This window comes from Pongo pygmaeus, chromosome 9 (genome assembly GCF_028885625.2).
Source record: "Pongo pygmaeus isolate AG05252 chromosome 9, NHGRI_mPonPyg2-v2.0_pri, whole genome shotgun sequence".
NCBI classification, from domain to species: domain Eukaryota; kingdom Metazoa; phylum Chordata; class Mammalia; order Primates; family Hominidae; genus Pongo; species Pongo pygmaeus.
This window is the reverse complement of record NC_072382.2, coordinates 5,182,127-5,323,708: the sequence shown is the minus strand read 5'-3', so window position 1 is coordinate 5,323,708 and position 141,582 is coordinate 5,182,127. Positions and strand designations below refer to the sequence as shown.

The following is a 141,582-nucleotide window of genomic DNA, read 5'->3' as shown; positions in this document are numbered from 1 at the left end:
ATTTAGAAGAGTGTTTTTTAAAACCACGGGGTTGGGTTGTAAATTTCTGATTTTATTGCTTTGGTATCACAGAGTGTGATTTATATAAACATAAAACTGTTACAATAAGAGCCAGAAAATGTGCATTCTCAATTGGTAAGGTAATAAACACACACACATAAAGGCATTTATTAATTATAATTTTACCTATTATAGTTACGATTATGTTGTATACTCTATTTTTTGCCTATTGCATAGGCCAAAGACTGAGAGAAGTATGTTCAAGATACCTTTAGCACAGGCCCACAAGCACTTACCCTATCCACTGGAGCAGGCTATAAATCAAAACTCAGAGTGTTCTAGTTTTTAGAAAAGTAATATAGGGCATTCTATGTAAAGCCCCCAGACAGATCGGAGGCAGGACCCCATAATCAAATCCAGTGATGTTTCTTCAGTGAAATACACAAATATCCACACTGAGTGAGATAAGACTATAAATAGCCTCCTAACAGCTCAAGTCCAGTTTCACTCCCTAGCTGGTGTCAGGCCTATGAAAAGGTTTTGCCTTTCAGAGTTTTTTGAAAATCAAATGATGAAAAGAAGATTTGGGGCCTTGATGGATTTCTCTCCATTTCTCCCTATATTTCTAACCATGTTTATATTATATATTTTAGGGCATAATTATCTATCACCAAGAAACTTAAGTCAGTATATCTTTATTTTGAATTTTATCATTCATAAACATAGCCAATAATATGCACCTATAGTCCTAGCTACTTGGGAGACTGAGGCAGGAGGATCACTAAAGCCCAGGAGTTCAAGTCAAGCCTGGGCAAGACCTGTCTCAAAATAAGTAAATAAATAAATAAATAAAAGTAAAAATAAGATTACCTTCTTTGTTCTGCTTCTGTTTTTGCTATTGAATCTTACTTGGGCCAATGTTAATATTGTGACTTTTTTTTTTTTTTTTTTTTTTTTTTTTTTTGTGAGGCAGAGTCTCACTCTGTCACCCAGGCTGCAGTAGAGTGGCATGTTCTTGGCTCACTGCAAGCTCTGCCTCCTAGGTTCAAGCAATTCTCATGCCTCAGCCTCCCAAGAAGTTGGGACCATAGGCATGTGCTACCATGCCCAGGTAATTTTTTGTATTTTTAGTAAAGACAAGGTTTTGCCATGTTGGCCGGGCTGGCCTCAAACTTCTGGCCTCAAGTGAGCCGCCTGCCTCGGCCTCCCAAAGTGCTGAGATTACAGGTGTGGAGCCACCATGCTTGGCCGCTTCTTTCTTTGTATTTGCATTTATTTAGTATGTATTTACCTACACATTTTTTCACCTTTTGAGCAACTATATTTTAGGGGTATCGCTTGGAAATGGCACATAATTGAATTTTAGAGTCTTCTTAATAAAAGAGTATATCCCATTTACATTTATTATTATAACCCAGATATTCAGTCCTATTTTGTCTCTTTATTCAATGATTGTGTGTGTGTGTGTGTGCATTTCTTTTTGTTTATTTTGTTTTCTATCTTTAATATGTTGTACTAGCCTGTTTTCACGCTGCTATTAAAAAGCTACCTGAGACTGGGTGATTTATAAAGAAAAGAGGTTTAATTGATTCACAGTCATGCATGGCTGGGAGGCCTCAGGAAACTTACAATTATGGCAGAAGGTGAAGGCAAGGCATGTCTTACATGGCGGCAGGAAAGAGACTGTGCAAGGGTGGAACCGCCACACACTTTTAAACCATCAGATCTCATGAGAAACTCACTATCACCAGAACAACATGGAGAAACTACCCGGATGATCCAATCACCTCCCACCAGGTCCCTTCCTTGACATGTGGGGATTACAATTTGAGATGAGATTTGGGTGGGGACACAGAGCCAAACTATATCTTATGTTGAATATACATTAAGTTGAATCCTATAAAATTGCCTATATTGAGCTGTTTTAGACTTATAAAAATGGCAATTTCATAGGATTTAACCCAATCAGTCTCCTGATCTTTATTTGGGTGTGGGGGATTCTGCAATAGAACATTTTCAGACTGTGATCCTTATCTTTCAGATACTGTTCTGTTTCTCCTGTTTTGCCCCTTATTGGTGTTTTACTTTTTTTTTCTGGACGTTTGTTTGTTGGTTGGTTGGTTTACTGGTTTGCTTCCTTTTTAAAATCCCTGAACAAAGCAAGATCTGTAAAGGCATCATGTTTTTAAATGATCAGGCAAATAATTGTACTTGGTGGATTTCCTTTCTCAGCTCCCAAACAGGGAAGCAAATGAGGTAATCAATTCCCAATCTAATTCCCAGTTTCTTTGGCAGAACTTACCTAGTACACTGCTCTCTGTGGGGCTAAATTTTTGTCTGTTCTTCTCTGATGTTGACATGAAGCTGTCTCTCAGTGCCATCTCTGGTATCATATACTTTATGGTTCAGTGTCTGTGGGGACATTTCACTGGAACTTGGAGAATTGTCTGTGGTTGGTGGTCTGTACCAGTTAGCCAATTCATATCCCACCAACCTATGTCATCATGTCCCATTCAAAGTTTTATTCTTAGGCTAGGCATGGTGGCTCATGCCTGTGATTGCAACACTTTGGGAGGCTGAGGCGGGAGGACTGCTTAAAGCTAGAAGTTCAGGAGGCTGAGGTGGGAGGATCTGCTTAAACCCAGAAATCCAAGGCTGCAGTAAGCTATGATGGCACCACTACACTCAGCTTGGGCAACAAAGCAAGACCCTGACTCAATAATAATAATAATAATAATAATAAAGTTTGGTTTTTTGGAGTCATCTTGAAATTTTAACATACGCACATAAGCATGAAATGCTGAAAGCAAAGGAGGCAGAAAGAAGCCCTTAACAAAAGCCAAAGGCAGATGGCTTCCTCCAGACACATAAAGCAGAATTTAATCTCTCAGTCTCACAATGAGGAAACTTCCCTTGCAACAAGTCAGGGTGATATTCCTAGCAAATACTCTGAAAAATTGTGACATCTGGTTTTAGCCTTAAAAATAATGTTCATATATCAATGTCATTAGATGAGAAGTCTGACATGGAAGAGGCTTGGCCACATTCTCTGTTAAGAGAAGCAGGATTCCTGCCCCTAAGCTCCCCAGTAGCCTGCATTTGTTATTGCTGAACATCAGGCCCATGTCGCCGTGTTCAGCCTGCACGTCGACATCCATTGCAACAACTCTGCCTCCAAGTATTACACACTCAGCACCCACTCCACCGGGATTCGCTGGGATGTGAACCATGACAATGAACCAATGACTGTACTTCGCCTAGGCTTTTCCAAATGGGGTCCAGATGGTGAGTTATGAAGGCCATAGGGTGGCCCTCAGTTTTCCCCCTGGCTGCTGTCACAATGGGTTCTTAAAACCGTGAATCCAGGACAGGCGCTGTGGCTCACGCTTGTAATCACAACACTTTGGGAGGCCAAGGCAGGCGGATCATGAGGTCAAGAGATAGAGATCATCCTGGCCAACATGGTGAAACCCTGTCTCTACTCAAAATACAAAAATTAGCTGGGTGTGGTGGCGGGCGCCTGTAGTCCCAAGCTATGGGGGAGGCTGAGGCAGGAAACTCGCTTGAACCTGGGAGGCAGAGGTTGCAGTGAGCCAAGATCATGCCACTGCACTCCAGCCTGCCAACAGAGTGAGACTCTGCCTCAAAAACAGACAAATAAACAACAACAAAAATAAAAATAAAAATAAAAAAACGTGAATCTGACCAAGCCACTCTCTGCTTAAGAAACTGCAGTGTTTCCCACTGCTGGGGCACTGTGGCCAGACTCCTTAGTGGAGCCCTAAGGGACCCTCCTGAATGGCCCACCAGCCCCTACAGCTCTTCTAACTCTTCTCTGAGGAAGAGTTACAGCTATTTTATTTTGTTTTGTTTTATTTTATTTTATTTTATTTTATTTTATTTTATTTGAGATGGAGTCTCACTCTGCCGCCCAGGCTGGAGTGCAATGGGGTGATCTCGGCTCACCACAACCTCTGCCAGGTTCAAGCGATTCTCCTGCCTCAATCTCCTGAGTAGCTGGGACTACAGGCGCGTGCCATCATGCCAACTAATTTTTGTATTTTTTTACTAGAGACAGAGTTTTGTTGGCAAGGCTGGTCTGGAACTCCTGACCTCCAGTGATCCACCCGCCTCAGCCTCCCAAAGTGCTGGGATTACAGACATGAGCCACAGTGCCCGACCTAGTTACAGCCATTTTAACCCCAGCCCTCCCCACTGTCCCTGGCTGTTGCTTTTCATGGGCTCCGCTGCTTCCAGAAGCCTGGCCAATCCACCGGAAGGCCATCCTCCCTCCTAGCCTCCTCCCTGTTTTCCTGCTAAAACCCAACGCATCCCTGGGCACCTGCCCCTGTGTCTGGTGAAGCCCTCCCTGATATCCCAGGCAGTCTTCTGGATCCTTTCAGCATGTTTCCCCACACAGCAGGTGCCACATGGTACTCCAAGCCATGGCTTCATGCCTTCAACAGCATCATCACCCTGAGCTTCCAAGGACGTACCCATGTACCCGTTGTCTTGAGGAGGCAACGTGGCACAGAGCATGGGTTTGGGCTCAGACTTCCCAGACACACACCCTTGGGCGAGTTACTTCACCTCCCCAAGTCTAATTTCCCCATTACAAGTTGAGGTCTCAATAGCACCTGCCTCATTCTGCAGACCCAATGGGCGTGTGTTTGTGACATGCTTCACAGTAGCGCCTGTGACAGAGAATGAGCATGTGTTTTTGTTGTTGCCATGATTGTACTGTTATTCTCAACACCTTTGTCAGCCCAAAGTAAAAAAAAGTGCCTGACACAGGTCAGAGGAATGTCTGTGCTCTGGACAGTGGAGCCACATTCTCCCCCCTTGTTTTATCTGATGTTTCATTCATCCTTTTGACTCATCCTCATGTCCTGTCTTGCCAGGACACATGGGCAAGGGCTGGGTCTGGGCTAAGAGATGGTGGCTTCCAAAGAGATGGATCTGAAACCATTGTGGCCTGATGGCTTGCTTGATTTTTAAAGCTGTTTGCAAAGCTACAGCAAACTATGTATGGGCAACATACACCCTCTCCCTCCCTGCTGTGGTTATCAGCCGGGAGCTGCCACCTCCCTGCCGTTCTTGGCCTCCTGAAACTTCGTTTGCATCCCGATCACATATTTTTGTTTTCCTCCAGAAATCAACAAAGCACCAAAAAACACAACTCGGCAGAAAACCCAGCCGAATTTTGATTTTTAAAAATTGCAAATAGCTCCTTTCCCTTCTATTCCCTCAAATAACTAACCAGGGACAGGCCATGCTTCCTCTGATCCTATTCAGGAAATGAATTTTGATGACCAGAGTTACGTGGATGTGTGGTATGTTTCCCCATCTGTGGGAGTTCTCTAGCCGTGGACACTTTTTTCCAGTCCTATAAAGAGCTTGCTGGAACTGGACACAGGAGAGTTGAGTCAAGTTCCTCAAGTCAGTTCTGGATCTTCGATTGACGAGTTCAAGTTCTCTGCATGACCCAAGGCTGAATCATCCGCAGTTTGGCCTCTGCCCAGTACAGTGAACTTAGGTACTGTAGAGCAGCTACATAATTTTTGTAATAAAGTCCATCCACCAGGACAAGTCATGGCTGGCCTAGGATTACGGACCCAGTGGAATGGTTGTGGATCCCTACTATATAAAAAGCTCTTGAAAAGCAATGAAGAAAAGGAGAGAAACTTGTTGGAAAACTATGGGAAAGACATGAGCAGGCAATTCAAAGAGAAGGAAATTCAGTTACCAGTAAAAATATTAAAAAGCGCCCGACCTCATAACTGGTTTAAAAACTGTGCATTTTTTAAACCAATAATATAAGAATTTTGAGTTTTGTTTTTGCTTTGTCTATCAGATTGGCAAAGACAAAAAAGGTTGAAAATACCCAACGTCACTACTGGAGAGAGCACAAAGTGATTCAGACTCCATAGGAGGGGTAGGGACTATAAGGACCTATTGATCACATTTTAAATTGTGGCTGATCTTTGATAGCAACTATGCATCTATGAATTAGCTTAACCGAAACACCCATGTACATGTACAAGTATAGATAGGAAGGATATTCATTATGGCATTGTTTTTAATGGCAAATTTTAGGACCCTCAACCCCAAAAAGGAACCAGGCCCAGAAGGTTCACAGGGAGCAGCTCCTAAACCTTTCTTCCCAATGCTGGTTAAAACTTGAGCGTACAACAAGGAAGAAAATTTTTAAAATTATTTTTATAAAGCAAGTATAACATTGATACCAAAACTTGATGGGAGCTTTGGATAAAATTTCTTATAAATATCAAGGAGAAAATACAAAGTAAAATATAAACAAATAGAATTCAGAAGCACATGAAAAGAAGAGTACATTCACACTGGGAAATATGTTAATAAAATTGATTGTATTAATTGACTTGAGTGGAGGTAATCAAATGATTGTTTCCATACTTGAAAAACATTTGAAAAATTCCTGGTTAAACACTCAATAAAAAAGAATAGATGGAAATATCTTTAATCTTACAAAATATTTCCATCTCAGCCAGCTTCCTCTTAATACAAGAAACATGAAAGGTATTGCCACTAAGACAGCAACAACCATTATCAACACTGTTATTTAATTGTTGCAGAATTACTAGCAAATACAACCAGAAAAGGCAAATAAATTCAAAGTATAAAAATGGAAAAGAAGAAAAAGTCTTAGTATTTGCAGGTGATATCCTTATATTCCTGGAAAACCCCCCAAAATGCATTGAAAGGCTATTATACGCAATCAAATGCATCACTAAGGGAGCAGACTATATTTAAAAATCAGTAGCTTTCACACACACACACACACACACACACACACCACACACAATCCAGAATCTGCTTCTCAGTTAATTTTTTTAAAAGATAAAATGCTAGGAATGAGCATAAAAGGAATTTTTAAGATCTATATTTTTTAAAACTCTTAAGAACTATTGAAGAACACAAAGGAAAATAAACAACTGGAAAAACAACCCAAATTCTAGAAGCCAATTCTCACTGTGTTAATTTTCAAAGTCAACTTGACCCCACTGAAAATACAAATAGCTTCTTTTTCTCTAACCAGACAAAGCAATGGTAAAATTCATGTGGAAAAATAAATAAGATGGCCAGGAAAACCCTGAAAAAGAAGAGGAGAAAAGAGTGTGATAATCTTGGCAGATATTTAAACATATTATAAAGCATCAGTCCATCAATGATAGACTGGATTAAGAAAATGTGGCACATATACACCATGGAATACTATGCAGCCATAAAAAAGGATGAGTTCATGTCCTTTGTAGGGACATGGATGAAGGTGGAAACCATCATTCTGAGCAAACTATCTCAAGGACAGAAAACCAAACACCACATGTTCTCACTCATAGCTGGAAATTGAACAATGAGAACACTTGGACCCAGGGTTGGGAACATCACACACTGGGGCCTGTCATGGGGTGGGGGAAGGGGGGAGGGATAGCATTAGGAGATATACTTAATATAAATGAGGAGTTAATGGGTGTAGCACACCAACATGGCACATGTATACATATGTAACCAACCTGCACATTGTGCACATGTACCCTAGAACTTAAAGTATAATTAAAAAAAAAGAAAAAAAAGCATCAGTCATTTAAACAGTATGATATCAGAAATAAATAGACCACTGACAAGGTATAAAAAGTTCAGATAGACTCGGAATACACATGACACTTCAGTACGTGGAAAAGAGGGCATCTTAACCAATGGGGAAGAGATGGCCACAAATGGTGTTGGGACAATCAGGGACCTCGTCACATAGCTCAGATGAATTCCATATCCATCAAAGGTTCAAATGAGAAAAGCAAAGGAAAAAAATTATAAAAGTGCTACAAGAAAACATGAAAGAATTATTTTACAGCTAGACAATGGGGAAGGCCTTTAAATTATGACTAAAAATGTAAAAGGGATAAAAAAGTTTAAATTACATGAAAACAAAAATCTCCCACATGTTAAAAAAAAAAAAAAAAGCACCATAAGAAAAACCAAAAAGCAAGACTAATTGAAATCTTTAGGGTAGGCCGTAATCCAATAAAACTGGTATCCCCACAAAAAGAGGAGATTAAGATGCAATTTCAATTTATGAAGCCTAAACTGTGGTTATCCAACTATCTATAAATGTTGTCAATTTTGATGGTGTAAAGTTAAAAGTACAGTTAGGAAGGGGAAGAGAAAATAACCCTAATCCAATATAACTGGTATCCTTATAAGAGGAGATTCAGACACAGTTTCAATTTCTGAAGGCTGAACTGTGGTTAGCCAACTATCTATAAATGTCCATTTTGATGGTGTAAAGTTGAAAGTACAGTCAAGAAGGGGGAAGAGAAAAGGAGGAGATGTATGTTATAGACTGAATATTTGTGTCCCTCCAGGATTCACATGTTAAAGCCTGACAGTGTGGCTGTATTTGGAGATGGGGCCTCTAAGTAAGTGACTAGGGTTAAATGAGGTCAGAAAGGTGGGGCCCTGATCCATTAAGATTGTTGTTGTTATAAGAAGAGACTCCAGAGAGCTCCCTCTCTCTCTCTCCATCTTCCCCCACTGCCAGCCACATGAGGACACGGCAAAAAGGCTGCAGTCTGCAAGCCAGGAAGAGACCCCTCACCAGCAACCAACCCTGCCACCTTGATTTGGAACTTCCAGCCTCCAGGACTGTGAAACAATAAATTCCTGTTATTTAGGCCAACCAGTCTGTGATATTTTGTTATGGCAGCCATAAGCATCTCACAGAATGGTGAATGGAAAGACGCCACCAGCCCTTGCTGTGTCCTGTTCACGTACCATCGTGTATATAGATGTGGATATAATTCACTTACAATATCCCACCATCTCCTCCTGAAACAGTGAGATCAGATTTCATTTCCTCTGTGAGGCTCGTTTTTGATTCAGTGATATCACTGTCATAAGATTGAAACAGGCTCTTAGGATTTTAGAACTATAAGAAATGTTTGCCATTATCCCAGGCACCCTATCAAATCACGCTGATGGGGAGGATCTTGCTGATGGGGAGTGTTAGGGTTCAGTTGTGCTCCCCCAAAATGAATATGTTGAAGCCCTAACCCCCAGAGCCTCAGAACTGACCCTAATTGCCCAGTGACTGCAGTTGGACATGAGGTCTTCACAGAGGTGATTAAGGTAAAATGAGGTTAGATGGGGGAGTCCTAGTCCAATCTGACTTGTGTCCTTATAAGAAAAAGAGATGAGGACACAGACATGCACAGAGGAATGATCACATGAGGACACAGGGAGAATGCGTGTCTACAAGCCGGAGAGAGACCTCAGGAGAAACCAGACCTTGACAGCCCACCCCTCCCCAAACAACCCCACGTCTACACTAAAGTCCCCCTCCCAGCCTTTCCACCCACCCGCACCCATACAGAATGCCCCCACCCAGCACCTGATGGTGAGCAGATTCCTGGAATGAGATTCAAAGTACAATAAGAAGGAGCACAGAGCACAGACAAGCCAAGGAGAAAAGACCAGAGAGGGCAGGCAGGGGGTTCCCCAGACAGAGGGGCTGGGGCTGTCCATGAAGGAGGGTGCCGTGTATATCTGTGAAGAGAAGGAAAGAAATGGAAAATCCTTTCTCAGAAGGAAAACGAAAGGAGATCCGTTCTCTGGGAGCTTTACCCAGCTACATCTTTCCCGTCGAAAAACTCTCCGAAAGCTGTCAGGTTCTTCACAGTCCTGTTCTCCGCACCATCTTGGATTCTCAAGTATTGTGAGAAAAATTTAATCCTTATGTTCCAGATTCATTTATACTAAAATCATCAAAATGCTTTCGTCTGTCTAAGGGGACTCTGATGTTCTTTTTATAGACCTATTCAAGCCCATTTTTGCTTTGAATCACGTTCTGGCAACTATAAATGAACGCAATCTCCTGCTCCCTGAATTCGGTTCTGTTTCATGGTTGGAACTCTCTAGAGCGGGGACGACACTCCGTGTGGCTGAACGAACTCACCTCTCTTCCTATTGAGCCGGACTGTGCTGCACGCAGAGGGCCAGAGGAGGCCACGTCTGCTCCGAGGGCCCACGGGGACTTAGCCGTCCGCACGTGTTGCTTCCTGATCAGCCGGTGCCCGCACGGGTCCGGGTATAGACAATGAGCTCTCAACACTAGGGCCTCTGCCCAGCGCCTCTGGCAGCTCCTTGGGGCAGTGAAGCCGTCCCTCTCCAGCGGCTCTGGCAGCTCCCTGGGGCAGTGAGGCCTTCCCTCTGAGTGCTCACCGTGCCAGGCGGCAAACACTCTTGTCTCTGGGTCCTGGTCTAAGAACCTCCCCCCGGTGTCTGTCTGGCTCAGTGCTTCCCAAAAGCGGCTGCATTTCAGAATCGCCTGGAAGCTTTAAACAAACCCAGATGGATTCCGCCAAAATGTCAGTGGGTGGCCTTCGTCTTCTTGCAAAACTGCCCCAGGTGAGTCTTCCGTGTGGCCAGGTGAGAACCACCGGTCCGGCCCAGTTCCATGCACAGTAAGTGACTGTTGAATACGAAAATGGGAAACGCCTCCATGTAGGTGTCCAAAGGTACCTTCCTCCAAAACTTTCCCCACGCCCCTTGCTCAGTCCCCATTGGTCGTGCGTAGGCCAGTCATCGGGGTGACAGGACAGCCAGGGAGCCTCCTTCTTGCTGCCGGGGTCCCCTTTCTGGGCCAGCCCTCCTTCCACAGCCCATGGGGGAGCAGATTGGCACCTCATTTAAGCTTTTTCTCTGTGGCCGAACTTTTAACTCTTTGTTTCCTGTGTCGTTGCTTTGTCTCCCCAGCCAGGTGTAAACCGCTGAAGGCAGAGGCCGCATCTCCAAGCTGTTGCCCTCCCCAGGGTCTGATTGGAGGCTGCACCAGGAGGCTGCACAGGGAGGATGAGGTTTTGGCCTTGAAGGCCAGCTCTGCCAGCTCGAGGGACCTTGGAGAACAGATCCTAAGTTGGGTACATTCTGTCTCGGGGTGGGCAGAGACAGGCTCAGCCAGCCATAGTTCCTTTTCTCCTTCCTGCAGACACAGTGATTGGCTCAGGGCGGTCATGTGACCCAAGCAGAGCGAAACAGAGTCCTCCTTGGGATTGTTCTGTGGGTGGTGGCACAGATGAGTGTTCTTTCCACTAGGGTCGGAGAACAACATAAGCCTGGAGCGCATCATCTTCTCTGTCCACGTGACAGATGCCTGTGTGAACTGGCAAGGAGAAAGGAGAGAACATTCAGAGGAAATCAGAGCCAAGACAGAAAACAAAGCCTAATGACATCACCTGAGTGCCTAGATCCAGCCATCCCTGAAACCGCTTGACTTCGCCAGTCACAGGAGCCAACTGGGATCCTTTTGGCTCACGCTGGTTTTTGTAGGATTCTACCCCCTGCCACCAGGCATTTAACAGAGCACACTAAGGACTGTGCAGAGGACGCCACCAGAGAGGCGAAGGGGCTGACACAGTGAGCCTGAAGGAACGGGGTGCTTAGCCCAAAAAGAAGGGCGCTGTGCTGGTTGACTCCTGGTATTCAAAGGGCAGGTGAGAGAAGAATTTACTCAAATGAGCAGCCTCACAATGCCAGAGGTCGGCGTGGGTGTGTGGAACTCTGCTGTGAGGGAAGGCTGCTCCACACAGCTTCACCCTCTCCTTGATCAACTCAGAGTTCTGTGGTGCAGACATGCACAGCTCAAGCTTCCCCATTCCACAGCCTATTTCAGGGACACAGATGACTCAGCCAGCATCTTACCCACGCCCAGCACCCTCCCAGCAGAGGTGGTTGACATCCCAAAAAGCCTGCAATTGCTAGACATACGATGGGCTCCCCCAGGAACCCGCTCCATGGGCCCCACTCTTACTGTAGCTCGCCCCAGCCCATCGCAGCTGACATGGCCCTAGCCAGATGCTGACAGTTCCGCTGCTTGCAGGGCGTGGGTGAGTCCGGGGTCACTTGGGGCCCTTGAGGCAGTAGGGTCTGTGTAATAAGAAGCCTGGCATCAAGTGTGGAAGGGGTCTTCTCCTGGGAGTGGAGACCTGGGTGAGAGGCAGTCCTGCCACGAAGAACTGGGGACCTAAAGCCGTGTCTCCTGTCCTCCTTGGGCCTCTGATTCCTCAGGTCTGAATACCAACAAGCCTTTGGAGCTTATGCAGTCACAAGAGCTAGGACCACTGCACCAACTTCCCTTGGAGCCCACCCCATGTGTGACAAGCCCAATTGTGTCCCCAGAATTCATATGTAGAGGTCCTAACCCCAGTGTCTCAGAATGTGACTGCTTTAGAGATAGGGCTTTTAGGAGTAATTAAGTTAAAATGAGATCCCCAGCACGGGCCCTAATCCCATATTACTGTGTCCCTATAAGAAGAGATGAGGACACAGACACACACAGAGGGTCAACCCTGTGAGGACACAGGGAGAAGATACCATCTACAAGCCAAGAAAGAGGCCTCAGGGAAAACCAACTCTGCCAACACTTTGATCTTGGACTTCCAACCTCCAGAACTGTGAGAAGATAAATGCCTGTAGTTTAAGCCATCTGCCTGTTTTGGCAGCGGGACCAACAACTGCACCAGGTCATGCCTCAGCGCCGTTGCTCCTGCTGGGCCCTTGACCTGGGGTGCCCGCCCTCTCCCACTGGCCAGACTGCCTTCCTCTTCCACCTTCAAGGCATAAGTTGGTGTCACTTATTCTAAGAAGGCTCTCTGGTACACACACGCTCACACACACACATGCTCACATACACACACATGCTCTCTCACACACACACGCTCACATACACACACACGCTCTCTCACACACACACGCTCACATACACATACACGCTCTCTCACACGCTCACACACATGCACACATACACATGCTCACACACATGCTCACATGCACACACATATGCTCACACACATGCTCACACACACTGACATACACATATGCCCTCACACACACGCTCACACATACACACACACATACACACATGCTGTCATGCACACATGCTCTCACACACATGCTCACACACATGCACACTCATGCTTTCACACACACATGCTCACATACACACATCCTCACGCACGCGCACACACACTCACATGCGCTCACATACACAGGCCCACACAGTCACACAAACATCCTCACACACATGCTCACATACACACACACGCTCACACACATGGTCATGCACAGGCTCACACACACATGCTCACACACAGGCTCATGCACAGGCTCACACACACATGCTCACACAGAGGCTCATACACTCACATACACACATGCTCACACACACACTCACACATGCTCACACACATGCTCATACACACACAGAGTTGCCTCCTTCTGTTAGATGGTGGGCTCTGGCAGTGGCAAATGCCACCTTGGTATCTCACCTTGGCCATCCCATCACCATCTCCGTGTCCCTAGAGTCCCCAGGTGGACACCGCCCACCTGCGCTCAGAAGCCCAGCATCCCCTTCTACCTCACCGGGAGCACCTGCAGGACCACGAGGGTCCCTCTAGTCCTTGGACTCAGCATCCAGCACCATGAGAGCGCCTTGGCTTTCAGGACTTGCCAGGTGAGGGAGTGATAGGCACATCCCAGCCACCATCACCACAGACCCGTGGCTGGGCACACGGTGGCCCCTTCCCAACTGCTTTCTTTCCCCAGAACTCCCAGGACCTCATGCCTCGTCCTCACACTCTCCTTGCCAGACACAGAGACATGGCTACACGCAGACATTTTGGCCACTCCTGGACCTCTAGGGACTGTGTTACTCAAGTCTTAATGGGGCTTATTGGAGATCTTTTTCTTCTTCTTCTTCAACAACAACAAAATGGACCCTACCGTGTGCCTGTCCTGGAAACAACGGACTCCTTGTTGGGCGGGCTGGGCAGTGGAGACACAGAGCCGGCCCCACCCAGTGACCCCTCCAGCCAGGAGCCACCATGCGAGAGTCACCCTCCCAGCGTTCTGTCCCCTGAGAGGTGAAGTGCGGGTGCTGGCTTTGTCAGGCGGCTGAACTCTTGGCTACCTTCCCAGGGATCCCTGCAGGAAGAAGCTGAGGGGCTCTGAGAACCTGTCCAGGCTGTGCCCAGAGTTGGCCCTCCCAGTGATGATGTGAAGGGGGTGGTGACATCAGGCCTGCCCATGGTCACTCCTGATTTCTGCTGCTGCCTCAGAGGGGGGTGTGGGCTGCTCAGCCCAACCACAGGCTCTAGCAAAGCCAACCCCAGTTTGAATTTCCCTCACATGCAAACCAAAGGCACATGGAGTGCCTGCCATGGGAGGGGGCGAGCAAGCATCCTTCCCGTAGCCCTGGTGGTGGGACAGGGTGGGAACCCCAGGAGCACTGGAGTTTCTCTCTGTGGACAGGCTAGCATCCCATCCTCTGTCCCCAAGGGACGCCTCTCTCCAAAGGGCAGCTCCAACCTGCAGGGTGGTACCAGCCCCCACAAGTTGGAGGGGGATGACTGGCCCACAGGATGCAGTCCTCTGCTCAGGATGTCATAACAAGGCCCACAAACCAAGTGGCCTAACAATTGAAATGTATCTGCTCACAGTTCCGGAGGCCCCAGGTCCATACTGAAGGTGCCGGGAGGGTTGGTTCCGTCTGAGGGAAACCCATGCCATGCCTCTCCTTCGCTGCTGGGGGCCCCACGCACTCCTTGGCTTGTCAATGGCCTCCTCTCCCTGGGTCTCCCCCTGGTTGCCCCTCTGTGTGATTTCCCCTTTTCATGAGGGCCACAGTCATGCTGGATTAGTGCCCGTCCTAATGACCTCATCTTAATCATCTGCAGAGACCCTATTTCCAAACAAGGTCACATTCCTGTTCATGGGTACCAGGGCTCAGGACTCCAGCATCACTTAAGGGGGCCCATCCCACAGGATAGGGGAGGCCGGTGCTTCGTGTCCCTTCCCACCAGGCCAGGAGGTGCATCAGCCTGTGGGACTCCAGGCACAGAGTGTAGAACATTCAGGAGAAAGTCCTCTTTGTAGTCCACCAAAATATCCAGGCCTCTGTGCACTGGGAGCTGAGGAAATGGCATAGAATTTGTCTCATCTTATGGTGATTCCAAGTAGACACAGCATTGGTGCCAGACACAAGACACTGGCAATACCAGGCCAGCCTTTTAAAATTTTATTAGTATCATTATAATCATTGTCACTGTTACAATTGACGCAGCCTGAGTTTTACTTAGAAAAAAGGAATGGCCATGAGCTTTTGTGAGAACTGGGGACTGACTTCAGGACAGGTGTTCCCATGGTGTGAGCACCTGGGGTAGGAAGGACTTGCTTATGTGCTCACAGCCACTGAGGCCTTGTGCTGTCAAGAGGAAGCAAAATTCTCCGGAAATATGGCCAGAGGGATGTAACCACTTCCTTATGTGTGGCACGTGGGTTCCGGGTCCCCATAGTTGGTGCTGACAGCCACCCGGCGGGCAGGAGTAGCATGGCTCTGCTCACTCTTGCATCAGGCTCAGGGTCCAGTCAGCAGCCCCAACCTCTAGCCTGGAAGGGTCTGGACAGGTGGTTGGTCATCCCTGGAGGGCCACTGACCAAGTGTGGCCCTGGTCAAATTAGGTTGTAGCTCTAATCTGATAGGACTGTGGCCCTATAGGAAGAGCAAGAGACACCAGAAAGCCTGCTCCCTCTCTTCCTCCACCATGCAAAGACACAGCAAGAAGGCGGCAGTCTGCCAGCCAGGAAGAGAGCCCTCACCAGGAGCTAAACCCGGCAGGAACCTTGGTCTTGGACGTCTGGCTTCCAGAATTGTGAGAAAATTCTGTTGTTTAAGCCACCCAGTCTGTGGTATTTTGTTATAACACCCTAAGCAGATGGAGGCAGCTTTCCTTGCTTTGCTAATAATAATCATTTACCTAGGTACATGAGTTCAGGTGTTCAGAAAGCTTTCCTGGCCAGGCATGGTGGTTCACACCTGTAATCTCAGCACTTTGGGAAGCAGAAGTGGGAGGATTGCTTGAGCCCAAGAGTTCAAGACCAGCCTGGGCATCATGGTAAAACCCCATCTCTACTGAAAATAGAAAAATTAGCCGGGCATGATGGCACACCTGTAGTCCCAGCTACTTGAGAGGCTGAGAGGCAGGAGGATCGCTTGAGCCCAAGAGTTTGAGGCTGTAGTGAGCCATGACAGCAACACTGCACTCCAGCACAGTGACTCACGCCTTTAATCCCAGCACTTTGGGAGGCCAAGGTGGGAGAATCACTGGAGCTCAGTAGTTCAAGACCAGAAAGCTTTCCTACCCTTACCTCTCAATCTTAACACTCCATGGTGCAAATGCTTTGGGGGTGGTGGGGCCAGGCCAGAGCCCAGGGCTCAGCCCTCTGGCTCAGTACTACATCCCACACTCCAAAGTCAGATTTCAGAGCTGTTTGTGATCAGTCTACTTGGGCACTTGAGAATGAAACCCATTTCTCAGATTGAAAACAGAGGCCAGAGGAGTTAAACAAATGCCTAGAAGTCCGAGGAGCCTGGCTGTACGTATTCATTTATAGCATAAACAAACTGACCAATTGTAATAAAATGGGTTAAAGAGGCCGGAGAGGCAAAGAGAGTTTCTGAGTTCCTGCCCACCAGGCACACCCTGCAGGTTTCTCCAGAGATGTTCCTGTTCTCTTCGCAGCCAGGGATCTCCCCCTTGGAGTTCCCAGCCATGCACCTAATCCTGCCTCATGAAACTGGATCCCACCAGACAGCTAAGCCTTCGGATGCCTGTAATTCCTTGGCTAATGCTAGGCTTAATTAAGACATTGACTTTAATAGCATTCTCACCGATTACTTTAAGAAATGGCAGGTCTGAAAGATGATATTTCCTGGTGTGCAAAGATATCATGATGAAATCTCCAAGTCATCGTTTCAACACAGGAAGTTATCAGCTACCTGGGGCAGTGCCCGTCCTGCCGCACAATTGGCTCGCTGTTAGCAGCGTTATTTAAGAGGCTGAGGCATCCATGTTTCCCAGGAGCCGGTCAGTGGGGAAAAAAAAGGATCAATTGAGTATTTTAGCTCTGCATATAGGTCTTCTCGATGTTTGGTTTGCTTTGATGCGGGGTAAAAGTAAGCGTTATACGTTTGAACTTGTCACTTTATCTTTTCCAGACTTCTGTCACGCCTCAAAGTCAGCTAAAAAAAAAAAAAAAAAAAAGTCGGCTTGAGTTAAATTAGCATTTCGGCCTCTCTTTCTTTGTCTGTCTTTATGCCTTTCAGTTTTAAAAATAAGTATCGTAGCTTTATAAAAATCGAGTATCAGAATCTTTACAGTTCCACATGGCATAGCTGCCACCCAAGTCGAACGTGAAGCTGAGCTCCCGTTAGATCTGCAGACACTCCCCATCAATATCCATCTGGTGCATCAGGGTTGTGGGGTACACTGGAGAGGAAACACAATTTCTATAAGGAATGGAGTACAGTTTATAAAACAAGCTATTTATTTCCACCATGAGGTGGTCTATCTCTAGCAGGGCGTTGCCCTTTTTATAACATGGGTCTCTGTTTTCGAAAGAAATTGTCTGTTATGTGCAAATTATTATTTTTGGAAGGAGGAAACCAAAATGTCAGTGCTTTCCTAAGCAACCCTAGGAGTAGGGGAGAGGGGACTTTCCTGGGATTCTCCTCCATCGTCCAAGCAGAATCAAAGCTGGGGCAAGATTTCACTTGAGTCAGCACCACCCTCCACCCCCATGTCACCATCCCTGGAACCTAGATGGATTCAGTAGAGTGATGAGTTAATACTAGTTTCCTTCCTTAGCCAACTGGCCACTTAGGGTCCAAAGAAGGGACCTTCCGTGGGCACTGACCAAGGCCAGCACCCACAGCAGGAAGAACTGCTGGCAACGGGCAGCTCCAGACCCCATATCTGTGCCTCTTGGGAGGGACAGTGGCCTGTGGAGCGGCACTCACATGGGAGTGTGTGCTTCCCAAAAGAACTCTCGACATGTAAACCCCTCCCCACCTGGGACCCCGTGACACATTCAGACCTTGGAAATTCATGTGTACTCAGGAAATTCAAACACATTATCATTCTCCGACATGTGGTGTTGATGGTAATGACACTGGGAAGCCTTCACTCAAAGCAACCTTGGATGGAGCTGACCGGGCAAGCGTTAATAGGACCACCACTGATGAACGGGGAAGGAAGCAAAGCCAACCATATTTCCATTCCTCTTTGGTTCTCGATAACCCCCGAGCTCCATACCTCAGACCGTCCCTCCCTGAGTCCCTCTTGGGAATAGGACGTGTGCTCTGGCTTTTGCAGGAGTCACCATTGCTTGGGACCCCCCCTAGTCCCCAGGACTGTGGCCAGTCCTCGCCTGCCTTTGCTCTTTGGCAGGCCCGCTGGCCTCTCCACCAGGCAGCCACATCCTCTGCAGAGATGCACATATTCATTCATTTATCCAATTCATTTTGACTTATTCATCAGATTTAAATGGACTCTTTTTCATAAAAACCCAAAGAATAGAAGGGAGGTGGCTCTCCAGATGCAGGCGCTGGGCCCCATGAGTTTCCTGTTAACCCCTTGATGAGGTCCCTACATGTGCAAGACCACGGTGGCAGAGAGAAGGCCGAGAGCAGAGGCCATGAGAGACAACAGCTGCTTCACGCCCAGCTTTGAGGGCCAGCCTGGCCAGAAGAAACCTGAAGGTGGGAACTTGCAGCTTCCTGGGCCCAGCAGAGAGCCTGGAGTGAATCCACATGTTTACAAGAGGGTGCAGTATGCAGGACCAGCTGCACAGCTCAGATGGAAACTCCCCTCCTACAGTCAAAGTCCAGGTTCCTGGCTTGGCCTTCAAGTCTCTCCAGACCGACTACTTTTCCAGCGTCTGCTTCAGGGCCCTGTGGTCAACACAGCAGAGCAGCTGCTTTCTCATCCCCAAGCTCACTGTCCAGGTCCCCTGTGTTTGCCTGGCTTCTGGGAGCATCCCCTAGTCTCTGATGAAAGCTGCTAAGGACTCACAGCCGTGTCCTGAGCCAAGAATTGCTATTGACTGCGTGAAAGCCACCTGGCCTGGAACATCCCACCAGAACCACCCTGCCTGGTAGGGCCATAGTCAGTGACTGACTGACTGACCCTGGGGGTCTAAGGGCCCCCATGCCTCACTGTGGGACTGACTCTGTGATGCAGGTCACACTCCAGAGCCCCTTGTGGGGCTGAAACCACCACTGTGCTGAGCCTCCCCTGCCCCATCTAGCCTCTCTCACTTTGTTTCTCTTGAAAGCCCTCTGTCAATCAATCCCATGGACCCAAACCCTTGTCTCAGGCTCTGCATCTGAGAAGCCTGGCCAGAGACCCTGCCCTTTCATATCCTTCTGGCTTTGCTGCCTCTGTCCCCTCCATGGAAAGGCCTCTTTCTTCCTTATCATGGGTTGAATTGTGTCCCTCAAGTATTTATGTGTTGATGTCCTAACCCCCCATATCTCAGGATGTGACACTGTTTTTGGGAACAGGAAGTTCAAAGAGGTAATTTAAGTTAAGTGAGATCACATGGGTGGGCCTTAATCCCATCTGATCGATGTCCCTATACGAGGAGATGAGGACACAGATATGCACAGAAAGACCACCCTGGAGGACACAGGGAGAAAGCGGTCAACTATAAACCATAGAGAGAAGACTCAGGAGCAGCCAGCCCCGTGACACCTTAATCTGGGACTTCCAGCCCCAGGACGGTGAGAGGATCAATTTCTGTGGTTTAAGCCTCCCCATCTGCAATAGCTCATCATGGCAGCCCCAGCAGATCAAGGCACTTCTACATTCACTGACACTGCATTTGCCCTTCAGGATCCAGCTGTCATCCACCTGCAGCGCCTCCCCGCTTCTCCAAGATAGAATCATTTCTGCAGCACATTCTCATGCCCCTTTTAATATACATACCACACCCCCACTTGCATTATGCTAGTTATGTACATTCCTACCCTCAGCAGAGACTCTGCCTTTTAATGTCTTCATCCTTGCATTCCATGTAAGACCTACTAAATTGTCAATCAATGTTCGTCGAGTTCAAAATGGACTTGGATTGAATTTCTTGACTCCCTGGGGCAGGCCACCTTCCTCCTCTCCAGCAGGCAACTCCTCTCAGTGGCAACTCAGATGGTATCGCACACGGGCAGAGCGCGGGATCACGCTCCGGTCTCCGACACCGGCCCCATTTAAATGACTCTGGGGACAGAGAATAGGAACTTAAATTTCTTTCCATGCAGCTGAAGGCTTCCTCCTAGGAAGTCGCTGACTGAACACACCTCACCGAAAATATCACGGATGAAACAGAAACCCTAGACCCATCTCAGGTCTCCTAAGGGCTCCTGATCTGTGGGACTGGCTTCCCCTAAGACCCCCTTTGGGAGCGAGGCTGCTGGGAGTCTGTGCACCAAGAGGTCAATTGTCCGATGTCACTGAGCCAAAGCTATCTGTTTAACAGACAACGTATCTGAGTGTCAGAATCAGCCACCATCATCCAAGATGCTGGAGTTTTTTCTTCCGCGTTGAAATGGATCCTTTGACAGTCAGTCAAGGGGAAAGAATGTGGAAGGATGAAGCTCAGTAGAGCACCTCGGAGAAGGAGGCCCTCGGTTATAAGGGGGACATGAAAAACGGGGAATTTCCTCTCCCATAACACACTTTCCTCAGTTACCTCTACACCTTTCTGTAGAAAAACCACTCATTTGGTTTTTCTGAAGACAGGAGGGCAGGGAGTGTAGGGATCATGCCAGCAAGGCATGTTTCCTGAGAATGCTTTTGATTGTCAGGAGGAGACTTTTCGAAGTAAATGCATGAGAGTCTCCCTACCCCCACCCTCCATACGAATACGGGGGCTGCTTTGCATAAGCAGCTTGTCGGCAGGAGGAAGGCAAGTCGATGCATCCCAGGATGAATGATAACCGCGCGGCCCTGGGCTTATGAACAATAGCTTTCTGGCCAGACAACATTAGCCACAGCCAGGTGGCATTTTTAAAAGAATGTTTGTGCATTTTTTTTCTCCCTCCTAAAACTCAGAAGTCTCTTAAAAGACATCAAAAGTGTTGAGTGCAGATATTCGGAATAAATCAACCCTTTTTCCCTCCAGTATGGTTGCCGTTGTAATAACAGTCTTCTTATTTGTTGGATACTTATGTAATTTAAGATGAAAAGGCATCTTATAGCCTTCTGGCAAAATGATGGGAAACCAACAGCACACTGGAGTCTCCTTTACGCCCAGGAGGGAGTCAGTTTCGGGCCATGAGAAAGGGGCACTTTTCACTGCTTCTTGAGACCAACCTCCTGCCTTTCAATATTTCCATACAGCGACTTTTCATAAAGGCATGTAAAAAATACCTTGGTTAATTGGTTGTGATGAAAGAACATGATAACACAGTGGTCACGGAGACCCATTGAGGGTTTGTCCAAGAATTCGTTAAGTAACTGGTTTCTGAGTAGATTTGCTTAAATGTGCATGTTCCTCTCTGATTTGGAGACATTTGGCAAGCTGAGGTTCAAAACAGGAAAGTCGGGTTCCAAGGCTCTAAGCAAATCAGTTCATCTTAATGGGCCTCAAATGACCCAGCTAAGAAATGGGTCTAATTATACCCGCGGCCTTGGATCGTTGTGAAGTTTAATTAATGCTTGAAAATGTTTTGAGATCCTCGGATGAAAACAGACCACAGATGCAGAGTGTTATTATAGAATCCTGCCAGAGGCCTTCTTTTTCTGCAATAACATGCTGTGGGCATTATCTGAACTTTGTCCCTGCCAGCAATGGGGATTTCTGAGATGTGCCTCTGTCCACTACACCTGCTTTCAAACCCTTTAAAGCCCTTTGACAGCTACGGGCCACTTATATGTAAATGCCCCAAGACAACAGACATGAGATCTGAACAGACTCCTTAGCAACTCAATTCCCAAGAAGTGACCAGGCGCAGTGGCTCATGCCTATAATCCCAGCACTTTGGGAGGCCGAGGTGGGTGGGTCACTTGAGGTCAGGAGTTCGAGACCAGCCTGACCAACATGGCGAAACCCTGTCTCTACTAAAAATACAAAAATTAGCCAGGTGTGGTGGTGGGTGCCTGTAATCCCAGCTACTCAGGAAGCTGAGGCAGGAGAATCGCTTGAACCCGGGAGGTGGAGGTTGCAGTGAGCCAAGATAGCACCACTGCACTCCAGCCTGGGTGACAGAGCAAGACCCTTTCTCAAAAACAAAAAACCAAACAAACAAACAAAAACCAAACAAACGAAAATTTCCAAGAAGAAAAATGTGTCTGTGCTGTCTCCTGTGGGTTTTGGTTAATTTCTCCACCATCAACGGTATCATTTGAGGATGATTGTGGTCCCCCCCCCACACCTGGCTTAGATTGCTCAAAATCAAAATGGTCTTTCTTAATGAACAGCCAAGGAAAGGGCTCGGGTTCACCATCTTTTATTTATCCTTTTGTACTATAATAAAGTAGAAAAGACTGATCTTAACTAAATTTGGTCTCTAATAAAGGGATTCCGGATGCACATAGTTTTGCTTTCCTTTTGATCTTCATCTTTTAAACATAATTTTCTTGCTGGGCTCATGTGCCTGGGGTAAGAGATGGATGGAAGGCTCTGCGTGGTCTGTAGGTCACAGGCTCACTGGCATGTGGAGTTCTTGTATAATCTGGCTAGGCCCAGTTCTCAGGGGTCTGATGGGAAGCTGAAGATTTGTTATTTCCAAACACTGAACAGATTGGAAAGAAAGTGACCCTCACCTCCCTGATGTCGTCCCTTATGTCCCCTCTGCCCAGGACACTCTGCCCCGATATGGCCACTTGGCTGTCCTCTTTGGCCCACTTGGAGGTCTATACAAATCCCCCCAGCCCCCTGTGCTAACTGCTTCGCTGCTCCCCTCTCCTTCCACCCACTGTCACCCTCAATTTCTTACCTGGCATTATTCCCTTTGTGTTATTACTCATTCAGTGACATGGCATTCTCTGCTTCTCCCTCTAGAATTCGGCATCCATGGGGTGGTGGGGAGAAACGTCCGTTTAATTCACTGTTGTGTCCCCAGCCCTAGTATCCTACCTCATACATCATGAGAGCTCGATCAATATTACCGGGTAAATGGCCCCAGCGTCCAGTGGTGCGGAGTACGCAGAGGCTGAAACAAAGGCTTGAGTGTGAGCCCTTCATGGAGAAGTATGATCTGGGATGGGGTGAGCAAGGCTGGAAGGACAGGGGGTGACACAAAGGCACAGACTTGAACTTGCTATTGCTACCCTCACTGGTGGCTCAAACCAAGGGATTCCCCAAGGAGTGTGTGACTGTTTTCCTGGACTTTCCTCTGGAGAAGGGAAAACATTAATCCCACCTTCATCCATCAGCAACCACCCTCTGCTAGAGTCATCTCACAAACTCTGGTAAGGTGCACGAGTAGGTCACAGTGTGACCACGAGAGGCGTCACTCCTACTGCCCATGAATTCTTGGGGACACAGCCTCGTGTGCCGGCCATTAACTCAGTGCATTCACCACACACTGGAAGATGGGGTCCCAATGCCACTGGGTGTTGACCTGAGCTGACACCTTAGCAGAGTCTTTAGCAAGATGCTCTCACATTCCCTTGGACTGATGCTTCTGGCTTATGGGACCATATCTGTCGTAAGCCCGACAGATCTCACCAATGTGTGCTCCAGTGAGCATCTCCCTCACTGTAAAATGTGTCCTTGCTCCAAGGCATCTGCCAATTCCTTGGAGACAGATTCTGTCAGCCCTTTGATTGATATGGGCAGAGCACTGTGAACACAGAAGGCAAACGCATATCTAGAGTAATGCCAATTCCAAAAAAGACAAGTGTTATCTCCTTTAGACTAGAAAAGGACCAATATAATCAACTTACCACTAAGTGGTTGGTCAGTGCCCTCAAGGAATGAGGCCTTATTGAAGGTTTGCCATTACTGTCTGCTTTTGTGTGTGTGTGTGTGTTTGTTTTTGTTTGAGACAGGATCTTGCTCAGTTGCCCAGACTGGAATGCAGCGGTGCAATCACGGCTCACTGCAGCCTCAACCTCCTGGGCTCAAGTGATCCTCCCACCGCAGCCTCCCCAGTAGCTGAGATCACAGGTGCACAACACTACACCTGGCTAATTTTTCATTTTTTATAGAGATGGGATTTCACTATGTTACTCAGGCTGGCCTCAAACTCCTGGGCTCAAGTGATCTGCCCACCTTGGCCCCCCAAAGTGCTGGGATTACAGGCATGAGCCACCACACCCAGCCTAGTGTCTGCCTTTGAAAGGTTGGGCAGACCAGCATGATCTGTAGAATATCAAGATGATTATGTTACCTGTGAAGTATATTCTTTGGAGAACAGGAGTTATTATAACATAGATCTGGAGTGAGATTGTGAATATCCTTCCTATCTAATGATAAATTGCTTTTTATCCTTTTTACTGATCAGGATGGAGAACACATTTGCTATAGCAATAGCTGCACACCTTCCAACTTCCAATTCTGGCCAAAAGTAACTTTCCTGCCACAAACAATGCTAAAACTGGGGGACAGGGGAGGGATATGAAGCAACTGTGCTCAGGCATTGGGTACAGGCAGCAAAGACTGTGATCTCTAAGAGAAGGGAAACTCCTGATGTGAGCCCACGGATTGCCCTGCCTCTCTCCCTAAGGAAAATGTTCTGACTGTGGTCCGGGGGCTCAGTGAGAGCATAGCAATTTTACCCAGCTGAAGAGGCTGCCAAATAGCTATATCTGTGGGTCAGGGCACCAGAAACGGGGGAAGCTCTTCCAAACATGGGTACCTCAAAAGTTTGTGTAGGGGTCACCCACAGTCCTCGGACAAAGGTGGAGCTGTGTATATACAGGGAGAGATTGAAGAATTACCAGAGATCAGTTGCTATGCAGTTGAGAGGGAGAACGATGCTGAGACATACTGGAACTCCAGCTCAGCCGGAGGGGAGTAGTTTCATTTATATCCCAGACATAAGAGACATCAGAAAAGTCATGCCTCAGGAGTAAGGACCATAATCTAAAATAAGGTCTACTCTACACTCTCTAACTAAAGCCTAAAACTAAGCCTCAACAAGAGTATCACATATAGCTAGAAGGCGAAACTTGGAGGATGAGTTAAATTAACTTAGTGGGGCTTGGGAAACACTAGATCCTAGTCTATGCAAATTCAAGTTATCCGTCAGAATCAAACTGCCTGCTAGAATAGAAATCAACGGTACTCAGAGGCAAATAGCAGAATCCGAGATTTCTAGGGTCTGTCATCTGCAATGTCCAGAGTATAATAAAAACAAATTCTAGACATCCAAGACAACAGGAAAATGTGAGCCATACTCAGAAAAAAAGCAATCAACTGGAACTGACACTGAGATGTCCCAGATATTGCACTTAGCAGATAATAGACTTTAAAACTGTTATTATAATAAATATGTTAAGGGTTTAAAGAAAAATATGGTGTTAACGACTGAATGGATAGGGAATTTCAGCAGAGAAATTAAAACTTAGAGAGGGAACCAAATGGAAATTCTACAACTCAAAAACACAAAGCAAATGAAAAAGTAGCTGGATTGACTTAAAAGAAGATTAGAAATGACAGAATAAATGATCAAAACACAAATCAGCGGAACCTATGCAATCTAAATAACAGAGATCAAAAAAGAAATGTAAATAAAGTAATAGATCCTGAGATAACTATGGAATAAAATCAAATGGCCAACAATGTGTAATTATAGTCCTAGAAGGAAAAGAAGGTGACAACAAGGCAGAAAAAGGTCTGAAGAAATAAGGCAAAACTTTTCCGGAAGTTGATGGGAATCATCAACTTATAGATCCAAGTAAATCAGTGAACCCTAAACAGAACAATTGCCAAGAAAAACCACACCTAGGCACACCATAGTGAAACTGCTGAAAACCAAAGATAAAGAGAAAATCTTGAAAGCATTCAGGGGAAAAAAATGTACATTACAAGGAGGGAAACAAAGATACAAATCATACTGATGCCTCGTCAGAAACAATACAATCAGAAGAAAGTGCCAAGAGAGACTTAATGTGTTGAAAACATTTTTCAACTCAGAATTCTATATCCAGTGACAATACCGTTCAAAAACAAGAGTGGAGGAAAGGATGAAATAAAGGCCTCTTTAGACCCGTAAAACCTGAAAGCATTTCTCACTAGTGGATCTGCACTGCCAGGGTGTTCTTTAGACTGAATGGATATTATACCAATGGAAATAAGAACCCACACAAATGAATGGAGACTGTCTGAACTGGTAAATAAGTGGGTAAATCGTCACATGCCAAATGTCAGAGATTGTGTCAATCTGCTCCAGTAAATTCACCACATCTGGCACAACAGCAGCAATGAGGTTAAGTTTACATGGTTAAGTTTACCATACCATCATGCACCATGATCCGTCTGTTTTGGCAGGGGCCAGACAGGTGAATTGGATGACAATGCCACGGAGCAGCATCACTACATACTTTAAGTTTTTTGTGATGGTCCTAAATCCCTGCAGTTCCCCCTGGTTTGTAGCATTGCTTCTGATTTTACCATCTTAGCCAGGAGGTGACAGTTTCAGGGGCTTCCACTTGGTTCTTCCCACTTCACAGCTCTTTTCCCACAAGTCAGAGAATCAAAGCAAAAGTCCTGCCAATTCTGAAGTCTAGCTACTCCAATTACTACATTAAGGGAGCAGGGAAATGACTATAAGGTGAGTCCTTGGATCGACTGGCTCCACTGTGTGATGACCTTGGGCAGGAACTCCATTTATCACCTGGTCTTCTTAGGAAGGCCCCCCCACCGTCCGCTGCCAGTATAACCAGGGGATAATCGGGAGTTTCAGATTGTCTGATATCAGGCCCTATATCCAACAATCCCTGAAAGCGTAAGTAATCCTCTTTCTTCAGTGCAGTTACTCCAGTAGATAGCCACATGTCACCTCAGGAAAGCATCAGGGAAATAATTGCTGCATAAACTGGCAGTGGTATCACAGGATCCTCCCTCAAGGGCACTCAACTTCCCTTTTTGTTAATTAGTTAATTAATTAATTAATGGAGTCTGGGTTTGTAAACTGAAATCTACTACTATGTATACGTCCCTGGTTCCCGTTGGTACATATTGATTAGCTCCTGATTTCTTCACTAGTGAGCTCTTTCCTCTTAGAGCAGGAAATGCATTTCCTCACATGGGCCATGCTCAGGGCTGACCCTAGCTATTAGCCTTATTGGCTTGGATGTACTGAGGTGGGAACACATACTGAAAATGGCAAATGTCATGTTACATACCTGCTTCAAGTGAGACTTTGTGAATTGGAGGAAGCTCTAGGCAAAGGGGGCATTTCTCATCGAAGGGATAAGGATATCTGCTGATGTAGAGGACTCAAAAGAATCTGGAGGTGCAGGATTTTCAGGCTCATCCACCTAAATGTTACCATCTTGGATCTCAAAGTCCCACTCTTTTCCTACCAGGACCCTAATTTGGACAAAGCAGATCTGTGCATTCAGTCTTCTTTGCTGCTCTGCCACTCTTACAATCAGATCCTGAGCCTGATTTTCAGTACAGTCTGCCCTACAGAAAATGAAAATCTTTAAATGCTGCCAGAGACCTTCTGGGTTCCACAGCTTGACATGAACTGACAGATGGCTAATCTAAACCTATCACTTTCTTTTTCAGTGCTCCCAGGGCCATTTAACTAAAGGAAGCACACTCCGTGCTATTCAAGTGCCACAGCCCTCCACAGCCCAATGCCTCATTTTCCATGTGCACCTCATCCCAGGCAACCACAGGTGAGAGCCTTGGCAATGTGTGCCATAATCATCACCACTACCAGGAACAGGGCCCTCATTGATGTTTGACTACTGAGTGATCCAATACCAAAATCCCATCCTGGGGCTCTGCTTTCAGAGGTTATTTTTTGTTTTCCAACTATCTTAACCCGATGTTCTTAGCAAATCCTGAAACAAAGGCTTAACTGCAAGTACTTGCTTGGGGAAAGCCAAGTCAACCTGTGTTATTTGGTTAACCTCCAAGCACCTGCCATTTCAAATCAACAAACATCTTCTGGCTAATAGACAAACAGCAATGGTGGGCATGTCTTAACTGAGAAGCAGAAAACTAAGGCAACTGCCTGGATTTTAAATTTAGGAGCAAACTTTAGGCAGAGGTGAGAGTGTTTGGGAATGATTCTCATTCTTGCCTCAGTTCCTTGAATGTGAGGGGAAGGGGAAGAAGTCCTGGCCCACTTGTAAGTATGACATTGGTTTCATTTGCAATTCCATACCCAGCCAGCCCTCCAAAACACTATGTACTTTGTTTAAGTAAGGACAGGAAATTAACATGGGCAGATGACATGCTGCTTATCTTACAAGTAAAAATACTGGGATCTGAAGATATACAGGTATGTTAGAAGTTCCAAAATTCAAACTAGAGTCTGCTTCACTCCAAAGTTCTTTCTTCCTCTAGTAGACCATGCTGAGAACTTTGTCCTGAGAATCCAGAGTCCATCAACCTCAAACAGGCCCCAAATTATCTGAAGAATAATTTGGGTGAGGTAAGTGATGTTCAGAGTAGTTTAAGGGAAATTGCCTGTTAAATCAGTGGATTCATCTGAGTCTGAGATCACACATGAGCCCACCAGAACCATATTCTGGCCTCCATGGCCAGGAAGATTTCTTTTTTCAAGAGATTGTTTTCTAAAGTGAAAACATAGCCTTTTTCTTCTTCTTCTGTTTCTGTGGGATTTTCCTCTTTTACTGTACAATTTGCTGAAAATATACATTTTGATAAGAGAAATATTTGGACATCTGGGCAGGAGGGAAGTTGTGAAATCTCTGCCCACCGTCCCAGGAGGGAATGGAAAGTGAGGAGTCAGCTGGACTTCTGGGCTCCGGGATCAAAGTGACTCTGCTTGTCTCCATCAGACCTTTCTGATGATGCCAGTGTGCCCAGCTCTTTCCCTGTCTTCATGGGCACCCACCTGGCCGGGGAGCCCTCACAGCAAGAGGGACAGGGAAAAAGACCGAAGCACCTATAGCGAATGCCATCCTCAAGGTCACAGCCTGCAGGGTCACCGGCCTCAGCCCACTCCCACTGTTAGGAAGGAAATGGCCACTGGCAGCTCGGGATCACCTGGGCTCTGCACACCCTGACCACGAGCAATCATTTTCCACAGGGATCACCGTGGTGTTTGTGCACCAGCCAAAGTGTAGGTGCAGAAAACCCAAGCACATCCCCCTTCCTCCAGGGTTCCCCAGCCTTGGCGAGGACTCCCAGCACCTCAGGGAAACCACGTGGCTTAGAACCAAAAAATGATGTCCAGGGAGCCCTGTTCAAGGGATTCAGGCCCTTGGCATCATGGCACGAGGGAAGCCTGGGCCTGAGCAGTTAGAGTGTGCTGTCATGACCTCTATAGATCCAGGCAGGCTTCCTGGAGGAGGTGAGGCCCAGAACAGCTTTGAGAAACATGAAACATTGGAATAGGTAGGGAGTGGTTGGGGATGGGGGGAGGGCAGTGAACAACGTAAACAAAGCTAAGGAAGCCCAAGTGGGCCTGTCCAGTTAGCTGAGAGCCGATGGCCTGGGGGCCATATTCTTGGGTGGGTGGGCCACCCACGATTTCTGCATGAGGTTTTTAAAATTGGTGTTCATTTCAGTGACCATGTCCTCCATGCATCACATCCACATGGAATCATCTGGAATCATCTGGATGTTTCTGATTTCAGGGCTCAGATTTGCATTTCTCATTCAGTGGACAGGAAAAGAAGATAACCAGGGCAGGGGCTCTGAGACCTTTCTGCAATGTAGACTTTATGGGAAATTTTTAAATTCTATGGACCCCTTCTCAGAATAACACTTATCAGTGCAAAATACAAAATATATAGGATTACAAAGGAAGGAAATTACACTGAAATCAGTTAACCAAATATTCTAAAAAAAAAAAAAAAAAAAAAAAAAAAAAAAAAAAAAAAAAGTGGGCTGGGTGCAGTAATCCCAGCACTTTGGGAAGCTGAGGTGGGTGGATCACATGAAGCCAGGAGTTTGAGACCAGCCTGGCCAACATGGGGAAACCCCATCTCTACTAAAAATACAGAAATTAGCCAGGTATGACGGCATGTGCCTGTAATCCCAGCTACTCGGGAGGCTAAGGCAAAAGAATCATTTGAACCCAGGAAGTGGAGGTTGCAGTGAGCAGAGATGGTGCCACTGCACTCCAGCCTGGGCAAGAGAGTGAGACTGTATCTCAAAAATAAATAAATAAATAGCCAGGCATGGTGGCTCACATCTGTAATCCCAACACTTTGGGAGGCCGAGGCAGGTGAATCACTTGAGGTCAGGAGTTCGAGATCAGCCTGGCTAACCAACATGGCAAAACCCCGTCTCTACTAAAAATACAAAAATTAGCTGGGCGTGGTGGCGCATGCCTGTAATCCCAGCTACTTGGAAGTCTGAGGCAGGAGAATCACTTGAACCCAGGAGACGGAGGTTGCAGTGAGCCGAGATTGTGCCTCTGCACTCCAGCCTGTATGACAGAATGAGACTCGGTCTCAAAATAAATAAATAAATAAATTTAAAATTAAAATTAAAAAAAAAACAAGTGTATCATATGGAAACTGCCCTGCTTTTCCAGCACGTGCAATAGAGCCAGCAGCAGGTCTTCTCATTTCCACGGCTTCGAAGGGCACATCAGCACAAACAACATTCTGAGATGTCTGCAGCAACTGTAATGTGACTTGAAAAAATCCAGTTTTACAAACGACAAAGCCAGACACCCTGCTGCTATGGCTGCGGATCACGGCCTACCCACCAATGCCACAGTGCAGTTAGAGGTTAGTAAAAATCCAGATGTAACTTTCCCCTGCCCCAAGTTCATGGGCCACAGGTTAGGAGCTCCTGACCTCTTCACATGTTGGGAAATACATGTCTGGCTGCCGTCATATTAGCAAGTGGTGGTGGCGTGACCACGGTTCCACACACCTTGGTCCTCAGAGGGAAGTTCTTCACCAGCTGGAAATGGAAAGATGGTTCCTTGGACAAAGCCTTAATGTGCCACACTGGGGCTTTAGTTTGGCATCTTGAAAATGGTGCCCTGTCTTAGTGTCTTGTAATATCGAATCCCTTTCACAGACAGGGGCCAACAGTGGTGAACTGGATACACAGATAGCATCTTTGTTCCATGCGAAGGATACGCAAGGAATGAGACATGCCACCTCCCTCAAACAGGTCCACGTTTTACTCCTTAAGGGAGTGTGATGGTTTCAGGTGGGCTAGGGAAGAGGAAGCCAGCCATAGCTGGGAGCCTGGCTCTCCAATGCAGAGCCTCCCACCTCCACCCCAGCAAGGAAATCCAACCCAGCCCACGGCAGGATGCAGGAAGGTGCTCTCAGGTGAGTGCCTGATCCAGGGTGCTGGGCCACAGTGGCAGAGGGCACAGAAGGGACAGGAGCAGGGCAGGGGACATTAGAAGGGCCCCCGAGCAAGGTGAGAGGGCAGCAGGCACAAATCTGCTCCTCTGAGGTCTCAAGCAGGGACATGAGAGGACCTCAGGAATGGACCTCCTTCTCTACCTTGAAACGTTAAAAGCTACGAACACCATAAGACGGGACAAAAAAAAAAAAAAAAAAGCAGCTTCGGGTGTCTGTGCTCCCCCACCACACACACCCTCAAACAATTTTTTCTTTTAAAAAAGGCACTTTTGACTGCACCTCTTCCGAAGGGCAGGGAGAGGGCTGGCAGCAGGCCTGCCCATCTACACACGGAAACTTTGCAGAGGAGGGAATGCTGCCTGCGGTCCGCTGACCAAAACAAGCCCATTTGCAAATTGGCAGGTGGAATTCGCCCTGTGAAGATAAAGGGCTTGATTGCGGAATGTTTAAAAAAGTGATTTAAATGTTTTTATGGAGTGCAAAAACAAGAGGGGGAAAAAAATTAAGTTAATAAAAATTTTACTGAATTAAGATAGAAACAATGGCAGTATTTTACCACAGCCACTTCCACTGAAGTTTTTAAAACAGACTTTCATGAGCTATTTTTTTCTTTTTAAACCTTGCTCAGTGAAAAGCCTTCTAAATTACTGCTGACCACATTATTTTCAATTCCTGAGCCATGATTTTTCCCTGCGCTGAGGGAGGCTCCATCTCCCAATTTACAGATGGGCAGGCCCGTTGCCCTACTGGCGGCTTCTGCAATTTGACTCTGAGATTCATTAATGAGTCTGGCGTTTAATGTTAAAGCCATTTAATGGTAACCAAACTCCTCAGGGATCCCACAGGGCTCTGATGGAAGCCCCAATCCTGTTGGCCCCTGCTAATTGCTCCGAGGCCCGGCTCCCCAGTTCTCCCCTACCCATAACCCCCCCACCGAAAAAAAGGTGGATATGGAGTGAGGATGTTGTAACGAGAAGCCCTTTGAGACTAGAAGGAGTGGTGGCTCAAGAGAAAGATGGTGTATATATTGCAAATCAACCCAGGATTGTCATCAACAGGCAAGAGACTATGAGGATGGGGCTTCTCAGATGTCATACTGGAAACATTTGGTAAATTTTGGAGTAAGGAGCCAAGACTTACCGGGTGCCAAACCCCAAAGGCTTGATTCACCAATGTGACCGGATGCTAGTGAGGACCCATGTGTGCAGAGGCACAGTTACTGCCCAAGAAACCCCTGAACCAAGGGGTCCTGGACGCTAGCAGGGCCCTAGAAACAGACCCAGAAGTGACACAGTCTCCACCTCCAGCCCCGATCCTGCATGCCCTGGGCCAGGCAACTGCACTGGAAAGGCTGCACCTGCTGAGAGGCCAGGCCATGCAGGGGCCAGAGAGGCCTCTGGGAGCCTGGAATCTGGACCAGGGGCCTGTGATGAGCACTCATAGGAGCTGCCAGCATGGCCCTGCAGCCCGACACAGTAAACAGCACCAGACTCTCAGCTCCAGCCAAGGGGCCCAGCTGAAATGAAGTTCCGGGGTGTCAGTCCTAGACTTTGGGGTCCTCGGATTGACTCCCACCTGCCTTGGGTGTAATAGGCACAAGTCAAGGACTGGGAAAGTGCTTGTCTTCACCTCCCCCGGGTCAGGAACCAGCGCCTGCGTCCTCCCCAGCCTACCCTCCCGCAGGCAGCCCCCAGGAGGCAGAACCTTTGCCGCATCTTCTGCCCTGGGCCATGGCACAAGCCCCAGCATGTATTTGAGTAGGGGGCTCTGAAGCATGAAACGAGAGCTGGTCCTGCAGAAGCCCCTGGGCGGGGAGGGGCCTGCAAATGTGACCAGGGCCTTCTCACACTTCCCGTAAGACGTGGATAAACCCACAGGCAAGGTTTCCACGGCAGGCTTTCCTGCTCCCAAAGAATGCCAATGTTAGTGGGGTTTATTCTCTCTCATGCCTTTGGCAGACAAATTGGAGAGAGCTCTGAGGTCTAAAATGCATTCTTGAAGCAGAGTTGCAGGCGGATGCTGGCTGCTGAGGGCTGGCTGGAGAGGCCCAGGAACCGCCTTCCTGCCTCTGGTAAACCCATCCTCCAAACTGCCCCACCTGCTTCCCCACCTGGTCACGGAGCTCTCTAACCTGAACATCTCCAGTGTGTCCTGCTGACAGGTGGACAGAGCCCAGCCCGGAGGCCCCCACACAGGCCCGGCCGACGCTTCCCACCTCCTCTCCTGACTCTTGCCACAGACACTCCTGGAACCCCCAGCTGCCCTCCAACCATCCTTGCCAAGCCTCATAGTCTTTCTAAATCAAATTCAATTTAACTTTGAACCTAAAGAGGCAGGAAATGCCATTTTGGAACTAATAATCCAGGTAAGGGGGTCACCCTGGCAACACACACAAAGCCCTTCGTAAAACGCCTGGTGCATCCTAAGCACTCGATGCGTTGATCCACTCGACAAACTGGCAGAGAGCCACTTCCGTGAGCACCCGCAGGGTGCACAGCTGAGCCCAAACCCAGGCCCTGCCTCACAGGGTGCACGGTCTAGTGCAAGGATTTACACAATAAATACCATACATTACAGAGCATGCTGGGAAAGCAATGCATACCACAGAGCAAAAGAAAATGGGCTGGGTGCGGTGGCTCACGCCTGTAATCCCAGCACTTTGGGAGGCTGAGGTGGGTGGATCACAAGGTCAGGAGTTCGAGACCAGCCTGACCAACATAGTGAAGCCCCGTCTCTACTGGAAATACAAAAATTAGCCAGGCGTGGTGCCGCATGCCTGTAATTCCAGCTACTCAGGAGGCTGAGGCAGGAGAATTGCTTGAACTCGGGAGGCAGAGGTTGCAGTGAGCCAAGATTGCGCCACTGCACTCCAGCCTGGGCGACAGAGTGAGACTCCATCTCAAAATAAATAAATAAATAAATAGAAATTGGCAAGGGGGTGGGGTGCACTGGGCAGGGGGTGCCCTGCAACATCAGATGGGATGGCTGGGGACAGCCACATCCAGAGCACAGCATTTGAAGAGTTCAAGCCCAGGAGGAAGCCAGCCCTGCAGCTCCAGGTCAAGGGAGCAGCCAGTGCAAGGGCCCTGAGGCAGGAGTGTGCCTGATGCATCAGAGGCTCAGCAGAGAAGCTGGCCGGGCTCAGCAGGGTGAGCGTGGGGGAAACTGTAGGTGCAGAGGCCAGAGAGAGTGGGGAGGACCCACTGAGGGTGGGGAGAAATGGTGCAGGACCTCAGGGCAGCAGAAGGAATTGATCTTTTCTCTGAGTGAAACAGAGAATGTCCTGGGGGACGAGGGGCAGTGAGACAAGCCACAGATGTCCCAGCTCTGTCTCATGCCAGACACAGGATAGATCGCACTATCCTCCCCACTCAAAGGCCAACAAAATGTCACAAGGGTGATGTCCCTTGAGTAGACACTTTCAGAGCCAGGACAGCTCAGCCACACCCTCTCTTCCTCTGGCACGGTGACCAGCTGGTGCCCAGGGCCCCGAGCCCCCTGGCACACAGTGGATGTCCAGCACGAAGGAGAACAGAGCCTTTGTTGTTTCCAGCCACTGCGATGGGGTTTTTTGTTACTGCAGCGAAACCAGCCTGACTCTGATATGGGGGCAGAGACAGAGGGGCAGCTAGGGGACTATGGCGGGAATCCCAGTGACAGACAATACAGCTGAGGCCAGAAAAGGAGCAGAAGAGGTGCTGAGAAGCAGTCAGGGCTAGGAATATTCTGAAGGGAAAGCTGGGAGGGGGTGGGTATGGGGTGTGAGGGGAAAAGGTGAGTCAGGGATGACTGCAAGGTTTGGGCTTGAACAACTAGAGAAATGGAGTCTCCACCAGCTGAGATGGGGAGGCTGGAGCAGGGAGGGGATCAGGGGTTCAGTTGTGAACATGTTTGGGATGTCTCATTAACCTGAAGCCTGAAACATTCACGAGGTGGAAGGAGCAGGTGTCCCATGAATGAATGTGGGGACCAGGGGAGGTTTCCAGGTGGGAGACATCAACGTGGGGGTGGGTGGTCAGTATCGAGATGGGACTTAAATCCCTGAGCTGAATGAGATTGCTGAGGGAATGCATGTCCACAGAAGAAAGGCCAGGTTCAAGGACAATCCTGGGATTCCAGAAGGTTAGCATCATCTGGGTCACACAAGCATTTGGTAAGTTACATGGTTCCACGGTGAGAGAGGACGCTGGTCTTTGGTCCATCTGGGCTGCCCAGGAGTGGCTCTCGTTGGCCACGTGAAGGTGGGCTCCATCCTGCTATGCCAGGATGCACAGGGATCCTAAGAAGTGAGCCCCACCCCAAAACTGTGTCCTTCTCTCTCCCCTACTTCTCAGAGACCTGCTACTTTCCTGGGTGCTCTGGAGGAACACCACAAGGGTCTTTCCCACTCTTGGAATGTCCCCTCTTTTAAATAGAGCCTCCATCTTGTCTGCCAGGTCTGGCCACATTTACTTAGGCCACTCCTTCCCAGGCCCTGTTGCAAACCCTAGAGCTTCCCCTAACCCTTGAGAAACTTCAACCCTTTTCTAAAAGAGGAGTGTCTGTTTTGTTTGTTTGCTTGAGACACAGTCTCGCTTTGTCACCAGTTTGGAGTACAGTGGCGTGATCCTGGCTCACTGCAACCTCCGCCTCACAAGTTCAAGAGATTCTCCTGCCTCAGCCTCCCAAGTAGCTGGGACTACAGGTGCGCACCACCACGTCCGGCTAATTTTTGTATTTTTAGTAGAGACGGGGTTTCACCATGTTGGCCAAGATGGTCTCAATCTCTTGACCTCGTGATCTGCCCACATCAGCCTCCCAAAGTGCTGGGATTATAGGCGTGAGCCACCACGCCCAGCCAAGAAGAGTGTCTTAACCGTTCCCTGGGGCCAGAGAAGCTTGGTCCTCTTATCTCTCTTATCTCAAGGTATCACTTGCCCTCTGGAAGGAGAAGTGGGAAATGGAAAAAAAAAATAGCTCTCGTTTTCTTTGGATTCTTCTAGAACAGCAAAGAACGCAGAATATTATCACAATATATTAACCTTCTACACATGTTTATCAACTGAGTTCAAACCATGAAAAATTAGTATCCTTCAAGGAACAAATAATCCTTGCACTAAATCAACTATTAGAAATATATATAAAATGGGGGACACAATGGGAGTATGACATGATTAGAGTTTTGAATCAAACTAAGAATAGCGAAGCTTTAAAGATTAGTCATGAACATGGACCTTGGCTATCCTAACACAAATAAGAAAACTAGCCAAATCCAGTGAAGTCTGGGGTTTAATGAACAGTGTATTAGTCCATTCTCACACTGCTATGAAGAAATACCCAAGAGTGGGTCATTTATAAAGAAAAGAGGTTTAACTGACTCACAGTTCTGCATGGCTGGGGAGGCCTAAGGAAACTTACAATCATGGCAAAAGGAACCTCTTCACAGGGCAGCAGGAGAGAGAATCAGTGCCAAGCGAAAGAAGAAACCCCTGATAAAACCATCAGATCTCACAAGAAGTCACTCGCTCTCATGAGAACAGCATGGTGGAAACCACCTCTATGAACCAATTATCTCCACCTGGCCCCACCCTTGACATGTGGAGATTATTGCAATTCAAGGTGAGAGTTGGGTAGGGGCACAGAGCTAAACTATATCAGACAGTAATATACCAGTGTTGGTTTCTTAGCTTTGGCAAATGTACTGTGGTTATGTGAGATGTTAACAACAGGAGAAACTGGGTGAGAGGTATATGGGAACTCTGTACTATCAAAAATTATTCCAGAATTGGCTGGGCGTGGTGGCTCACGCCTGTAATCCCAGCACTTTCAGAGGCCGAGGCGGGCAGATCACCTGAGGTCAGGAGTTCAAGACCAGCCTGACCAACATGGTGAAAACTCGTCTCTACTAAAAATACAAAAATTAGCTGGGTGCAGTGGCACTTGCCTGTAATCCCAGTTAGTTGGGAGGCTGAGGCAGGAGACTGTCTTGAACCTGGGAGGTGGAGGTTGCAGTGAGCCGAGATCATACTGTTGCACCCTAGCCTGGGCCCTGGGCGACAAGCGAGATTCTGTCTCAAAAAAATAAAAATTATTTCAGAATAAAAGGTTTATCTCAAAATTCCAAATATAAGCAGAGACTCTTGCCAGTTAAAACAAAAAGGGTCTATAGCAACCAAGAAGAGTTTATCCCAAGACTATGTCGGTGGCATTAAAGCAGGAAAATGATTTACATGATTTGTCATATTAGCATGAGAAATAGCAACGTCCATTTAATGATCTCAATAAATATCAAGGAGGCATTTGAAAAAAAGTCACTAGAAATTTGTGTGACAGGTTTTATTCTAAATATGATAAAGATTATGGAATTTTATTTTTTATTTTTTGAGACAGGGTCTTGCTCTGTCACTTAGGCTGCAGTGCAGTGGTACAATCTTGGCTCACTGCAGCCTCGACCTCCCCAGGCTCAGGCGATCTTCCCACCTCAAGTCTCACAAGTAGCTGGGACTGCAGGTGCACTCCACCACAGTCGGCTAAGTGTGTGCATTTTTTGTAGAGACAGGTTGTTGCCATGTTGCCCAAGCTGTTCTTAAACTCCTGGGCTTAAGCAATCCTCCCTCCTCGGCCTCCTAAAATGCTGAGATTACAGGCGTGAGCCACTGCACCTGGCCAAGATAATGGATTTTAAACCAAAAGCCACCAGGCACAGTGGTGTGTGCCTGTAGTCCCAGCTACTCAGAAGGCTGAGGCAGGGAGACAAACTAAGCTTATGAATTCAAGGCTGCACAGTGAGCTATGATCATGCATGTAGACAGCTACTGCAGTCCAGCCTGGGCAGCATAGCAAGACCCTAGCTCTTTAAAAAAAAAAAAAAAAGGCCAATTATTGCTTAAGGAATAGAAAGTCATTAGCACTAAAAATCTGGACATGCTCTCGTTTGTCTGGTTACCACTCCTATTTTAATATAAAACTAAATTAAAACTAGAAACACTGGCAAAAGCTATCTAATAAGAAAAAGAAATAACATGTAAATATAAGAATAGAAGACATTAAAATGTGAATTGTCTTTTAGCCATGATTATAAACCTAGGAAAGCAACCAAAAGTACCAGTAAATTACTTCCAGAAGATACATAAGAAGACATTTAATCAAGTGCATCTTATATGAATATAATGCAACTAGAAAATGCATGTAAAATAAAAAAGAATTCAAGAGCAATTTAAAAATCAAATAATTGTATATCCATTTAATTGGGGACATGAGACGCTTACCCAAAGGGCATTGTGAGACCCTAATAGGAGAAATAAAGGAAGATAAATAAAAAACAGAATTTTTCCCGCTCCTGTTAGGAAGAAGCAGCAAAATAAAGATGAAAAATTTATCCCTGCTAGCTGGCAAGAGACAACTCTTAAATATTCAGAAAATTTGCCAGCCATTTGTTAAGTCATGTATAGCTTGAAAGTGGCCACAGTGGCCGGGCACAGTGGCTCACGCCTGTAATCCCAGCACTTTGGGAGGCTGAGGCAGGCAGAGCACGAGGTCAAGAGATGGAGACCATCCTGGCCAACATGGTGAAACCCTGTCTCTACTAAGGTACAAAAATTAGCTGGGCGTGGTGGCGTGTGCCTGTAGTCCCAGCTACTTGGGAGACTGAGGCAGGAGAATCCCTTGAACCCGGGAGGTGGAGGTTGCAGTGAGCCCAGATTGCGCCACTGCACTCCAGCCTGGCAACAGAGCGAGACTCCATAAAAAAGAAAGGGAAGGAAGGAAGGAAGGAAAGAAGGAGGGAGGGAGGGAGAAGGAAGGAAGGAAGGAAGGAGGGAGGGAGGGAGGGAGGGAGGGAGAAGGAAGGAAGGAAGGAGGGAGGGAGGGAGGGAGAAGGAAGGAAGGAAGGAAGGAGGGAGGGAGGGAGAAGGAAGGAAGGAAGGAAGGAGGGAGGGAGGGAGGGAGAAGGAAGCAAGGAAGGAGGGAGGGAGGGAGGGAGGGAGAAGGAAGGAAAGAAGGAGGGAGGGAGGGAGAAGGAAGGATGGAGGGAGGGAGGGAGGGAGAAGGAAGGAAGGAGGGAGGGAGGGAGGGAGGGAGAAGGAAGGAAAGAAGGAGGGAGGGAGGGAGGGAGAAGGAAGGAAGGAAGGAAGGAAGGAAAGAAGGAAAGTGGCCACAGTGTGGGTATTTCTACCAAGCAGTCAACAAATGCGCCAATCAGGGCTTTTCTTTCCAGAGAGCCGTTTTTCCTACACATCATTTAGTAAAGGCCAAATGATTTTTCACTGTTACTTTTAGGAATGTAATGAATTGATTGAGAAATCCCAAAATTCCTCTTTTTATTTACTCATTTACTTATTTAGGTTTTGAGACAAGGTCCCACTCTGTCGCCCAGGAGTGCAGTGGCATGATCATGGCTCACCTCCAACACTCAAGTGATCTTCCTACTCTCAGCCTCCCGAGTGGCTGGGACCACAGGCACGCACCACCATGCCTGGCTAATTTTTTGACTTTTTGTAGAGACGAGGTCTCACCATGTTGCCCGGGCTGGTCTCAAACTCCTGGGCTCAAGCGATCCTCCCACCTCGGCCTCCCAAAGTGCTGGGATTACAGATGTGAGCCACAGCACCCAGCCCACTATATTATTTTACATTTTTACTTAAAATTGTTCTAGCTTTATTGAGGTATCATTGACATGAAGCCAATTAACATATCCATCCCCTTACTGAGTTACTGCTTTGTCTTTTGCAGTGAGAATATTTAAGATCTCTCTTAGCAATTGTCAAGTATGTGAAACACTATTACTAACTCTAGTTACCATGTGGTACAAGAGAGATCCAGAATTTACTCATCCTGGGGAAAAAATTTAATTTGTTATATTTAAACATTGAGAGAAGTCTGAAAAGATCTACAAAAAATATTACCGATGCTGTCTGAGTAGCAAGATTTCAGGTGCTTTTTTCCATTTATTTATTTATTTATTTATTCATTCATTCATTCATTCATTCATTCATTCATTTTTGAGACAGAGTCTCGCTCTTGTCTCCCAGGCTGGAATGCAATGGCGTGATCTTGGCTCACTGAAACCTCTGCCTTCCAGGCTCCAGCAAATTCTCTGCCTCAGCCTCCTGAGTAACTGGGACTACAGGCGCCCACCACCACACCTGGCTATTTTTTGTAATTTTAGTAGAGATGGGTTTCACCATGTTGGCCAGGCTGGTCTCAAACTCCTGCCTTCAGGTGATCTGCCTGTCTCAGCCTCCCAAAGTGCTGGGATTACAGGCGTGAACCACCACACCTGGACCCCTTATTTTTAATTATTTGTATTTTTTCTATAACAAACATGTATTACTTGTGTGATAAGAAAACATTCTTTTTATTTTTTTTCAATTTATTTTAACAAGCTAGAAGAAAATAAAATCACATTTTTTGCCCATCTGTGTAAAGGAAACAAATTCTGACTAAAGAAATGAAAACATCTCATTAGAGACAAGATGGGGGTCTGTTGAGCATCTTTAAGAAGTTGTGAACTCCTAGGGCCGGGCGTGGGGGCTCACACCTGTAATCCCAGCATTTTGGGAGGCTGAGGTGGGCCGATCACTTGAGGTCAGGAGTTCAAGACCAGCCTGCCCAACATGGTGAAACCCCGTCTCTACTAAAAATACAAAAATTAGCTGGGCGTGGTGGCAGGTACCTGTAATCCAAGCTACTCTGGAGGCTGAAGCAGGAGAATCGCTTGAAACCAGGAGGCGGAGGTCGCAGTGAGCTGAGATCGGGCCACTGCTCTCCAGCCTGGGGGTGACACAGCGAGACTCTGTCTCAAAAAAAAAATAATAAAAGTTGTGAACCCCTTACATAATCATAGGCACAATAAAACACAAATAGAACAACAGCATTGGAAAATGTGTAATAAATGTAAGTAAAAAGGTAACTGTCTAGATATATGAAGTATTGCTATGAAATATACAAGCTCAAGATCCAGTTTCAAGTTAATGAGTGATCAGAGAAGAAAAAAATACAATTGATACACCAGGAAATTCAGACAACAAAGCGTCCCATGAAAAAAATGCAGAGCGTCACTAGCAATTTAAGAAAATGCAACTCAAAACAATACGAAAATCACTAGGCACCTGTGAACCAGCTGAAGGAAGCAAAACCTGTGTTGTGAGGACTAAAGGGAAACAGGTTTCCACACTGTTTGAGGTGCCTGCTATAATTTTGTTTTGTTTCTGGAGAATATTCTGACAGCCCTTCTTGGCTCTTGAGGAAAAAAAAAGACAAACTATTTATACCCTTTTGTATCACCTTGGAAAATATGTTCTGGGCAGCATCTTCCAAGTAACATTTCTGGAATACTTCCAAAGGATGTTGATAGATATCATATAGAAAGAGTATTGTGATTGCAAACACAGATGTTTCTATATTTCAGGACTTGTCAGTGCCTTTTACCTGCTAATGTGCATTGTGGATCTCCAAAACTATGTACCATTTACTCAATTAATTTGACCCCAGAATCTTTGTCATGGTAACTTTATTAACAGCTCACAGAGCATTAGGCTGCTGGCAATCAGACTGAGAATAAGAAAAGTATTTGGAGTTTTGTTTGTTTGTTTTTGAGACTGAGTCTCGCTCTGTCGCCAGGCTGGAGTGCAGTGGCGTGATCTCGGCTCACTGCAACCTCTGCCACCCGGGTTCAAGCAATTCCCCTGCCTCAGCCTCCCAAGTAGCTGGGATTACAGGTGTGTACCACTACGCCAGGCTAATTTTTTTTTTTTTTTTTTTTTTTTTTTGTATTTTAGTAGAAATGGGGTTTCACCATGTTGGCCAGGATAGTCTCCATCTCCTGACCTCGTGATCCGCCCACCTTGGTCTCCCAAAGTGCTGGGATTATAGGTGTGAGCCACCACGCCCAGCCAAGAAAGGCATTTTGTATTAAGATGTTGTTGGTATAAGTAAAATCTCTGAAACAACCTGGATTTTTGCCAGCAGAGGAAAGTTTATCCAGTTCATCTGCATATAGTAACAGTCCTTTGAGTGTAAGTTCTCTCTTGTTTGCCAGTTAGATAAGCAGGCTTTGTAGACTTCTTACTTAAGTCACTGAGCAGAGAGTTGAACAGTAACAGAGAGCCCTGGGGCTTGTCACTAGAGACCCATTTCCTTGGCTGCCACTGCTCAATGGTCCCTGTTTAATTGGGAAAACCCACCCAACTCCATTATCATCTAGCCCAGAGATGCTATCAGGAATCACATGCCCTGCAGAAGTCAAACCGGAAAGTATATTTAGTGCTAGATGTTTGTGTATCTTTGCTAACCTTTAGAAAGAGGAAGAAGCTGGAGCCTGGTTTCCCATCAATGATATCAGCTCAGCTAACTGACCCCTGATTCGATCTTAAAGTTAGGACGAGGAATTTGTGCTGTATAAACTCATTCACGTCTTATTCATTCTTACATTCTGTTGGTTTGGTTGCCTTCAATTTCCTAGGACGCATTTCTGTTTGAAAGTTTCCAGTCTTCTCCCAGCCAAATGGAGGGGCAGCAGGAATTCAGCCCATATTGGTCACAACGGGTTGGGAGGAGCTGAACCAAAGAAATATCAGTATAAAATCAGAGCCTCAAAGACTCCACGGACACCAATGTGTAGCGTATGCTCGCAAAGACACTGTGCTGAATGCGAGCCCAGGGGTACCCTGCAGGAGCAGAAAGAAGGTAGGAAGCCTCGGCTGTGGATATTATTATCCCTCCTCTACCCCACCCCACTACTCCATCCCTCCCTCCCTCACCCTACCCTGCTTCCACCCCACCCCTCCTGATTTTCCACATTTCTCTCTCTCTCTCTCTCTCTCTCTCACACACACACACACACACACACACACACACACACAGAGTTTGTCTTCTCAGTAGCCTTCTGATCTCGGTGATTTAGGAATCCAGAAAAATGCATAAAAGCAGTCATTAGCCAGAAAGAACCCATGTGTTCCTGGTAACATTCAAATGACCCTGGTACTCAGGAAGGTTTCTTGGGGCCATCACCCTACCTGGAATGGCCATCACTCTTCAAGCCCAAAACATGTTTTTAAACACTTTCGTCCATTCATTCCTTCATTCCTTGGTCCAACACATCTGTGCAAAGCTCCTACAGTGGACAGTACCCCAGGACACACGTGGTTTCCCTCCTGCCTCAAAACGTTTATAGTCTAAGGCAAGCTTGTCCAACCCATGGCCTGCAGGCCTCATGCGGCCCAGGACGGCTTTTAATGTGACCCAACGCAAATTCGTAAACTTTCTTCAAACATTACGAGATTTTTGGGTGATTTTTTTAGCTCAGCAGCTATGTTCATGTTAGTGCATTTTATATGTGACCCAAGACAATTCTTCTTCCAAAGAGGCCCAGGGAAGCCAAAGAATGGGACACCCCTGGTCTAGGGCATGGATAATATCAAACACTGGTATCTAGCAAATATGAAACTCAATAGCAGGGTGCATTTAGAACTAGAAGATAGCCGGGCGCGGTGGCTCATGCCTGTAATCCCAGCACTTTGGGAGGCCAAGGCAGGTGGATCGCCTGAGGTCAGGAGTTCGAGACCAGCCTGGCCAAGCTGGTGAAACCCTGTCTCTACTAAAAACACAAAAATTAGCTGGGTGCAGTGGTGGGCGCCTATAATCTCAGCTACTCAGGAGGCTGAGGCAGAAGAATCGCTTGAACCCAGGAGGCGGAGGTTGCAGTGAGCCAAGATCACGCCATTGCACTCCAGCCTGGGTGACAAAGCAAGACTCCATCTCAGAAAAAAAAAAAAAAAAAAGAATTAGATGATAAACACGACCAGTGAATTTTATCTTTAAACTCCCAATGCCAGCCATAAAAGGGCTCTTCCCAACTGCCTTCCAGAGCGCCACCTTCCTGGCCCTTCCCAGCCTCAGGAGTGTTTGCAGCATGTCTTTAATGATGGCTCGTGGTGGCCATGCGCTTCGGTCACAAGCAGAGGTTTGCAAGGTTATCACATTAACTGTGCCTGATCCCTTGCACCCAAATTACAGGCTGAAGCCACAAAATTGTCTCCCAATCAGAGGCCTTTTGCCGAACGCCCCCACAAACACCAAGGCCCCTTAATCAGAGTTGAGTGGATGTGCCGGTGAACTCTGCAACAGGGAGAATGCTGATTTTTCCAATTGTGCAAAGTACCTCAGCAGTCTCCCTCTAATTTTCCTTTTCATGTTCTTTTGAGGAGGTTTGTGTATTGCCAGTCAAGGTTCTATGGCAAAACAAAAAACAAAACACAAAAAAAAGCCCACAACAGCGAAAACAACGACAACTAAATACAGAAAGCAGCAGAAAGCTGCCTGCTGAGCCTCCGCCTGGGCTGAGGCTCCCTGGGAGTCCAGCTCCATCCAGCCATGGTGCTCGAGTTGGGCATCTTAGCATGAGAAGCTGGAAGTACATGATCTTGGTGTTTTCAGGACTTCTCACGAGCTGCCTTTGCAGACAGACCCCCTACCTCCTGGCACTCCACGCCTGCTTCAAATCTCAAGCCAGCCCGCCTTCTCCAAAGAGAAGCCACGTGGGATCCCTCCCTCTCCTGAGCTCCTAGAGAGCCCAGGATTGCAGTGGGAGGGAATGGGTGGTCACAGACTCTGGAGGAAGTCACTCTTCCATAGAGCAACACGTATGGTGCCTGAGACACGTGGGCAGCTGTGGGTGGCGGCTGTGCGCAGCTGGCTGCGATGTGGTGAGGTGAGACCGCGGTGGGGTCTTGTGTTGAAGGTCCAGGTGCCATGCACTTGGGGGCAGGGGCACCACTACAAGAACAGCTGAGTCCCATGGGCTGGAAAAGAGGTGTGGTAGGCCCCCGGGGGTGGGGAAAAGTTGACTTGGGTGAAGAGGGTCTTGGAACGCCAGGTAGTAATTTTAGAATACCTTCAGGGGCCCCCGGGGAGCCACTGAGGGTGCCTGAGTGCAGAGTAGCATCGTGAGACAAGTCCTCGAGTGTAGCCTGCCAGGCGGGTGGGCAAAGGGAGTGGTGACATACAGCAAGCTTCACAGGCCCGACATCAAGCTGTGTGATGAGCGTAACAGCATCTGACACCTTCTTCAGCACCAGCTGTATGCAGGCCCTGGGTCAGGGCACTTTACAGGAATTGACTTGTTAAGTACTCCCATTGTTATCGCCCCATTTTACAGGGAAGTAAAACAAGGCACATGGAGAAAGCAAGTCAATTAAGACCACACAGCCAGCAAGCAGCAGAGCTAAGACTGGAAGCCCGGAGTCTGGCCCCAGAGCTGCACACGTCATCACCGCACAGCCTTGCTTGGCTGAGCTGTAATCCATCAGCAGACCCGGGAGGCAAGGAGGAGGACAGGCCTGTATGCTTGCTTAGAAATGAAAGGACTGAATCAGGAGCTGGAAACATGCCTCTCCTTTTGTATTAGTTATTCACTGCTGTGTAACAAGCTGCCCCAAAATGTTGCTTAAAACAATGCCCATTTGTTATCACCTAGGTGATGTGGGTCAGGAATCGGCGTGGGGCTTAGCTTGGTCCCCTGGCTCAGGGTCTCTCACAGGCTGCAATAAAGGGCTCTTGCGGGGCTGGAGCCATCTCAAGGGTGGATTTTCAGGCTCACACCCGTGGCTGTCAGCAGCCTGCAAGGCCTCACTGGCTGTGGGCTGGAGACTGCAGTTCCTGGCCATGTGGACCACCCAGAGGACAACTCACAACATAGCAGCTGGCTTCTCCAAGGGCAAGGGCTCCAAGACTGCCAGCAAGGCAGACAGCACAGCCTTTTCAGAACCCGGTCTTGGAAGGGATGTCTCATCACGTTTCCTCAGAAGTCACAGGCCTCACCCACACTCAAGGAGCAGGGGATTGCACAAGGGCACGAGTGTCAGGAGACAGGACTATTGGGTGCCATTCTAGAGACCATCCGCCACAACTTTTAAAATCAGAGCTTATTTTATAGTTCTTTTCTGTTATTAAAAAAAATTCATGATCAGCATTGAAAAACACAAAAAATTCATGATCAGCATTGAAAAATGCAAAAAAAGTGTAAAATAAAAACTCTCCAGCTTTTCTGTCTCCTCTTTCATCATTAGCCCTTGTTGGACCTCCTTTGTCCCTTGCCACTGCTGTGGCTAAGGCTGGGTCCCACTTCATCCCTCAGAACTGGGACTTTTCTCCTTGTCTGGGTACTTTGTCCTCATACACGCCCCACACTCCCAGAAGCCCCCCATCCCTGCATTTATGACCACTGACTCTCCTGTCTCTTCCATGAATGCAGACAAACCACTCACGTTCCCAGCCAGAGCCAGTTCTCTGCCTGTGCACCGGGCCCCGCCCCACAGCCTCCTGAAGGACTCTGCAATGTTTGCCTCTCCCCTGCATCATTTTCCCTTTCTCCTGGAATGTTTCCATTCAACAAACAAGTCTGCTGCTATTTCTCCCATTGAAAAGAAAATAACCCCCCCGCACCCGCCCGTGACCCATTCTCCTCTCCAACTTCCTTCCCTTTCCAGCAAAGCTGATTTCTCCCCTGGCAGCTCTGCTCTCAGACTTCCTGCTCCTCCCCGCAAATCCTGACCCCACTAAGGGCCACTACCACTTTGCCATTGACTGTGTCTCTGCGGCATCACTGTTCTTGCTTCTTATTCTTCATGGCAGAGGACTGGCCTCACTGAGGGCTAGGAGACCTAAGGGAATCATAGTGTGGAAGGCAACAGGTTAAGTTCCACAATTTGAGTCACTGCCCATCCTTCCTGGGAAGCACTACAGGAAGTTCAGCCCAGCACAGGGCCCCCCTCATCCCTGTCCCTGTGCCCTAAGACCCAGCGTGGGCAATTCCAAGTCTCTTCCTCTCATCTAGAGCACTGCCCCCTTCAAGGCTCTTGCCCTTCCAATCTCTGCCTGTCTTCAAGGAAACCACTCCCACTGCCAATATCACGAATACAAAGTGGCTGAAATAAGGTATAATGTATTTTTTCCTCTCATGTACAAAACTTGGTATGGTGGCACTACTCTATAATTGAGTAAAGGACCCTCATCAATGTGACATTCCTCATCCACATCATTCAAGAAAAGTCACTGCCATGTTTGCACCTCATCAAGAAGAGGAAAAGGAGAAGGGGATGGCATGCCCCTGCCTTTTAATGCCCCAACCCAGGAGTTTCAATCAGCAGTTGCTCTCACAGCCAACTGGCTAGGATTTAGTCACATGGCCATCCCCTGCTGCAAGGGATGCTGGGAAATGTAGTCTTTAGCTGAGTAGTAGGTGCCCAGTTAAAAACTCTATTGCTATGGAAGAAGGAGAGTATCAAAGATATCAAAGGGCACTGAGCAATGCCTGCCACCCAGAACCCTATCCCACAGCACTGCCTTTTCCCATCTGTGAATACAATGCTCCTGGGAGGAATTGAGGGAGATTCTGGAGGTCTAGCAGCCTTCAAAGTGTCCTGACTTGCCCTAGTAGACAGCAGGCTGCTGCTGGATCAGACACACACATGTCTCTCAAGGACCTCATGAATTCTTAGAGGTAGCATAGTCAAAGTTCATGCTAAGGAAAACGTGGCTGCCTTACTGCTTCTTACTCAGCAGCCACCCCACCGGCCCTGTGCTGAAAGCATTGTATGTTGATGCTATAACTGTCATTTCTCTTTCCATTTGCTCCTGCTTTTGGCTCACGCCCTGCATCTTAGGAGGCAGAATCCAGGCCTCCTGTGCTCCTAAGTTGTCATCATCCAGTGACACGATGGCCTGCCTTTGTATTTACATGCAGCATCTGCCCTGGGACCAGACCAATTAAACTCTACCTGAAACACCAGCCTCCCATTCCACTGCATGCTGGAAAAGAGGTCATGGGGAATTTAGGATCCTCCTGAGCCTGGTAACTGGGGGCTGGGCAAGGGGCTCCTCCCTCCATGACGGAGAGAATCCCATGTAGCTACTGCCCAATAAACCACAAGAGATTTGGCTCAGGTGTTCCCAGGAAAGCCAGGCAGCCTGGGACCTGGAAAATACCTGGCTGTCTTTTGAAGTTGTTTCTGGTTGGATTCTTTTCTCTACTATAAAGGTAGTATTTGTTCATAATAGAATACAGTATGTGAAAGTACAAAGCAGAGTATAGAAAAGGAAAAAATTGGCCGGGTGTGGTGGTTCATGCCTGTAATCCCAGCGCTTTGGGAGGCCGAGGCAGGCGGATCACCTGAGGTCAGGAGTTCGAGACCAGCCTGGCCAACATGGTGAAACCCGTCTTGTATTTTTGTAAAAATACAAAAAAAAAAAAAAAAGAAAAATAGCTGGGCATGGTGGTGCACGCCTGTAATCCCAGCTACTTGGGAGGCTGAGGCAGGAGAATCATTTGAACCCAGGAGGTGGAGTTTGCAGTGAGCTGAGACCGCGCCACTGCACTCCAGCCTGGGCGACAGAGCAAGCCTCTGTCTCAACAACAACAACAACAACAACAACAAAAAAGGGAAAAATCACTCCAATCATCCCAAGTCTCAGCTCCTACTCTTTTGCTATATGTCCTTCAAACCAGCTATGTATTTATTTTGCTGAACTGATGCTGGTTTTATCTTTTGTATCTTGCTTTTTTCATTTAATGTTCTTCCATCCAGTGAACACACCCTAATTTACCATTCCCTTCTTCTTGAACATGAGATTGTTTCTAGGGTATCTCTTGCAAATACGGTAATTGTCAATGATATAACGGGTCTCTACGCAACTTGCAAAAGTGATCAGTCTTGGTGTCCTCCTCATCCTAGTTTTTGGTTCCAAGCAACACAAACCAATGCTGGCAGATTTCAGCAGAAAAGGAAAATCAGATGCAGAAGATAGGCAGGAACAAGGGAGGCAAGACGGCACAAATCACAATGGAAGCATGCTGCAGATCTTCTCTGATGAGAAGCCAGGGCCACCCCTCCCCACCCCAACACCAGACCCTCCAGTAAAACTGCAGCAGCCCAGACCTTGTCACCAGAGCCCATGGCTCTATGATGGGCACCACAGATACTGCTGCTCATAAACCTGGATGCCTCACCCAGTTCTACACTAGAAGACATTTCCTACCTTTTCTGATTCTTCCCACCACCAGCTCCCAATTCAAAATCTTGATCAAAAAAGATGAAATGTATAAATAATACTATTTATAATGACATCAAAATATCAAGTACTTAAGAAATCTAATAAAAGATGCACAACACCCAACACACACACACACTCACACACACACAGCTGCAATTAAATTAAGGACAATCTAAATAAACAGAGGTCTATATCATGCCCATGAATTGAATGACTCTGTTAGTAAAAGTGTCAATTCCCTCAAAATTGATCTATAGATCCAATACAATCCCAATCAAAATTCCAGCATCGTGTGTGTGCACGCGTGTAAGTTGATTCTGAAATGTTTATGGAGCCCTAAAGGCCAGGAGTAGCCAGGGCAATCATAAAAGAGAAGTGGGTTGGAGGATTTAGCCCACCAGATATCAAGAATTCATAGTGTACAGCTTCCATGATGCTTCTGGGGTAAGGACTGAAAAAGAGACCAGTGGAACCGGATAGAAAGTCCACAAACAAGAGATTTGTGTTAAGTGAGCAGATTTTAGCTGCTCTTCTCACAAAAGAAAAGTAACTATGTGAGATGACAGGTATGTTAAAGTGATTCACTATGGTAACCATTTTACTATGTATATGTGTCTTATAACACCACGCTGTCAAGTTTATTTCAAAAATAAATTTTAAATAAAATCTTAGTACCGTTATTCATAACAGCCAAAAAGTGGAAAAATTCTATTTTTTTAAAGTACAGAAACTTTATTCCTCAAAGGGGAAACCGGTTAATAAGAAGAAGAAGAAGAATTAAGGCCAGGTGCGGTGGCTCATGCCTGTAACCCCAGCACTTTGGGAGGCCAAGGCCAGAGGATTACTTGAGCCCAGGAGTTTGAGACCAGCCTGGGCAACATAGTGAGACTCCATGTTTACAAAAATTAAAAAAATTAGCTGGGTGAAGTGACGAGTGCCTATAGTCCCAGCTACTTGGGAGGTGAAGGCAGGAGGATTGCTTGAGACCAGGAGGTCAAGGCTATAGTAAGGTATGATCGTGCCACTGCACTCCAGCCTGGGCAATGGAGCAAGACTAGGGGGAAAAAAAAAAGATGAGCCTTGTGAAAGAGAAATGAAAAGAGCATCCACACATAAACTTGTACCTCCGTGTTCACTGGCAGCACTGTCCACGGTAACCAAAGGTAGAAACCATCCTAAGGCCCATCAACTGATGAATGGATAAACAAAGTGTGGTCTATCAATACGACTGATAGTATTCAACCATAAAGAGGAATGAACCATGGACACATGCCACATGTGGGCCTTGAAAACGTGATGCTAAGTGGAAAAAGCCAGATGCAAGAGGCCACATAGCATACGATTCCATCTGTTGGAAATGTCCAGAAAAGGCAGATCCACAGAGAAAGCAGATTAGTGGTTGCCAGGGGCTGGGGAAAAGGGGGAAGAAAAGGGTGAATAACTACAAATGGGTACAGGGTTTCTTTGGCAGATGATGAAAATGTTCCCAGATGGTATGGCGGCTGTCCAATGTAACAAACTCCATCGAACTATATACTCTACATGGGTGAACTTTATGGTATGTAAATTATTTTTCAATAAAGTTGTTTTAAAAAAATAAAAATAAAAAGGTGAACCCTGCCATTTCTAGGTGCTTTGGAGTTTACCGTTTTTCTCCTTGCATTTTGGAGTCAGAGTGAGAAGGCATCTCAGCTCTACCACTGCTGAATGATGCGGTGGGCTTCGGTTGTCTCATCTGTAAAATGGGGATAAAGGGCCTCTCCTTGGAGCTGCCACGAAGATTGAATTAGATACCGTCTGTGAAGATGCGGGGCAGGTGGAGAGCACAGTAAGCGTCTCGGGGGGCCACGCCATCACCGCCAGCAGGACTCACCGGTATCTTTGCCCAGAGAACAGCTGGGGTCTAGGGAGCAGCTGGGGTCTAGGGAGAAAGGCTGCTTCCCTGTGGAGGCTCCTAACTTTCCCATCTCCTCCCTGTTTCTCCCCTGCCCGTTCCCCCACTCCTGGAAGTGTGACTCGCTGCCTCCTCCTGCGACTCCCCTATATTACATCTCCCCAGTTACCGTCCTTATCTCTCATCTCTTCTTTCCAAACAGCCTCTGTCTAGCACCTTGGAGCTTGCCTGGGAATTCATGGTGGGTGGATTCCAAGCTGGGCTTCATCAGATGGCAACCAAAGGGCAGAGGCCTCGGGGGCAAGGGAGCTCCAGGATCTGTCTCCCTTTGGAGAAGCCCAGGTTCACCTTCCCAGAAAGCTGCTCCGGCCTCACCACCATGGCCCCTCCAGCCCTCGCGCCCCTGGCCCTCAATAACCTTCAGTGGCTCCCTTCGTGCAGCTGTAATTCCCCTCTTGGGATGCTACTAAAGGGATTCCAGAGATTTTTTTTTTTTTTTTTCAATAACTCAAAAGGGATGGAGTAAACAATATATTTGCCCAGGACAAGGCAGCTAAGGGAAGGCTTCAGGCTTCCTTTGCCTTTGCCTGGAAGTATACCAATCCGCAGCCCAGAGGGCCAGCAGAGAACCAACGCTCAGAGCCTGGGGGCCCAAGGAATGCTTTCCAGACGGGCGGTCCCAGGAGCCCCCTCTCCCTTCCCTATAGCAAGATACTAAGAGCAGAGGCTGACGTGGCAGGCGTGTCGAGGCCCTGAGCTCACATGGCCTTGGCAGCTTCTTGACAGTCGTGTCTTTTTGTTTCCAGCAGTGACACTCACTGACCCACACGTTTGGCCAGCGTCCCTTGTGACTGCCCCCTCCCGCTTGAGCAGAATGGCTCCTATTATGCAATGGGTGCCAGGAACCTGCCAGTCCATCCAGAGACAGGGCAGAGCCCTGGGCTACTGACCCTCTTGGGCCAGCAGAAACCCTCCCTATGGCTCTGCCTCTCGTCCTGGCATTGACACTTGTGCCCTTAATTAAAGTGCTTCTTTTTTAAATCAACATTTCTACTCCTTTTGCAGAGTAAGAGAAAGAAGAATTAGGGGAGAAGAAAGAAGGAAGGATTAATGCGGTTAATTTTTTTTTTCATGTAAGAGTTTGTTCCGTGATTTAAATCTCATGTCCACAAACAGCTCAGGAGAAGTCAGCATAGAGAAGCAAGCTGACAGATTATAAAGTCATTTGTAAAATCCTCTTTCTGAATATAAACTGAAATGTGTAATTAATTCCACATACTGCCTGTGGCACATGGCCTTCATCCTGCATAAGAACAAATACATGAATGAATAAATCGAGCAGGCCTTGACACTGGCCAGGCCCTGTGCTAAATGCTTTCCACTTATTACCTTAATTACGCCTCACCATGGCCTTGCGAAGAAAATGATCATAGCCCGTTTTACAGATGGGGACAGAGATTTGTCCAAGGCCACACAACTAGTGGCAGATGTAGGTCTGTATGTGACACTCTTGTTCAGTTTCATAAATGTGGCTGCCACCTGCCTGAAATTTTGAGGAAAAAAAAAGTGATTTGGCTTTGCATGAATTCTTGAAAAAGCAGATTTTTATCTTTATCAGCTTCTAAGCAAGCTGGATTTATTCTGACAGTGTCCATGACATAGCTACAGACCATCACCGTTGCCAATGTTGTGAATCTGAACAAGGCACCTGGTTTCTCTGTGCCTCGGTTTCCTTACCATTAAATGCACTTCCCTGAGATTAAGTGTGTGAAACTGTAAGTTAGCTGGAGGAAACACCTCATAGAAGTGAGAAGATGAGGATGGGTGGTGAGTGAAGGCTTTTTCTCCAAACCCTACAGGAGATGGACCTCAAAGCAAATGGCTATGCTTCCCTTAGACTGGGTGAACTGGTGCTGCTCAGGGCTAGAGGTGTGTTTAGAAGCATGGGGAGCAATGCAACCCCCTCCACCCTAGGGCACATAACCTGTCTCTCTCCCGTAGGATAGCAGGGACAGCTCTCTAAGTCAGGATTCAGCGAGATGGTCGAGGAGGGGCCTAAGGATTCCTCTGACTTATCCAAGCCTGCGGAGGCAACACAACCTAGCCTGGGTCTCAGGGGGCCCCAATCATGCCCTGAACCTCATGAGCCCAGGCAGGCAACCTGTTGGTTAAGGTCGGCCTCAGGGTCCAGGGATGCACTAGATTCTTTATCTTAAAGTGACCCTCAGGAAAAAATAAACAAATAAATAAAAGGTAGCTATAGGCAGTTTCTGGAGGTTTTCCTATTTGTTAAGCACCTTCTTGCTCCGAGCTTTCCAGCCACAGTGCACTGGACGCCATCGGAAGGCTGCAGCTGCTATTTGGTGTTTTAACACCGCTGAGAAAGTGGAATGGTCACGGCCCGGTTCTGTCACTTTCTTCAGCCGGACAGTCGCCCTATTACAGATTCCAGTAGGGCAGAGCACACTCCTTCCTGCCCGTCTTTACAGATGAACATGCCATCGCTCCAGCAGTACAACCCGCCTTATTACGTAAAAAAGCAGCCCCTATCTACCCGCAGGGAAGGAGTATATTCGGCACCACAGCTGGACGGGCGCTCGAGTTCAGCGTCCTGGGAGGTCCGCATGCGCTCTGGAACCGTGATGCGCGCTTTTTCTAAGCCTTACGGTAAACGCGGACGCAGGGCAACCACGTGGCGGTGGAACCGAGGCCCGGCGGGAATGCGCGGAATGCGCGGCGCGGCCTCGCGCGGCTCCCAAGCTACGGCCCAGGGTCCGGCGGCGCGCGCTCTCGCCTCCCCCCTCACCTCTCCCAGCCGCACCCCGGCCCTGGCCCTGCCACCCAGAACTCTCTGGGCAAGTCGTGCCCCGCGTGAACACCCAGGAGGGGCTTGGGGACCGAGCGCGGCCCATCAGTCCCTCAGACCCTGAGAACCCAGAATTCCCTAAGGGGTCCGAATCCGAGTCCTGCCCCCAGCCCTTAAGGCACGGGCTCCAGGGACCCCGGGGGAAGGGCGCGGGGTATTAGGTACGGAACCCGTTTTCCCGCACCTGGAAAAAAAACTCCCTTTCCCTCCCCTCCCCTGCTTGTTGAGTGTCCGGATAACCAGAACTCTAAGGCGCCCCGTAATAACGACCCCGCTGTCCCTCCACCCACCCCCAAGTGCCAAGGCGAGGGATGGAAGCGCTTTCAAGCGTTCCGAGGGCATTAAGGAGCCAGCTGGAGAGGCGCGGGGATGCGGGGTCCTCCCTGCAGTCTTCCGGAAAGGGCAGGGGAGGGCGCGGCAAGTTCCGGAGTGGGGCATGCCGTGGGGGCCCACGAGGGCCTCAGCGCGGATCCTCCGCCGGAAAACCGGCTCCTGCGAGCCGCCGCCGCAGGTTTCCTAGGCCCCGCGAGTCCCGCAGCGAAGCCCTGCGTCTCCGACGCGGGGGTCTGCTCAGCCTCGGGTGGGCCGCGGCCATGCCTGACTGCGGGGGAGAGGGCCGAACATGACCTCCGAGGTCACCCCCAGCCCGCTTTCTCTCCTGTGGTCGGAGGTGGTTTTCTTCTCGATCTGGGCGCCTGCTCCCCACCACTTGGTCTGAGAGGGCCTGGGGCCGGCCGGAAGGCCAGGGAATCCCTGGTGGATTTGGGGATTCATATTGCTCAGGGTACCAGGCGATGCGTTTTGAGAGGCGGGAGTCGAGGAATTAGAATCGCCTTTAACCCTCAAGAGTTGCGCCTTCAGCCTCGGGATCCCAGATGCGTCGTTGGAGCCAGGGCCGCCCCCCTACCTGTTGGGTTTGCGTTTTAACTCCAGCGCACACCTTGCCCGCAGCCTTCGGAGCTAGGGGAGGGGTCTCGTTTCCCCGCAGCCCGCCGGACAGACGACTGGGGCACGGGAGGGGCGGTGTCAGGGTGGTCTATATGTGGCTGAAACTAATTGATCTGGAGCGGAAACGCACGTCTGCGGTTGGGGCGATGGGGGGGTGCGGCTGTCCAAGTGCCGAGCGTGTGGCTGTCTCGGGTGGGCACTGGGGCCGGAGTTAGCCCCGGCCCACCTCGCAGTTTTGGGGCGCCCGGGATCGGCGCTACGTAACCGAAGCAGAGCTGCCATAGCACGTGGGCCGTCACGCGCACCCCAAAAGCGAGCAGTGTGGGGGGAAGGGGAGCTCGAGCGCCTTCGGAGCCCAGGGGCCGGCTTTCGGAAGCGTTTTCCCGGGCGACTTAAGGGCTTAACAATGGAAAACTCGCGGAGCCTGAGCCAAGTCCTTTCAAGTCGCCGCCAGGTATGCGACTGCAGGTGACCCCACCTGGGTGCGCCCGCCCGCCAGCCGCCCTGGTGGAAAGGCGGGTGCGGGAGGTCGCTGGCGAAAGGTCGGGACTGGTCCCTACACCACCCGCCCCCAATCCAAGCCCGGAGCCCCGCGGCGCGCAGCCGCGCTGAGTCCCGGGGTCTGCGCCGCCGCGCGCCGGTTCCTGAATGAACGCGCTCCCTTCCCCCGCCTGAATGAAGGTTCCCACAGCCAGGGACGGTGGCGAACACGCGCCTGCAGCGGAATTCGCTTTCTCCCGGCCGACCATCAGCCCAGGCCGCGGTCACCGGGGCGGGGGCCAGGGGGCGAGGAAAGCGTGAAGGTGATTTCAGTTAATTTTGGATTTTCCTTCAAACAACGTGGTTACCCTCCCGACTGGGCCACTTGCCCTTTGTCTCCAAATGGTCACCAAGAAATAAGAACAGAGCACTTTAAATGAGCCCAGAATCCGCAGTTCCTGCTTCGTGGTGGGTTTTAAGAAGACAGTGTAAAGTAAAACTGCAACGGAAAAGTTTTTTAAAGTTGCTTTTCTCTTTGGAAAAAATAAAATCAAAATGCTTTCTCTGCGCTTCTTGAAGCAATGACCCTCAAAAGCCCAAGGTATTGGCCCCCTCGGGGGACCCGGGGGCCGCCAAGCAGGGTTCCCCCAGGTGGGGGCTGGGCAGCTGGCGCTCCCCGCCGGGCCCCAAATTCCAGCGCCTCCCCCAAGGGTTCCTGGACGGCTCTTTACGCTCGCTAACCAGACTTGCAATTTTGCGCTCGTCCCTGAGCCGGGAAATCAACGAAGTTCCTAGTCGAGATCTGCCCGGTCCGCCTAGTAACAGCGCCGCGCCCCCATTGGCTCATGCTAATTCCAGTTTCCTCTGCCTTGCGCCCGGGATGGGGGTGGTAAAGCTCCCTCCTGGACCCAGAGCCGGTTTTGCCGGAGTGGGCGAGCCTCTTTATGCCCTGCTGCCCCTAGCCGACTTCGGCCCGCTTCGCGCCTCGGGCTGGGCCAGGGCGCACGCGGGGCTCGGGGCCCCTCGGCCCCCGGGATGGGAGAGGCCGGGTGATAGCTCCGGGCCCCATAAATCATCCAGGCGGCCGCCTGGTCGGGATTTTATGAATGAAAAAGCAGCTGGGCCGCCCTCGTGCGCGGGCTGATGCTCTGAGACTTGGCTATGCCGGGGCCAACGCGATTGTGGGTGCTCGGGGAGTGGGGGGGCACGACCGTGGGTGCTCCCTGCTGGGGCCACCCATCGCTCCCCATGCGGAATCTGGGGGTAATTACCCCCCAGGACCCGGAATATTAGTAATCCTAATTCCCGGCGCGGGAGGGGGCGCGGGAGGAATTCACCCTGAAGGGTGGGGGTGGGGGGGGGGTCGCATCTTGCTGTGAGCACCCTGGCGAAGGGGCGAGGGCTTTTTCTATCCGTTTTCTTTGAGCTTTTACTGTTAAGAGGGTACGGTGGTTTGATGACACTAAACTATGTTCAAAAGGAAGTAAACGAACAGTTTTCTTAATTTGGGGCAGGTACTATAAAAATAAAAACAAAAACAAAAGTTAAGACAGTAAAATGTCCTTTTATTTTCTAATGCGCCAGAGACAGAACCCGTAATTTTAAAAACTATGTATTTTAATTTACATCTGCTTAAGTTTGCGATAATATTGGGGACCTTCTCATGTAACCACGAACACCTATCGATTTTGCTAAAAATCAGATCAGTACACTCGTTTGTTTAATTGATAAGTGTTCTGAATTATGCCGGCTCCTGACAGCCCCCTCACGCTCACGAATTCAGTCCCAGGGCAAATTCTAAAGGTGAAGGGACGTCTACACCCCCAACAAAACCCATTAGGAACCTTCCGGTGGTCTTGTTCCAGGCAGAGGGGACTAATATTTCCAGCAATTTAATTTCTTTTTTAATTAAAAAAAATGAGTCAGAACGGAGATCACTGTTTCTCAGCTTTCCATTCAGAGGTGTGTTTCTCCCGGTTAAATTGCCGGCACGGGAAGGGAGGGGGTGCAGTTGGGGACCCCCGCAAGGACCGACTGGTCAAGGTAGGAAGGCACCCGAAGAGTCTCCAGGCTAGAAGGACAAGATGAAGGAAATGCTGGCCACCATCTTGGGCTGCTGCTGGAATTTTCGGGTATTTATTTATTTTATTTTATTTTTTGAGCGAGCGCATGCTAAGCTGAAATCCCTTTAACTTTTAGGGTTACCCCCTTGGGCATTTGCAACGACGCCCCTGTGCGCCGGAATGAAACTTGCACAGGGGTTGTGTGCCCGGTCCTCCCCGTCCCTGCCTGCGAAATAGTTCTTGAAATTTACACGTGTTAATGAAAATGAAACAAGATGCAGTCGCTGAGATTCTTTGGCCGTCTGTCCGCCCGTGGGTGCCCTCGTGGCGTTCTTGGAAATGCGCCCATTCTGCCGGCTTGGATATGGGGTGTCGCCGCGCCCCAGAGTCACCCCTTCTCGTGGTCTCCCCAGGCTGCGTGTGGCCTGCCGGCCTTCCTAGTTGTCCCCTACTGCAGAGCCACCTCCACCTCACCCCCTAAATCCCGGGAGACCCACTCGAGGCGGACGGGGCCCCCTGCACCCCTCTTCCCTGGCGGGGAGAAAGGCTGCAGCGGGGCGATTTGCATTTCTATGAAAACCGGACTACAGGGGCAACTCCGCCGCAGGGCAGGCGCGGCGCCTCAGGGATGGCTTTTGGGCTCTGCCCCTCGCTGCTCCCGGCGTTTGGCGCCCGCGCCCCCTCCCCCTGAGCCCGCCCCCGCCCCCCTCCCGCTCCCATTCTCTGCCCGGCTTTGATCTCTGCTTAACAACAGTAACGTCACACGGACTACAGGGGAGTTTTGTTGAAGTTGCAAAGTCCTGGAGCCTCCAGAGGGCTGTCGGCGCAGTAGCAGCGAGCAGCAGAGTCCGCACGCTCCGGCGAGGGGCAGAAGAGCGCGAGGGAGCGCGGGGCAGCAGAAGCGAGAGCCGAGCGCGGACCCAGCCAGGACCCACAGCCCTCCCCAGCTGCCCAGGAAGAGCCCCAGCCATGGAACACCAGCTCCTGTGCTGCGAAGTGGAAACCATCCGCCGCGCGTACCCCGATGCCAACCTCCTCAACGACCGGGTGCTGCGGGCCATGCTGAAGGCGGAGGAGACCTGCGCGCCCTCGGTGTCCTACTTCAAATGTGTGCAGAAGGAGGTCCTGCCGTCCATGCGGAAGATCGTCGCCACCTGGATGCTGGAGGTGCGGGGCTTCGGGCGGCTCTCCTAAGACTTTCCTGCAACTTGTTGCCCAGACCCACGTTTCTTTGCTCCTCACCCCCCTCCCTTCTCTCCCGCTAGAACTTTGAAGTTTGCCATGGTGTTGCTAGGGATCCGTATTTTCAAAATAAAAATTGTGGGTATTTTCTGAAGGAGGAAGGGGTGGGGGTGGGGGTGCTAGGAGTTGCGTTTCGTGGGAGGGGAGAAGGGGGTCGGGGAGGGGTGCCTTCGGGAGAAGCCAGTGCCAGGGGCACCCCAATGGGCCCGAGGGTGCGGGCTGGCAGGCTGGGTGCGCTTTGTGCCCCCCGCCTGCGCCCCAGCCCGGCTGCGCCTCCTCTCCCGGCCGCTGCGGCCGGGAGTCGCCAACTCCGGGGGGAGGGGGCATAGATTTGATTTTTAAATTAATATCCATGGACACGTATGCAAGGGCCGCTCGTGCCAGTATTATGCGCCATCTTTGCTCTTTTATTGCAAAGCAAAAGTGTTTATTAATAATTGGGGGCAGGGTGGGGGCGGGGAGCGGCCGCCGGGCGCTGGGGCCGCAGCTAGGGGCCGCGCGGCCGCCGGGAGCCCGCGGGAGGGGCGCAGGGACGCGGCATGGGTAGTTTTGGGGGGACCCCGCTCGGGAAGGTGGGGCCTTTGTTCAAGCAGCGAGTCCCGGGGCGCCCCGAACGGGCAGCCTGGGCCGGAGAGCACGGCGAGCTGCAAGGTCGCGTGGCCCCCAAGACGCCAGGGCTTGATCCCCGTCTGCAGGGATCTCGGCTTGGGGGATCTTCTCCGAGCGAGCCGGGGGCCTGGGAGCACATTTTCAGACCTTCGGTGGGCGCCTGAGTGGCCCGCAAGTATTTTAAAATAATTTTTGAAAGTGCGGCGTGGTGTCCTTGCGAGAGGGAAACGCCGCCCGCGCCCAGGGGGAAGGGGGGGCCCCGGAGTTTGAATTCCTGGGGCTCCCCCCGGAGCCTGTAACGAACTCCCAACCCCCGGTCTGGGTAAAGGGTCGCCCGAGGGTCATTTTCAGGGTTTTTTTATACACTTAGTTATTTTTTAAATATTTTTAAATATTTTTTGAAAAGATGACGTCTGGGGAAATGCGGCGCGGCGGCCTGGGACGCCACCTTTGTGTCTCGCAGGCGCGGCGCCCAACCCCGCGGCCCCGCACCCCAGTGGGTGTCGACCCCCAGTCAGAGGGACCACGGAGCTCCAGGACCGGCCGGGGTCCCCGGGGCCGGCAGCCTGCGCCGCCGCGCACGCCGCCCAGCTGTGCCCGCTCCCGCCCCCACCGTGCCAGCCTCGCGGGGACTTTCCCTTTCAGTTTCGGGGAGGGTGGGTACTGGGGACGCGCGGGGGAGGGGGCGCATCACAGGAAGCTCCTGCCGCCCCCAGCCCCGACCCCTCGGCGCCCTCCAGACCTGGCTGCCCTGCCGAGCGCGATGGGGGGGTGCGGGGGAGTGCGGGGGGGCGGCGCGACCTGGCGGCGGCGGTCACGGGCCCCGTGCCTCCGTAGGTCTGCGAGGAGCAGAAGTGCGAGGAGGAGGTCTTCCCGCTGGCCATGAACTACCTGGACCGCTTCCTGTCGCTGGAGCCCGTGAAGAAGAGCCGACTGCAGCTGCTAGGGGCCACTTGCATGTTCGTGGCCTCTAAGATGAAGGAGACCATCCCCCTGACGGCCGAGAAGCTATGCATCTACACCGACAACTCCATCCGGCCCGAGGAGCTGCTGGTAACCACGGGACCCCGCCGCTCTCCGCCCCCCGCGAGCCGCGCGCAGGACCACGGGGCCGGGGAAGGTGCAGGCGGTGGCGGCCGGCCCGCCTCTGACATATCTGCTCCTCCGAGGGAGGGCGGCCCCGCCGCCGGGCGTCCCTGTCCGGGGAGCGGGCGGGATCCTGGCCGCCCCGGTCCCGCCGCCCCATGTGCGCTTGCCTGTGACTCCCACCGCGTTCGCGCCCCGCGGTGTGGCCGAAAAGTGGGCGGCGCGCGCCCTCCAGCGGCTGCACGAGGAGCGCCGCGCTCGGCGCTGAGCCTCCAGTTCCAGGTGGTGGGAGGTCTTTTTGTTTCCACTTGCAGAGTCTTTTCACGCGGCGGGCGCCTTTTCTGTTTTGATCTGGGATTGCGTGTTGCCCCAGCTCCCTTGACCCCCCAGCATTCGCCAGCCCTCCCCTCCAACCTCCAGGACCGCACGAGACGCAGGGGCCAGTGCTCTGAGCCGGAGGTGCGGCGTGGCCCGGCCCCCGTGCTGCCGGCTTCCCCGCGCCCCCGGGCCGGCCCGCACCTCGCCTGATGGCCGCTCACCCTGTGTTCGCAGCAAATGGAGCTGCTCCTGGTGAACAAGCTCAAGTGGAACCTGGCCGCCTTGACCCCGCACGATTTCATTGAACACTTCCTCTCCAAAATGCCAGAGGCGGAGGAGAACAAACAGATCATCCGCAAACACGCGCAGACCTTCGTTGCCCTCTGTGCCACAGGTAGGGCAGGCCCGGCAGCCCCCGGCCTCCCCTTGACAGCCGGCTCCTTAGGTGACCCTGGCCGGCTTCTTGCTCTCCACCTGGGTGCTGTCTGGGAAGATGTCCCCAGGCCCCCTCCTGCGCTGGAAAGCGCTCTTCCAGCTCTGGTGAGCAGAGGCCCTGGATTGTTTGTCGCGCTGGATGGAGGGGGATTTGCTCCCTCACGGCCACCATGCAGTACCTTGGGCATTGGTGTGGACGGCTCAGCCTGCCTGTGTCCCGCTGCTCTGGCCTCATCCTTCAGTCCAGGCAGCCTGTGGCCACTCCATGCTGAAAGGGGTTTACCTTAGCCACAGGGCCTCCTCCTTTCTCCACCCACCTCCAGCCCTTCTTGTGTCCTTAAGGAGCCTGAGCTGCAGAGGCTCCCTCCTGGCCTCTCCCAGGCTGGGCCACCTGCCAGACGCGGCTCCAGGGGCGGGGAGAGCTGTCGGCCTGCCTGCACCACGTGCTCTGGGCAGCCGAGTGCAGGGGTGTCCAGCAGAGGAGCTCGGCTGCCTGAGGCCCTGCCAGGGGTGCCGCCAGCCAGCCGGGCTCAGCTGAGCCCTGGGGGGGCGCTTCAGAGCAGTCTCAGCTTGGGCCGCCACCGTGGGCAGCAGAAGCACCCAGTCCTCACTTCCCCTGGCAGGGCCCCAGAGGCCCCTCCCTGACATGGCCTTGGCCCCAGAACCCAGTGGGGACAGACACGCACATACACAGGGTGCCACCTCCTGCTGTCCCCAGCCCTGCCTCTGACCCCCCCCCGTGACCGCCTCCTTCCCTGGCCCAGGAGGCCTGGTTACCTTCATGGGGGTGCATGCCCCCATCCCACCCAGCTCTGCTGTGGCCTACCTTTGGTCAAGCCTCAGTTGTCACGTCTGTTTGGGGGCTCACTCTGGGTGATCTAGGCCACAAGGCCCACGGGGCATCAAAGAGGCAGTAGCTCTTCTCCCCTCCCCAGAGGGCAGAGCCCCCCAAGCCTACTTCAGAGCTCCCTTCTGACACCGGTAGCCCGCAGTCGGTATTCCAGAATGGTTTCTGGTTTAGGCGTGAGGCCTCCCCCACCTCCTCCACCTGCTTGGGGCATGAACCCCTCCCCCACATGTTTCCAAGCGAGTCCCCAAGGTGGGCAGATGAAGATGCCAAGGATGTCGACCAGCCTGGATGGGTCTGGGGTGGGGGGGCATGCGGCAGACAGGGAGGCATTCTCTGGCTTGTGCTCCTCAGAGGAGAGGCCTCCGGAGACTCCAGACAGCCTTTTATGGAGCTGAAAGTGGCTTCAGAGAAATGCAAAGTTTCCTGGAGAGAACGTGGGGCGTGGTTCTTGCACAGCCTCCCTACAGGGTGGCTCCAGCGGCGGAGCTCCCCTCCCAGGACCCCTGGGTGCTGGGGGGACGCAGTGGGCAGGTGCAGAGTCCCGTCCTTCCCGCTACTGCACACCCTTTGTCTGCGAAGGCGCCCCCAGCGGTGGGTGAAGGAAGAGGGACACTTGGGGACCCAGCTGTGCACGTGCTCTCAGTGGCTGTGGAGTCCACTCCAGGGTGGGCCCCGAGGGAGGGGCAGGAGGCCAGGGGACCCACCCCTGCAAAGTGCTCCAGGTCCTGACCCGTGGCCACCCCATGGAACGTAACTGAGCAGCCAGTGCCTTGGTCCTGCTGGACATCTGTGGAGACAAGAGTGACTTACGGCTGCTTAAAGTCAGAAACAAGTTGAAGGAGGTGGAGGCATGGGAAAGAGTCTAGGAAGGTGTTTCTGCCCTCCACGTGGCAAGATTACATTTAAAGATGATGCTGGGGGTTCTCCCTGCACCAGGCATCCCTGGCCCCAGGTCCCCAGCAGGTGTGCACACGCCGCATACACTCACGCATGGGGGTTTCAGGGCAGGTGTGCCCTTGGCTCCGCGGGAGGCCAGGTGAGGAACGTCCAGTGCCGCAGAGCTTCCAGGACAGCTATCATTTCCCTTTACAAACAGGCAGCGGATAGGGTCAAATCCTGGAGCTTTGGTGTCTAATTCTGGGTGGCTCCTAATCTAAACACAGACAGCACCACACACTCGGGTGGGGACATGAGCTTCTGAAACAACGTGGCCCCAGTAACTCTGCTCTGCGTGTGCCCCTGGAGACGGTGGGGGGAGCACAAGGTGCGAGGCCAGCTAGAACCTGTCCCTCCCTGCAGAAGCGGTTTCTGTGTGCGGTTCTGATTTGCCTCAATGAAAAGGTTTTCATTCATGGCTCCCGGCTCTCAGACTGGGTGGAACTGCTCCCATTTAAAGGGGAAAAGAGGTGGCTCGGCTCGTTAAGGATTTCTTTTTCTAAGTTGTTACGGCGCCCAGCAGCCGGCTTTGTCTCCCCTTCAGGGTGGCTGCCTTTCTTCCCAGCCCCTCGCCGGCGCCCCTCTCTCTTTAACAAGGCCGAAGTTGTTTATTCTCTCGGGATGAAGTCTCGGATGGGCCGCCGCACCCCTGGCGGCCCGTGGGGGCCCCTCTCCCTTTGTGCCTGGGTCGGCTCCCATTCAGCTCCCCCGACCCCCCTTGTTCCCGGGCGCTCAGTGGCGCGAGATGAGGCGATGGGGCCGACAAAGATGCCACACTCATCCCTGCCGACCTCCGGCTCCCAGCCCAGGGCCCCTGGTTCCCGTGCAGAATTCCTCGTGGGTGTGACAAAAGGCTGCCCCCAGGCTCCGCTGGGGTGGGGGCCAGGCCGAGAGGCACATCCCACGCTGGCCCACCTGTCCACGGTAGGTGCATGACTGCCCCGAGGAGGGGAGGCCGGCGTTCCCCGCCACAAACCGGGATGTAATTGGTGGCGAGGCTCTCTGGAAAGAGCCGGTCTGCTGTTTGTCTAGGAGGTCAGTCACAGAGGCCCTGAGACGCCCACTACTGCAGTCTGGCAGGCGGATGAGCCCCAGTATCTGACAGTGACCAGAGGGAGTTTTGTGCAGACCACAAAGGCTGATGGGACGCCCTAGATTGGTGTCCCTCTTGGAAGTGGGCCCAGATGTGCGGGACAGCCCCCAGGAAGCCCCAGGTGAGGGGACTGGTGCCTTCTTGGGAAAGCTGCTCCCTCCTGGGGCCCGGCTCCCGGCCCAGTCCTCCAGGGGTGTCCCATGGTGACTGGTGCTGGGAACCCCACACCTCTTCCCTTACTTGGGAAGTCGCTGGAATTGTTGGGCTACATCAGACGGCCCAGAAAAGTGTTTTTGTCATCGGCCAGAAATAGGAGAGTTGTGAGTAGAGGGCCCGGGTGGAGTTGGGGTGTACTTGGTCTGTGCTCTGAAGGTCACTGTGACAGTCATGGTCCCGTGGTAAGGGGCACGGGTTGCTGGAACAGCTCTTCCTTCCCGAGTGAGCCAAGCCGGGCTCTCCTGGAGCCAGGGCCTGAGCCGCAGCCACACCATCACAGCCGCCCTGAAGGCTGCTGGCCAGGGCTTGCCCCTCAAGGGACACAGGGAATGGCTTCATCAGTACTCTGCAACCCCATGGCCTGGCCCGGGTGGAGGCCTAGGCATCAGCCATGCGATGTCCCTTCAGATTATGACTTGTCTCCAATCCCTGCTGCTGGGGGGTGGCAGGTACTTGGGGTTAGGGTTAGGGTCATAGAAGCGACATCTCTACGTCCTCATATTTGCGTCATCTAATTTTGTTTCTGTGAATAAGTGATAACATTCACAAGGCCCAAGATGCTAAAAGGGTGAGAAGGCAGTGATGTCCCTGTCACCTGTCCTGTGTCTTCCCGTGGCTTTCTCTTTGCTTGGTTACGTTCGCGTCAACAGCGGGGCTGACGTTCCAGGAGGGTCCCTGGGCCAGGCTCTTGCTCTCCGAGTGCCCAGGGATGGCTGGAGGCTGGGGAGGGCCTGGATGTGCAGCCACAGATACCGAGTGGTTCCCTTCAGGCTGGGCTGCTTGCTGGGAGCCAGCATGCAGGGATGCCCAGAACACAGGGGCCCTGAGAGGGTCGCCCGCTCACAGCCTCCTTCCTTCTCTCCTTCTGCTGCAGATGTGAAGTTCATTTCCAATCCACCCTCCATGGTAGCAGCGGGGAGCGTGGTGGCCGCAGTGCAAGGCCTGAACCTGAGGAGCCCCAACAGCTTCCTGTCCTACTACCGCCTCACACGCTTCCTCTCCAGAGTGATCAAGTGTGACCCGGTAAGTGAGGGTGATGTCCCAGGCAGCCTGGCTGGGGCTCACGGGGGGAGACACCTAGTGCCACGGAAATGCCAAGGTTGGTGCCAAGGCCCCCAAAGGTGACAAGGTTGGGGCTGGGGCTGGGCCCCTCAGACCCCAAGCCACGGACTGACAGGGTGCCGGCTTCTTCCACTGCTCCTAGAACTCACTGACCGGCCGGGAGGTCCTCACAGGCTTCTCACGTCCCCTGGGGCGTCCAGGAGCCGCAAAGGCTTTCTGGGCGAAGCGTCCGGGACGAAGGTCCCAGGCGGCCCCAGCCAATGGTCCGTGTGGTGATGGCGTGTGGGGTTAGGCCCAGGCGAGCTTTGTTTGGTTCACAATGTGCGTGGCCAATAAATAGATGCTTGAAAAGGGCTCCTGTGAGGTCCGAGACACTGGACAACGGGCGGATAGAGACAGCCTTGTTGTTTACGGCCTCTTTGAGAGGCTGCTGCTGTTAAACCCTGGGATGACTGTGTCTTTCTTCTTAAAAATGCCATTGTTTTATTCCCGAGTCTTTTCTTAAAGAAAGAATTAAAATGACAATCAAAAGGGTTTGTGGCATTTACCAAATTAGAGCAGAGAGGTGGCCGGGTCAGCCGCCGGCCCCGCGGTGTGTGAGGGAGTGACCGCCTGACCCCAGCTTGGGGCCGGGTGGGCCTGCGAGACCCGTTTTGGCTCTGGCCTGGGCCGCCTCTTCGTGGTCTGCCCTCGAGCCTCCCGGGGACTCCGCACGGGTCTCAGCAGATGCTATCTAGGGTCCACCTGCCTGTCCCCTGCCTAGTGGTGCCTCTGTCCCAGGGACACCGGGAGTAGCGGCTGCCCAGCCCATGTGTGTCTCGGAAGAGGAAGAAGCGTTTTTGCCACGGGACACTGAAGTTGGCAGGGGCCTCCCTTCTGTGTTCTCGGCCATGGCCTCCCTTGCACCCTGCCCCGTGTTATCCTTTGGGGGTGGTGAGGTGTCCTCACCCGCTGTAGGGTGGAGGCCAGCAGCCCGCACCTGTCTCAGGAAAATGGCTCAGAAATGCCATCGAGGCCTCCAGAAGCCCAGCAAAGAGAAAGCCCCTCCATCAAAATGAAACTCACATCTGCATTTTTCATTTTGAACTCCACACCCTGAGTGAAAACTGCTTCCCCGCCAGGGGTGACTGCCCTAGGATGTTGCTGTCTTCAGGCAGTTGTGGGAAGTCGGGTGCTGGCCCTTATTTCAGTAGAGACCATCTTAACTGGATCGGAGGCACACGCCTCACAGCTGACACAAGGGGTGAAGTTACCCGAGGCGGAGTCCACTCTGCCTGATTAGCTAGTGACCAACGTAGCCAAGCCCAGACTCAGAAAAACCGTCCACAGCAGAGGCCCCTGCATTTTCTAGGGCGTGTTCTAGAATTTTCTTTGGTGGGTGGAATATCTATCTGTGTGAATCGGGTGCACAGTGCCGCACACCAGTGACTTTTCGCGGAGGAGCGTGCTGCCTCCTTGGAGCTTCTGGCTGTGGGAGAACAGCTTTGTCCACTGGGTTAGCCTTGCAGGCAGCTGTGGGGCCGGAGGAATGAGGGAAGGTTCTGGAGTCTAGCTGCATGTGTGACCCTGGAGTGGGTCATGAGTGGGGCGGGTGGGGGGGCCGCAGGTGAAGAATCCCTGGATGGAGCTGCCAGGCCCCTGGGGCTGAGAATTGAAGGTGGCTGGTGTTTTAGGTTGAACGTCAGGAGTCTTGGATCTCACCCCAGGCCTCTGGCCTCAGTTTCCCCATCTGTACAGTGGGACTGTTTGTGGTGCCGGCCCGGCCAGCTTCATTTGCCATGATGAGAATTTATCTGAAAGGTGGGAGAGGAAAGCCCTCCCTATAAAGGCACAGGCGCTAAAATGTCATGACCTCAGGGGTCCACCTAAAAGTCCTGGCCTGGGTCATCACCTGTCGTGCTATGCCTTTGTCCAGCCCCTTCTGGTTGGGAGTTAAGTGGCACCTGTGCGGCACAGGGTGGGGCTGTGGCCCAGTCTTGCTCCTTGTGGAAGGTCTGTTTCCTGGGCTGCCTAGAGACTTGGCTTGAAGCCCTAATGTGGCTTCCTGGCAGTTGGGACACACACAGCCCCAACACATGGAGCCGGTTCTCCATCCAGAAGCCCCCGGGCAGTAAGCAGCTGCTTCGGGCTGCCTGGGACTTGCCCATGGTGGAGCCTAGGAGAGGCCCCTGGCTGGGCGCAGGGTTCCAGATTTCACGGCTGCTCTTTCCCACTGACAGTGTGGCGTGGACACTGCCAAGGGAGTCTGGAGCCCCAGAGGGTGGAGGTGCAGGACTTCCAGGAGCTTCCGTCGCACTCCGCCTGAGGGCGAGCACCTCTGTGGCCGCAGTGGGTGGATGCATGCTGTGCCAGGCTGATGGGTGGCCCCGGGGCACAGGCCTGAGCGGGAGAGGATGGAGGGGAGGGATCAATGGTCCAGGTCCCCCCGGCCACCCAGCATTCATCCTCAGTCATGCACGGCCTAAGGCTTCGACAGCCATTGATCATGGAAGGCCAGGTTCACCTTGAGGGCTGCCACATGGAGAGGTTAAGTCTGAAAAGGCAGGGTTCAAAGGGCCTCCTGTCCAGATCAGATGGCACTGAATTCCCCAGGGAGCTGGCAGAGCCAGTTGGAACAGGAGGTGAAGGCGCTGTTGGGCATGGGGACCGGCAGGGGGTGTGCGGGGTGGGCGGGCGAGCATCTGGTGTCTTGTGGCTCCAGAGACCAGCGGGGAGGTGGAGGCGTTTGGTCCTGAGTGTCCTGACAGGCGATGGCAGCTCCCACATCTCACTCAGGTTCAGAGGAGGCAGCATGGGCCGAGGGAGTTTTTGGCTTAGTCTTGCTCTTATAAAGACTTCCCGGTCATGGCACCTGGGAAGGGGCCCTCGCTGCAGGCCCCTTCTAAGGACCACCTCTTCCCGCCTCTCTCCACCCTCTCTCTCTCAGGACTGCCTCCGGGCCTGCCAGGAGCAGATCGAAGCCCTGCTGGAGTCAAGCCTGCGCCAGGCCCAGCAGAACATGGACCCCAAGGCCGCCGAGGAGGAGGAAGAGGAGGAGGAGGAGGTGGACCTGGCTTGCACACCCACCGACGTGCGGGACGTGGACATCTGAGGGCGCCAGGCAGGTGGGCGCCACCGCCACCCGCAGCGAGGGCGGAGCCGGCCCCAGGTGCTCCCCTGACAGTCCCTCCTCTCCGGAGCATTTTGATACCAGAAGGGAAAGCTTCATTCTCCTTGTTGTTGGTTGTTTTTTCCTTTGCTCTTTCTCCCTTCCATCTCTGACTTAAGCAAAAGAAACAGATTACCCAAAAACTGTCTTTCAAAGAGAGAGAGAGAAAAAAATAGTATTTGCATAACCCTGAGCGGTGGGGGAGGAGGGTTGTGCTACAAACAATAGAGGATTTTATACCCCAATAATCAACTCGTTTTTATATTAATGTACTTGTTTCTCTGTTGTAAGAATAGGCATTAACACAAAGGAGGAGTCTCGGGAGAGGATTAGGTTCGATCCTTTACGTGTTTAAAAAAAAGCATAAAAACATTTTAAAAACATAGAAAAATTCAGCAAACCATTTTTAAAGTAGAAGAGGGTTTTAGGTAGAAAAACGTATTCTTGTGCTTTTCTTGAAAAGCACAGCTGTAGTGTGGTTCTAGGCATCTCTGTACTTTGCTTGCTCATATGCATGTAGTCACTTTATAAGTCATTGTATGTTATTATATTCCGTAGGTAGATGTGTAACCTCTTCACCTTATTCATGGCTGAAGTCACCTCTTGGTTACAGTAGCATAGCGTGCCTGTGTGCATGTCCTTTGCACCTGTGACCGCCATCCAGTGACAAACCATCCAGTGACAAACCATCCAGTGGAGGTTTGTCGGGCACCAGCCAGCGTAGCAGGGTCGGGAAAGGCCACCTGTCCCACTCCTGCGATACGCTACTATAAAGAGAAGACGAAATAGTGACATAATATATTCTATTTTTATACTCTTCCTATTTTTGTAGTGACCTGTTTATGAGATGCTGGTTTTCTACCCAACGGCCCTGCAGCCAGCTCACGTCCAGGTTCAACCCACAGCTACTTGGTTTGTGTTCTTCTCCATATTCTAAAACCATTCCATTTCCAAGCACTTTCAGTCCAATAGGTGTAGGAGATAGCGCTGTTTTTGTTGTGTGTGGAGGGAGGGCAGTTTTCTAATGGAATGGTTTGGGAATATCCATGTACTTGTGTGCAAGCAGGACTTTGAGGCAAGTGTGGGCCACTCTGGTGGCAGTGGAGGTGGGGTGTTTGGGAGGCTGCGTGCCAGTCAAGAAGAAAAAGATTTGCATTCTCACATTGCCAGGATGATAAGTTCCTTTCCTTTTCTTTAAAGAAGTTGAAGTTTAGGAATCCTTTGGTGCCAACTGGTGTTTGAAAGTAGGGACCTCAGAGGTTTACCTGGAGAACAGGTGGTTTTTAAGGGTTATCTTAGATGTTTCACACCGGAAGGTTTTTAAACACTAAAATATATAATTTATAGTTAAGGCTAAAAAGTATATTTATTGCAGAGGATGTTCATAAGGCCAGTATGATTTATAAATGCAATCTCCCCTTGATTTAAACACATAGATACACACACACACACACAAACCTTCTGCCTTTGATGTTGCAGATTTAATACAGTTTATTTTTAAAGATAGATCCTTTTATAGGTGAGAAAAAAACAATCTGGAAGAAAAAAACCACACAAAGACATTGATTCAGCCTGTTTGGCGTTTCCCAAAGTCATCTGATTGGAAAGGCATGGGTGTCACAAGGAAAATTAGGGTACTCGACGTAAGTTCGGTTCCGATATATTCTTATCCCCTGCCCCTTCCTTTAAAAAACTTAGTGACAAAATAGACAATTTGCACATCTTGGCTATGTAATTCTTGTAATTTTTATTTAGGAAGTGTTGAAGGGAGGTGGCAAGAGTGTGGAGGTTGATGTGTGAGGGAGGACAGGCGGGAGGAGGTGTGAGGAAGAGGCTCCCGAGGGGACGGGGCGGTGCCCACACTGGGGACAGGCCGCAGCTCCATTTTCTTATTGCGCTGCTACCGTTGACTTCCAGGCACGGTTTGGAAATATTCACATCGCTTCTGTGTATCTCTTTCACATTGTTTGCTGCTATTGGAGGATCAGTTTTTTGTTTTACAATGTCATATACTGCCATGTACTAGTTTTAGTTTTCTCTTAGAACGTTGTATTACAGATGCCTTTTTTGTAGTTTTTTTTTTTTTTTTATGTGATCAATTTTGACTTAATGTGATTACTGCTCTATTCCAAAAAGGTTGCTGTTTCACAATACCTCATGCTTCACTTAGCCATGGTGGATGGACCATGGTGGACCCAGCGGGCAGGTTCACCAAAGCCCGCCTGCTTTGGCGGGCAGACACTCGGGCGTGATCCCACACAGGCTGGCGGGGGCCGGCCCCGAGGCCACGTGCGTGACAACCGTGCCGGTGTCTGTGGAGAGCAGGCCGTGTCCATATTCTCTTCCCTGCGCCTGTGATGCTGGGCACTTCATCTGATCGGGGGCATAGCATCATAGTAGTTTTTACAGCTGTGTTATTCTTTGCGTGTAGCTATGGAAGTTGCATAATTATTATTATTATTATTATAACAAGTGTGTCTTACGTGCCACCACGGCGTTGTACCTGTAGGACTCTCATTCGGGATGATTGGAATAGCTTCTGGAATTTGTTCAAGTTTTGGGTATGTTTAATCTGTTATGTACTAGTGTTCTGTTTGTTATTGTTTTGTTAATTACAGCATAATGCTAATTTAAAGAGACTCCAAATCTCAATGAAGCCAGCTCACAGTGCTGTGTGCCCGGGTCACCTAGCAAGCTGCCGAACCAAAAGAATTTGCACCCCACTGCGGGCCCGCGTGGCTGGGGCCCTGCCCTGGCAGGGTCATCCTGTGCTTCGAGGCCATCTCGGGCACAGGCCCATCCCGCCCCACCCCTCCAGAACATGGCTCACGCTTACCTCAACCATCCTGGCTGCGGCGTCTGTCTGAACCACGCGGGGGCCTTGAGGGACGCTTTGTCTGTTGTGACGGGGCAAGGGCACAAGTCCTGGATGTTGTGTGTATCGAGAGGCCAAAGGCTGGTGGCAAGTGCACGGGGCACAGCAGAGTCTGTCCTGTGACGCGCAAGTCTGAGGGTCTGGGCGGCGGGCGGCTGGGTCTGCGCGTTTCTGGTTGCACCGCGGCGCTTCCCAGCACCAACATGTAACCGGCATGTTTCCAGCAGAAGACAAAAAGACAAACATGAAAGTCTAGAAATAAAACTGGTAAAGCCCCAGCGTGGTGCCTGCCTCTTTGCTTCCTGGGCTGGCCGTGAGCCAGGGACGCGTGTCCTGGTGCCCTAGAACCAGGGCAGGGTGGCAGGCTCGGCGGATGCGGGAGCCTGCAGCCTGTCCTGTGCACTGTCTTGTCCTGTGCACCGTGAGAAGTTCATCTCACAGTGATGACTGGAGGTCAGCATCCTGACCTCCATCCACGGGAAGACAGTCACGGCACCCACCGTGACAACCAAGAATGTCTCCTGACACTGCCACATCCCCGGGGGTGGGGACAGAATCCAGCCAGGAGCAGGCACACCCCTCCCAACTGGGAGGAAGCCCTCAGCACAGGTGTGTGAGGTGGGAGGCGGTGTCCTGTCCCCGGGAGGCTCCAGAGAATAGTTTTCAGGCTGCCTGGCTGGGTGAGCCCACCTCCAACCACGCGAGACGGCAGCTCCGGCCTGGGTGACGTGAGCAGTGCCCATTGATCGGGAACATCTTCCACTCCTTGCTGGCCCCACCAGTTTGTCTTCCCGGGTTATTTGCAGATAGGAAAATAAATAAAGCTGGCATTCGTAAACCCTCTTCTGGCGCAAACTGCTGTTTGCTCTGGATGAATCATGGTCCTTTGGCGACGCCAGGCTCCGGGAGAGCAAAGCACCGTGTCAGGGCCATGATCCGGGGTGGCCTTTCACTGGGATCGTGGGGACCTGGAGGCCGCCTTATAGGACACCCATGACGCCCACCTTTGGATTTCAGGTGCACGTGACTGGACTTAACTTCAAACCCCGGGGTGGAGGTGGGTAGCGGGAGTGCCCTGGGAAGGTGTCCGCGAACCTTGGTCACTGCTCCTGAACCCATCTGTGAGGCTGGTTTGTCCTCATCCCAAGCTAAGTGGAAGCTCAGGTCCCATGCCACCAATGGGTGCTACTTGTCAGCTGCAGGTCGAATCTCCGTGGCCTTTATGAAGCACCTGCTGTCTACCCTTCCTGCCTTGTAGAGCACTCCTCCCAGGGCTCACAGTGGGGCCGGGGTGGTCGGTGTGTTGGCTCCCCAGGCGCCTGCCCTGGGAGGAAGGTGGGGTGTGGAGGGAAACACTTGGCCCCTATAGGTCTCCACCAGCCTGTCCCCTGAGGATGGGGGCTCCGGGAGCCTTCCCCGAGGAAGCCCCATATTGAGTGGGTGGGGGAGCCTGCAGGGTGCCCCTGACAGGTCACATCAGCAAGAGCTCAAGGGACAGTTGGAGCCAGAGGTGACACTGGTGGCCACTCGGGTGGCTCACAAGGCCCAGCTCCTCCTTGCTCCTGGGCAAATTACTCTGAAGGCAGGGACCAGGTCTGCACCATTGCAGCTATCCAGTTCCAGGCAATGGCCAGGTCCTGTGTCAGGGCTGGGGTCCTAGGGAAGCCATGTCCCCACCCCCTGCCTGCAGCTGGGTTTACATTCATCCCCTGAGAGCACATGGGTGTAGCAGGAGGCCTGTGTGGAGAGCTCCAACCGTCGCACAGGGTACCTTTGGTTGTTTCACGGAGCAGGCAAGGGAGCCATCGGATCCTGTTAGGTTAAAGCGAGGACGTGGGGAAGAAGCTGGAGAGCCACTTTGCTGCTCAAGGAGAGGAGCACATGGGTCTAGGGATCTACTTTAGTGTTTGGAAGTTTTTTAAGATGAAAGAGGGATGTGTAGGCTGATAGGTCTGGCAGAGCCAAAAGGCAGCGACGTGTCTACTGGGAGAGATGGAGCCGAGCGCGGGGCTCAGGCAGGCTGGCAGGGCAGGGCAGGGGCCCTGAGTGGGTCAGGTGGGTTCACAGCCAAGTGTGTAGAGAGGGCTTGGGCCCAGAGTGAAGCAGTTGCAAGCTCTCCCACAGCCCATACTCTCTGTCTCGGCATCTATGGCATCCTGTGACGGGTGGGTCTGTATACCCTCCACCCCGGGTGTGCCACAGTGGGGGTGTCTGTACACCCCCCACCCCTGGCTGTGCCACGATGGGGGGTTCTGTACACCCCCCAGTGATGGGTGGGTCTATACATCGTGGTTATGCCACGAGCTCCAAGGCTGTATTAGTCCGTTTTCACACTGGTAACAAAGACATACCCGAGACTGGGTAATTTATAAAGAGAAAGAGGTTTAATAGACTCACAGTTCTACGCAGCTGGAGAAGCCTCACAATCGCGGCAGAAGGCGACAGGCCCGTCTTCCATGGAGGCAGGCAAGAGGGAATGACAGCCAGGGGAAAGGGGAAAGCCCTATAAAACCCTCAGACCTGCTGAGACTTGCTCACTACCATGGGGACAGTATGGGGGAAATCGCCCCATGATTCCATTACCTCCCACAACACACGGGAATTATGGGAGCTACAATTCAAGATGAGATTTGGGTGGGGACACAGTCAAACCACATCAAAGGCATCGTCTGACCACTCTAGGCCCTTGTTCCCAACTCTCAAACTCCACTGACATCACCTCTGTGCCTGCAACCCCTCCTGGGATTCAGTGAAGACCTCATCCCTTGTTGGAGTACCTGCACTGCCCAGAGGGTGATGGTAAAAACTGACCTTTGAGGAACTTCAGAGACAAAGCCTTCTGCCGTCAGCTCTCCCTGCAGCCCCTTCTCAGAAGCCTGTTCTCACGTGCCCGCCACCCCTACCCGCTCATGAGGGGCCCTGCCCTGCCTCCTGGCCCATCTCCCTGCAGCCAGACAGTCCTCATCCATTCTTCATCCTCTGCCCCCAACCCCCAGCCTTCCTATCTCCCTTCAGCTCCGTCCAAGGTCCCTGGGACTCAGCCCCATCTCTCCCCAGCCTTGACCCCAATAAGCTCGATGTCTTTGCCCAGGAGCTCCTGACACATCAGACCGCATCAAGCTTCCTGTTCTGTGCTTGGCCCACCGCCTCGGTCCACAGGAACCTTCATCTCTGCTCTCGCTGTAAGGACGGGCTCTCTGAAGGCTTCCCCACCCCACACCAGGCAGGTGGTTCTGGGAGTCCAGGATTATCATGCCTGGGCACCTTCCTGCTCTGGCTGAGCCCCTCCAGGACGGAAATCTCCCAGATTCCTCTCTGCCTCCATCTCCCCACCCTGGCACACAGTGGGTCCCAGGAAGGGGGCCGAATGGAAAGGAGGTTGCGTCGGCTCCTACAGGGCAGCCCCAAGCTGCTGGGCTGAGTTGCAGAGCCATAGGTCCAGCCTGACCCGCATGCCGGGAGCTGACTCCAAGGCTGGAAGGGTCGGGGGTTCCCCAGGAGCCCAGACAGCACCTAGAGTTGTCACGAGGAGTGAAAGGCCCTGAGGGGACAGAGGAAGGAGGCTGGGCAGAGCGGGCACCTGGACTTCAGACCACACTTGTGGGATAACAGTGGGTAGGGCTGTGCAAAGGGTGGGGCAGTGCCCGTGGGAGTCCAGAGAAGCCAGGCCCAGCGGCAGTGGCATATGCATCTGGCAATCCCTCCGGCTACCCCGCATGCAGCGTGACCCTCCTTGAAGCACCCCAGGAAGCAGAGTCACAGCCTCGCTCTGCCAGGCATTGGGGGCCTGGCCTCTGAATCTGGTGGGGAAGGCTGTGTTGCCTCCTGGCACCCGCTCCATCACCAGTCCCACCATAAGGCTAGTCCCCAAAGTCAGCGCTGCAGCCAGGGCCAGCGAGGGCCAGCAAGGGCAGGCCTGTGCAGGGGCTGCAGCGTGGGGTGTGCGTCCCGCACGCTGGGCCAGCCTCGCAGCTCACAGGGCTCTGTCATCCCAGGAATGTCTTTGATCAAGAGTTTATGCAAGACGAGGAAAGCAAGCCCAGGACCTCTAATCCGTTCCCACAGTCCCCTGCCCGCCGGGGCCCCACAAGCCCAGCGCCACACCGCCAGGCCAGAGCAGACAATAGCAGGCGGACGGGTGGGCGGGCAGCTCCGGGGCCGCTGGCCTTGGGGCCCACATCCGGGAGCATTGTCACCGCCACTCACGAGGGCACACAAGGAGGACTGGGGAAGAGAGAATGCAGAGCCCTCTGCTGAAGGGGCTTCGGTGGGCCTTGAGCCTTTCAAAGACGGCGGTGTCCATTAATCCTTTTAATTTGCACCTAGCGGCAGCTGAGACAAGCCTCTCAACTGGCAGCCACTTTAAGAGCCGAGTGGTCTAACCCGAGGATCAGCTCCTACTCCAGACCCCGGGCCCTCTGAGCCTGTCGGGGCAGTCCTCCTTGCCTTTGTTTAATCACGGGAGGAACCGCAGCTGGAGGTTACTGAGCACGCACTGTGTGCCTTATGCTCAACACCGAACACAGTTTCTCTCCAAGTCTTGCAACGACCCCAGGGAGGGGACACTCTGGTGACAGCCACAGCCACAGCCCTGCCCTCCCAGAGCCCATGCTCTCCCGCACACAATCATCCCATCTGCTAGGTCAGGGATTGGCAGGTTTTCCGGAAAGGGCCACAGAGAGAGGCTTCAGGCTCTGCGGGCCACAGGGTCTCTTGCCCTGTGCAAAAGCAGCTGCAGCCGCTCTGAATGAATGAGCATGACTGTGTGCCAATAAAACTTTATTTACAAAAACAGGCAGCAGACTGGATTCGGGCTGAGGGTGGTGGTTTGCCGACCCCTGTTGTAGATGAGTAAACCGAGGCCCAGAGAGGTAAAGTAACTGAGCCAGGACTGCACAGCTAGTGTGTGACCAAGCCAGCCTGGTGGGTCAGCCTCATGGAGAAGAAAGGGTTCAAGCTTCCAAAAGGGAAATGCACGGAGCCGCCATTGGGCCATTTGCAGCCAGGCCCCACGCACACAGCTCAGGGCCCTGCTTTGCCAGCTCCACCTGTTTCGAGGCTCCCAGTCGGTCGCCCCTGCGGGCGGCACTGTGTCTTGGCTGCTGGCCTGAAGAAGGGCAGCCAAACAGGCCGACAGTGGACATCTGAGGGTGATCAGCTCTTTAAAAAGAAAACTCACCAGCACGTATAGACACACATTAAGCACACACGTTTTGGAGTAAAGGGCCCTGGGGTTGGATCTCAGATCTGCAACTTTCCAGCTGTGCAGCCTCATTTCTCTGGGCCTCAATGTTCACACCTGTAACATGGGGAAAGCCTGCAAGAACACAGCGTATGATGCAGAGTCGTCTCCATCTCCTACCCACGACAACGACGAGCACAGAATGGGGGCTCCATAAATCTCTGTCCAACAACTGAATTCTTTCTGGGGTGCTGAGGATTCAATGGCTCAATGTGTGTGGAGCACTGCTGAGCGCCGAGCTTGGGGTGCAGTGATCACTCAGGGAACTCCATCATCCCCTCGGCGCATCCACATAATCACCATCACCATTCCACACACCGCCCAGGTCTGGAAGCACAGGCCCCCATGCCACGGTGGCCGCCTGGGTGGTGGCACCAAAGCCGATCTTACTTCCCTCCTTTGGCGCATTAAGTAGACAGTTCTGGGTTTTCTTGCCACCACGGATGCCCCCTCCTGGTGTTGACAGCACCCAGATTTTGCTCCAGGGGAACCACCATTCCCAGATCTGTGGTTTGAGTGGGACCGACCCCATCCCCAGCTCCAGGCCAGGTCTTCATAGGCTGAAACCCAACTGCACATCCACACCCACCAGAAGAGCAGCAAGTTAATGGATGGGTGAGAAATCAAATGGAGCCACTGAGTCTTGAGGAGACATTTTCTGGGGTTTCTGAAAAAGAGAATGCTTCCCCCTCTTCCTTAGGATTCCCAGCAGGGAAACATGAGCCCAGGGGTGGCACTGCCCCTCTGCAGCCCCAAGGGAAGACTGAGCTGCTCCCAGGGCCTCACAAGGGAGCCTGAGCATAAGGCCAGCCCTGAGGGAAAGCAGGGAATGGGTCTCCAGATAAACTGCTGGATCAAGCCTCTCTTGAAGTCATCCCCCTTTTATTCCAGAAGCCAATCACTGTCCTTTATTAAGTCAGTTTGATATGGGCACTGTGTCATTTGGTTTTCAAAGACCCTTAACTGTTACAGCTTGTGTGTGTTTTCTTTTTTTTTCTTTTTTGAGACAGAGTCTCACTCTCACCTAGGCTGGAGTGCAGTGGCCTGCTCTCGGCTCACTGCAAGCTCTGCCTCCCGGGTTCACGCCATTCTCCTGCCTCAGCCTCCCGAGTAGCTGGGACTACAGGCGCCCGCTACCACACCCGGCTAATTTTTTGTATTTTAGTAGAGACAGAGTTTCACCATGTTGGCCAGGATGGTCTTGATCTCCTGACCTCGTGATCCGCCCGCCTCGGCCTCCCAAAGTGCTGGGATTACAGGCGTAAGCCACCGCGCCCGGCTGCTTGTGTTTTCTACCTCTTCTAGATCTAACGTGTTATGACTGATATAAACAACAGGAGCGACTGACAAAGTTGCCATGTGATCTTGGAATTTCAACATGCCTGTCTTGCTTAGCTGGGAGTTCCACAGGGTCAGGGAATGACTCCTCTTGGGGCCACCAGTGCCCAGAGGTATGCCTAGAACTGCTCTGTCTGAAGGGACAGGTCCCTCTTCCACGGCACACTCTGTGTGTAACAAAGCACACGTGTGACCAAACTGACTTGGAGAAAGGGCCTGACCACATCCACCTCCCAAGTTCCGAGGCCAGATAGTGCCTGCAGGGGCTGAAATCAGGGGAGAGGCTCAAGCCAGCCTTCTCTGGTGGACCCTGACTCAGTCGTCTGTGCAGGGCAGCTACGCCTCCCAGAAGGCAGAGGCCTCTTGGGGAGGGGAGCCTTGCGGTAACAAGCGCCTTTCGGGGGCTCCCGCCACTTGCCCTCAGTGGCGGCTGAGACCGGGGGCGTGTCCTGGCAAATCCCTGAGGAGGCCCCACGAGCAAGTTGGGAAGTGTCTGGATGATGCGGCCGGCACCCTTACCCTCCAGACCAGCAAACGAAGCCCAGGCAGGGAGAGGAGCCTTGTAGTTTTCTGTGGCTGCTGTAATGAATTTTCACAAACTCAGTAGCTTAAAACAACCAACATTTCTCTCATAGTTCCAGAGGCCAGCAGTGTCTGCAGTGCCCGTTCTCTCCCAGCTTCTGGTGGTTTCGGGCGACCTTCGGCTCTTCTCAGCTGGTCCATGTGCAGCTCCAAACTCTCCCTCTGTCCTCACAGGGCCATTGGCCCTGTGTCTTCACGTGGCAGTCTGTCCTCTGTGCCACGGCTCCCGTCTCCTTAAAAGGACACCAGTCATATTGGACAAAGGGGCCACCCTACTCTAGTATGACCTCACCTTAACTTACATCTTTTTTTTTTTTTTTTTTTTTTTTGGAGACAAAGTCTCGCTCTGTTGCCCAAGCTGGAGTGCAATGACGCGATCTCAGCTCACTGCAACCTCCGCCTCCCGGGTTTAAGTGATTCTCCTGCCTCACTCAGCCTCCCAAGTAGCTGGGAAATACAGGCACTGCCATCATGCCTGGCTAATTTTTTTATTGTTATTCTTTTTAGTAGAGAGAGGGTTTCACTGTGTTGGCCAGGCTGGTCTTGAACTCCTGACTTCGTGATCCACCCACCTCAGCCTCCCAAAGTGCTGGGATTACAGGCGTGAGCCACTGTGCCTGGCCCAATTTACATCTTTAAAAAATCTACAAAGACCCTATTTCCTATTTCCAAATAAAGTCACAGAAGCTAAAGTACCAGAAGCTAGGACTTCAACATTTCCTTTTGCGGATACAATTCAATTTGCAACAGACTTGGGCTCTCAAAGCCTGGAAGCAGGCTCCACAGTCCCCTCGAATTTCAGGGGCACATACTCACTGGAATCAGCAGAGGGACATCAATCTGTGAGCCTCTAGCTCAGCAAGCATCACATACTCTACATATTCAGGTATCGCCCAAGATAAAGGCTTCCATCCCTGCAACCGAAGGCCCAGCTGCTCTGGGAAAGGGTGCCAGGGAGATACAGCCAAGGCGCTATCCTGATGGGGGTGTCACAAGGGGTAGACGCCAAGGCCTTGATGCCACCTGAGCTTACCAGCCAGAGAGAGTTATGAAAAAGTGTATGAGCAAGGAGCGACTTTCCTTCTTGGAAGTTAATCTGAGAGGTCCCAGCAGAACCCTTAGTCATGCTGGCTTGGACAACTCACTGAACCCTTGAGGCCTGGCTCCTTGCCTGCAGGCCCCGTGTCCTGTGAAGCACCAAACACAGTGACCCATTTTTCTCAGATCATAAGAACTCTGTGACTTCAGTTTCCTGAGTCACAAACCAATTCCTCATTTGATTCATTAAGGACCAGAATAACAGTGGGAATTAGGATAAACTTGAGTGTTCATGACACTTTTTGGTATCTCCAGATTACATTGGCGTTTTCAGGTAGAGTGGGAGAGACTTCTCCGCGGTGTTGTGAGGCCAGATGAATGCTCGCAAAGCTCAGTACGAAGGTCTTCTCCTCCTTTGCCCACCTTCTCATTCCCTCCCCTCCCCTGGGCTCCCAAAGTGCCAGAGGCGTCCCTAGGAGAGACCTGCTCACGGGGTCTGGGGCAGCTAAAGACTCATCCAGGCACTGCCTCTCCTACAGGCAGCCAGCATGGATCCTTTTCCATAAATTCATCTGCTTTTGCCTCAATCTGGCCTCAATCTGCTAGATCAGGGGGTCCCCCATCCCCAGGCTGTGGACCGGCACCAGTCCATCACCTATTAGGAACTGGGCCCCACAACAGGAGGTGAGCAGTGGATGAGAGAAGATCACTGCCCAAGCTCCGTCTCCTATTAGATCAGCAGCGGCATTAGATTCTCATAGGAGCGGGAACCCTGTTGTGAACTGCGCATGTGAGGGATCTAAGGTGCGTGCTCCTTATGAGAATCTAATGCCTGATGATCTGAGGTGGAAAGTTTCATCCCCAAACCATCCCCCCCCCACCAAGCCCTGTCCATGGAAAAACTGTCTTCCACAAAACCAGTCCCTGGTGTCAAAAAGGCTGGGGACTGCTGTGCCAGATGCAAGACTGGTCCTGAAGACAGGCTGCAAATTCCAAGAAAAAAAAAAGCCTCCACTTTGGCAAAGACGACATATCTAAAATAACGGCCTCAGGAAGCGAATCATTCATGCAACCTGCTCAAGTGCTGCTGTGCCCCATCAAGCCTGAAGTTGGCCACTTACTGTGACCACTGGACTTGTCCTCAGTCGGGCCTCATATCTCTGCAAAGTGAGGGTGGTAGCCCTGCCTCCAGCACTGGTGGATAATCCCGGTAAAGGGCGGGCCACCAGCAGCCACTCAGCAAATAGGCCTCTCGTCCCTTCTTCCTCATTCTTTTTTTGCCACTGGTTAGAGAAATATCTCCTCATTCTTTTTTTGCCACTGGTTAGAGAAAAAAATGTCAAGGGGTGAATGTAAAATAAAGTGAAATGTGGTCGTATTTTAGGACAGCAGTGTGGCCCTTGGGCAGTTCCCTTTTGGCCATCCAGTGACTCTGAGAGGTGATTCCAAAGTGGAGAGTTCGGTGGAGGACTGACTACTCTTGCTTGTGCCTAGCTGTTAACATTCTAGAAAAACTAATTGAAATAACTTCAACTTTTACATGAAATGGCTTTCTCTTCTCCCGAGTCCCAATTCAACAGTCTATCCAGCAGCCACAGCCAGGGTCCTGTTAGGGGCTGAACTGTGTCCCCACAAAACTCGTGTGGAAGCCTTAGCCCCCTATGCCTCAGAATGTGACTGTTTGGAGAGCAAAGTCTTTAACAGGTAACTAAGTTCAGATGAGGCTGTAAGGGTGGGCCCCAATGCAATCTGACTGGGGTCCTTATAAGAGATGAGGACACACACAGAGGAACGACCACGTGAGGACACGGGGGGAAGGTAGCTGTCTGCAAGGCAAGGAGAGAGGCCTCAGGAGGGAGCAGCCCTGTGATGCCTTGATCTCGGACTCCAGCCTCCAGAACCGAGAGAAGATGGACCGCTGTTGAAGCCACCCATCAGTGGTGCTGTGGTGGCAGCCCGAGCTGAGACAGTGGCAGACGACACGCTGGGAGCTTCTGACAGGAAAGAAGGAGCAGGCCAAAGCCTTGGGAAACCAACCGGAAGGGATGCAATCCAACCCCAGGAGCTCCCAAACTCAAAGCCACTCTGGACAAAGGCTGATGTCCAGAACTAGCGGGACGGGATGGGCCTGGCAGGGATGATGAAGACAGCAAGCAGACTTTGTCTGCAAGCAACGGAAACCCAGGGCCACAGCCTTGCATGACTGGGACGGGTAGCGCTTACAGGTGCGAGCAAAGTGGCTCAGGGCTGGTGGGAACAGCAAGCAGTGGCACCGAGGACGCAGGTTCTTCCTAGCTCTTCGCTCTGTCAGGCTCAGGGGTGGCTTCAGCTGTAGCCAGCCTGCAAGATGCCTGGAGCAGTTCTAGCTGTCGCATCCCAACAGGATGATGTCCAAAATAGCACCAGCACCTTTCCTTCGGAATGACGTAACCTTTCCCAGAAGCCCCCGCAGGACCTTCTGCCAACTCATCTCCTTAACCCAGCACAGACACAGCCATTCTAAGAGTGGGTCCACTGTGTTGGGGACTGGTCGGACCCTCTACTAACACCTCATTAGCAGAAGAGGAGACACAGACATGCTCATTCCCGGTGTAAAGGCTAAGGATGGCGTTGCCTGAATACGATGGAAGCACCTGTTACAGTGGGCTCTGTACTGCAATGTTGGGGGTGACCAAGGGCTCCTGGAAACTGGGTCTCGTCCTCTAGAAAGGGGCCAGGCAGGCGCAGGTCAGCAGAGTATGTGAGAATCTTGAAGATGAGGAGGCAGCCCTGGCTCCATGTGAGGCAAACCAGAGAAGGAAGTGGCAGTCTGCTGCTCAGCCAGCTGTGCCAGAGGCAGAGAGGGAATAGGGAGAGAGAACAGGAGACAGAGACGGAAGAAGAAAAAAGAGGAGAGGAGGGGAGAGAAGGTGGGGGAGAGTGGGGATAGAGATGTCTCGGGGAGGGTGGATTAGTAATAGCTGCTGACAGGTGGCTGGGCCAGGTGAGCAGGAGCTGACCAGTCCCCAACACAATGGGACTACTCTCGCAGCGGCTGTGTCTACGCTGGGTTAAGGAGACGAGCTGGCAGAAATCTAAGGCACATGTCTTCCTTCATATCCAGATCCTAAATGCCCTGGAGGAAGAAATAAACTGGCTAGATGTTGTGTTATAAATGATGATGTGTTACAAATGGTCCCAGACAAACTTTCACTTTAAAATATGCTATTTACTTTTTTTCCAATTATAAAAATAATACATTATCAAAATAGACAACTTACAAAACACAAAAATCCACCAAGGGAAACACAACAAAGGCCCCTGATCCCACCATCTAGAAAGAACGAGAGTCTTTCTGACCCGAAGGCACCGGCTGTGATGAAGGCACGATGAGGAGATGCCAGCGCAGACTTCCCCAGACCTGAGGTGAGGCTACAAATGAGGGGTGCACAGCCACACACGCAGGTTTAGAGTTCGGGAGGAGGAGACCTAAGTCTTGTCTTCAAAAACAAAAAGCAGGCCGGGAGTGGTGGCTCATGCCTGCAATTCCAGCACTTTGGTAGGTGGAGATGGGTGGATCATTTCAGGCTAGGAATTCAAGACCAGCCTGGCCAACATGGCAAAACCCCATCTCTATTAAAAATACAAAAGTTACTTGGGCGTGGTGGCGGGCGCCTGTAATCCCAGCTATTAGGGAGGCTGAGGCAGGAGAATCACTTGAATTCAGGAGGCGGAGGTTACAGCGAGCCGAGATCGTGCCAATACACCCCAGTCTCGGCGACAGAGTGAGACTCCGCCTCAAAAGAAAAAACGAAAAAAAACAAAGCTAGCCACCGTGGAGGTCCACCTGCCGCTGCTCCCGCAGGGGTCACTGCTCTGGCTCCCGCAGTCAGCAGCTTAGGGAGCACCGCACAATCCACTGGGACATTCAGGAATGGTTTTAAAACCAAAGTGGATTCATGGCGACTCCTTAATCATCTCCTGGACTGCTTTCAGACATGCTTTCTGGAACAGGAGGGGTGTGGAGAGCCAGCGTGTGGGGACGTCGGTGACCCTGGGGTGCACAGAGGAGGATGCGTGAACACGTGCCATCGCATATGACCACTCGCCTCGTGGGGACCCACTGAACCATCCACTCTGCTCATCAGTGCCCACCCCACTGCCTCTGTATGACACCTCGTAAGGACAGAGACAAAAGAGCTCCTAGGAGAGGGGAGAATTCAGGAGCCTGTACGCATGGTTCTCAAAGTTTCTACAAATATAACGGCGGCCTAACATTTGGTCTTTGGTTCAAAATATTTCCCCCCTTCACCATTTTTTAATGCTGCAGAGCTCATTGCCCCTCTAGGGACAGTGCGAAGGATATGTCTGGGTCCCCTCAGGATCAGGCTGGCCTTTCTTCCTCTCAGCCAGATGCCCAGGCAAACTGGCCACCACGGACTCCCCTGTGCTCCATGAGGCTCGGCAGGACCCGTGCGGCCTGGGAGGGAGGGCAGGGACTCCCTGTGCATTCTGGAAGTGGCTGTGCCTGGTGGCAGTGAGGCACGGCCTTGGGGCGGAAGTCCTAGCTCTGCTGCTGGGTGCCCTTAGACCACGCAATCCCTTCGCGTCTCACCTTCCTCTTCTGTAAAATGAGAATAACACCCACCTAGTGGGCTCCTGAAGGGATTGAATAAAACATGGGAGGCACGTCCTGCAGCGCCTGGCACACAAGCGGCCTCGACCTGCGGCACAGCACCCGTCCAAACCTCCCACGAGCCTCATTCAGGGCCAACCATCTCTCTCATTGCAAAAAAAAAAATAATAATAATAAAAATAACTGCCTCGAGTCCAGGCCCGGTGACTGACCCTATCCAGAGCCAACCCCAACCCAGAACCAGCTAGGCCTGTGCTGCCGGAGAGGCCGTCAAGTCAATGCACATGGGCGCAGCAGGGAGCAGCCGCACGAGGGCTCTGCCAGGGACGGCTTCAGCCCAACAAAGGGCATGTGTGAAGAGGCCCCAAGGCGGGCACCCAGGTGACACAGGCAGAAAACCCCAGGGAAGGAGGCCCTCCCACGGCTGAACCGGAACCCTCACCCTCCCACTGAACAACGGCCTTCCCAGCACCGTCTGGCCCTTGACCGCATTTCTAAACACATCACACACACATCTGTTCCTCGACGTTCGGTCTCTGTTCATCCATCCTCCTCAAAATGAAAGTCCAGAACCTTCTGCACTAATTTTAAAGTCTGGCTGAACGTTGAGTAATGAACAAAACTGAAAACACAAAAGAAAAGAGATGGTATTTTTAATCTTGTGCATTTTTACTGAAAAATGAGAAGATAACTCTGTATCCAGCTATAGCTTTCCCTGTCTACGTGGCCAGCCCATAAATGAGTCCTAACTCCTATTCTCTGGACTGTCTTCAGTTTTCCTGTACTGCGACTCAAGGATGAGGCGCCTCTACGGACAGTTCCGCGGTACACACAGCCCCAGGCCATTGGTGCAGTGGCCCCGGGAGTGTGCCGCCCCGCCTGGGAAAGGCACAATTAGGCGCTCCCAGCAGGAGGAAACACACAGTGCACGCACCTGTTTAAATTTTCCTCTGATTTTGTCTAAGTCTTCATGGAGTTTATCATAAGTAGGGTCATCATAAGGGAATTTCTGGATCATTCCAATTAATGATTCTAAGACCTTCATCTTTCTGCTGTAAAGCACAGAAATACAGACCCTCAGTCATGTGCACACAACAGGCTCAACTTACGCAACAGCTATGCTGCTGGCTTACTGAAACCCAGCAGGTGCGCTAAGAATGCCTTCGTTCAAAAGCTGGATGATTATTTTCTCATTACACGAAATCATATTTATTTACCTAGCAACGTGCTTAGGCCCATACCCAGTGCCTCGACAGCAAGTGTGTGCCTAGCTTACAGACATGCCTCCATCCCGACCACGGGGCTGAGTGGCTGAGGCAGCCTGAAGCCCTGCTGACTCTCGAGGTCACACACGCAGAAACAGACAGAACTGGGCAAGAGGGACTGGGGCTGGGCACGAGCGGGCCTGCTCTGGGTCTGGGGATTTTCCAGGATCTGGAATCTTTGTGCTCAAAGCCTTCCAGAGTTCAGCTGCAGGTAAACCAGCAAACCCCTCCCTCCAAAGGCGGAAATCAGTACTGTCCCCTACCCAGGGAGGGCAGATCTTTGCTGGGGAGGCAAGGAGGTTCTGCAGAAAGGCTGTGCACTCAGGAGACAGCAGCCCTGGGCATGACGTCTCCCCAACACCTCGCTACCTGCTTTCAACCCTGCTGGCCTCATCTGTAAAATGGGGGGCATCCCAGCCTCCAGATGGTGAGAAATTTTTGTTTTTTTTTTTTTAAATGGGGAGAGTAACAGCAACCTCACAGACTTTCAAGAGGATTAAATAACTGACATGGGCCGGGCCCGGTGGCTCACGCCTGTAATCCCAGCACTTTGGGAGGCCAAGGCGGGTGGATCACCTGAGGTCAGGAGTTCAAGACCAGCCTGACCAATATGGTGAAACCCTGTCTCCACTAAAAATACAAAAATTAGATGGGCGTGATGGTGTGTGCCTGTAGTCCCAGTTACCTGGGAGGCTGAGACAGGAGCATTGCTGGAACCTGGGAGGTGGAGGTTGCAGGGAGCCAAGATTGCACCACTGCACTTCAGCCTAGGGGACAGAGTGAGACTCCGTCTCAAAAAAAAAAAAAAAAAAAAAATTGACATGAAGCTTGGACTCTAGCACAGAGTAGGTGCTCAATAAATGTTAGTCTCTTGGTTTCCTCTGGATCCTAGAGACCAGGGCTCTCACCTGCAGGGATTTAAAAATAGTCCACACATGTGTACATCTCGTGGGGCCAGGTCTTTTCAATGAACCACAGGTGGTCCTGAGAAGCATGCTGCCCCGATGCCGCACTGGACCATGTGAGTAGCCAGAGTAGGCAAGATACTCTGGCCACTCAGGGAATTTTAAAGAACTGACGGTTAGGATGAATCAACAGCAATTCAAAGCAACCAAGACCTCCTGTGTACGTGCAAACAGCTGGTGCTCCTGGATACAGAGAAGAGCAAGTATGCCAGCAGCATCCAGTTTACAAGAGCTAACGATGGCTACCTCTCTGAGAAAATACAAAACTGTGAAAGGTCAAAGCAAGTCAGTTTTAGCAACAAAGCACCTGGTTTCCAGGGAAACCAAAGGGAGATGCCAAAACGTGGGAGGTGGCTGTATGCTAACCCGATGCAGAGGACCACCCACTTTCCACTTGGCAAGCGGTGACTTCTCTGGTCAGCGATGCTGCTCAGACACACCCAGCCGGGTGCACCATCAGAGGCGGCACATATCAGGCAGGTGTCAGCAGCTCAGGGCTAATGAAACAAAAGTGATGGTGCCAGAGCCCCCGTGCTCAGCCCTGGCGCGCGCTGGTCTGCAGGAGGGTTTCACCAGACTGCTGAAGCTGGGGACAGAAGTGTCACGCAGTTTACTGGAAAGCTAGTTACTCAACGGAAAGCTCCATCTTTTGGCCTGAGATGCCGCTCTCCATGGTTTCTTTGGTGTTACAATGCCCAGCATTTTGCTGAATGACAGTGCGGTGGCAGGTGTTTTTCTCTTAACATCCTTATTTGGAAAAATTTACAGGTAAAACATGCAATATCAGCCCTTCACCATTTAAAAAAAAAAAAAACCTGACATATAAGATCCAAACCTCCATGAACCACTGCTCTACAATAAAGCCTTAGGTTCCAAAGAGACCTCTGGGTACTACTGGATGGGATGAGGGCGGCTGCGAGGGGGGTCTGGCAGGGCTGCCACCAGCCCCTTGTCAACCAAAGTGGTTCTTCTGTGTTAGCTAGACTGAGTGTGCTGCTTTCAGACGTCAGCAAACCCCTGCTCTGGGGTAAGGGCTGGCAACCTCCTGGGATGGGACCACTGGCACACAGCGGAGCACTTCTCCAGGAGCTGGCAGATTCTGCCGCTGCGGGAGAAGGGAGACAGGCAGAGAACTCCAAGAACACACATCCTTTTGTGGCCTGGAGTTGAGAGCCAGGCTCAGCTTTGACTGCCACCTAGTGGCAGCACAGGCTGCCAACAGCGATTCCCCTGGGATCCCCAGCTGCCGGCCGCTGCCTGAGAACCAAGAGGAAAATGTCCTCAAGTGCCCCTCTGCTAACCCAGAATCCCATCGACTCCCAACTGCTGGTACAAACGGAGCAGAAAGAACCACCCGTATCAGTTGCAAGCATCCTCATTCTTAAACATCTGAATATTCAAGATATTCAAAGTATTTCTAGAAATTCAAGAGATTTCAAATAAAAGCACAAGTCACGTGGTCAGGGAGAGAGCTATCCACTCTCCTTGTGCCCCTCCCATGCTGGGTGAGGCCACCAGGTGTCAGAATGACACAGAGCACCAGCTCAGGTCCCACACTTGCTGCCACCCATGAACAGCAGAGTATCCAAACCATCTCAAGGGTTCACTTCCAGCTTCAGAATGAAGATAGATAAAGCAGGGTCACATGGGGCTTCAGTAAGTACAATGCAGGAAGAAGAGTTTTTGTTTGTTTGTTTGTTTGTTTTTGAGAAGGAGTCTTGCTCTGTCGCCCAGGCTGGAGCGCAGTGGCATGATCTCAGTTCACTGCAACCTCTGCCTCCTGGGTTCAGGCAATTCTTCAACCTCAGCCTCCCAAGTAGCTGGGACTACAAACACACGGCACCATGCCCAGCTAATTTTTGTATTTTTAGTAGAGACAGGGTTTCACCATATTGGCCAGGCTGGTCTCGAACTCCTGATCTCGTGATCTGCCCGCCTCGGCCTCCCAAACTGCTGGGATCATAGGCGTGAGCCACTGCGCCCGGCTGAGAAGAGTTTTTAAAGGCTAAAAACAATTCAAATGACAGCTAACACTTACTGAGTGTTGACAAGTTCCAGAAAGGAGTTAAACACATTTAAATGCATTTTGTTGTTAACAGACTTAGTTGGCTACATTAAAAAACTGATGACAATGGTGTCCTCATCTCTGAGTCCAAGTCATATAAAACTGTTATAATTTGTTTATTAGAAGCTCAGGGGAAAGGTGAATGAGAAAATATGATCAATGTCAACATTATTTTATTGGTAGGGTATCTAAAAGCCACGTGGTGCACTAATGACTCCAGGTAAAAGGAAGGAGCATAGAACTCTTGAGAAGCAACAACAGCCAGTGTCCACCAAACACCTAAAATGTGCCTGGCACTTTCTATTTAGTATTTCCGTTACATCTCCTAACAACACTCAAGCTTGACACTGATAATTTTCTCCATTTTACACATGAGGAACACACAGATTGATTACTCAAGGGCATGTTGGTAACCCATGGAACTAGAACTCCTGGTTCCTACGCTGAGAAAGAAAGACATCTCCACCTTTACCTGTCCTTCTCAGTGGTGCAACTGTGCAGTAGACATTTCCATGCAAAAGCAAAACCTTGGTAGCACCCGATCTGTGAATGTGAAAAATATTTAAGAGTGAAATTAATACGCAACTAGCTACGCTTTCATTACCAAGATCTCAAAACAAAAGGTGGGGGCAGAAGGCAGCGGTGCTTCTCACACTATTTTCTGGAAGCACCTGTTGAGCATTAGGCAATGGAAATTAGGAGATTAGGTCGTCGGTGGGGCAGCCAGCCTCCCAGATGCCCCAGTCCTCATCTCCTAGTACCCATGCCCTGTGCAGGTCCCTCGACACTCCACCAGGGTGGCTTTCGTAACCAACAGAATGTGGAGGAACAGCACAAAGCTCCTGAGTCTAGGGATAAAAGCCAATGTCACTTGCCTCACCAGCTCTCTTGGACCACTCGCTCTTGAATGTCACGAGGACACACAAGCAGCCCCATGGAGACATCCATGCCCACAGTCAGGTGACAGCACCACCTTGGAGGCAGATCCTCCAAGCCCAGTCAAGCCTTCAGGTGACACGGCTCTGGCTGACACCCTGAGCCAGGACCACCCAGCAAAGCTGCTCCTGAGTTCCCAACCCTCAGAAACATGTGAGACTATCAATATTTGCTGCGATAAGCCCATGCATTTTGTGGTGATGTTTCGCAGCATCAAACATCCAATATAGTCATAACTGCCTCAACTCAGACTTTGCCACTAAGGGCCACTTATCTGTAAGGGCCAATCTAGGACAAAGGGCAAGAAGAGAAAAAAAAAATCATAAAGTTGATGAAATTTCAACGTAAACATAAATGGAATATTTTCACATGACAGAGGGCACCCATTCTTTGGACAATGATTCAGCTGGCTTAGTACATGAGCCAGCACCATGACACTCTCAAGTAAACTAAGGACACCAGGGACTTGTTTTCTCTTACCCAGCCTGCATAACTTAATTGTATCTACCCACAGCAAAATGCACTCTCGGTTCTGTACTAAGAATATTTCTCCAGCAACAGTCCATCTAGTCCATTAACTCCCACACAAAGGCACTGTGATTTTTTGTTGTTGTTTGTTGGAGATGGAGTTTCCCTCTCGTCGCCCAGGCTGCAGTGCAATGGTGCGATCCTGGCTCTCTGCAACCTCCGCCTCCCAGGTTCAAGCGAGTCTCATACCTCAGCCTCCCAAGTGGCTGGGATTACAGGCATGCGCCACCATGCCCAGCTAATTCTGTATTTTTTGTAGAGACGGGGTTTCACCATGTCGGTCAGGCTGGTCTCCAACTCCTGACTTCAAGGTGATCCGCCCACCTCAGACTCCCAAAGTGCTGGGATTACAGGCGTGAGTCACCGCACCCATCCGGCACTGTGATTTTAAAAGGCCTGACAATTCTTACTCCATCACACTGAATATTGAAATAAATTATAAATTGTAAATGAAGAGGCTTCATTTCCAGATGGGGGTTCCCACTTACCTCAGACCCGATTTTGGCTCCATGCAGCGTGCCATGCTGCCTTCCCTCCATCACACCCAAACTACTGCCTTCTTCATAGCCTTCCCGATACCCTTCCCCATGAAATCTGTGAAGAAGAAGCATGCTTCATCAAATCAACAGGAGAAAGAATACTTTTTCCAGGAAAACTTCTCTCTCTTGTATTACCCGGACCCAGTAAGACAAGCCAGAGTAAAGGAGGAAAAGCCTAAAATTCAAGTCAGAAGGCACAGATTCCAGTCCCAGATCTACCACTTCCTATTTGCCTCTGGAAGTCATTGTACCTCTTGTAGCCCAGTTTCTTCATCTACAACAAAGGACTAAATTAGGGATTCCCAAACCTGATAGGGTACTAGAAGCAAGGAAAATTCAAAGATATTAACTCAAAAGCCTCACCCCCAGAGATTCAGTATGTCTGGAGCAAGGCCCTGGAATCTACTTTTCTTTCTTCCTTCCTTTTTTTTCTTTTTTTTTTTGAGACAGGGTCTCTGTTGCCCTGCCTGGAGTGCAATGGTACGATCACAGCTCACTATAGCCTCAAACTCCTGGGCTCAAGCGATCCTCCAGCTTTGGCCACTCAAAGTGTTGGGATTACAAGTGAGGGCCACCGCACCTGGCCTGCAATCCACTTTCTTTTCTTGAGATGGAGTCTCGCTTTGTCGCCCAGGATGGAGTGCAGTGGTGCGATCTCGGCTCACTGCAAGCTCTGCTTCCTGGTTCACGCTCTCCTGCCTCAGCCTCCCAAGTAGCTGGGACTACAGGCGCCCACCACCACATCCAGCTAATTTTTTGTATTTTTAGTAGAGACAGGGTTTCACCGTGTTAGCTAGGATGGTCTCAATCTCCTGACCTCGTGATCTGCCCGCCTTGGCCTCCCAAAGTGCTGGGATTACAGGCGTGAGCCACCGCGCCCAGCCTTTTTTTTTTTTTTTTTGAGACGTAGTTTCGCTCTTGCTGCCCAGGCTGGAGTGCAATGGTGTGATCTCAGCTCACCGAAAACTTCGCCTCCCAGTTTCAAGCAATTCTCCTGCCTCAGCCTCCCAGGTAGCTGGGATTACAGTACAGGCTTGCGCCACCACACCCGGCTAATTTTGTATTTTTAGTAGAGACAGGGTTTCTCCATGTTGGTCAGGCTGGTATCGAATTCCCGACCTCAGGTGATCTGCCCGCCTTGGCCTCCCAAAGTGCTGGGATTACAGGCGTGAGGCACCGCATCTGGCCCGGAATCTACTTTGCAAAGTCTCCTAGGTAAGTCTGGTTTGCAGCCAGAGTTAGGGGGCCAAAGTTCTGTGAGTGTTCAAGTAGCACTAGTCCAAGTCAACCGCTTCCAAAAAACTGCAACATACACAGGATTTGACATCACATCGGTAGGGCAACAGAGAGAAATGGCATCAGATCACCACAAAATGTACTCCGACTGGTACCCGGAATAGCACTGACCCTGAGGCCCAACAGTGGAACTGGCACTATCTTAACCTGCAGTCACCAAACATGCAAGGAGTGGGCTGCAGCGCCCCATGAAGCAGGGTGCACAGCTCCCCACTTATTAGTTGTGTGACCCTGGAAAGTGACTGTGCCTCCTAGTCTGTAAATTCCGAGGAATAATAGAATCCACTTACTAAGTAGGGCTGAAGTAGATAACCAGGGTGGAACGTTTAGCTCAGTGTCTGACTCACTGCGCGAGCTAAATAAACGTCAGCGACTGACTGCTAAATGTTCGGCCGATTTCTTAACTAACATCTATGGATGTGTCCTCTGGGCCGGGCATTGGAAGTCAGCCAGGAGGCAACTCACAACTCCCCCACTGTTGCAGCACGAGGGGCTCCCCAGGGGCTCTGGAGGGAAAGGGGTGTGGTCGGGCACATCTATCAGCACATCCATGAATACTGCCGTATGTCCTATGATTAAGGAACCAGAAAAAAAGGCAGCTCCCAGATGGCAAAGGTCTATCCTCCCAGAGGACGGGGTGGCCTCGGAGGAGGAGAACCACCAGGCTGAGCAGATGCTTGGGGGCAGCCCTGACAGGGAAGGCGGGTCTGGAAGAGCAGCTGGGCACGTGCCCCGCCGGAGCGGGCCAGGAGAAGAGGACCAGAGCATCAGGCCCACACTTGTCCCTGCGTCCACGGCCACCAGGCGCTCCCCAATGCGCACGCCCAAGGGACGCCAGGCTCCAGCAGAGCCGCCCTGGGCCGCAGCCGGCGGCGAAGCCGCTGGGAAAGGACCAGACAGGGCGGGGTGCGGGCCCAGCCTCGCCACCCACCTCTCATCCGCCATCACGATGGCATCGAATATGTCCTGACTGCCAGCCATAGCGGCAAGCAGCCCGCCCTTGGCCCCCGGGTTTCTGCAGCCCTGCGGTGCCGTAGCAGACCCGGCAGGTTCAGGAACAAATGCTCCGCTTGGGAGGAGACGAGACCCACTTCCGGAAGCGGCGGCGCGGGGCAGGCCGGGTAAGAACGGCACGCGGGAGGGTCCAAAGCAGCCTGTACATGGCGCATGCGCAGCTGCAGCGGTGGGCGGGGCCGGACTCGAATGAAGCCCCGCCCTGGGGTCCCTTCGCCCTGCCCAGCTCCAGCAAAGGGCCTGTCTGTCCGCGCTGGGAGCGTCCATTGGCCGCGCGCGGGGAGAGCCGACCTGTATTTTACCACTGCAGATAGAACCGAATTTCCCAAAGTGGCTCCGAAAGAACCAAGGAAGAAATGAGAAGTCATGAGCTGGGCGCGGTGGCTCACGCCTGTAATCCCAGCACTTTCGGAGGCCGAGGCGGGCGGATCACCTGAGGTCGGGAGTTCGAGACCAGCCTGGCCAACATGGTGAAACCTCGTCTTTACTGAAAATACAAAAATTAGCCGGGCATAGTGGCAGGCGCCTGTAATCCCAGCTACCTGGGAGGCTGAGGCAGGAGAATCACTGGAACCCGGGAGGCGGAGATTGCAGTGAGCCAAGATCGCGCCACTGCACTCCAGCCTGGCGACAGAGCCAGACTCCGTCAAAAAAAAAAAAAAGAAAAAAAAAGGAAAAGAAATGGGAAGTCATCAAAGAACCGACGCCTCAGGAGGCTCCGGGCCAGGAGGCTCTGCATGTGGGATTTTGGGGAGAAATTTGTCGGTTTTAGTTCTCATATTTGTCATTTCCATGAGATGTGCTTTCTGAACACGATTTTTAAAAAGCGATTTCAAAATCTAAGCGACAACGGAACTCAGATGAGAAACACCAGAAGCATTTCTAATAAAGTCAGTAGTAAAACCTCACGTGACCACTGAACATCTTTCTACCAGCCCTGGCCAATGCAGTAAAACATGAAGCAAGAAGTGTAAATACCAAAAAAAAAAAGGCAGAAATACTACTATTTGCAGATGTGAGGGCCTACCTAGAAAACCCAAATAGTCACCTAAGACATTCTCAGAATCCATAATTGAAGCAAGAAGTGTAAATACCAAAAAAAAAAAAGGCAGAAATACTACTATTTGCAGATGTGAGGGCCTACCTAGAAAACCCAAATAGTCACCTAAGACATTCTCAGAATCCATAATTGCAGCAAGTAGCTATGTGTATGATGAATAGGGAAAAAAACACTTTCTGTTATTCCAACAATAATTGGTAGTAACCTGAGCAGGGGTGGGATGGGAAAATCGCCTTATGATAGTCATAATACATTTCTTAGAAATAAGAATTTCTAACAATTTGAGCAGGGCCCATATAAGGAAAACTACAGCTCTACCATGATTGAGGATTGGAAAACTGAACAAGTGCAGTACCAAAGAAAATTCCATGAGATCTGGTAAAATGTGTCAAAATCCTAAACTTTTTCATCTGTATGAATAAACTAATAAAAATAACTTGAGATGTTTTTGAAAAAAAAAGAATGATTTTCATATCAGATATGAAAAGATAAAGTATCAATATAAATATTGTGGTATGTTGGTTCAAGAAGTGACAGACCAGTGAAATAAAGTAAATGGCCCAGACAATGGACTCTCATAGATGTAAAGCCTTCTCATGTGGTAAAAAGAAGAATTACAAATTAATTGGAGAAAGGGAATATTAATTAATAACTATACTGGAAAATTGGTTGTTTGGGAAAAGCTTGGTTCCATGTATGCCTCACGCCATTCATCAAAATAATTCCAGATGAGTTAAAGAGTTAACTTAAAAAAATTAAGCACATTGGCTGGGCACGGTGGCTCACGCCTGTAATCCCAGCACTTTGGGAGGCCGAGGCAGGCGGATCACCAGAGTTAGGGGGTTTGAGACCAGCCTGACCAACATGGAGAAACTCCGTCTATACTAAAACTACAAAATTAGCCTGGCGTGGTGGCGCATGCCTGTAAGCCCAGCTACTCGGGAGGCTGAGGCAGGAGAGCCCGGGAGACAGAGGTTGCAGTGAGCCGAGATCGCACCATTGCACCCCAGCCTGGGCAACAAGAGCGAAACTCCGTCTCTAAATAAATAAATGAATAAAGCACATTATGCCTGTAATCCCAGCACTTTGGGAGGCCGAGGCGGGCGGATCACGAGGTCAGGAGATGGAGACCATCCTGGCTAACATGGTGAAACCCCGTATCTACCAAAAAATACCAAAAAAAAAAAAAAAAAAAAATTAGTGGGGCGTGGTGACGCGTACCTGTAGTCCCAGCTACTTGGGAGGCTGAGGCAGGAGAATGGCGTGAACCTGGGAGGTGGAGCTTGCAGTGAGCCGAGATCGCGCTACTCTACTCCAGCCTGGGCGACAGAGCGAGACTCCATCTCAAAAAAAATAAATAAATAAAAATAAATAAATAAATAAATAAAATAAAGTACATTAAAAAATCTAGGTGGAACATTCAGACAAGTATGAAGATGCTCTTTTAACACATAAAAGCCATGAAGGAATTCTCAGCAAGCAAAACCAACATTTTACCATGTAAAAATGCAAACTTGTGTGTACCAAAAGTGATAAAAAACAAAATTTAAAGTTACAGAACAATATGGGGAAATATTTGTCATAAATATTGTAACTAAAGAAATAATATTTCTGGTAAAGAGTTTATTTAAATACATGTATTTATTTAAATAAATACATCCTAACAGGCAAAAAAAAAAAAGACTTGAAACATTATTCACAGAAAGAACAACAGCTGGCCAATCAGGAAAAGCAGACGCAGCCTTACTAGTAACCAAAGCAATGCTAAGAAAGAATAATGAGATGCACTTTTTACCTTTTAAAATAGTTTAAGTTCTTTTTCTCCTTTTTTAGAATTAAAAGATATTCTTATTGAGCACAAGTGCGTACATTGAAGACACTTCTTGGTCAGGCAGTTCAAAAACATAGGAAGGGCATTATATATATGTATTTTGTTTGTTTGTTTGTTTGTTTGTTTTTACTAGCTGGACGTGGTGGGTCACGCCAGTAATCCCAGCACTTTGGGAAGTCAAGGTGGGCGGATCACGTGAGGTCACCAGTTCCAGATCAGCCTGGCCAAACAGTGAAACTTCGTCTCTACTAAAAACAAAAAATAGCCGGGTGTGGTGGCGTGCACCTGTAGTCCCAGCTATTCTGGAGGCTGAGGCAGGAGAATTGCTTGAACCTGGGAGGTGGAGGTTGCAGCGAGCCAAGATCGTGCCACTGCACTCCAGACTGGGCGACAGAATGAGACTCTGTCTCAAAAATAAAATAAAATAAAAAAGTTTTTTGCCCCTGGACCTAGTCATTTCACCTCTAAGACTTCATCTCTAGGAAATAATCAAAGACAAGTAAAAATATTATGTACGGTGTTGTTCAGTGCAACACGATTTGTAAAAGGCAAGGCAAGGAAAGCAGCTACATTGACAAAATGTAGAATTATGACATGTATTGTAGGCTATTCATGTTGAAGACTCCTAAGCAAGCATTACAAATAATATTTCAACAAAAGTAACATCATGTAAAATGCTCATGATATTTCAAGAAAAAGAAAAAAAAAACCCTTTATCTGAGGCTGCAGTGAGCTATGATCATGCCACTTCACTGCAGCTATGCCAGGGCAACACAGTGAAATCTCATCTCAAAAACATAAAAAGAAAGAAAAAGAAAAAAAAAAACTCTACATATACTCGAATTCCAATCACACTAAACACTGCTTTTAAAGAATGAGAGTAGCCAGGTGAGGTGACTCACATGTATAATCTGACAACTCGGGAGGCCAAGGTTTCGGAAGCATTGCTTGAGCTCAGAGTTCAAGACCAAGCTAGGTAACATACTGAGACTCCATCTCTACAAAAAAAATAGAAAAAAATTAGCCAGGCGCGGTAGTGCGCACCTGTAGTCCCAGCTACTTGGGAGGCTAAGGCGAGAGGATTGCTTGTTCTCAGGAAATTGAGGCTGCAGTGAACCGTGATCGTGCCACTGCACTCCAGCCTGGGCAACAGAACCAGACCCTATCTCGAACAAAACAAACAAAAACAAACAAAAAAAAAACAGAAAAGAAAAAAGGAAAAGAGAAAAAAGAGTGAAAGCAAATACAGCAAAATGTTAATAGAGAATATAGCTAGATTTTGGAATGACAGTGATTTTTTAATGTCCTCATGTATATTTTTTGGAACATCTCATCTTTGTTTGCACAATGAACATAAGTCGTTATAAGCATAAAAAAATGTTTTTGGTGGATGAAATTAAATAGACTTTATATTATTTTGGAAGATGTCTTTAATTTTTAGGTTTTTTTAATAAGCAAATGAAATCACAAAACACTTGGAATATAGGAAAAAGGGAAAGACAGCAAGCCAAACAAAAAAAAAAAGTTCACCCTGTCCACCAACTGATTTTTGCTAATTTTGTTATTTTTCCCTTGAATTTTCATATAAACATAATTTAATATATAAACAATGTAATGTCCTTCTCCCTGCCCATTTAACATTAGATTACAAACACCTCCCAAATAAGGGAACTGTTCTCTTATCAGTACATATTTAAAACACATTTTTGAGCATAAATTTCATTAGCTGAAATAAAATAAAATAAATATATCTTTCGGCATAGGAAAATACACAACGTGGTGAGAAAAATAAATGACCACTTACAGAATAAAGCCCGTGGACATGGAGGCTTATACAGAATAGCATAGGTTTTAATTTCTAACTTTAAAAATATTTGCAAGGCACTGAACGATTATATGTGCTACAAAAATCAACACTATTGATTCAAACTATTAATCTGAAATAAAGCTTTGGGGAGATTTTCTGTCCCCAATCATCAATTTGTTCATCTGGTTTGTTCCTAAAATATTTATTTTGAAGCCAGACTGTCTTAGCATTAAAGACAAAGAAGGGCCAGGTGTGGTGGCTCACACCTGTAATCCCAGCACTTTAGGAGGCCGAGGTGGGTGGATCATCTGAGGTCAGGAGTTCGAAACCAACCTGGCCAACATGGTGAAACCCTGTCTCTACTAAAAATACAAAATTAGCTGGGCGTGGTGGCTCATGCCTGTAATCCCAGCTAGTTAGGAGGCTGAGGCAGGAGAATGGCTTGAACCTGGGAGGTGGAGGTTGTAGCGAGCCAAGATCGTGCCACTGCACTCCAGCCTGGGCAACAAGAGTGAAATTCTGTCTCAAATAAAAAATAAATAAATAAAATAAAAAATAAAGGCAAAGAGCCTGATTCCATTATCCTGGATTTCCAATAGTCTATTTACAACTTGCTTTATTTTCAAATAAGGACCAGATTGTTAAAATAGGGCCATTGGGGCTGCATGCAGTGGCACACTCTTGTAATCCCAGCACTTTGGGAAGCCGAGGCAGGAGGATTGCTCGAGACTAGGAATTTGAAACCACCCTGGGCAACATAGTGAGACCCCATCTCTACAAAACATTTAAAAATTAGCTGGGTATGGTGGCTCACACCTGCAGTCTTAGCTACTTGGGAGGCTGAGGCTTCATTGAGCTATGATTGTGCCACTGCTCTTTAGCCTGAGCAACAAAGGGGAGATGCTGTTTAAAAACACATGCACACACCGACACACACCGACACACACACGCACACACACACAGACACACACACATGCACACACGCAGACACAGAGACACACACCGACACACACACATGCACACATACACACACACACACAGACACACACACACTGACACACACACAATGCACACACACACAGACACACACTGACACATACACATGCATACACAGACACACACACACTGACACACACACGCATACACAGACACACACACATGCACACATACACGTCTTTGAAAGTAGAAAAAGTCAGTTTTAAAGTCCAAATATTCACGCCAACGTCCTTAAATAAGCTGCAAATGTTATGTTTTAGCAACTGAACACATAAAAAGCGTACAAAGAATCTGAATTAATATCTCCCCTTGGCTGGGCGTGGTGGCTCACTAATTGTATTTATTTCAGTGGTTTCAAAACACTATTAGTAAATATTTAACTTATAACAAAAGGTATAAAGGAGATAATATAATCACCTCCCAGGAATCTACCACATTAAGAAAAAAAACATTTTTAAAATAGAAATGTTGGCCGGGCACGGTGACTCATGCCTGTAATCCCAGCACTTTAGGAGGCCAAGGCGGGTGGATCACCTAAGGTCAGGAGTTCGAGACCAGCCTGGCCAACATGGTGAAACTCCGTCTCTCCTAAAAATACAAAAATTACCCAGGCATGGTAGTGGGCGCCTGTAATCCCAGCTACTTGGGAGGCTGAGGCAGGAGGATCGCTTGAACCTAGGAGGTGGAGGTTGCAGTGAGCCAAGACTTCGCCATTGCACTCTAGCCTGGGCAACAAGAGCAAAACTCTGTCTCAAAATAAATAAATAAATAAATAAATAAATAAATAAGTAAACAAAGTAGAAATATTGCTTACATTCTTGTGAGAGTTCAAAGAAAAACCAGGTCAATATAACTAAAGTGAAAAACAAATTCACTGAAGTTTAATATTAAACAGTGTTTACTTATGAGAATACACTTTTTTAAATTTTATATTTAAGTTTTTAGCCTGTAGTCCCATGCTCAAAAAAAAAATGAGGACATTAAAAAAATTATGACAATTCCAAAATCTAGATATAGTGTCCATTAACATTTTGGTGGACTTTCTTCTAGCAGCAAAATATTAGGTAGTTTTCAAACCAGACCAAACCAAACCTGACAATATAAACCTACAGTTGTTAACCTGGAAACACATCCATTTTATTAGAAAAAAAAAAAACAAGTTAAAAACAAAATATCATTTGTTCTTATTTTGGTTCAAGAAAAAGGCCCTCAAGCATAGCAACAGGTTTTTATCTATGTATAGAATAGTCTGCAAGGACCGCACCCCTGAGGTTGCAGTGGTCACGTTTGGGTGATGGATTATGTGTCATCTTAATTATTTTCCTTTGAATGTTTCTGTATTTTGTGATTCGGGTTTATTTTTTTTACAGCATGAAGCTGCTGGATGTGCTGGCTCATGCCTGTAATCCCAGCACCTTGGGAGGCCGAGGCGAGTGGATCACCAGAGGTCAAGAGTTTGAGACCAGCCTGGCCACCATGGTGAAACTCTGTCTCTACAAAAAATACAAAACTTAGCCAGGCATGGTGGCATGAGCCTGTAGTCCCAGCTACTCAGGAGGCTGACTTGGGAGGATCACTTGTGCCCAGGAGGTCCAGGCTGCAGTGAGTCATGATCACGTCACTGCACTCCAGCCTGGGTGACAGAGCAAGACCCTGTTTCAAAAAAAAAGCATGAAGCAAGTGTGGCTTTCATAATCCGGAAGAAAAAGAAGCAGTTTTAAATTCTGAAAAGGAAGTCATTAAAAGACAGTTCACTTCAAGGAACCAAAGTTTCATCTCATGCTCTATTCATCATAAATAAATAACACATTTGGAAAAGGAGGCAAGTTGCAGGCAGGCCTCAAATCCAAGTTTGATCCCGTGGGGCAGGCAGGAGGAGAAGAATGCGAGGCTTGAGTCACACTCAATCTTTCCAGCTGAGCCTCCTCTCTGCTCCTTCTCTATTAGGTGTGCTTGGGTTTGGGAGCCTGTCAAATGCCATTTTCCACCTGCTTCCCTGGTGGCCATAGCGCAGGAGACCTGGGTTGGGGTGGAGGTCTGGCGCTGTGAGCAGGAACCGCGAACGGGGCTCCTCTGGGCACCCACCTGGCTGCTGAAGGGCTCTGGCCAGCAGGGCTCAGCCTCTGCCCACTCCTAAGGCTCCCAGGGGAGTCTTTTTCAGGCTTCTAGAGAAGAGATAACATTTTGGGAAAGTGACACAAAGACCTGGCAACAGTACCTGTATTGGGAGCGGACTGAAAGTCTGAGAGGAGGCCTACTTTTCACTGTCTAACTTGCATTAGTCAGGTTAGGCCAGGCTGTGCTGTGATAAGAAATAAGCCCTGACATCTCAGTGGCTTAATCAGGAAGGGCCATTTCCCACTTCCACGGAGTCCACTATGTGTGGGGCAGTTCTCCTCCACCTTGCAGGAACCAAGGCCCCCTGATTGCCCCAGTAGGGGAAGAGACAGAGGAAGCAGGCTAGCTCCTAGCTGCCTTGTCCCAGGAGAACACTTTATTTCCATTCCATTGACCAGAACCAGTCCCAAGGCCCTAACCAAACTGTAGGGGAGTCTGGGAAATAGAGATGAGCCCGCGGACGTTTGGTCAACTCTGTCTCTGCCACAATGCTTTAATGCTGTTAGGATTTTATCGTGAACCCTGTAAATATGTGGCTTCTCCAATGTAAAAAGAAAGAAAAGAGAAGGGAGAGTTGTTATCTAATGTGTATATTATATATTATGTTATATATTCTATGTGTGTAACAGGTGGAATATATCAGTCACCTCGCCTCACCCAATTGAACAAAATGCAAAACACAATAGATGCTGTCAAAGAGATATGTCATATCCACATTTTACTGAAAATAATAACAATTTCTCCAAAATTGTGGTTCCTGAAGTAAATAAAGATTTAAAATAAATGATGAAAATTTGAATCTTAGCAGATACCGAAAGTGTAGATGTTACTTTGCACAGGGTTTAGCACATAACAGGTGCTCAGTAAATGGTTGTTGAGTGAATAAGTGAGAATGCAGTGTGGCAGCGGGAGGAGAAGGCCCCTCTGAGCTGTGGGAGGGGGAAGAGGCCGTGTTTGCCGTGGTGTTTGCCCATGGCTTTTGGGTCATCTCAGTAGAGAGGGTGCCTGGATAAACAGTTTTCTTTCCAGAGCTCAAAGACCGTTTACCAAAACTGGGCCCAGCCCCTCAGGGCTAGCTGTATTTCCCTGTTTGTGTCGAGGAAAGGGTGAATGAGGGATCCAACCTGGGCTTGGGGCTGCCACCTGCTGGAATCAGTGGCTCATGCCTGTAATCTCAGCACCTTGGGAGGCCGAGGCGGGTGGATCACCTGAGGTCAAGAGTTTGAGACCAGCCTGGCCAGCACAGCGAAACCCTGGAGAGGGAAGTGAGGCAGCCGGGGATGCATAGTGGCTACCGGGGACCCAGCCCTGCCATGGCCTGAGGCATTGTTCCTCTAGGTGGGAGCGTGTAGGACTCATGCACTCCCCCAGGGAGGCTCTAAGAGAGTCCCCCATTTGACCAACACCCCTTATTTCTTAGAAGGCCCTAGCCCGGCTGGGCATGATGGCTCACACCTGTATCCCAGCACTTTGGGAGGCCGAGACAGGTGGATCACCTGAGGTCAGGAGTTCAAGACCAGCCTAGGGCCAACATGGTGAAACTCTGTCTCTATTAAAAATACAAAAATTAGCTGGGTGTGGTGGCGGGCGCTTGTAGTCCCAGCTACTCAGGAGGTTGAGGCAGGAGGATCAATTGAACCCTGGAGTCAGAGGTTGCAGTGAGCCAAGAATGCGCCATTGCACTCCAGCCTGGGCAACAGACCGAGTCTAAACAAAAAAAAAAGAAGAAGAAGAAGAAGAAGAAGAAGAAGAAGAAGAAGAAGAAGAAGAAGAAGAAGAAGAAGAAGAAGAAGAAGAAGAAGAAGAAGAAGAAGACGAAGACGAAGACGAAGACGAAGGAGGAGGAGGAGGAGGAGGAGGAGGAGGAGGAGGAGGAGGAGGAGGAGAAGGAGAAGGAGAAGGAGAAGGAGAAGGAGAAGGAGAAGAAGAAGAAGAAGAAGAAGAAGAAGAAGAAGAAGAAGAAGAAGAAGAAGAAGAAGAAGAAGAAGAAGAAAAGAAGAAGAAGAAGAAGAAGAAGAAGAAGAAGAAGAAGAAGGCCCTAGCCCTGGGGCTCCAGTGTCTGTCTTCGAAGGGCTGTGGCATTCATCCGGCCTCGGGCTCCTCCCTGGCTTTTCCTCTCTTCTGCCCTCCGCCTCCCCTCCCGAGGCTGTAGCCCCTCCTCCTCCACATGTTCCCTCTCATCCCCGCAGCCTAGGGGAGCTTCCTGCTTTCTGCCCTTGGTGGAGCAGAAATTCTTGCTGGGCTCCTTCCCCCGCACCAGGAGGGCTGTGAGGAGTGGCCTTGCTGTTTCCATCTTCTTTCTTCTGCACTGACCGTTCCCCCTTCCCAACTGGACAGCAGCATCCCAGAGGCAGGACTGTGGCTCCTTCTAAACCTTGGTGCCCCCAGCTATGCCCAGTATGGGGTCTCCGGCATGAAGTCTGGTGCAATAAAAGGTGAGCAGCTCTCCTTACCCGCCTTCCCATGTCCTCCTCTGGTCAGTGGGCTGTGCTGGTCCAGGAAGCCAGGGATTTTTGGCTTCTGAGATGCAGTCTCCACCACTCCACATGTTTTTTTGGTTTTTGGTTTGTTTTGAGACAGAGTCGCGTTCTGTCGCCCAGGCTGGAGGGCAGTGGCATGATCACGGCTCACTGCAACCTCTGCCTCCTAGGCTCAAGCGATCCTCCCACCTCAGCCTCCCAAGTAGCTGGGACTACAGGTGCATGCCACCACACCTGGATAATTTTTATATTTTTCAGTAAAGATGGGGTTTCGAATTCCTGGGCTCAAGTGATCCACCCACCTTGGCCTCCCAAAGTGCTAGGGCTACAGGCGTGAGCCACTGTGCCCTGCCAAATTCCAAACGTTTCTCGACAGCGTTAGTGAAATTCACGTTCCTGCACCTCAGTTTGCTCATTTGTAAAATGGGAGTGATATTGGTACCCCCTTTTCAGAATCAACATGAGGATGAATACTTGCATATAGGAAACAGAATAAATGTATTGATAGATAAATATAGTGAACATAATAAATTCCTAACACAAGAACAGGAAGTTGTGGAGGTGGTGGAGCCTGCCTCTCTCTTGCCCTTTGCTGAGGTCCAGGCACACACAGTAGGGGCTTTGTTGATGTTTGTGTGTATCCGATGTTCTTTTGCTTCCTGGGGGCTTATCTGCAAAAGTTGCAGGGGGCGGGGCGGAGGGCAGCTGGTCAACCATCAGATCAGACTGCGGGAGGGGCGAGCGTGAGCGCGCAGCTGCTGGGTGCGCTTGGGGCAACCTCGCGGCTTCCGAGTCCCCGACCCCGCGCGGGTAAAGGGGCACCGAAGCCACCTTGCAGACCGCGCCCTGCACACCCTGGCCCTCGGCCTTGCGCGGGGCCCATTCCAGTCACCGCCACCGGGGGCCGCCATTGCGCCGCGGACGGCCCCGCTCCTCTGGGGAGCCGCAGAGCCGCCTCCCTCCCGGGCCCTCTCTTCGCCGCTCTGGGACGGTGTTTCTGCGGCCGCTACAATTCTCTTTTGAATCTCCACTGCCCCAGCCAGATATCATCCTGATAATCAGACCTACGAGAGATCGGACCGTTTACTTTTTCTTTCTTTTTTTTTTTTTTTGAGACGGAGTTTTGCTCTTATTGCCCAGGCTGGAGTGCAGTGGCGCGACCTTGCCTCACTGCAACCTCCACCTCCCGGGTTCAAGCGATTCTCCTGCCTCAGCCTCCCGAGTAGCTGGAATTACAGGCATGCGCCACCACGCCCAGCTAATTTTGTATTTTTAGTAGAGATGGGGGTTTCACGATGTTGACCAGCTGGTCTCGAACTCCTGACCTCAGGTGATCCGCCCTTCTCGGCCTCCCAAAGTGCTGGGATTACAGGCAAGAGCCACCGTGCCCGGCCCGGACTGTTTTCTTAGATCCTCACTTGAAGATCCTAACGGTCTGCTTTGGAGATGGACATCGCGGGCCTCACTGGGGAAGACACTGCGCTCTGGGAGACACAGCTCCTAGGGGCAGGTGCCCCTCCCACCTCAGTCCCCACCAGACCCACCCCTGCCTCCTCCACCCCATTAGGCTGAGGCTGATCAGAGGGGCCCTGGCCCACTGCCTGGGTCCCTGCTTAGAGGCCCCACACAGCTCACGGGGAGAAGGAGACATGGGCCCAGTGACAGGTTACCCGGCTCTGATGGGAAAAGCGAGGTCGTGGAGCCCTGCCTGTTCTGGGTGCTTCTGTTTGTCAGCCTGCTTGGGTCTGGGCTGTCCCCCGAGTCTCAGGCTCTTCACTGGGCTGGCATTGGGGCCCAGGCTTCAGCCAGGTCTAGATTCCCCACCAGCCACTCAGGCATCAGTCACTCCACTTGGGACCCCAGGAGCCACAGGGCAGGACAGCTGACAAGGAAGGGGGCCCCCACTTCACCCCGAGCCTGCCTTGAGCCTCCCATGCCTGGTGAGCACCCCACCAGCGCCAGTGTCTGGGGAAGGCAGGACTCTCCGAGACAGGTGGGCCTCCCAGCCCTGGCAGGTGTCAGTGGCGGGGAAAACTCAAGGCCTGGCACCATCACCATCATTCTCAGTCTTCCCCAAAGTAAGGTGAGTATACGTGGTGCCCATGAGTCAGGTCCATGCCCAAGTGTGCATTAAAATTTCCCTGGGGAAAAATAGAGTGTAATTTGGCAGGCTCTAGGGAGATTTTAGAGGTGGCTGCTGTTCACTTATGTCTTTCCATTGCCCGGTCAACATGGTGAAACCCCATCTCTAGCAAAAATACAAAAATTAGCAGGGTGTGGTGGCAGACGCCTGTAATCCCAGCTACTTGGGAGGCTGAGGCAGGAGAATCACTTGAACCCAGGGGGCAGAGGTTGCAGTGAGCCAAGATTGCACCATTGCCCTCCAGCCTGGGCTACACAGTTAGACTCCGTCTCAAAAAAAAAAAAAAAAAAAAGGCTTAAAAAAATTTTTTTAAACAGCTTCACCCATATGACTTCATTTAACCTTAATCACCTCTTCAAAGGTCATATCTTTAAGTACAGTTATACTTTGAGGTACACTGGAGGTTAAGTTTTTAACATACAAATTTTAGGGGCACAATTCAGGCACATATGACTATGTATATAGACACCTATACACACACACACATATATATACACATACATGGTTTTTGAAAAAAAGAAACTCAAACTGAAGAAAAAGGTTATAGTAGAAGTTCTCCTTCCTACCGTGTCCCCAGTCCTCTAATTCCTGTCCCCAGAACCACCCACAGTTTTATTGTTTTCTATACTTCTTTCCAAAGAGGTTCTCTGCTCATATAAGCATGCATATATATATATATACCTTTTTTTAATTATTATTTTGAGATGGGGCCTCACTCTGTCACTCAGACTGGAATACAGTTGCACTATCATAGCTCACTGCAGCCTTGAACTCCTGGACTCAAGGAATCCTCCCACTTCACTTCCCAAGAAGCTAGAACTACAGGCGTGCGTCACCACACCTGGCTGATGTTTACATTTTTTTGTAGAGATAACATCTCACTGTATTGCCCAGGCTGGTCTCAAACTCCTGGCCTCAAGTGATCCTCCCATCTCAGCCTCCCAAAGTGGTACACACTCTTTTAAATGACAAATTATACTATAGACAGTGTCCTGAATTTACTTCTTCTACTCCACAATATACCTTCAAAAACAAACCAACTGAGAAATTGCCAAGACTCAATATAACAAAGGTTTATTTATCCACTGTTCGCCTCCAAGTCCAGCACAGGTCACTGGGGGTTCTGCTCCACATGGTCACGCAGGGACCCAGGCCTAGAAGGTTCTCCAGGTTGTGACACAGTCACTGCAACCTCTTCCATGTGGCTTGGTAGAGAAAGAGAGAGTGTGAAGAATTCACAATTGGCCTTTGGTTTCCTTTTTACATAGACATTTCAAACATACCCAAGTGTAGGTAGTGTAATCAGACCCCCATATACCAATACCCAGCCTCAGCAAGGATCAATATTTCACTGTTCTTGTTCCAACAATGACCTCATTCCCCACGCCCACCATTTTTGCTGAGTCATTTCACCTGTACATACTTCAGTGCATTATCTAACAGATACAGAGTTTTTTTTACATAACCATAATACATGATCCCACCTAGCCAATTAACAATATAATTCGGTTTCCAGACCATTTCCATTTATTTCAACAGTTAAAAACTGTCTTTTTAAAGTTTTATTTTTTTTTAACAGCCTCACTTATATGACTTCATTTAACTTTAATCACCTTTCAAAGGTCATATCTTCAAGCACAGTCATACTCTGAGGTGTACTAGAGGTCAAGTTTTTAAAATGTGAGTTTTGGGGACACAATTCAGTCATGTGTGTGTATACACACACATATACATGTATGTACACACACACACAGTTTTGGAAAAAACAAACTCAAACTGAAGAAAAAGGTTATAGTAAAAGTTCTCCTTCCTTCCCTGTCTCCAGTCCTCTAATTCCTGTCCCCAGAAGCACCCACAGTTTTATCATTTTCTATACTTCCTTCCAGAGAGTTTCTCTGCATATGTAAGCATACATATGTATATGCCTTTTCTTTTCTTTTTTTTTTTTTTTTTGAGATGGGGGCCTCACTCTGTCACTCAGACTGGAATGCAGTGGCACAATCATAGCTCACTGCAGCCTTGAACTCCTGGACTCAAGGAATCCTCCCACTTCACTTCCCAAGAAGCTAGAACTACAGGCGTGCGTCACCACACCTGGCTGATGTTTACATTTTTTTGTAGAGATGACATCTCGCTGTATTGCCCAGGCTGGTCTCAAATTCCTGGCCTCAAGTGATCCTCCCACCTCAGCTTCCCAAAATGGTACATACCCTTTTAAATGACAAATTATATTACACTATAGATGGTGTCCTGAATTTACTTCTTCTACTCCACAATATACCTTCAAAAACAAACCAACAGTAAAATTGCCAAGACTCAATATAACAAAGGTTTATTTATCCACTGTTCTTCTCCAAGTCCAGCACAGGTCACTGGAGGTTCTGCTCCACATGGTCACGCAGGGACCCAGGCCTAGAAGGTTCACCAGGTTGTGACACAGTCACTGCAACCTCTTCCCATGGTTTGGTAGAGAAAGAGAGAGTGTGAAGAATCCACATTTGGCTTTTGGTTTTCTTTTCAGTTTCTATTATAGCCATTTCAAACATACCCAAGTGTAGGTAGTGTAAACAGACCCCCATATACCAATACCCAGCCTCAGCAAGCAACAATATTTCACTGTTCTTGTTCCAGCAATGACCTCATTCCCCACCCCCACCTTTTCTTGCTGAATCATTTCACCTGCAAATACTTCAGTGCATATCTAACAGATACAGATTTTTTACGTAACCATAATACATGATCCCCCTAGCAAATTAACGATATAATTCAGTACCCAGAACATTTCCGTTTATTTCAATAGTTAAAAACTGCTTTTTAAAGTTTTTTTTTAACAGCCTCACCCATATGACCTCATTTAACCTTAATCAACTCTTCAAAGGTCATATCTCCAAGTACAGTCATACTTTGAGGTGCACTGGAGGTTAAGTTTTTTTTTTTTCTTTTTTTTGAGATGGAGTTTCACTCTTGTTGCCCAGGCTGGAGTGCAATGGCGGAATTTTAGCTCACTGCAACTTCTGCCTCCTGTATTCAAGTGGTTCTCCTGCCTCAGCCACCCAAGCAGCTGGGATTACAGGCATGCACCATTATGCCAGGTTAATTTTTTTGTATTTAGTAGAGACGGGCTTTCACCATGTTAGTCAGGGTGGTCTCGAACTCCTGACCTTAGGTGATCCACTCGCCTTGGCCTCCCAAAGTGCTGGGATTACAGACGTGAGCCACCGCACCTGGCTAAGTTTTTAACTTATGAGTTTTGGGGACACAATTCAGTCATTTATGTGTGTGTATACACACCTATACACACACACACACACACACACATATATGGTTTTTGAAAAAAATTCATACTGAAGAAAAGGGTTACAACTAAGAGAAAAGGTTTTGCACCTATTTTGTTGAGCTGAAAACCAAACAAGGCCCATGTGTTGAGTTGCTGGCTCTGTCTCCTGGGTCTCTTTATTTTCGACTTTAGTGATGAGACTGCACAGGAGGAGAGTGGCTCAGAGAGGACACGAAGGGGAAACCTGAACTATGAGAGGTTTACAGGGAAGAATGAAAGTGGGTGATGCTTTGCCTTAAGCCATAAATGAAGGCAAGGGAGATCAAGCAGGCAGTCTTGACGTTAGCAGGGAAGAGAAAAAGAAGATGGAAGAAAGCAAGGAAGGGCCAGGAAGGAAGGAAAGGTGGAGGGAGAGCGAGTAGGATGGGGTAGAAGGAAGGTATCAAAATTCACACATCATTATCAAGAACAAGGAAAATTCCGACTTCAGTGTGAATAAGCAATCCACAAATGCGGAGATGAATGAGATGACAGGATGATTAATAAATTGTTGGACAAGGATTTTAAAGCAGCCATCATAAAAACGCTTCAACTGCCCTTATGAATTCCCTTGAAACAAATGAACACATTAAAAATCTCAGCTGTCGGCCGGGCGCGGTGGCTCACACCTGTAATCCCAGCACTTTGTGAGGCTGAGGCAGGTGGATCACTTGAGCTCAGGAGTCCGAGATCAGCCTGGACAGAATAGTGAGACCCTGTCTCTACAAAAAACACAAAAATTAGCCAGGCGTAGTGGCATGTGCCTGTAGTTCCAGCTACTCGTACTAGAGAGGCTGAGGTGGGAGGATAACTTGAGCCCAGGAGGCAGAGGTTGCAGGGAACTGTGATTGGCCACTGCACTCCAGCCTGGGTGACAGAGCTAGGCCCTGTCTCAAAAAAAAAAAAAAAAAAAAAAAACTTAGCTGTGAAAACTGATCTTACAAATTGGATTATTCTTGTCATACCCAACTAAACAAAGTCCAGAAGCCAGGGGGAAAAAAGCACTCCCGATACATAACAGTATTTCAAAAATGTAATTCTCTGCAAGCCTGGCTGCTGAAACTGTCTGCTGTAACCTGAAATCAGTTTTACCCAATAGCTGCTGACACAACCTGCTGCAGCCCTAAGACTAGGTTTACTCACCACCCTCACTCACCAATCAGAGCTTGCCAGCTCCCCAAAACCTCCTTCACGCCAATGAACTTTCTTGAAGAGCAATAGGTAATATTTCTCCTTTTTACAAAACCTTTAACCTTCCCTTTGTTTTCTGGACATATTGAAGACTCCCTAGTCTGTATGTGTGCCCCAAATTGCAATTCTTTCTTCCTAAATAAAATGTTTTAATTTCAGAGATTTGTCTCTATGTTTTACTGGACTTTGACAGAGCAAAGAAATGGAAGTTATAGAAAAGACCCAAATGGAGAATTTAGGATTGAAAAATACAGCCGGGCGTGGTGGCCCATGCCTGTAATCCCAGCACTTTGGGAGGCTGAGGTGGGTGCATCATGAGGTCAGGAGATCAAGACTATCCTGGCCAACATGGTGAAACCCCGTCTCTACTAAAAATACAAAAATCAGCCAAGCGTGGTGGCGTGTGCCTGTAATCCCAGCTACTCGGGAGGCTGAGGCAGAAGAATCGCTTGAATCTGGGAGGCGGAGGTTGCAGTGAGCTGAGATCATGGCACTGCACTCCAGCCTGGTGACAAAGCGAGACTCCGTCTCAAAAACAACAACAACCACACACACACACACACACACACACACACACACACAAACCCCAATAACAATAACAAAAACAAAGCCTTTCTGGATGGGCTCAACAGTCAAGTAGAGTTGAGGGGGATGGAGTCAGTGAACTTGAGAACAGAGTGATCAAAAAAAACTCAGCTGTGCAGAAGTTGTGGTAATGAACCACAGAGAGAAAGCAGACCAGAAAGAAAATGAGCAGTCCCAGGGCCTGTGGAACAGCAGCAAAACAGTGAAAATTCCTATCATGGGAGTCTCAGAAGGAGAAGATAGACGAGTGGGGCTGAAAAAGTAGCCAGAAAAATAGAGGCTGAAAACGTCCCCAATTTGGTGAAAGACATAAACCTACAAATTCAAGAAGCTGAATCAACCCCAAGTAAGAACAAAACAAAGAAATACATGGCAAGACACATCATAGTTAAACTTATGAAAACTCAAGACAAACTCTCGAAAATGCTCAGAGAGAAATGACCCTTTACTTATAGGGAATACCAGTTGGAACAACAGTGGATTTTGCATTGGAAATCATGGAAGCTAGAGGAAGTGGCACATCTTTCAAATACTTAGAAAGCAGGGAAGAGGGGAAGAACTTTCTGAAAACATCCTTCAGGGTTGAAGAGACAATTCAGATATTCTCAGATGAAGGAAAACTAAGAGAATTTGTTGCTAGCAAACTTATCGTTTAAAAAATGGTTGAAGGGGGCCGGGCATGGTGGCTCACGCCTGTAATCCCAGCACTTTGGGAGGCCGAGGGAGGTGGATCACGAGGTCAGGAGTTCAAGACCAGCCTGGCCAAGATAGTGAAACTTCGTCTGTACTAAAAAATACAAAAATTAGCCAGGCGCAGTGGCAGGCACCTGTAATCCCAGCTACTCGGGAGGCTGAGGCAGGAGAATCGCTTGAACCCAGGGAGTGGAGGTTGCAGTGAACTGAGATCACGCCATTGCACTCCAGCCTGAAGGGTTGGGTGCAGTGGCTCATGCCTGCAATCCCAGTACTTTGGGAGGCCAAGGTGGAAGGGTCGCTTGATTCCAGGAGTTCAAGACCAGCTTGGGAAATATAGGGAAACCTCATCTCTGAACAAAATTAGCCAGGCATGGTAGTGTATGCCTGTGGTCCCAGCTACTCTGGAGGATAAGGTGGGAAGATCTCTTGAGCCCAGGAATGGAGAGGCTGCAGTGAGCTGAGATTGTGCCACTGCACTCCAACCTGGGTGACACAGTGAGACTCCATCTTAAAAAAAAAAAAAAAAAAAGAAAAGAAAAGAAAATGGTCAAAGGAAGTTCTCTAAATAGGCTTTGAAGTTCAGAAAGGAAAGAGGAATATCGGACTGATTAAAAATAGGGGTAAAAATATGAGATTGTCCTTCTTATGCATTTTAACAATCATCTTTGATGCCTGACACCAAAAATCATGGCATCTGATGTGGTGCCCAATATATGTAGAGGAAAGACTTAATGATAATTTAAAAGTGGAGAGAGAAAGAGACCTAAGTAAAGGTAATGTTCTTGCATTTCACTCAAAATGTTGAGCTATTGATAGCCTCAGACCATGGTGCGTTATGCAGACAGTCATGTATGTACACAACCATGCAATGCTAACGATGGGGATACGTCCTCAGAAATGCGTCACTGGGTGATTTCACCATTGTGCGAACATTATAGAGTGTGCTCGCACAACCCTAGATGTTGTCGCCTGCTGCACACCTGGGCTATGTGGTACAGCTGATTGCTCCTAGGCTATACACCTGCACAGCATGGTACTGCTCTGAACACTGCAGGCAAAGGTTGCACAATGGTAAGTATTTGTTTATCTAAACATATCTAAAAACATAGAAAAGGCATAGTAAAAATATGGAGTTGTAATGTTATGGGACCACCATTGTATATGTGGTCCACCATGAACTGAAACATCATTATGGGGTGCATGGCTGTATTGTAAAACCCAGTGTCTGTCTGTCTGTCTCTCTCTCTCGCTCTCTCTTTCTTTGCCTCTAGTGCCAAAAGGTACACCTTCTCTCCTCACTCCCCTAATTGAGGTTCCTTTTTGGTCACCTTGACAATGGGGGAGGGAGTCTGAGACTAAGGCAGGCAGGATGCTGTCTCATGTCCTCCATAACTGAATGGACAATTTCTGCATCTGGGTGGCCCTGTCCCCACCCACTCCCTCTCCTCTTTGGTCTTGTAGAACATTTTTGGCTGTCATTTCCCAATCCGAAGAGGGAAGGTCGCCCAGTGGATAGTGAATTGTAGGAACCTGGGGGAATACCTGTGCCTTGGGTTTTCCTCTGGGGAAGTGTCTCTCCCCTTCTTAGTCCTAGCATCCCACGAGGGCTGATTTTTCCCCGGGCTACAGAAGGGGACACAGCCAGCTGGTCAGAGCCTCCTGTGCCCAGCTGGGACGAACAAGGGACACAGGAAGGATCCCTGAGACCCGATCTGGGGCTCTTGCTGGAGTTGTTGGTAAGAGAAGAGAATTGTCCATCATCTCGGCTGAGGCTGCTGGGGCCATCTTGTCACTACAAAGGGAAAAGATGCTTGAAAGTGGACAGACAGACAGACGATGTCTGGTGTGGTGCCAGTTCCCAGATCCTGCATGCCTAAAGCCCGGCACCATCTGGACTTCTCAGTAAAGGTGAGCCAGTAGGTTCTCTTGTTTTTCCTACCTCAAGTCAGTTTGAGTTGTGTTTTCTGTCACCTGCAACCACGAGAGTCCTAATGCCGGGGTGTTGGGTTCCAGCCCCCTCCTTGGATGAGAGGCCTTTCCCAGCCCCTGGGCACTTTGCCAGAATCCCCAGGAGTCAACAGGCCTTGAGGCGATGAAAAGGCTCTTACTTTACAGATGGAGAAACGGGCCCGAAGAAAGAGTGGGATTCACTCAAGGCCTCCCTGCCCGTGGGATCTTTTGAATTCCATTTTGGACTCTCACCAGCAGAGAGTCTTGTTCAACGGAAACAGTTTCTTGCCCCAGTCCTCTCTCAGTTTTAACTCCATGTCAGCGGTGTGGGCCTAAAGCTAGGCTTGCCAGACAAAACACAGGACACCCGATTCGATTTGAATTTGAGATCGGCAGTGAATAACTTTTTAGTATACATATGTTCCAAATATTGCATGGGACACATTCCTACTAAAGAAATGCATTGCTCATCTGAAATTCACATGTAGCTCTGGATGCTATATTTTTATGTATTTGGCAACGCTATCTAAAGCAGGGACGGGGGTGCAGGAAGAGTGCAAGGCTACCTCTTTATGAGGAGCAGGGGAAGAGTCCGGGTAGGGTGGATGCTAAGATGCAGCCTCAGAAAAATAATCTTCCCCATCTCCTGCCAGAATGCCCGCATCACCCACAGTCTGTCATCAGGGTTTTGCAGCTGCCAGGTCGGTAAAAATGTGGCCTGGAGAGCAAACATATTAACCATCAACAGTCTAGTGTGAATTAGTTTACGTACATTTACTTGTTATCCTCAGCTGTGCAGAAGGAAGACGACTCCAGAGAGGGAGGTGCTGATAAGCCTGTTTCTTCATTTTCTCCCTGAAGTGCTGGTCTTCAGAGCACAAAGGATGGAATTTGAACTGGTTCCCTGTGGTTCCCTGCACACTAGAACCACAAGGGAGCTTTTTTTTTTTTTTTTTTTTTGAGACAGAGTCTTGCTCTGCTGCCCAGGCTGGCGTGCAGTGGCGCAATCTTGGCTCACTGCAAGCTCTGCCTCCCGGGTCCACGCCATTCTCCTGCCTCAGCCTCCCGACTAGCTGGGATTACAGGCGCCTGCCACCACGCCCGGCTAATTTTTTGTATTTTTAGTAGAGACGGGGTTTCACCGTGTTAGCCAGGATGGTCTCGATCTCCTGACCTCGTGATCCACCCGCCTCGGCCTCCCAAAGTGCTGGGATTACAGGCGTGAGCCACTGTGCCTGGCCCACAGGGGAGCTTTTTAAAAAGCCCAGTGTCCAGACCACACCCATTCCCATTAAATCACAATCTTAGCTGGGCACCGTGGCTCATACCTATAATCTCAGCATTTTGGAAGGTTAAGGCAGGAGGACCACTTGAGCCCAAGAGATCGAGACCAGCCAGTGCAACATAGCAAGATCCCATTGCTACAAATTTAAAAAAAAAAAAATGAGCTGGGCATGGGTCTGTGGTCCCAGCTACTTGAGAGTCTGAGGCAGCAGGATCCTTTGAGCCCAGGAGGTCAAGACTGCGGTGATCAGTGATTGTGCACTGTACTCCAGCCTGGATGACAGAGTGAGACTATCTCAAAAAAAAGAAAAAAAAAGAAAAGAAAAAAAAAGAAAGAAAGACAAACAAAAAACCCAGAATCTCCATGAGTGGGTTCCAGCTATCATCTTTTTTCAATGTGCAGCCAAATTTGAGAACCAGTGGGCATAATAGCTCAGGATAGATGGTTCTATCCTTGGTGAGGGTTGCTGTGGATAGGCAGCTGGCTCTGTGCCAGGAATCCCGCAGACATCATTTCACTGGATTTCTGTATAGCGCTACCATGCAGACCCTGTTAACCTCATGTCTGCAGAAGGATGCAGGCTCAGAGAGGTGATGTGACTTACTCAAGGTCACACAGCAATCAAAGGGCCCTGCCCACAGCCCCTGAGCTGCCTCCAGGCTGTGTGGCTCCAGGAGAGTGCCTTTCCTCTCTGGCCCCTGCCACAGGTAGAGAAGGCTGTGTCCACAAGCATCATCCAGCCCTGCCTGCCAACTCTCTAATCAGCGTGGTTACATGACAAGGACACCAAAGAGTGAGAGGGGCATCTTGATTGGCAGATGGAGACAGGGAACGGCCCAAGGGTTAACTCTGGATGTCCTGGGCATGTCATCCGTGAGAATGACAAGTGGAGGTCCCTTTTACTGGAGAGCGGGGAGGCTTCACCTGAAATAGCCTTCGTAGACTTGAACGACATTACCCTCCTCGCTGCCAACGTAAGCACCTGGGAACTACTGCCCTGAGCGACCCAACCCTCCTCCCCGACTCCCTCCACCATCCCTAATCCCTGGCAAACGCTCACTTGGAATCACGTTTCATGCACACATTGGTGTCCGGTTGCACCTGCTCCTCCTTGCACTCAGGATGTGGACCCACATCTGGTCACTTTGACCGCTAATTCTTGCCTTCCCAGCCTGCCTTGCAGCTGCGGCTGGCCTGGTCCTGTGATGCAAACCTGGTTCATAGGATGTAGCCAGAGTTTGCTGAAAGGTTCTAAGGAAGTTTTGGCTTTCTTGATGAAAGGGGCCCAGCCTGAAATGATTCCCTCTCCCTGAGTACAGGGCGCTCAGCTGAAGCCACAGCAGCCCTGGTGAGACGAGGCCCCAGCAGGACAGGGACACCAAGGGAATCACAGAGGGCACAGCCCAGGCATCGCTGGGTCATTGGGTCCCTCTGGATTTGTGGCTGGACAAAAAGAAATCCTATTTGCTCAGGTCAGTGGTCCTCCGTTAAGGGTGATTTTGCCCCCTAAGAACGTGCAACAACTTCTGGAGGTATTTTGGTTGTCACAACTTGGGGGTTTCTACAGGCATCTAGTTGGGGTGGGGGAGCTGCTAAACGCAGGAACACCTTCCGCCAAGGAAGAGTGCTGAGGGCGAGAGGCCCTGACTTAGGCCGCTGTTCCTTGGTGTTTCTGTTTCTTACAGCCAAAAACACCCCTGGCAGAGAGGCCGCCCTAACCACTGAGATTGCTGGAGAGAAGGTGGTCTGAGGAAGCCAAGCCCCTAGGCACCAGCAAAGGGCAGGACAGCAGGGCCCAAACCAGCCTCCACCACTAGAGCTGGCTGGCCCAAACCTGTTAACTTCCCACCCGAGCTTTTGGTGTCCAGGGCAGACACACCGAGGGTTTCCTCCCGTGGACGGTGCTGCCCCCCACCAGCCCCTTCCCCACCCTCCCTAACATTCTAGGCGGATAACAGAATGCATCTTTTGATACAAACAAACTCCTTTTTAATGTACAAAACAAACCTCACTTACATACATAAATATAATTTGGGGGCATAAATAATGTAAGAAAATAAGAGATGTACATATCAAAATAAATTACTCATAAATATCATGTTGGAAAACCAAGTGCTGGGGAAAGGGTTCTAAGTCTTCCCCCGCTGCTTCCACATCGCAAGTTATTGACAAGACTTGGGGTCGTCAAATCTTTTCTTTTCCTGATTTTTGAACAAGAAGTGCAGGTTGACTTAAGGTGTGGGGCCTGGGAGGCCCCAATCCATGGGGAGGCATGTGAGGTGGGCAGAGGGCTGGTGGGCTGGGGGGTGGAAGCAGGTGACACCGGGGACAGCAAGTTATTCTCAGGACAACATCCATGGCAGAACTGGCCTCAGGGGGAATTCTCAAGTTGTCCCAGAGCTGGAGTGGGGCTCCAGGCTTCCCCTACTCCTGAAGCCTGGTGGGCCATGCCTGCTCCAGTCAGTTCTGGCCTGGAGGGATTTGGGAAGGGCAAACAGTCCCTGGAAGTAGAGATATAGATCAATTCCCACATGGGGGTTGAGTGAAATTTACCTGCTGTTTCACAGAGTGGATCACCTGTTCCTGAAATTAAAACCACTGCCTGTCTTCTGGCTGCTCCTGGGGAAGTGATGAGAAAAAATTAGAGAATTTCAGCTTGACATAAGAATTTTTCCAAAGGAAGTGAGTTCCCCATTGATGGAGGTATTCAAGCAGGACTGAGACAGCACAGCAGCTTGTCCAGCAACATCGAGGGAGCAGAATGGGGGCCCGGGCAGCAGCTGGGCAAGCTATAGGCTTACAATGTTATGATCAGACAAGTCTATTGGCTAGAAACTGGCACTGCCAATGGAAAACTCTGAATATGTACAACTTCTAGGTGTTTCTTCCTAAAGCTAAACAGAACGTGGACTCAGGACTGTTCTTGTAGAAGCACGGCCCCCACTCTGCAGGTACCACAGCCCCTGGCAGCAGTGAAGAGGCCCGGGCATGGCCTCAGTTATTTCTCAAAGCTGGGACTCCTCACGGCCTCCAGTCCGGTGACAAGCCCAAATGGGTCCATGCTGTCGGTCTCCAGGGGCGAAGAGAACATGTCGGATTCCAAGTGGCCCCCGAGGTCCTCAGGCTCCTCTGGGACCATGGGCAGCATGGGCAGGAAATGAGAGAGCGGAAGAAAGCCCCTGTTCTTGTACAGCTGCCGCTGTTTGGCACTGCTCAGGGAGACCGGGAGGCGGTGCTTCTCGGATCGGTACACATTGTAGCCATCTGGGCGGATCTCCTCCTCGAAAGCACAGTCTTCCTCCGAGTACTGAAGCTGCAGAGAAAACAGGCAGCTCTGAGCAATCCACAGTGGACGGGGAACACGGGTGCACGTGGACATTTGTGCTACAGACTGTCCCTGGTGGCCACCATCCACATGAGCATCACTTGTATGTTTTATACGTACTTCCTGATGTACACACTGTATGTGTAAGTATATATAAAATATACCTTTATATATATAAGTATATATAATATATGATGTACTTTAAGGCCAGGCACAGTAGCTCACACCTGTAGTCCCAGCACTTTGGGAGGCCCAGAGCAGATGGATCATTTGAATCCAGGAGTTTGAGAGCAGCCTGGGCAACATGGTAAAATTCCATCTTGACAAAAAGTACAAACATTAGCAGGGCATGGAGGTGGGCGCCTGTAGGCCCAGCTATTCGGGAGGCTGAGAGGTGGAAGGATGGGTTGAGGCTGGGGGGTTAAGGCTGCACTGAGCAATGATCACGCCACTGCACGCTAGTCTGGGTGACGGGAAGACCGTGTCTCAAAAAAAAAAAAAAAAAACCACAACTATATATATATATACAGAGAACACACACACATATATAAATGTACTGTAAGTATATATAATATGTACATTATGTTAATATATAACCCATTAATAAAATATACATTTATATACCTTTATAAATTATTTATAATCTTTATATAGATATACATGCACACAGACAAAACTGAGGTTTATTATTTCATATATGTATATTTTATGTATATACTTAATACTACATATACACTCTATATAGACCCAAATAATTTCCACTAAATTACCTCACTTTTTCGAGAGCCTTGTCCTAAGCAATAATATCCATCAACCCACAGGAATGCCGTCCGTGTTTCCCTCACCCTTTACATTACATACATAACTCCTGGCATTTAAAAAGTTCCTGGGTATTTCACTGGCACTTTGGGAAACACTGATAAACCGGGTTGTCGTCTTAGGATAGGTCTTTTAAATAAATTGCGTGTAATCCGATCTGGGTCCCAGATGAAAGCATCTGTTCCCCACCTATCTCAGAAATCACTGTGTGCCTTTATCATTCTAAGGCCTTCTGGTCTGCAGCAGTTCTGAGAACCATCAGCCCCGCTGTCTCCTCCATTCAGTCACCAAGGGCCTTCCAGGCAGGCTGCCAGGAGCCAGATCTCAGCAGCCCCTCCCCCAGGCCAGGCCAGGCCAGGCCAGGCCAGGCCAGGCCGGGGCCCAGCTGGTGTGCTGGAAATGTGTGCTGAGGGAAGCCAGTCCCTCATCTTAGAACATTCATAGTCCACGGGGTTGAGAGGTGCCAGTGGGCAAGTGCCATCCCACACCGGTGTCATTACCCCTTGGCGACCCAGGACAGGCGCAGGCGGGAGCCGGAAGGGCTGGGCAGTAAACACACTGCAGGACGGCCTCAGTCAGGTTCCTGCCTAAGTCTGCAAAGGTCACTGAACTGCGGGTGGGTGAGGATGTGCCTGTGCCAATAAGCTCCTGATAAGAGGCTCATTGCAGCAACCCAGGCTCCTGCCGAGCCCACGGATGGCTGGGACAAAGCACTGGACAGCAAGCATGATTTCTCCCAAACTCCCAAAAATGCCAAATGATAAATAAACAAGGAACACAAAACCGAATGATAGGAGGACCTTCTTCTATTTACTCGGCTTCTCCTTTGGGAGAAATTAGTATCCCTTTCTCCATACAGAAAACGAAATGACTTCAAGTTTCTAGAAGAGTGTGGCATTTTTATTTAAGAAAGAAAGAGGCCAGGCGAGGTGGCTCACGCCTGTAATCCCAGCACTTTGGGAGGCCGAGGCAGGCAGATCATGAGGTCAGGAGTTCGAGACCAGCCTGGCCAGGATGGTGAAACCCCATCTCTACTAAAAATACAAAAAAACTAGCCGGGCATGGTGGCATGGTGCCTGTAATCCCAGCTACTTGGGAGGCTGAGGCAGGAGAATTGCTTGAACCCCGCAGGCGGAGGTTGCAGTGAGCCGAGATCATACCACTGTACTCCAGCCTGGGCGACAGAGCAAGCGAGACTCCGTCTCAAAAAAAAAAAGAAAAAAAAGAAAGAAAAAGATCCTCAATCTCTGTTAGACCATGCACAGGGGATTAAGAGGCACAAAGGGGGCTGGGCGCGGTGGCTCACACCTCTAATCCCAAAGCACTTTGGGAGGCCGAGACGGGCGGATCACTTGAGGTCGGGAGTTCAAGACCAGCCTGGCCAACATGGTGAAACCCCGTTTCTACCCAAAATACAAAAGTTAGCTGGGCGTGGTGGTGGGCACCTGTAATCCCAGCTCCATGGGAGGCTGAGGTAGCAGAAACGCTTGAACCTGGGAGGCACAGGTTGCAGTGAGCCGAGATCAGGCCACTGCATTCCATCCTGGACAACAGAGCAAGACTCTGCCAAAAAAAAAAAAAAAGGCACAAAGGGATTTCAGGTGACCCAGCTCCCAATTTGGGCAGAATAGTCGGTTAGGTTGACGTCCCCTGCTGGCCTCCCATCATTAGGAACACCCCCGTCCCCCGCCATAGTAAATGTCAAAATTAAAGTTGCAAGGGTGGGTTTGGAGCGGCTCTGGGTGGGAATCAGCGTCCAGCGTGCCGACCACCCCCTTTCCCTGCAGTCCTCTCACGCAGGACTCCGCCATAAAACCTGCAACAGGCGCCCTGAGTACACGGAGCACGGCAGAGGCACGGAGCAATTTTGAGACTCTAAAATGCTTTGTCCCGCTGTTCACAAAGGAGCTGGTTGGGCCGGAGGCGGCCCCGCCTCTGCATCCTTTCTGGGGTGGGGGCCCCGGGCAGGCGCGGCCACCCCCGCCCTGGCCCCTGCTCCGCCAGGGAGTCCGGGGCTGCGTGTGAGGCCTGCGCGGTCCGAGACCTCACACAGCCTCCTCTGCGCGCGGGGCCGCGGGAGGGGCGCGGGTTCGTTCCTTTGAACTCCCAGCCTTTGTTCCCGGCCACCAGAGCCCCAGCGCTCGTACACTTCCGGCCCCGGGACCTCTGCCGTTACCTGGGCCTTCCCAGCCAGCCCCCACCCCCTGCCCCCACCAGAAAGCGTTTACAGGACAGGTGAGGCCCGCAGGAGGAAAAGCACTCCCCTGGCGCAACATGACTCCAGCGCATCTGCGTCTAAGCCACACCATGCTCCTGGTAGATTAAACATTAATTCTAAAAAAAATCTCGCCTATCCCAAATGCACTGTTTTCTGCCTTGCTTGACAATTGATTTGTTTTTAAAGGAAAGTTATGGGTAGACCCTCTTTCTTCTTTCCTATTCTTTTTTTCTTCTTTTATACTGGAGGGAGGGAAACGGAGGCGAGGACCACACACGCGCAGGCAGAGGCTGAAAAGGCCCGAGGTGGGTTTTCCTGTTTAATATCAAAAGAGGCCGAATAATGGGTTTCCTTGGTCCGGCTGGGCCGGCCTTTGACTCAATTGGAAATGCAAAGGCAGCTTTTGCCTATTCTCTGGCTACTGGCTGAGACCCTAAATTTCCGTAGGAAATCGTGAGACATGCACTTAATCGGTCTTTGCAATCTTTCCCTCGAAGTTGCACGCGGGTCTGGGCGGAGGAGGCGAGGAAACCCTGGATTCGAACCAGTGCCTTTCTGTCCTTCAGGCCTCCGCCCGGGGACAGGCGCCAGTCCCCCGCCCCGGCGCATCCGCCCCGTGGGGACACTTACCAGCCCCTGCATCTTGCCGTCGGCGCCCATGCAGAGGTACCGCACGCTGTGCACGCCCTTGATGGCCACGGTCCGCAGAGCGACTGCCTTGATCTCCAGCAAACCTGGGCGCAGGGGAAGCGAGAAGCTGCAGCAGGGACCCGCGGGGCCCGCACCACGTGGGTGCGGTCGGTCCACGAGCCTGTGCCTCTCCCTAGCGTCCCGCGCTGTTTGGGGACTAAGGGAGGGATCCTAACGTCCAGGTGCCAAAACCTGGGGTTCCCAGGAGTTGAGGGGTCCGCAGGAGCCTAAGGGTGGCAAAGGAAGGAAGGGCGCTGGGGTGGGGTGCGCGCGGCGGGGTGGGGTGTGCGCGGCGGGGCGGGCAGGGGTGCTGGCGGGCACTCACTGTGCGCGCTCTGGCCCCGCGCGCAGTCCACTACGCCGTCGGCACGGATGCGCAGGAAGCAGCTGGAGAGCCCGTGGGGGCCGGAGGTGTACAGGTGCCGCAGGCGGATGGGGTCGCCCCAGCCGTAGTGCACGTGGGGCCCCGAGTCCGAGAAGGCGAGGGGGCGCCCGGCCACGGCCAGCCAGAGGCCGGCCAGGATCCAGGCGTGGACCACCACACACCCGCTCCGCATGGCACCTCCCTGGGGCTCTCGGCGCAGCTCCGGCGATGAGGGTGCGGGAGGCTGGGCAGCGACCGGGATGCGCTGCGGGGCTGTGAGTGCCGAGTTGGGATGGTCCTGGCCCTAGATCCTGGACGCAGCGCTCCTGCTCTGACGGCGCGGCGGCTCCGGGCCGGCAGCCTTATATAGTAGCGCCTTACGGGCCCCGCGGGTAGGTGCCCAAGACACCCGAGCATTTCTTATCGGGATTGCATCAAGCCTCCGCCCCCCGCACACACCCACTCACACCCCGCCTCCGGCCCCAGCCCCAGCCCCCTCCCCGGGCCCGGGCAGGCAGGCGGCGGCTTCTTGTCCCAGCCGGGGTGACCCCGCCCAGGCCGTTCGGATCTGCGGGAGGAGGAGGCCTCGCTTAGCGGCCGGGTTTCGGGGAACTCCTCCCCACCGCGCAGCGGCCCCGAGGTTCTTGGCTGGGAGAGTTTGACTTTGTAAAGCAATCGACAACTGGGGCCCTTCCCCCAGGCCTCAGGCTCCCAGTGGATGCGCTCGGCGTGGGGCACTAGCGGGGGCAGGGTCAGGAACCCCGAGGCCAGAGGTTGGGGGGCACCGAGTTTTGCCTCCTTCACCCTCTGTCGGGAAAAGCCTTACCTCGGCCTTAGGGCCCTTCCCCTTAAAACCCACTCGCACTCCCTCCCCCGACTTTCCCAGCCCCGCACATCTGACGTCAAAGCCGTCCAGTAGAATTTTCCCCCGCAGTTCCGACAGTCTCAGGTTCTCCCAGCTTCATCTTCTTGCAATTCCTACCCCGCCCCTTTTATCCGGGTAAATTGCCCCCCGACGGGGGGCCGGGCGCGCTCTCGGCCGGCGGGGAAACAATGGAAGCCGCGCGGACTGTAGGTGGCGCCGCAGCCTCGGCGTCGGCCTGGGCTTTGAGCTCCTGGCCCCGCGCCCCTGCCTGCCCAGCGCTCGCCCCGGCCCCGCGGCTGTGCCCGAGATGCAACCTGACAGGGGGCACTGGGAAGGAGGCAGGGTGGGCGGGCCAGCTGCGGGATTGGTGAACCCCAGCTTCTCGGCTGGAGGGTGGTGGAGGCAGGGGCGCAGGGAGGGAGGCCTGGGCCTCCGTTTCCCGGTTTTTGAGCTGTCTTGTTTCGGGGGTCTGGTTTTCGAGTCCCCGAGTCCCTGCGCACGGGGTCAGGGGGAACAGCACTGTCGGGGAGGTCAAGAGCGTCTCACCTGGTGGGGAGGGGTCGGGAAGGGGCCGAGGAACGGTGATGGGCGCCCCTGGCGTCCGGGCAGGTGCCAGGTGAGGAAGAAATGGGGGCCGCTCCATGAAGCGGTTCCTGCAAATAACGAAAACGACATCCAGAGAATACCCTGGCGGGGAATAAAGGGGTCCTCCTAGGGGGCTTTGGTTTAACTCTAATTATTTCTTGTTATTCTTCCAAACCCCCAGCTCATGGATGTGGGGCCCCAGGAGGCTGGTTTTGGGGGCAGAGCCCTCCTGGCCCAGCGCAAAGGCGATGGGGAGGGCAAACGGGAGAGACAGCGAGAGAAATGCCAGGCCTAATGAATTTCAATGAGCAGAGGCCACATTCATTCCCCAGTCAGTGACTGGCGTTAATGACTGAGGGCGCAGCAAATGTCACCAGGAAAGTCTTTACAAAAAGACATCATCCCGAAGGCTTTCTAGACCAGGGACCCCCACGCTGTGTGTCTTGGTTCAGAAAGCCGTGGCTTCTGTTAAATCTAATTACTTCCCCCCTACGGCTTTAAATCGACGGCGGCTCCTATTAAACTTAATTACCCTCCCCTGCAGCTTTCGTTTTAAAGATCCGCCGTGGTAAATGCGTGATAAATGCTCTTGAGGGCGATGGCAGAGGCTGCACTGGGGGACACGACCCAAATCGGGTGGGGGCCATGGCAGCCTCTGGTTCCAACCCTACCCCTCTGCAGCCCCTTCCAGGGACAAGGGGAAGAGAGTGGCTGATGCGATCAGGGAGCGTGGGGAAATGAGGAAGGCGGCTGCTGTCCCCCAGCCCCTGTTCTGAGCACTTCATGGAGGTTCTCAGCTCAAATCTCCACAAGAACCCCCATGGTATTGTATTCCTCCCTCCCCCATGGAGCAGGAGGGAAATGGGGGCCCCAGAAAAGTGGCCGAGTGACCCAAGGTCGCATATCCTGTTAGTGGTGAAGTTGGAATTTGAACCCAAACAGTGGGGCTTGTAAATCCAGGCTGTGCTGCGTCTTATCCCGGGACAGGGGCTCCGGGGTCAGACCCACTGCAGCGTGGATCACACCCGGCCACTCCCTGGGTAGGGGCCGCTGACCCATTGCCCTCTCAGCTTGCTCTCAGGCTTGTCCTGAGGGTGACAAGGAAAAGGGGACAGAGAGGGCCTGGGATGTAGTGCTCATGAAGGTGGTGATGGCAGGCCTTGGGGTCAGCTGTGTGCCGGCCATCTCACAGGCACAGCAATGCTCTGAGAGCTTAGGTGATGGATCCTGCTCATGTGAGCAAGCTGGCGGTTACAGAGATGGACTGCCTGGCCTCGAGGGTTTGCCCCAGGTGGGCCAGGCACACAACCTTGGGTGTTTGCTGGGCTCCCTGGTGTGTGTGGTTAGAGGGAGCCAAGCCTGCAGAGGACAAGGCAGCGCTGGCCAGCAGGGGGCTCTCCAGGCGAGAGCAGAGGTGTGGCAAGGGCTGAGGTCCTCCTCCCACTCTGCTCTGTGCACACCGGGACCTCTGAAGCCACCAGTGTGCTGCATTGGGCTGACTTTGCTTTTCAGGTTGTGTTTGATTTGCCCCCGGGTGGCTAAGCCGACTGAGTCGCCAAGGTGGGGTTTCATTCATTGAATGGCATGGGCAATGGGGAGCAGGTAGGGTCCAAGGCACCCTGGATGTCCCGCTCACCCATGCAGGGGTATGGAGGTCTCCAGCCCAGGTGTCCAGAAGGGCTTGGCTTGGCTTTGTTCTGGATTTGATGTTAGCTTTTTTTTTTATTATTTATTATTTTTTTTTTATTTAATTGCCCTGTAGAACCGTAAATCCTTTTTCTGGAGTCTTCCTTCTTCCATCTGAGGGTGTAGAGGTTCCCTTCTTCTTGATTACGGCAGATGAGTGATTTCCACCATTTCTAAACCCGTGTCCCAGTGTCTAAGAACGTCTTGTTCGTCTTCACCTCCAATTTTTACATTATGAAAATCATAGTTTTCCTTTCATTTTACAGTTAGAAATGTACGTTTCGCTGTCAAACGTGCATTCTTCTACATAAGCACTCCCTGGAGCCCCTCCCAAACCCCCTGCCCCCACCTTGTGATTGAAAATTATTTTGTAATTGGAGAAACTTCTGGGTGTGGTAAAAGTCTTTATCAGAAAATAAGAACGGCAGGGTAGTGTGGGGCCCAGAGAGCTGTGAACACTGAGGTGATTGAGGCCACGCCCCGCGGCTGGTTCCTGGCCAACTGGAGGCTGAGACCCAGGGACTCCTGAATCTCAGCCCAGTATTTTTGCTAGAACCTGCTAGAACATGCATTATTTCCCCCAAGACTTTCTGATTCACCAACAGCCATTTTTCCCCCCATATGCATCGTTATTCTGAAATGAGGCCACCCAGCTAGCCCAGAAATTGGCAGAGACTATGACAGAGTAGAAGGAAGACCTCTTTGAGATTCCATTTCCTCATTTGTAAAACAGTAAAAGGAACGCTAATTTACAGGGTTAATATGAGCATTAGAAAAGACATCCCCATCTATCAGGTGACCAATATTTGTAAGATAGAGATGGCCTGGCTCATGTAAAGCACATAACAGAAGGGTAGCTATTGTTACTGATGTAAATGCTGCTCTCTGGCCATCTTTGCTACATTTATTACTTATTTTAAAATTTAATGGCAACTCTAGAAAAAGATATATAGTGACAAAAAGCTGGACGGAGATCCACTAGAAAAGGGTAAATAGAAGGCTGGGCGTGGTGGCTCATGCCTGTAATCCCAGCACTTTGGGAGGCCAATGCAGGAGAATTGCTTGAACCCGGGAGGCAGAGGTTGCAGTGAGCCGAGACTGCACCACTGTACTCCAGCCTGGGCAACAGAGGGAGACTCTGTCTCAAAAAAAAAAAAAAAAAAAAGCAGAAAAGGATAAATAGAAGATGAAAATGTTCTGTATCTTTATTGTGGTAGTGAATACACAGGCAATGACGTTTATCAAAACTCATAGAGCTGTTCCCTTAAAATTAAGGTGCATTTTTTTCAGAGCAATTTCTATTAAATTCTAAAGTAAATTGTGTCTGAATTTTAAATAAGCATTAATAGATACTTTTTTCCAGTTGTTTTATTGTGTTGAAACATAAACAACATAAAATTTACCATCCTAACCATTTCTAAATGTACAGTTCAGAGGAATTAATACATTCATAAAGCTGTGTGGATCACCGCCACCATCCATCTCCAGAACTCTTTTCATCTTGAAAAATGAGATTCGGCTGGGTGCGGTGGCTCATTCCTGTAATCCCAGCACTTTGGAGGCTGAGGTGGGTGGATCACCTGAGGTCAGGAGTTCGAGACCAGCCTGGCCAACATGGTGAAACCCCATCTCTACTAAAAACACAAAAATTAGCTGGGTGTGGTGGCGCATGCTTGCAGTCCCAGCTGCTGTGGAGGCTGAGGTGGAAGGATGGCTTGAACCCAGGAGGCGGAGGTTGCAGGGAGCTGAGATCACACCACTGCAGTCCAACCTGGGCAACAGAGTGAGACTGAAAAATAAATAATAGTAAAAAAAGTATGTATGTATCTTTAAAAAAAATCATTAGAATTGTAACCTCCTTTCCACCAACTCAGTTGTAAACACTTTCCTTGGGATTAAATATCCTAGCACATCCTTTGACACCAGCACATCTGAGTGATACAATCTGTTGTCCCCTATTGCTGGACGTTTAGGTTGTTTCGAATGTCCCCTGCCAGACCGTGCAGGGGAGAACATTCTTGGAGACACATCTTGCGCATGTCCGCTCTTGGAATTACTGAGCCCTGTCGTCTCTCCCCCAGGTATGCCCTGGTCCTGTGTAAAGGGTGGAATTCAGGAAGCTGCCCTGCTTCTGTTCACACAAAGGGCAGCACAGCTTCCTCCAGACATCTGCGGTGAGCCTGAGCACACATGGATGTTCTCAGCTCAAATCTCCACAAGAACCCCCATGGTATTCTATTCCCCCCTTCCCCATGGAGCAGGAGGGAAATGGGGGCCCCAGAAAAGTGGCTGAGTGACCCAAGGTCACACACCCTGTTAGTGGTGAAGTTGGAATTTGAACCCAAACAGTGGGGCTTGTAAATCCAGGCTGTGCTGTGTCTTATCCCGGGAAAGGGGCTCCTGGTGTGTAAGCACCACCACCAGCAGGCACCATGAGGCATAGCAGCTGGAGTCGGAGCCCTCCCTTTACTGCCAGTTCAGAAGGCCCAGGACGTGAGCTCCCCTAGCTGGGAGGGCCTGCTTGTGCTGTGAGCCTTACTTTTCTCACCTGTGAGGACAGGAGCTGACAAAAGTAGCCACAAAGGGTACTTCTGTACTGTACGTGAATGCTCTTTTCCCTCTGGTCTCCCTCATCAAAACAGAAATGAGTTCCCATCGCAAATGTGTTGAGCTGTCAGAGTAGCAACGTCATGAAAGAACGCACCCAGGCTTTGAATGTCAGCTATTGAAAGAAAACAAAAAGTAGCTTAATGAGAAAACATTAACGGTGTTCATGCTGACTTCGTGAAAAACCATAAAGTGAAAATATCGAGGTTGGAAATTATCAGAAGCCCTGGCCTCTGTCGGCTTCATCAACCTTTTGTGGAGAAGAATGAGTCCCAGACTCCACAGGTTGATGGTTCTTCATGCCCAAAGGGAGGGTCTTTTCTCTCCAAAAGCTCAGCCACCTTTCCACAATGTCTTTTTTCTTTCTTCTGTCCGAAATGGTTAGGAAATCCCAGGACAGGCCTGGCCAGCACCATTTGCTGAGTGCTTGAAATCCTCTGGCCTGGCGGTGGTGGTGGTGATGGCTGGCACCAAGTGCCCAGAAGTGTCCTGGGCAGTTTACATGCCTCATGGCATTTGAGTCTCACAGCTCCCATTCTAAAGAGGGGCAAAGTGAGGCTCAGAAACTGCTCCTTGCCCAGAGTCACAAATAAAGCCAATAAACAGCAGAGTTGGGATTTGAATGCAGTTCTAGCTGAATTTGAGTCACAAAGCTATTTAATCATTACTCTCTTTTTATTTTTTTAAAAAAGAAGCAAAACCAGGCCAGGTACAGTGGCTCACACCCGTAATCCCAACATTTTGGGAAGCCAAGGCAGGTGGATCACTTGAGCCCAGGAGTTCAAGACCAGCCTCGGGGACATGGCGAATCTCCATTTCTACAGAAAATACAAAAATTAGTCGGGCATGGTGGTGTGAGTCTGTAGTCCCAGCTACTTGTGATGCTGAGGTGGAAGGATTACTTGAGCCTGGGAGGCAGAGGTTGCAGTGAGCGGTGATCCACCACTGAAAAAAAAAAAAAAAAGAAAAGAAAAGAAAACCCAAACAGCTGCTCTTTCAGAAAGTTAAGAGGCCTGACCAAATTCAGAGCCTCAGCTAGGGGCTTGACCCTACTCTTCGATTCCTTGGACCCATGACCTGCCCATGTGCTTCCCAGAGTGGTCATTGGAGACCCTGGGCTGACTCTAGCAAGATAGTCAGAGAGCCCCCACTTCTGAGTGCAGCCCTCAGCTCCGCCTGCTCTGCTGTGTGGTACCTGGACGTCATATCTTGAGGTGGAGATTGACCCTACATGTCTCCTCTTCATACAAAGCTCTGTGGAAGTGAGGATACAAGTGCGCAGTTTGCGGGCATGACCCTGGTGTCCTGCACGGAGCCAGCCTGGCACTTGACGCTGTCAATAAATATTGGATGAATCATTTAAAAGAGCTGGAAGGGCCGGGCACGGTGGTTCACGCCTGTAATCCCAGCATTTTGGGAGGCCGAGGTGGGTGGATCACTTGAGGTTGGGAGTTCGAGACCAGCCTGGCCAACATGGAGAAACCCCGTCTCTACTAAAAATACAAAAATTAGCCGGGCATGGTGGTGGGCACCTGTAATCCCAGCTACTTGGGAGGCTGAGGCAGGAGAATCACTTGAACCCGGAAGGCAGAGGTTGCGGTGAGCCGAGATTTCGCCATTGCACTCCAGCCTGGGAGACAGAGCCAGACTCCGTCTCAAAAGTGAAAAAAAAAACAAAACTGGAAGGTGTTGACATTGCTGTGCACTCACTGGACTCCTTGGCCATCCTTTCCTTGTTCATCCCATCTCTCCTTCCTCCTGCCCCCCCTTGACTTCCATTGCCAAACTGATCATTCGTCTCACCTGCAAACTCATTCCAGGCACTTCTGATGGGTCACACATCATGTCAAGAAAATTAGGCCAGGCACAGTGGCTCACACCTGTAATCCCAGCACTTTGGGAAGCCAAGGTGGGCAGATCACCTGAGGTCAGGAGTTTGAGACCAGCCTGGCCAACATGGTGAAACCCAGTCTTTACTAAAAATAAAAAATTTAAAAAATTAAAAAAAAATGGCCGGGTGCGGTGGCTCATACCTGTAATCTCAGCACTTGAGAGGCCGAGGTAGGCGGATCACGAGGTCAAGAGAAAGAGATTGAGACCATCCTGGCCAACATGGTGAAACCTCGTCTCTACAAAAAATACAAAAATTAGCTGGGTGTGGTGGCGCGTGCCTGTAGTCCCAGCCACTTGGGAGGCTGAGGCAGGAGAATCGCTTAAGCCCGGGAGGCGAAGGTCGTAGTGAGTCAAGATCACACCACTGCACTTCAGCCTGGGTGATAGAGCAAGACTCTATCTCCAGAAAAACAAAAAACAAACGAACAAAAAAAACTTAGCTGGGCATTGTGACAGGCGCCTGTGGTCCCAGCTACATGGGAGGCTGAAGCAGGAGAATTGCTTAAATCCGGGAGATGGAGGCTGCAGTCAGCCGAGATCGTGCCACTGCACTTCAGCCTGGGTGACAGAACGAGACTCTGTCTCAAAAAAAAGAAAAGAAAAGAAAAAGAAAAGGAATTCGAATCTCTTCCAGCCCTGTGGTATCTTAGCAGCAGGGCTTCTAGCTGAGCAGAAGGGGTGTGTTTGGGGCAGCAGGGGACGCAGGCAGGGAGGTCCCATATGGGTTGATGTTCCTGTTTCTGCTGAGGGCTGTTTTGGGCTAAACAACAACTTTCTTCAAGGTCAACAGCAGAACACACTCCGGGAACTGACCCCTGCATGCGGTTTCATTTCAGGGACCACTTCCAGATGCTGAGTCCCCCACTTGCATGATCACTGTGACTTTGTAAATGCCAGTATTTCTCTCCTATCAGTATCAAGAACACTGATGGGAGAGGAAGTCACCCGCCAGTATCTGGTGGCTCATAGGAGAGGAAGTCACCCTCCAGTATCCAGCGGCTCATAGGAGAGGAAGTCACCCTCCAGTATCTGGTGGCTCATAGGAGAGGAAGTCACCCACCAGTATCTGGTGGCGGGGAGTCAAGACAGAGACCTCCACTTGAGTCACATTCAGTCTGTTCGCCTCAACTTGGAGGTATCAAGGCCTCACCCCCTGGGAGTGGCCTGCAGTTATCCCTGCAGCAAGGCGGAGAGCCAGGTGTTGTTTCGTTTTACAGGTGAGAGGCCCACAAAGCCTGCCTGGCTGTAGGATCCACCAGTGGGTAAGGGGACTATGAGCAGACTCCGAGAGGCCAAGTGCATGGCCTGCGGTCACCCAGCGAGCAGAAGCCTCATGGACAGGGTTTCCCTCCCTGTCCAGCTGCCCCCAGGCCTGGCCAGAGATCAGCAGGCCGGACAGATATTTCCAGAGGCTAAGCTTGTATGAGTCTGGAGGGTGTCACTCCAGCTCATTTGCAACAGATGAGCTCAGAATTCCGGGGTTGGAAAGGACCTTCAAGAAGATTTCCTCAGCCAGGTGTGGCAGCTTACTCCTCCAATCCCAGCAGTTTGCGAGGCCAAGGCAGGAGGATCACTTGAGTCCAGGAGTTCGAGACCAGCCTGGGCATAGGGAGATCCCATCACTACAAAATTTTTTTAAAAATTAGCCACGTGTGGCGGTGTGCACCTGTAATGCCAGCTGCTCAGGAGGCTGAGGTGGGAGGATAGCTCGAGGCTGGGAGGTCGAAGCTGCAGTGAGTCATGATCGTACCTCTGCACTCCTGCCTGGGTGATGGGATGAGACCCTGTCTCAAAAACAAAACAAAACAAAGATTTCCTCCAAGCCCTTTATCCTCACCTAAGCAAAATAAGCAAAGAAAGGGTTTGCCTGAAGACGTCCAGCCACACGGCTGCAGTGAAGAGGCTGGAAGTACTTAAAAACAGCATCCCTTCCCTCCCCCAAAATAAGCACACACATGGCGCAGTTCCATATTTAATTTGTAATAAAGTCTTTTTTTTTTTTTTTTTTTTTGAGATGGAGTCTTGCTCTTTCACCCAGGCCGGACTGCAGTGGCGCTATCTTGGCTCACTGCAATCTCCGCCTCCCGGGTTCACGCCATTCTCCTGCCTCAGCCTCCCGAGTAGCTGGGACTACAGGTGCCTGCCACCGCGCCAGGCTAATTTTTTTGTATTTTTTTTAGTAGAGACGGGGTTTCACCATGTTAGCCAGGATGGTCTTGATCTCCTGACCTTGTGATCCACCCACCTCGGCCTCCCAAAGTGCTGGGATTACAGGTGTGAGCCACTACGCCTGGCCAATTTGTAATAAAGTATTTTTAAATAAGAAAACCCCACCCTTAGAAGAGACCTTATGAAAAATCCCTGCCTAAGCAGATTGGTGGTTGCCAGAGGTTGGGAAAGGAGAATGAGGGTGACTGTTTCATGAGTCAGGTGCTTTCTTTTGGGGTGATGAAGATGTCTAGAAACTTGATAAAGGGAGTTTGGGGGAAGGTACTAAATGCCATGGTGAATTGTACATTTTAAAATGGTTAATTTTACGTTATGTGAATTTCACCTCAATAAAAAGAAATCATATAAAAAGAAAGGAAGCAGCCAGGTGCGGTGGCTCACACCTGTAATCCCAGCACTTTGGGAAGCCGAGGCGGGTGGATCACCTGAGGTCAGGAGTTCGAGACCAGCCTGGCCAACATGGTGAAACCCTGTCTCTACTAAAAATATAAAAATTAGCCGGGCACAGTGGCTACTGGGGAGACTGAGGCAGGAGAATCGCTTGAGCCTGGGAGGTGGAGGTTGCAGTGAGCCCAGGTTGTGTCACTGCACTCCAGCCTGGGCAACCGAGTGGGACTCCACCTCAAAAAAAAAAAAAAAAAAAAAAAAAAAAAAAAAAGAGAAAAAAGAAAAGAAAAGAAAAAGAAAAAAGAAAAAGAAAGGAAACAGCTAGGACCTCACTAAGACACTGAGACCCTCAGGGGAGCTTGGTTATGGAGTGGGAGTTGGTAGCAGCCCTCATAATGGTTGAACTTCCAGGCTTGCTGCTCGTATGTATCAGGATGGCATAGCAAATGTCCTTGTAAGAAACAAGTGCAGGCCAGGCGCAGTGGCTCACACCTGTAATCCCAGCACTTTGGGAGGCCGAGGCGGGCGGATCACGAGGTCAGTAGATCAAGACCATCCTGGCTAATGCGGTGAAACCCCGTCTCTACTAAAAATGCAAAAAATTAGCTGTGCGTGGTGGTGGCCACCTGTAGTCCCAGCTACTCGGAAGGCTGAGGCAGGAGAATGGCATGAACCTGGGAGGTGGAGCTTACAGTGAGCCGAGATCGGGCCACTGCACTCCAGACTGGGTGACAAAGCGAGACTCCGTCTCAACAACAAAAAAAAAAAAAAAAAAAAAAAAAGAGAAACAAGTGCAAGGCCAGGCGCCATGGCTCACACTTTGGGAGGCCGAGGCAGGTGGATCACCTGAGGTCAGGAGTTTGAGACCAGACTGGCCAAGATGGTGAAACCCTGTCTCTACTAAAAATACAAAAATTAGCTGAGTGTGGTGGTGGGCGCCTATAATCCCAGCTACTCAGGAGGCTAAGACAGAGAATTGTGTGAACCCGGGAGGCAGAGATTGCAGTGAGCTGAGATTGTGACACTGCACTCCAGCCTGGGTGACAGAGTGAGACTCCATCAAGAAAGAAAGAAAGAAGGAAAGAAAGAAAGGAAGGAGGAAAGAAAGAAAGGAAGGAAGGAAGGAAGGAAGAAAGAAAGAAAGAAGGAAAGAAAGAAAAGAAAGGAATGAAGGAAGGAAGGAAGGAAGGAAGGGGAGAAGTATTTGGAGAGAAAATGTCACCACTAACTTCCAAATGGCCCAGGAAAATCCATCTGTGTGCATAGATGTGTGCGATGAGAGTGGATGCAGAAGGGGTGGGGTGCAGGGGAGTGGAGGTGGAGGCTGTACAGGTTTTGTCATACCATTCTTGAGACTCCTCTGTGGGTTTGAAATTTTTCAAAATAAAAAAAAAATGGAGGGGAAGAAACCCAACCCACCTTCCTGGTACCTGCCTGTGTCTTATTTGCCAGAGCCCTCAGCCGCAATGGGCAGGCGTGTGCAGCTCACACACTGGTTTCCAGACATGCTCCTGTGGAAGCCCAGCAATGCTTTGTGAAGGCACTCGGCACTTGGGTGACGGTCATTGGCCCCAGCTCCCAGAGCAGGAAACTGAGGCTCGAGAGGCTACACACCGACCCACGCGGCGAGGCCCAGCACCAAAGAGGGTGCAGAGGAGAAAAGTCAAGCTATTCTGGGTCCCCGTGGGGCATGTCAGGGGATTCATGTTGCATACCCAATGTGACAGGCGGAGGGCATATTTTCCGAGCAGCCGGTCCCTGGGGAGTGACCCCAGCTCATCACTCTGTCCTCATCCTGCCCTGCTCAAGGACATGGGGGCTCAGTCTTTTCTCAATTGCCAGCTTCCTTTCGGGTCAGAAGTTATGCTTTGTGTTTTGTTTTGTTTTTTTTTTAACAGAAAAGTTTTTACAAACTTGGTTGTTGGGTCTTCTTCAGCATGGAGGAGTCAGTGTCCCATCTGAAGTCACTCTCAAGTACGAAGCTGAGAGGCCAACCCACGCCCTGGCCACAGAGAATGGTCCCTTTAGGAATAGAGATCTTGAGAAGGCCAGCTCCCGCATCCGGTGATCCAGAGCTTTCTGCAACTGTTTTCTTACTAACGAGAGGAACCGTAAAACTGAAGGCCCTCCTCCGTGTGTGTGTGTGTGTGCGTGTTCATATGTGTGTGTGCACATTTGAGTATGTGTACATATGTGCTATTGTGTACATTTGTGTGAGTGCATGTGCTCATGTGTGCACGTGTGTGCGTGAGTATACACAAACGTGTGCTCACGTGTGTATGCATGTGCTGTGTAGTTCTTGCAGCAGCAGCTCTGATGGCTCATTCTCCATGTTGCAGAAGAGCAGACAGAAGCTCAGAAAGGCTCAGGAAGAGCCCTTGTCTCCTTTGCAGCACTTGCTGTAATTGCCTTAAAATAATCATCTATGGAATTATTTGCCCATGGTCTGCCTCTGCCTAGTGTCTGTAAGCTCCATGGTGGCACACACGTGTGTGTGTCTTGGTCACTCCTGCCTCCCCTGAGCCCAGCATAGCCCTGGCAGGGCATGGGTGTGATGAATCTCCTTCAGTGGAGGGGAGAAGGGCGGGAGGGAGGGAAAGAGAAGGGCAGAGAAAGAGGGGGCTTCAGCCTCCTTCTAGCTTTGCCTTTCCAGCAGGCCAGGGATGTTCCTGCTTTAAGGCATTTAAACAGATGCTCTGGGCTCAGCTCCTGCTAGGGTTTCTGGCTGCATGCACCACAGATCAAGGGGGCTGGAGGATTCCTGCCAAAGGCTCCCACTGTGTGCCTTGGGACAAGCCCTTGGCTCAGTTTCCCCACCTAGGAAACAGGATGGACACGGGGTTGCAGAGGGTGGCCAGAAGGAGCCAGGCCAAGAGGCTGGGACGTGGGGGGCTGGACAAGGAGGGGCCTCTTCCCAAAGCCCCAGCCAGGGCTTCCAGTTCCCCCAAGACATGCCATGCTTTGCCTCCTTGCAAGGCGCTCCTGTCAGCCCCTCAACCCTCTGCTCCAGGATGGTGCCTGCCCTGAACCCTTGCCATCCCCCCTCCACCATCATGCTTCTTGTTTCAGGCCCTCTATGGGACAGGGAACAGATGCAAGTGCCTGGTCCAGGCTGTGTGTGTGCCGGATCTAGCACAGACCCATTCTACAGATGAGAGCACTGAGGTGAAGGGGCTGTCAGCCTTGGCCAGTGGAGAGTGAAAAAGAGCTCCTTCTTCCTTCCTCCTCACTGCCTCCAGTCTCCTTCCTTCTTTCCCCTCCCCTTCTCACCTCCTCCCTCCTCCCCTCCTCTTTTCCTCCTCCTCCGTCCTCCTCTCCTCCCTCCCCTCCTCTTCCCTCCACTCCTCCTCCCTCCCCTTCTCTCCTCCTGCCTCCTCCCCTCCTCTCCTCCTATTCTCCCCTCCTCCCTCCTCTCCTCCTTCCCTCCTCTCCTCCTTCCCTCCTCTCCTCCCCTCCCTGACTCTCACCCTCCCCTCCTCCTCCTCCCGCCGCCCTCCTCCTCCTTCCTTCCTCTCCCTGTACACTGCTCATTGCCGTCACTACTGGGGCTTGGGGTCTTTTGCTGGGATTAAGCCCATGGTCCTGGTTGTAGCTAGGGGCTTGTTCCCACAGGTCCCATGGCCAGAGTGGGAAACGCATGGATTTCCGTTTAAACCTCGTTTATGATGGTGCAGTCAGCCTGTGCCCAGCCTGATTCCCAGAGGTCAGTTAGTGGGTGGGTTACGGGGTGTCCCTCATGGAGAGGCTGGCAAGGAGAGCCCAGCGAGGATGGGGTGACCCCGCCAGTGTGGAAAACCTGGCCTGTGTGGGCAGTGCTTCCTCTTCCATCTCCAGCATCTGATTCCCATGAGCTCTGTTTGTTTTAAGGGTTTCTTCTAGAAGCTTCCACACAAGACAGTTGGAGTCACAGTCTCTGCTCCTCTTGAACTTGGCACCAATGACCCTGAATCTTTATGTGACATCCCGATGAGACTTAGCTGAGCTCTGGGCTCTGCTGAGCTGAGCTGGAGTCTTGTGGGGTGTAGTGGCAGCTGGGGCACCTCCAGTACCCCCGAAGACCCCCAGGGAGCACCCCACCTGCCAGGCATCAAGCGCTCAGGGCTCTTCTGAGCAGTAGCAGTGTGCATTGGCTTTCCCAGTCAGGTCGTGAGAACAGCAGGGGCCGCCCACCGGGCACCTGGCCCCTCAGGCTTTAACGGGCAAGCGAGTGACTGCCAGTCTCACACCAGCCCACGAGGGGGCAGGTTTTCCTGCCCAAGGCCACACAGCTCTTCAGCTGCAGGGTGGGGACTCACAGCCAAACGCGGGACTCTGATGAGTCCCCTGGGGCTCCTGCGACAATGACCACAGATGGCAGCTTAAGCAAGAGATTTCTGCTCTCACCGTGCTGGAAGCTGCAAGTCAGAAATCAAGATGTTGGCGGGGTCAGGGCTCCTGGGGCCCGAGGGAGGATGCTTCCTGCTCTCCGGCCCCAGGTGTCGGCCTCCTCCTTCCCCACTTTCTGTGTCTAAACTCTTGCTCCATCTTTCTCTTCTGTGGACATCTTCTTTTTTCAGGACTCTCATCATCTAACTCAGTGCCCCCTGCCCAATCCAGGATCATCTCATCTTGAGATCCTTCACTTAATGTCATGCACAAAGACACTTTTCCAAGTTAGGTGACTCCCACAGGTTCTGGAGGGTCACCCCTCTTTGGGGGCATCACTCAGCTGACTCCGTGAGTCAGTATTCATCCTTCTCAGCACATGGGCCCCAACCCCAGGAGCTCCTCTGCTCCCCAGAGAGGAGGAGTGGGCAGTGGGTCCCCAGAGTGTCCCCGAGGTGAACTTGGGAAGTTATCGAATGATTTTGCAGAAAATAGGGGCGGGCGGAAAGGAAACCAAACCTCCATCCTCAGCCCTGGTTGATTCTTCATGGAGTTTGTCTCTAGATGCACCGTCCTCAGGAGGGAGAGTTAGCAAACTACACCACTGAGCACATACTGTGGGGAGCACATCTGCAGGGAGCACACTGGTTGGGGGGGGCCTGGGGGGCCTTGGACAGAGGCAGCTTGGAGGGAGATGGCAGGTCCAGATGCCCTGAGGATGCAGAGGGGTCCTCCCAGCAGAGGGCCAGCGACACTTGTTGATGTTGGTTCACTGAGGGGCCCAGCTCCAGGCACCCTGGGAGCCGATGGGCTCATTGACACCGTCCCATCTTGGCCTGGTAGGCTTGCAAAGCTGCTCCCCGGGTCCCTAGCAACCGCAGCCTGGGTGTTCCCATCGGATGAGACCACCCCCGTTTGGAACCTGGCCCTTGGCTTCCCTTGGAAGGGGAGACAGTGGTGCAGTTTGCTAACTCTCCCTTCTGAGGACGGTGCATCCAGAAACAAACTCAATGAAGAATCGAGCAGGGGTGAGGATGGAGGTTTGAGGTTTGGCTTCCATTCCGCCCACCCCTATTTTCTGCAAGATCATCCAACAACTTCCCAAGTTCACCTGGAAAATCGTGAGGAACTGTTTGCAAAAGAAGAAATACACATAGCCAATGAAGATAAGAATGTCCAAACTGGAGGGAGAAGCCGCCCTCTTACCTAGCAAACTGACAGAGGCTTATCTGAGAAGTCCTGCTAGGTAGAGATTCCTAGGTGTCGAGGGAGCAGCCTCTCCCGAGGCCAGTGGGTAGAGGAGCGAATCGGTGAGGGTCTCCAGCCTGGCAGAAGCCCAGCAGCATCCATCCCAGTCCACTCCCCATCCCAGTCCACTCCCCATCTCAGTCCACTCCCCATCCCAGTCCACTCCTGTGGGAAGCCACACTGTTATCACGATGAGTCCAGAGTCCCTGCCAGGTCCCAGGAGACCCTGCCGCATGCCCATAGACTTTGCCAACTGTTGCCTGGCTTTCTTGGAATGAGACAAGCTGAGGAGAGCACGGCCTGGCCTCATGGGGTCTGCCGCAGCTCCCACCCTGGCACGGGATCAGCACAAAGTGAGCTGATTCAATGAATGAATATGCTTCAAACTGTTCATCCTCTTTAAACACACAATTCTACTTCTAGGAGTTTAATGTAAAGAAAGTCCGTAGGCCAGGCGCGGTGGCTCACGCCTGTAACCCCAGCACTTTGGGAGGCCGAGGCGGGCGGATCATGAGGTCAGGAGTTCGAGACCAGCCTGGCCAACGTGGTGAAACCCCATTTCTACTAAAAATACAAACAAATTAGCCGGGTGTGGTGGCGCATGCCTGTAATCCCAGCTACTTAGGAGGCTGAGGCAGGAGAATTGCTTGAACCCAGGAGGTAGAGGTTGCAGTGGGCCAAGATTGCACCACTGCACTCCAGCCTGGGCCACAGAGCAGGAGTCCATCTAAAAAAAAAAAAAAAAAAAAAAAATTCCTTAAAGAAATACGCAAAGATGCTCATTAGGGCCCAGTTTTGTCCAGTTTTGTGCAACTTTTTTCTGTAAGGGGCCAGATAGTAAATTTCAGCTTTGAGGGCCATAGGCCTTTCTCACAACTCCTCAACGCTGCTGTTGTGGCATGAAAGTGGCTACAGGCAATGCATTCACGAATGTGCATGTCTGTGTGCCAATAAAACTTTATTTCTAAAACTGAAATTTGGGGCCAGGCATGGTGGCTCACTCCTGTAATCCCAGCACTTTGGGAGGCTGAGGTGGGCAGATCACTTGAGATCAGGAGTTCGATACCAGCCTGGCCAGGATGGCCAATTTAACCCATTGAACAATGGGTTACATGAAGAAGAGGGCATTCAAACAATTAGGCCCCTGATAAAAATTGTCACCACGTGAGGCAAGGTACAAACAGCAGGACACCCAGCTCTACAGTAAAATTGATTCTGTAAAAGCAAAAAAGAAAAAAAAAAGAAAAGAAAGGAACAAAACACACATTCTGGTCCATTTTTTTAAAAAGTAAGAGAATACACCCATTCTGTCCTTATTTTTATCTGTCTCTTTTTTCCTGCATTTCCTACACTGAAAATGTATCACTTTTATCATCACAGCACAGAAGCTATTAAACCAGGAAGAGATATTTTTAAAATGTTAACTTGGGGCCAGGACAAAGGAGGCCTGTGGTGTGGTTGAGTGACTCCCATCAGTCAGCAGCGAGTCACCACATGCAGGGATGTCGTGCAGCTTCAGTGGTCAAAGGTGTGCAGACAGCGCTGTCTTACCCGTCCCCGAATGTCACCTTCCTCCCAAACAAGTCCCCGGGGCTCCTGCACAATGGCTTTCTACTCAAGATCCTCCAGCCGGAACCTCCCCAATGTTTTCCTTAGAGGGTCAGAGGAGCTGCCCCTGGGATGGAATCCACCACTCCCTGGCTCACTGGCTTGGCTGCCCAGGGCTGTGACCTCTGGGAGCCAGGCTCTCCAGGCCACTTTGTGCTTGCGAAGGAGGCTTTTAACTTTTTCAAATGCGTTCGCAGCCCATGATGGTGTCTTCTCCAAAGGGCTCCATGAAATTCTCAGAGACCTGTCAAACCTGGCGAGTCCGCAAGTGCTTTGATTTACAGGACAGATGTTTGCCAGCCGACACTTGGAGGGACGGAGGAGACGGGACGGGGTTACATAAGAATAGGGGTGTCAGCTCCCAAAAGGTGGTAATCTCGGCTCTAATTCCTTAACGCCCAATATGGTTCAGAGGTTGGGCTGTTAATGGGCAGGGAACAAATTGGGGATCGCCACCTGTGCTTCAGCTAAAGGGGGAGGGCACCCCCTTTACAGGCCACAGATCGGCTGCCAAAGCTGCTGTGCTCCTGGGTCTGCCACTGACCAGCTTTGCAATGCTGTTTGTCCTCTCTGAGCCTCAGTTTCCTCACCCATAAAGCAGAGCCACCCTGAAGAGTAAATGAAAGCTGCCCGGAAACACCCAGCCCTGGACCTGGCACACGGCAGGTGCTGTTTTTCTCTCGTTGTGCCTCCCCATAACCCAGACAGGCCATCAGAGGGCAGAGTGGTGCCCTTCTAGCGGGCTTTTTCTGTATTATAGAAACTTCCAGGAAGGGTGGACTGGGACACACCAGGCGTTAGGAACCTTTGTTTATCAGCTTCCTCGTCTCTGCGAGACAAAGGGGCCAGGGAGGACAAGGACCCTTGTACAAGGCTGCTGTGCACAGTGGCACAGGCTTCGCACTGCACAACTACACAGTAGGTGGACAGATGGAAGGTGGTGTGACATGGCGGCCTGGGGGGCTCAACCAAAGGGTAGAGGTAGGGAAAGAACAGACTCCAGAGTGCCTGACTTCTGGCTCCAACGCTACATGGCCTGACTTCTTCTTTGAGACAGGGTCTCGCTCTGTCACCCACCCAGGCTGGAGTGCAGTGGTGTGATCTCCGCTCACTATAGCCTCGACCTTTCAGGCTCAAGTGATCCCTCGCCTCAGCCTCCTGAATAGCTGAGACTATGGTTGCATGCCACCGCGCCTAGCTAATTTTTGTATTTTTGGTAGAGGTAGGGTTTCACCATGTTGCCCAGGCTGGTCTCAAACTCCTGGCCTCAAGCAATCCTGCCTTGGTCTCCCAAAGTTCTGGTGTGAGCCATTGCGCCTGCCCTGACTTCTCTTCCTCCTCCTCCTCCTCCTCCTCCTCCTCCTCCTCCTCCTCCTCCTCCTCCTCCTCCTCCTCCTCCTCCTCCTCCTCCTCCTCCTCCTCCTCCTCCTCCTCCTCCTCCTCCTCTTCTTCTTCTTCTTCTTCTTCTTCTTCTTCTTCTCCTCCTCCTTCTCCTTCTCCTTCTCCTTCTCCTTCTCCTTCTCCTTCTTTCTTCTTCTTCTTTTCTTTTTTTGAGACAAAGTTTCGCTCTTGTTGCCCAGGCTGGAGTGCAATAGTGCAATCTCAGCTCACTGCAACCTCCGCCTCCCAGGTTCAAGTGATTCTCCTGCCTCAGCCTCCTGAGTAGCTGGGATTACAGGTGCCCGCCACCACACCCAGCTAATTTTTGTATTCTTAGTAGAGACGGGGTTTCATCATGTTAGTCAGGCTGGTCTCAAACTCCTGACCTCATGTGGTCTGCCTGCTTCGGCCTCCCAAAGTGCTGGGGGCCTGACTTCTTTATTTGTGCATTTAGTGACTCTGTGCTTCTCCTGCTGGAGAAGCAGGAGTGTGACCTCACAGGGGCAGGCAGGCACCTTGTCCACCCGAGTACTTCTGTTTCTCCAGCATTAGTTCAGCGTTTGGAGCACTGGAGGTGATTGATGGTTATCTGTGGCATGAGTGAAGTCGGGTTCAGGGGAGATGGAGTAGGAGAAAGAGAAACTTTCTAAGCTCCTGGCTAGCCCAGCACCCCAGGGAGAGGGGCTCAGGGTGAATTGCACCGGGCGCAGGCTTGGGCTTGTCACCAGAGATAATGAAGCCCAGACTACCTTTAACCCCGGGTGAAAGGATCATGGTGGGATTTTCTAGGGCCACTCTGCCTGGGTTCTGAGCAGCGGGGAAGACTGTGACCTAGAATGCAGACCTCAGTGCAGAAGTGGCTCCCAATTCAGGAAAAAACACAAGCCCAGCACATCGGGTCATTGGTGGGGAGCTCCTGGTGGGCTCTT

The 141,582-nt window shown here is 50.4% G+C and overlaps 4 protein-coding genes across 6 annotated transcripts; 1 reads left to right on the top strand and 3 right to left on the bottom strand.

Moving 5' to 3' along the window:
• The first annotated feature begins 58,192 nt into the window (after positions 1 to 58,192).
• Positions 58,193 to 71,781, top strand: CCND1 (cyclin D1). The gene is made up of 5 exons (XM_054440763.2): positions 58,193 to 58,800; positions 60,322 to 60,537; positions 61,123 to 61,282; positions 65,293 to 65,441; positions 68,407 to 71,781. Exons 1-5 carry the CDS (start codon positions 58,603 to 58,605, stop codon positions 68,569 to 68,571), a joined length of 888 nt encoding a protein of 295 aa, XP_054296738.1. The 5' UTR covers positions 58,193 to 58,602; the 3' UTR covers positions 68,572 to 71,781.
• Positions 71,782 to 74,514: 2,733 nt separating this feature from the next.
• On the bottom strand, positions 74,515 to 75,221 carry LOC129008463 (uncharacterized). The gene is given in 2 exon segments (XM_054440764.2): positions 74,515 to 75,189; positions 75,192 to 75,221. Coding segments are annotated over 2 exon segments (705 nt in total).
• Positions 75,222 to 82,890: 7,669 nt separating this feature from the next.
• LTO1 (LTO1 maturation factor of ABCE1) lies at positions 82,891 to 93,066 on the bottom strand. 2 transcript variants are annotated; one of them, XM_054440766.2, is made up of 6 exons: positions 92,844 to 93,029; positions 90,566 to 90,671; positions 89,086 to 89,156; positions 85,253 to 85,370; positions 84,832 to 84,940; positions 82,891 to 83,736 (listed from the first exon to the last, which is right to left on the bottom strand). In XM_054440766.2, the coding sequence occupies exons 1-5, from the start codon at positions 92,891 to 92,893 to the stop codon at positions 84,872 to 84,874; spliced, it is 414 nt and encodes a 137-aa protein (XP_054296741.1). In that variant the 5' UTR covers positions 92,894 to 93,029; the 3' UTR covers positions 82,891 to 83,736; positions 84,832 to 84,871. The 2 variants fall into 2 exon arrangements, with proteins under 2 accessions (XP_054296741.1, XP_054296740.1); XM_054440765.2 differs by having other exon boundaries at positions 82,891 to 84,940; positions 92,844 to 93,066.
• A 23,290-nt stretch (positions 93,067 to 116,356) lies between these two features.
• FGF19 (fibroblast growth factor 19) lies at positions 116,357 to 122,177 on the bottom strand. Of its 2 annotated transcripts, XR_010127715.1 has the most exons (4): positions 121,762 to 122,177; positions 121,377 to 121,480; positions 116,938 to 117,697; positions 116,427 to 116,585 (listed from the first exon to the last, which is right to left on the bottom strand). XR_010127715.1 is itself a non-coding variant. In XM_054440762.2 (3 exons), exons 1-3 carry the CDS (start codon positions 121,991 to 121,993, stop codon positions 117,383 to 117,385), a joined length of 651 nt encoding a protein of 216 aa, XP_054296737.2. In that variant the 5' UTR covers positions 121,994 to 122,177; the 3' UTR covers positions 116,357 to 117,382. The 2 variants fall into 2 exon arrangements, 1 of the variants encoding a protein (XP_054296737.2); XM_054440762.2 differs by having other exon boundaries at positions 116,357 to 117,697.
• Between the last annotated feature and the right edge of the window lie 19,405 nt (positions 122,178 to 141,582).

Excerpts from the sequence above, each read along its gene's own strand:
- FGF19 (XM_054440762.2), bottom strand. The coding sequence starts at position 121,993 with ATGCGGAGCGGGTGTGTGGTGGTCCACGCCTGGATCCTGGCCGGCCTC. Across the intron at positions 121,481-121,761 it reads GCGGGGCCAGAGCGCGCACA|GTTTGCTGGAGATCAAGGCA; the intron begins GTGAGTGCCCGC and ends CCCTGCGCCCAG. Across the intron at positions 117,698-121,376 it reads ACGGCAAGATGCAGGGGCTG|CTTCAGTACTCGGAGGAAGA; the intron begins GTAAGTGTCCCC and ends TTTTCTCTGCAG.
- CCND1 (XM_054440763.2), top strand. The coding sequence starts at position 58,603 with ATGGAACACCAGCTCCTGTGCTGCGAAGTGGAAACCATCCGCCGCGCG. Across the intron at positions 60,538-61,122 it reads TCCGGCCCGAGGAGCTGCTG|CAAATGGAGCTGCTCCTGGT; the intron begins GTAACCACGGGA and ends CTGTGTTCGCAG. Across the intron at positions 61,283-65,292 it reads CGTTGCCCTCTGTGCCACAG|ATGTGAAGTTCATTTCCAAT; the intron begins GTAGGGCAGGCC and ends CTTCTGCTGCAG.
- LTO1 (XM_054440765.2), bottom strand. The coding sequence starts at position 92,893 with ATGGCTGGCAGTCAGGACATATTCGATGCCATCGTGATGGCGGATGAG. Across the intron at positions 90,672-92,843 it reads ATCGTGATGGCGGATGAGAG|ATTTCATGGGGAAGGGTATC; the intron begins GTGGGTGGCGAG and ends TCTTCTTCACAG. Across the intron at positions 89,157-90,565 it reads GAGCCAAAATCGGGTCTGAG|ATCGGGTGCTACCAAGGTTT; the intron begins GTAAGTGGGAAC and ends TCACATTCACAG.